The sequence below is a fragment of the Triturus cristatus genome, chromosome 1_1 (assembly GCF_964204655.1).
Source record: "Triturus cristatus chromosome 1_1, aTriCri1.1, whole genome shotgun sequence".
NCBI lineage: Eukaryota > Metazoa > Chordata > Amphibia > Caudata > Salamandridae > Triturus > Triturus cristatus.
This window is the reverse complement of record NC_140579.1, coordinates 1,257,147,990-1,257,292,168: the sequence shown is the minus strand read 5'-3', so window position 1 is coordinate 1,257,292,168 and position 144,179 is coordinate 1,257,147,990. Positions and strand designations below refer to the sequence as shown.

The 144,179-nt window shown below is 44.5% G+C and overlaps 1 long non-coding RNA gene across 1 annotated transcript; it reads right to left on the bottom strand.

Moving 5' to 3' along the window:
* Positions 1-46,820: 46,820 nt before the first annotated feature.
* Positions 46,821-47,594, bottom strand: LOC146871917 (uncharacterized). Its single transcript, XR_014959628.1, has 3 exons — positions 47,534-47,594; positions 46,960-47,029; positions 46,821-46,870 (listed from the first exon to the last, which is right to left on the bottom strand). It is a non-coding gene; the product is annotated as an uncharacterized LOC146871917 (long non-coding RNA).
* Positions 47,595-144,179: the final 96,585 nt, after the last annotated feature.

Genomic DNA, 144,179 nt, shown 5'->3' with positions numbered 1-144,179 from the left:
TCGCAGGTGGAGACATGGCCCTGCATGCATGGCCAAAGTAGAAGGGCTCCGTCACACACACAGCTCATGTAGACACAGCTCTGCGCTAAACATTGGGAACACCCTGCAGGGAAGAAAGCTGGGTACACAGAGGAAGGAATACACCCTGGGACAAGTGCACCATGCAGTAACTGCTTACATGAACAAAGAAAGTTAGCCAACACCTTGTGATGGCACACAGATCACAGGGTCCCACCAATGAGCAGTACACTACTACACATCCCACACACCCAAACCCTTACACACCACCCAAAACCATGTAGCAGCCCCACCAACACCAATACCAGCATAGCAGTAGTGTGATAATGAAAACAAAATTAAGCTTTATTCTGCAGGAGCACAATGTCCGTGGATCGCAGGCAGTTCAATCTTCACAAAGCCCATAGGGCAGTCAATGATTCTCAGCTGGATGGGGGACACAGTGGGATGCGTGTCCCCTACCTTGCCTGCACAGTCAAATGGCATCGTCTTCCACACTGGTGAGGGCATCAGGGGGGGGGGGAGCAACAGGCACCGCAGGGACATCAGGGCAAAGGGGCGGCGTTGTGGGTGCAGGGATGGAGGACTCCACCACAGGGGGTGGGTCAGTGCCAAAGGCGGAGGCCAGGATGGCACTACACACCTTTGCAAGGTCATCCAGGGAGTCCCCTGCACCCGAAGGGACCTCAGGCCCCAAGGAGGGGGGGGGGGTCAGAGGGATGGGTCGCAGCGCCACCGGGGGAGGGTGGAGACAGGGGGGGAGACTCAACCACCCTGACCGGGGACCTCCGTGACCGCTTGCGTGGTGGTGTAACTGTGGGGCTCAGGGACAGAGCGGCCATGAAGGAGTCCTTGGGGGAGATGTGGCCAGGAGAGCTGAGGGGAGGGGATTTGGAGGGAGTGGACTGGGTGGAATGCGGACTCCCACTATGGCTGCGTGTCACACGTTTGCCCCCCGACCCAGTGGGTGTGCCTACCTCACCCTGTGTGTGCGTGTCAGGAGGAGTGCGGTGGACCTTCCCTGCTGGTGTGGTGCCCGTGTCCGTTGATGTGGGTGCATGCCGACGTCTGGGTGTACGTGTGACAGGCATGGGAGTGGGAAGTGTGGATGGGGCAGGGGTAGGTGGGGGGAGGTCGCGCTGCAGGAGACCCACTGCTGCAGTCAGTGTGGAGTCGATGGACCTCAGCAAGTTGCGTTGGTCAGCCTGCGATGAATGAATGCCCTCCAAGAAAGCCTCGATGTTGGTGAGGGTTTTGCCGTGGGCATGGAGGACATTAAGGATCGCAGCCTGACCAACCTGCAGTTGCCGCTGGATGTCCACAGACTCTGCATTGGCGGCAGCAGTGGAGACAGGGGCAGGGGGCGCGGTGCCTGGCAGGAAGGAGACATGCTGTGACCGGGCACGCTGGGAAGGGACACGAGCAAGTGGGAGGCGGCTGGTGGAAACTGAGGGGGCGGTGCGAGGTGTTGTTCCGCTGTCAGCTGCTGGTGCAGCCTCCGCCCACTCGGAGACATCGTCCCCGGACCTGTCAGCTTCGTAGTCTGATGTGCCAGTCGACAGGTCCTCGGCCACACTCTCCTCCGCCTCTGTCCCACTCGATGTGCCAGCCCCGATGTCACGGCTGGCACTGGTGCTCGGTCCCTCCGCCTGGTCTGTGTCCATGTCTCCCTCTGTGTCCCCCGACGATGCTGTGGGCAGGGTGGAGAGACAGAAATTATTCAGACACCTGTACACATCTGTCACATGAGTCCAATCTACATAGGTAACATTGCATGGCCTGAAAAGGAAGATCCCTAACATCTACTGAACAGGGTACCGATGTAGGGCATGCAACACACAGTTGGTTGAGCCACCATGCCACTGAAATACCATGGAGAGCATGAGACAATAGCTAAACACAGGAAAAGGAGTCTGACATAGCACCCAGGTCCTGGGGACAATCCAGCACTGCATCTGCACCACACAGCGTTTGCGAAAATACCGATGACCAGGGACCATATCCATGAACTTGAGACACATGCTGCATAGGTAATGCTGAATACATGCACAACATGACTCGGTCACTGCACATTGCGTGTGTGTCCAGGCACATCACACACTGCCCAGACCCAGCAAGTGGTAATCAGGATTTAACACATAGGCATTGCCCGCCCCAACAAGACCCTACACGAGGCAAATTGTGGAGACACAGGTGGCACCAACATCTCATGGTCTGGGTGATACACACAGGGGCAGGCAAAAAGCAAGATTGGACGCCAAACAGCCAAGGTGCGCCTGTACAAATAATGAGGTACCAGTGCCCATCCTCAGATGAGTATAACAAGACACACAGGCACTGGCAACTGTGAGTATGAAGAAGGACAATCAGGTCAGGCTGCACAGTGGACACCTGTACAAATTAGCACGTCTATATACATGGTGACAGGGGACAATGGCACAGAGCACAACTTACGCTGTAGACACTGACAGTGGCCACGTTCATGATGACACATACACCACTGAGGAAAAGGTGCCCCAGGGGACAGTAGTGGGCACGCAACTACATGCTACTGAATGGTAATGACAGCAACACACGTCACCATCCCTGCACTATGTGTATCGCACAGTCATGCACATCATGTCACAGGCCACTACATAGGACATGCGCGCTGTAAGGCATGACACATGAGAGACCAACTCCCATGTCTGGAGTCAGCATCAGTGCCAACTGACATGGAACCCACATGCAGTGAACTTGACAGTGCACAGGCAAGGTCCCACAACCTGTTACACACCACCCCCACACATGATGCTACAGACATTGTTCCCGTGGACAAAGCGCCAGCCTACATTACCCTGGGAAGGAGTGACTACACACAGACCAGGGAACACATTGCAAGGAGGGGAAGGGTGGCAGGGGCACAGCGCTATACTGGGCCAAACAGGATCTGCACAGCACCTTTAAACCCTGCCAGTGGATTCATGCTACTGTGCCCTTACAAATGCCGGTGACACACAACAAACACACATGTACCTACCCCCTTCCGGCTGCTGCATCGCCTGTAAGCGCCTCTCCAGGTCTGGAAAGACCACCGGCAGCACACGCCTGTGGAGGTGGCTCAGACGGCGGCGGCCGCGGTTCTTGTGGCTCTCAGGTGAGTCCCCCAGCAGGAGCCGTGCAATCCTCCGCGTCCAGCACCGGATATCCTGCCAGCGTTTCCTCACCTGGGCCAGGCGCCGCCTCCGACCATCCACACCCCTCACGGCACTGACGGCGGTCAGCCAGATCTGCTCCTTGGCAGTGGCGCCTACCTGTGAGGAGGAACAAGTGACACCACATCAATACACCAGCCACATGTCACAGAGAGACATATGGGTACAAATTAGCTGGTAACAACAAGGCATGTCATGCAGCCAACGCATTGCACCTTTGTCATAGGGACATCATCCCCTGGTGAGGGAAAAAGCAGTACGTGCCACAGTGGGTACACAGGTGGAATGATGGCAATGTCACAATCAATGATCTAGGCTCACACTGTGCATCACACCCACCCCTCCTGTCTCAGGGCACTGCTGTGAGGACTCCACACCCACCCCTCCTGTCTCAGGGCACTGCTGTGAGTGATAGGCCCCCACCCCTCCTGTCTCAGGGCACTGCTGTGAGGACTCCACACCCACCCCTCCTGTCTCAGGGCACTGCTGTGAGGACTCCACACCCACCCCTCCTGTCTCAGGGCACTGCTGTGAGTGATAGGCCCCCACCCCTCCTGTCTCAGGGCACTGCTGTGAGGACTCCACACCCACCCCTCCTGTCTCAGGGCACTGCTGTGAGGACTCTGCACACACCCCTCCTGTCTCAGGGCACTGCTGTGAGTGATAGGCCCCCACCCCTCCTGTCTCAGGGCACTGCTGTGAGTGATAGGCCCCCACCCCTCCTGTCTCAGGGCACTGCTGTGAGTGATAGGCCCCCACCCCTCCTGTCTCAGGGCACTGCTGTGAGGACTCCACACCCACCCCTCCTGTCTCAGGGCACTGCTGTGAGTGATAGGCCCCCACCCCTCCTGTCTCAGGGCACTGCTGTGAGGACTCCACACCCACCCCTCCTGTCTCAGGGCACTGCTGTGAGGACTCTGCACACACCCCTCCTGTCTCAGGGCACTGCTGTGAGTGATAGGCCCCCACCCCTCCTGTCTCAGGGCACTGCTGTGAGTGATAGGCCCCCACCCCTCCTGTCTCAGGGCACTGCTGTGAGTGATAGGCCCCCACCCCTCCTGTCTCAGGGCACTGCTGTGAGGACTCCACACCCACCCCTCCTGTCTCAGGGCACTGCTGTGAGTGATAGGCCCCCACCCCTCCTGTCTCAGGGCACTGCTGTGAGGACTCCACACCCACCCCTCCTGTCTCAGGGCACTGCTGTGAGTGATAGGCCCCCACCCCTCCTGTCTCAGGGCACTGCTGGGAGACATCAGGCACCCCCCCCCCTGGGACCCCCCCGACAGTACATGGCATGTGTGTTACACCTGGACGCAATGGCAGAAGTCACAGTCACCACATAGGGACAGTCTGTGGCAGTGGCCTATGCACTCACCTGATAACCTGGTCGCCCATACAGCATGGAGTACTGTGGGAGGATCACATCCAGCAGAGCCATGTTCTCCTCCAGGGTGAATGGCTGTGTCCTCTCCACAGCCCTTGACATGGTTCCAGGGAATCAGTAGCAGCAGCTGGGTCGACGAATGCAAAGATGTGCAGGCAAGTGCTCCCTCATGGGACCTGGCTGCCTTATATGTGCCCTTCTGCCCAGTCTCATGCACAGGAGTACAGAGAGATTGGTCACTCACATTTGCATCCTATGTTTCCACCAATCCCTTCAAACCTAGCAGTCTGTGGGTTCTCTATCGGTTTCATTCTCCTGCATGATGTCAGCCCCACAAACACATTGCAACAAAGTAGACAAATCCCAACTGACTTCTGCTGTGCACCTTCCAGAACAATTTCCAATTTTGAACTTGGTCTCCATGACAACCAGCATGCATGTAGGCCTTAATACTTGTCCCCCATGTAATTTGGAGCATCACACACAGGTACGGTGCGTGTGGGGGCCCTAGGGCACCCCAAATGCATGGCAACGGCCCGTACATGCATGCCTACGCTCTCCATCACTTTTGGTCTGCACGCGTATGCGTACTCGTAGTGGTACGGACCGAACACTCGCATCTACGCTCACTATCACTACGGGTACGCATACGCGTGCAGACCCATAGTGATAGTGAGCGTAGATGCGAGTGTACGGTCCGTACCACTACGGGTACGCATACGCGTGCAGACCCATAGTGATAGTGAGCGTAGATGCGAGTGTACGGTCCGTACCACTACGGGTACGCATACGCGTGCAGACCCATAGTGGTACGGACCGTACACTCGCATCTACGCTCACTATCACTATGGGTCTGCACGCGTATGCGTACCCGTAGTGGTACGGACCGTACACTCGCATCTACGCTCACTATCACTATGGGTCTGCACGCGTATGCGTACCCGTAGTGGTACGGACCGTACACTCGCATCTACGCTCACTATCACTATGGGTCTGCACGCGTATGCGTACCCGTAGTGGTACGGACCGTACACTCGCATCTACGCTCGCCATCACGATGGGTACACATACGGCAGCACTCCCACAGTGATTTGGGAACATGCACAGGCCCTCTCAGCAGCAGTACGGCGGATTTTACACATCACTGTGGTGATAGGCGACACACATGTCGGAATAGGGCGGACATACTTGTCCATGGATGGACATACTTGTCCAGGAATGGACACCAAGGCATCGTCTGTGCATTACCACATGTGTTGGGCACAGGTGTCACAGGCTGTGATGTGGAACATGCCTCCTGAGTGGATAAGGCACCAGATGTATGATGAGATGTGTACATGTATACTGTGTGAGGGTGCAATGTGTGCCAGGCATGCCCTTGACTCCTTTGACATGTGTGCATGTGGGACTGCGCACTTGGGGTGAGCGTCACTGGCATGGCACGGACACCAACACACGGAAGTGTCCCATGATGCCCGGTACAGGGGTCATGACACATGACTCATCACTACCCACAGTGCACAATGTGACTATGCCATATATGTGTCCGGGATTTACATCGGGTTGATGTTGTTGCACCCTCAAAAGCTGCAGCCGTTGCAGCAACCAACATGTGGCTGTGTGTAGATTGTCATTGCACACTGTTCCCAACACCATGCCACATGTGTTACCGGATGTGAGGTGCACATGTATGCAAGGGACACGGAGTAGCGTGACAAGGCCATGTCAGCAAACTCACAAGGAATGTGTGGGGAGTCATGACATGTGCACCTTCATGGCAAGGTGTGTGGGCTGGACTAGTGTAATGTCATGTGACCTGTGGCTCAAGTGTTCCGCTGCCAGTCTCTGCAATCAGCATCACACTTCTGCTGATGTGTGGGTGTATGTCACTCCTGTCTTGCGTCGGGCAGTGCACTTGCACTGGGACACAGCTATTCCCATGGCGTGGCATGGGGAGGTTCTCAATCACCGTGTGTAGCTGGGTCTTGGAAAGAGTGTCACCTTGCATCCATACGTGTCCTGGGCATGTAGCACATGCCTGACTCCCTATGTGGCATGTGTGTATTGGCAGATTTACATGTGCTCAGTAGACATGAGTTGTTCTCGTAGTGCACTCACTCTTCCTTGTCACTTCCAAATTACTGCAGAGCGCCTCCTGTTGCCCGAAGAATTCCAGACTTGGCCACCATGCAGGAGAATGACAGGATCCGGCTCTACCGCTTCACCCAACCGTTGATTCTGGAGCTGACGGCGAGACTGGCACCACACCTGCAACCGCAGCACAGGTATCCTACGGCACTGACACCCCAGCTGAAGGTAATGGCTGCCCTACATTTCCTTGCCACGGGTACCTTCCAATATACCATAGCTCATGTTGGTGGCATGTCCCAGAGCATGTTCAGCGGTGTGCTGCATGATTTCTTGGAGGCCATGTTGATTCACCTGGATGACTTCATCAAGTTCCCAACCCCTGAACAGATGACTGAGGTCAAGCGTGGTTTCTATGCCCTGGGAGGGATGCCCCATGTCATTGGGTCCATAGATGGGACACATGTAGGTTTGGTACCACCACACGCACGGGAGGTGGCGTACCGCAATCGGAAGCACTACCACTCCATCAATGCCCTTGTGGTGTGTCTGTCCAACATGGTGATTTCACATGTCTGTGCTCGTTTTCCAGGATCAGCACACGATGCCTACATCATGAGGCGTAGCGGGATGCCTGATATGATGATGCAGCTGCGCAACGAACGTGCATGTGTTGTTGGTGGGTACAGTCTGTCTGTCCTGTATTCTGTTTGGCCGAGCAGCACTACCGCTTCGCCAGTTCTAACGATATCCATGTGCTTTCCATTTAGGGGACGCTGGCTATCCCAACATGCCTTGGCTGCTGACACCTCTCCGCAACCCCATCACGCCGGCCCAGCTCCGCTACAACACCGCCCATGGCCGGACGAGGCGAGTGATAGAGAGGACGTTTGGCATGCTGAAGAGCCGATTCCGGTGCCTCCACAAGACCGGCGGCGCACTCCCATATGCCCCGGCGAAGGTCTGCAAGATCTTCATGGTCTGCTGCATGCTGCACAACATGGCAGTTGAAAGAGCTGTGCCCCTCATCCTGGATCAAGATGACGAGGACCATCCACCCGTGGAGGACGAAGGCCTTGGCAATGGGGCTAGTGATGTGGAGGATGTGGAGCCGCAAGAGGACATCCGGACTCGGCTCATACGCGACTTCTTTGCTTAGTGGTGAGTACCAGGGTCTGAGTGTGCACGCATTGGTCCCCGTGTGGCATGCGTTGTGATGTGTGTCTCCACCTGCATGTATGGCACGTGGGTCAGAGGTGTGTGTGGGTGTGTCACTGGAGTGATGGTGGCAGTGATGGTAGTATTTCCCCAGGCATAATTGTGACCTAGCATGTTGTCATACATACATGTGTCGAGTAAATGCACATGCAAGTGGCTGTGCTTCTTGTGGCTGACTTCTTGTGTGTCTCTCTTCCCCAGGTACCTGCGCATGCCGTTTGCTGGTTGCATTGTTGTGGCACTGCTATTCCTCATGGACATGGCATCGTGGGCTGACTCAGCGTTACAGGCACGGACACGTTTGGAAGTCTCCATGGGGTAAGGGATGCATCTGGGGTGTATTGGGTGTGGCAGTTGTTCACGATGTGTGCACACTGCCCCGGTCGGGGTTTGGGTCCTCTGCAGACATGTGGCATCCCCATGGGACACGACATGCAGCTGGGTACACCTGAATAGATGGGCTGCCTGGTTGTCAGTCATCAGTGATGGGATGGTGGATTGTGATGAAGGCATCAATGTGTGTGACACTGCCCTCGGACACATACGGTTAACATTGTCTTGACATGGCGTGGGACTTCCACATCAGCGGATGTATGGTGTATGGCAGGCTCTCCGTGAGCAGCTGTGGGTATTTAGCTATTATCCGACACTTGTGTGCCAGTTCCATGGCTATCACGCATTTGTGCTGCAGAAGGGGGGTGCCAGTGTTGGAGCCACATGTTACTCCACATGATGTGTTCATGTGTACTTCAAGTTGCCTCTGCAATCCCAAACACATGACTATTAAAGGTGTCCCTATGCCTCCAAGGTGCCTCTTCTCAGTCAATGCTGGTGTGTTGGCACGGTGCATCCTGCATGTCTGGCATGGTATTCCCTGATTGTGGCTATGTGTCAATGTGTCGAGTGGCAAGATGCAAGCTGTGTGTGTGTGCTGAGACTGTGTAATGGGCATGATGTCCATGACTGTGTGGGTATTGTGACATGTGCCATCCCCATGCATCCAACGTTGTCCATGACCCCATTCTCTGCATCCACCGGACTCAAGCTTGCAGGACATGGTTCTGCCACCTGTCTACACGTACCTGGGTGCCCCCCAGGACACGGGCCAGGATCCCTGACCTCTGCGCATGACTGTTGCTGTACTCAATGTGTCTGTCAGCACGGTTGTTCGGCCACCCCCTCAGCTGGTTCTGACCATCACGGGTGTGTATGGTGCTCCATGTCTGTCTTGCCTAGAAAACTGTGACCCATGTGTCCTGTGCCAGACTCAGGCCCCAGGGTGTGGATGGTTGAAGTGAACAGATGACTCAGGCATGTTTAGACTGTACAAGACACATGTTAGGTAATAATGCTACCAGCAGGCATCTACTATTAATAGTGTGATTTATTATTGGGGGGGGGGGGGCCAAGTGAGGGCCTTTCCGGGATTAGGGAATCCAAAGTTCAGTAGGGGAGTTGGTGTCCTTGCCATTGGAAATCCTCAGAGTCCATGCCACAGTCTTTGTCAACATTGGTCAGCCAGTGACCAGCAGGGCCATGTGGCAGAGAATGTCTCTTGATGCTGTGATGCTGTTGCTCCAGTGGGCCAGGTGCCAGGCCAGGTGTCCTGGGAGATGGTGATGTAGCAGCCACCCTCACGGTCCTTTCCGTGGACGACCCGGCTTCCTGCGGGGAACCTCAGCAGCAGGCCGTGACGACGTCTGGGATGCTCCGTCGGATGTTTCCTCCTCCTCCTCATGATCCCTCCCTGTGGGTGGTGATGTTCTCCGCCTTCTGGCACAGGGAGGGTCGGCCATGGTGTCGGCCATCCGACGGAGTTCAGCGTGAATCCCCTGGGACGCCGTCACTTGCTGAGCCTGTCTGTCCTCCATCCTCCGTTGGTGTAGCTGTAGACAGGCTATTAGCTCCGCATGTTGCTGGGCCTGCTGGACCTTGATCCCCTCGAAGACGGACACAACCTGGGCCATGCCCGTGGTGTCCTGCCGGTATGAGTCCAGGATGTTACGGACATGGGAAAATACCGGATCCCCAGCCAACTGGTCAGGCTCGCGCCTCCGCCGCTCTCCACTCCCACCACCCCTGCCCACTTGCGTCTGGCCTGCACTTGTGGGCACATGGGGTCTCCGGGACCCCTGAGGGGTGGCATTGGCGTTGTCGCCTGCCTCCTCCTGGGTGCCCGGGACACCGTGTCCCTCCTGGCGAGCCTGGCTGCATTGTGGTGTTGGGGCAGGGATCCTGGGTGTCTCCTGGGATGTGGCAGGAGTGGGGGTGGTGGTTGGCACGGTTGTACCTGACGCAGGTGCTGCAGGTGGTTGGACACCAGAGGGGCCAGGTCGGTCGGGGTCGTCCGCAGAGTGGTGAGAGTGGTCGCTGCCGGTGGGATCGGTCTCCTGCAGATCCGGGTCCTGTGAGTGTTCCCCCCCAGTGTTGGGGGGTGCAGCACGACGTTGACCTGTGTGTGAGAGAGACAATGTTAATTTTGATCCATGCAACATCCATGTTTCATCCGTTACAAAGTTGGCACATTTCCTCTTGGAATTAGGATCTGTCTTGCATTCCACTCACAGTGCACTTGTGCATGTGTGTGTCCCTTGGGCACCAATTTGGCCCCTTTAACTATGTGTGGCACAGTCTTACTTGCTGCGTCAAGTGTGACTGCAGTCAGCAGTGGAGTGTGCATGTGTGCCGAGCTATGCGTTTGCGCCTTCCTTGTAGCACTGTACATGTGCACATGGAGTGGATCCACACACTCATATGATGCAGGTGGCTGTCCTTGTGCTCGTGTACAGGTTGTAACATGGCCCTGCGTTTTGCCATGATGAAGAGGGGGGGTTCTGGCACTGGGCACCCTTGTCTACATGCACGCAGTCCACCTGCTGACGAGCAGACATTCCCACACACCACAGGACTGATTTGCTCTCCCTGTGTCTCCCTCCTTCTCTGTCCCCCTCTCCCTCCCTCTGTGTCCCCCTCTCCCTCCCTCTGTGTCCCCCTCTCCCTCCCTCTGTGTCCCCCTCTCCCTCCCTCTGTGTCCCCCTCTCCCTCCCTCTGTGTCCCCCTCTCCCTCCCTCTGTGTGTCAGCCTCCTCCCTCTGTCCGTCTCCCTCCCTCTCTGTCCCCCTCTCCCTCCCTCTCTGTCCCCCTCTCCCTCCCTCCGTGTGTCAGCCTCCTCCCTCTGTCCGTCTCCCTCCCTCTCTGTCCCCCTCTCCCTCCCTCTCTGTCCCCCTCTCCCTCCCTCTTTGTCCCCCTCTCCCTCCCTCTCTGTCCCCCTCTCCCTCCCTCCGTGTGTCAGCCTCCTCCCTCTGTCCGTCTCCCTCCCTCTGTGTCCCCCTCTCCCTCCCTCCGTGTGTCAGCCTCCTCCCTCTGTCCCCCTCTCCCTCCCTCTCAGTCCCCTCTCCCTCCCTCTCTGTCCCCCTCTCCCACCCTCTGTGTCCCCCTCTCCCTCCCTCCGTGTGTCAGCCTCCTCCCTCTGTCCGTCTCCCTCCCTCTCTGTCCCCCTCTCCCTCCCTCTCTGTCCCCCTCTCCCTCCCTCCGTGTGTCAGCCTCCTCCCTCTGTCCGTCTCCCTCCCTCTCTGTCCCCCTCTCCCTCCCTCTCTGTCCCCCTCTCCCTCCCTCTCTGTCCCCCTCTCCCTCCCTCTGTGTCCCCCTCTCCCTCCCTCCGTGTGTCAGCCTCCTCCCTCTGTCCGTCTCCCTCCCTCTGTGTCCCCCTCTCCCTCCCTCCGTGTGTCAGCCTCCTCCCTCTGTCCCCCTCTCCCTCCCTCTCAGTCCCCCTCTCCCTCCCTCTCTGTCCCCCTCTCCCACCCTCTGTGTCCCCCTCTCCCTCCCTCCGTGTGTCAGCCTCCTCCCTCTGTCCGTCTCCCTCCCTCTGTGTCCCCCTCTCCCTCCCTCCGTGTGTCACCCTCTGTCACCTTGGCCCAGCTTCCTGGGCACACACTGTTAGCAGATCTTTGAGTGGCCCTTGGCCTGTTGATGTGAGTTTGTTTCTGATCTCCAGGCACCCATTTTGTCTGCTGTGTGTCTGTGCGCTGCTGCTGTGGTGGTGTGTGCTGCCACTCTTTCACACTGTTGGCTGTTCATTAGCTGCTGGCATGTGCAAAACAGTGCCTTCACCCCCATGTGTTGATGCAAGGCGTCCGCCATTTGCTGGCAAGTCATTCCTGTGTTGGGACACAGTGTTTGTCTGGCTGTGACCTAGGCCATATGGGCAGAGGGCATTGTTGTCTGCTTTGGAGTCGCACTATGTGATTCTTGGTCCCCAGCCTCCCGCCATCCGGGTTACCGTGTCATGTGTTGTTGTCTTCTGTGGCCTGTGACTTGACATTGTCCAGCTGGGTGCATGGGGCATGGTGGCAGCAGTGGCATGTGCCTGCTCATGGAGTGTGGTTGAGTAATGCGATGGCTTGTGGTGGTTGCGTGCCTGTTATTGATTTTGGTTGTGGTTGCAGTTCCCCCCATGTGAGGTGCGTTGTTTGTGTACTCACCCGGGTCTCGGAGTCCTTCTACTCCTTCAACTGCCTCCACCGGCAGTATGGCCATCACCCTCTCCTCCCAGGGATGGTACTGTACGGCTCTGCGGGAGGGCCCTCCTCCGGTGGCGTTGGCCTGGTCGTGTTCCTCCTGCCTCTTGGCTCTGACCCTCCTCCGCAGATCGTACCACCTGTTCTGGCAATCCTGCTTGGTCCTCCTGGTGTCCGCAACAGCATTCACAGCATCGACGATGGTCTGCCACATGGCTGTTTTGGCTGCCTGGCTGGTGCTTCTGACCAATGTTCCAAAGATCTGTGGCTCGACTCTGAGGATTTGATCAACAAGGACCTCCAACTCTCGGTGACTGAACTTTGGATTCTTGGTAGTGGGCATGGTGAGGGGTGTGGGTGGGGATGGTGTGGGTGTGGGGGGGGTGTGGATGTTGGGGGGGGGTGTGGATGGTTGTGTGTGTGTGTGAATGTGATGAGAGGGTGTTTGTGAGGGTGGTCGTTGGAAGGTGTGCAAGTGTAAGGTGTGGTGTAGCTTGTAGTCTGGTTCTGTGGTGTCTGGCAGCAGTGAGTCTGTTGGAAAGGCTCATGGTTTGTGTGTGTGGGCCCTTTTTATTGGTCCATGGGTGGGTGTGGCAGTTTTTGAATTTTGGGTGGGTGTGTTATAAGGAGTGGTGGTGTATTGGGCCTCTGTTTGTTTTTGGCAGTTGCAGGTCAGTGATTGTGTTATTTAAGTGGTTGTTGGCCATGTTTAGTGGCTGTGTGCCTTTCGACTGGTGTATTCTTGTGTTGTTTTATTTTGTCCTGGTTGTGTACGTGCGTTTTGAGCGTGTGTACGGTGTGTACATGGGCCATTTGGTTGTACGATTTTGTCCTTGTGTGTGGCTTTGTAAGACTCGTACATGCGGTTGTGATGTTGGGGCATGGGGTGCGCTCCGTACTTAGGAGGTTGTGTTGGGGGTGCGCCAGGAACGTACTGGGGTGGGGGTACGACTGGAACGTACTTGGGTGTAGGTACACGGGGGGTACGACACGTACAGGGGTGGGGGGTGTACATTGACGGTGGTACGACACGTACTGGGGTGGGGGTACGACTGGAACGTACTGGGGTGTAGGTACACGGGGGGTACGACACGTGCAGGGGTGGGGGGTGTACATTGACGGTGGTACGACACGTACTGGGGTGGGGGTACGACTGGAACGTACTGGGGTGTAGGTACACGGGGGGTACGACACGTACTGGGGTGGGGGTACGACTGGAACGTACTGGGGTGTAGGTACACGGGGGGTATGACACGTACTGGGGTGGGGGTACGACTGGAACGTACTGGGGTGTAGGTACACGGGGGGTACGACACGTACTGGGGTGGGGGTACGACTGGAACGTACTGGGGTGTAGGTACACGGGGGGTACGACACGTCCTGGGGTGGGGGTACGACTCGAACGTACTTGGGTGTAGGTACACGGGGGGTACGACACGTCCAGGGGTGGGGGTACGACTGGAACGTACTTGGGTGTAGGTACACGGGGGGGTACGACACGTCCTGGGGTGGGGGTACGACTCGAACGTACTTGGGTGTAGGTACACGGGGGGTACGACACGTACTGGGGTGGGGGGTGTACATTGACGGTGGTACGACACGTCCTGGGGTGGGGGTACGACTGGAACGTACTTGGGTGTAGGTACACGGGGGGTACGACACGTCCAGGGGTGGGGGTACGACTGGAACGTACTGGGGTGGGGGTACACGGGGGTACGACACGTACAGGGGTGGGGGGGTGTACATTGACGGTGGTACGACACGTACTGGGGTGGGGGTACGACTGGAACGTACTGGGGTGTAGGTACACGGGGGGTACGACACGTACTGGGGTGGGGGTACGACTGGAACGTACTGGGGTGTAGGTACACGGGGGGTACGACACGTCCTGGGGTGGGGGTACGACTCGAACGTACTTGGGTGTAGGTACACGGGGGGTACGACACGTCCAGGGGTGGGGGTACGACTGGAACGTACTTGGGTGTAGGTACACGGGGGGGTACGACACGTCCTGGGGTGGGGGTACGACTCGAACGTACTTGGGTGTAGGTACACGGGGGGTACGACACGTACTGGGGTGGGGGGTGTACATTGACGGTGGTACGACACGTCCTGGGGTGGGGGTATGACTGGAACGTACTTGGGTGTAGGTACACGGGGGGTCCGACACGTCCAGGGGTGGGGGTACGACTGGAACGTACTGGGGTGGGGGTACACGGGGGTACGACACGTACAGGGGTGGGGGGGTGTACATTGACGGTGGTACGACACGTACTGGGGTGGGGGTACGACTGGAACGTACTGGGGTGTAGGTACACGGGGGGTACGACACGTACAGGGGTGGGGAGTGTACATTGACGGTGGTACGACACGTACTGGGGTGGGGGTACGACTGGAACGTACTGGGGTGTAGGTACACGGGGGGTATGACACGTACTGGGGTGGGGGTACGACTGGAATGTACTGGGGTGTACATAGACGGTGGTACGACACGTACAGGGGTGGGGGGGTGTACATTGACGGTGGTACGACACGTCCTGGGGTGGGGGTACGACTGGAACGTACTTGGGTGTAGGTACACGGGGGGTACGACACGTCCAGGGGTGGGGGTACGACTGGAACGTACTGGGGTGGGGGTACACGGGGGTACGACACGTACAGGGGTGGGGGGGTGTACATTGACGGGGGTATGACACGTACTGGGGTGGGGGTTCGACTGGAACGTACTGGGGTGTACCTAGACGGGTGGGGGTATACATACACGGGGGGTACGTGTCGGACGTACGGGGGCTGGGGGGAGTGTTGGGCGCGTATGCGGGCACATGTCTCCATGGTTGCTATGGGTGTTCGGTGCGGACGGTGTTTTTTCCATACGGTTGTACGCTCGGACGCACGGGATGGATCGTGATTCCTCGGTCGGACTTGGCTTTTCACGTTTGTACGGTAAATCGTCCGAGGACGTGTCGGACACATTTTCCGACCCGAGGACGTGTGGGGAATGATTCCCAGTGCGGTTCGTATGGACTTTTTACCATGCGAATCGTGATTGCCAGTTCGTACGGCACTTGTACGATTCGTACGGTAAAAAGACCCGATACGAGTCGCACGGGGGAATTTTTTACCGGATTGTGATCGGCACCCTAGTGTTACTATATTTTACAACTAAACAGGCAGTCACAAGTGCAGTTATCTAGCAAGCGTCAGGGTCATGATTTCAATAGTGCAGCAGGTGCAGTGGCACAAGGACCAAACGTTTCAGGCAGCCCACTACACACAGATTATTGCTTTATTTTACAACTAAATAGGCAGTCATAAGTGCAGTTGTCTTTCAGGCACTAGGGTCATGATTTGAATGGTGCAGCAGGTGCAGAGGCACCGGCCAAAAAGTTATCAGAACTCCTCCAAACAACTAATATTGCTATATTTTACTTCTAAATAGGCAGTCACAATTGCAGTTTCCTTGCAGTTGAAGGGAGTTTGATTTAAATGGTGCAGCTGGTGCAGTGGCACCTGGGACTAAAGTTGTCATAACTCAACTAAACACCAAATATTGCTATATTTTACTACCAAACAGGCAGTCATAAGTGCAGTTATGCACTTGTAGGCAACAAGGTCATGATTTGAATGGTCCTGCGAGGGCAGTAGCACCAGGACCAAAAGCTCTAGGCACCCCACTAAACACCTAGTATTGCAATATTTTACTACTAAACAAGCAATCACAAGTTCAGTTACCTTGCAGATAACAGGGTCATTATTTTAATGGTGCAGCAGTTGCAGTGGCAATGGTCTCAACATTTGTCATGACTACCTCGAAAAACACCTTATATTGCTGTAGTTCACTACTATACAGACAGACACAATTGTAGTTATCTTGCAGTTAAAAGGGGCTTGATTTGAATGGTGCAGCAGGTGCAGTGGTACCGGGGTCAAAAGCTCTAGGGGCCCGCTAAACACAGAATATTGCCAAACTTTACTACTAAACAGGCAGTCTCAAGTGCACAGGCACTTGGACCATGATTTTAATGGTACTGCAGGTGCAGGGGGACTGGGGCCACAATTTGTCACAACTCCTCTAAACACCAAATATTGCTATATTTACCTACTAAATAAGCAGTCACAAGTGTAGTTACCTTGCAGGCACTAGGGCCATTATTTCAAAGGTGCAGAAGGTGCATTGACACCGGGCCCCAAAGCTCTAGGAACCCCTCTAAACCCCAAATATTACAACATATTTTGTGCTAAACAGGCAATCAAAAGTGCAGGTACCTTACAGGCAATAGGGTCACAAGTTAAATGGTGCAGCAGGTGCAGTGGCATGGTGTCAAAAGTTGTCATAACTCCTTTAAAGGCCGACATTTGCTATATTTTACTACTAAACAGGCAGTCACAAATGTTCTCATCTTGCAGGCACTGGGGGCATGATTTGAATGGTGCAGCAGGTGCAGTGGCACCAGGCCCAATGTTTTCAAAACTTCTCTAAATACATAATCTTGCTATTACATCAATTATTTCTATTATTTCCCTATTTCATTTCATGTTTCAAAATGTTGCTATTACTTACCAGCACTATACCACTAATAACAGCACAATGTATTGCCTTTTTGTACATAAACAAGTCATAACACTTTCACAGTCTTTCTGTAACTTTTATTGTACATTTCCTCAGCAAGCTGTAACTTACAACAAAAAACAGCTTATTATTAATCACATAGGCAAAACCTAATGCATTTACAAATGCCTGTTAGATAAGCTGTTCTATGGGTAGTACCTATATATGTCAGCAAGGCTGAAATATAATTATAATACATGGGATTCTGCAATCCCTGTACATATTCACACCTCTAGTTTCTTTATAATCTGCGCCTAGTGACGCACTCATTTGCTGATTACAAAGAAAAGATTATTTTTGTGATTCAGTGGCTATTGAGTGTTGCTGATCCTTGAAATATCAAGGAAAAGCACTAAGTGTTTTTAAAATACCCCTCACACACTATGAATCCCATAGTGTCATGCTTCATCATAGGGGTCTTCCCGTCCCTCTACGGGGCGGGCGTGCTACAACCTACGAATACGCGGGAGCACTTGGTTTTATGAAAATAGGCTATGTGTCGTGAGAGTGGTAGGGTCTGTGGAAGACACAAAAACGGGGCTTTTAATAAATTCCCTGGCTAGTGGAAAAAACAAATTTTATTCACTTTCCTAGCTGGAAACATTAAAAAGGGGTTATGTAGGGTGTGTATTCCAATGTAATACCCCCTACTGGGTCAACATGTTTCGTAAGCAGTTCCCACTGCTTTACTCATCAGAAACTAATATGATCCCTACTGCACTCGAAATATAATGTTTTTTTTATATGTAATATGCCTTTCTTCCAAAACAGACAGCAAAAATAAGCTAGTCTGAACCTAGGGGGTAGAATAGTCCCTGGTAGTAAAAATGACCAAATTGGTATCTGAAATGATAAGAAACACAAAATAAACAACATCACCATAACGTGGAATCACATTATTAATAAGAATTTTGTGATATATTTTTCTGAGGCAATGCACTGTTTCCATATCTTGGCTTGCGAATGTGCTATATGTACATATATTGCTCTTAAGTGATAATCCTTTTTTCAGTGATTTACTAGTAATGAAAAAACACACGCTTCTCGGAATGTTGTGTACTTCAGAATGTGTGTCACCAACAATGCTACTATACTGCTTAGTGTGAGAACTTGTGTATAAGTGTATGTGATCCATGTAATTGTTTTGTCTATTTTAAGTGTATAAGTTCCTAGGAACCACTGCAAAGTCACCTAGAAATAGGTAGCACATTCGCAAGCGAAGATATGGAAACAGTGCATTGCCTCAGAAAAATATATCACAAAATTCTTATTAATAATGTGATTCCACATTATGGTGATGTGTTGCAAAACAATCATGCAGGTTGTTTATTTAGTGTTTCTTATTATTTCAGATACCAATTTGGTCATTTTTACTACCAGGGGCTATTCTACCCCCTAGGTTCTGACTAGTCTATTTTTGCTGTCTGTTTTGGAAGATAGGCATATTACATATAAAAAAACATTATATTTCGAGTGCAGTAGGGATCATATTAGGTCCTGATGAGTAAAGCAGTGGGGACTGCTTACGAAACATGTTAACCGAGTAGGGAGTATTACATTGGAATAACCCCTTTTTAATGTTTCCAGCTAGGGAAGTGAATAAAATTTGTTTTTTCCACTAGCCAAGGAATTTTTTAAAAGCCCCGTTTTTGTATCTTTCACAGACCCTACCACTCTCACAACCCACATGAAACATAGCCTATTTTCATAAAACCAACCGCGTATTCGTAGGTTGTAGCACGCCCCGCCCCGTAGAGGGGTTGGGAAGACCCCTATGATGAAGCATGACACTATGGGATTCATAGTGTGTGAGGGGTATTTTAAAAACACTTAGTGCTTTTCCTTGACATTTCAAGGATCAGCAACACTCAATAGCCACCGAATCACAAAAATAAAAAGTAAAAAACAAGAAACGATTTACTATATAGGGTAGGATCATATTGTTTATGAATAATTGCAAAGGAGGTAGATTCTATCTTGAAACCTCTTCACTCCCCCTTCTTTGTTATTTTTTCATACAAAGAAAAGATGTCACAACAGTATAATTTATCACAATTGCGTTCGGATGTCACAATGCCTGCTGTCAGAGCCAGCAGCTGAGGTGAAAGGCAGGTCAGGTCACTGAGCAGCCATTTATAGCAATGAAAATGAAACATTGCTTTTCTTTCTTCTGCTCTGTTGTATTTTTTTACTCTACAGTGCCTAGCAGAAAGTAGATATTTATGGCAACGTTTGTGTTTTTGCACTCTTTGGAAATTTATAGAAAGGTTCTTTCTGCAGGTTTCTTCTCCACCTCTATTCAACTGCTTCTAATATCTTTTGTCAACAACTACATAATGACTTTTTTCTGTGTTTAATTTTGCACTAGTGATTCTATTTTTATTCTTCATGCTTGCAAACATGGCCTCTCTCTAATATGAAAGAGCTATGCACCAAGGTTTTAAGTGGTTTTTGGTGAAAGTGATGGTGTGACTATATATTATAAGGGAAAAGGACCTGCTGTACATATGGATATCGCAAGTCACCTCAGAGTTCCATAACATTGTAAAGTAACTCAGCGTTTGGCCTTGTTCCTCTATATTGCTATGGAACTCCTCAATGTCTTGCAATATCTTTATAATGTACAATAGGGGTACTTTATCCCATAAATTAATGAATACTAATACTTAACAACAAGCATGCTACATCCTTTAGATGAAAGGACAGACATTTTTTATCAGATCTGTTATACATTTAATTAAAGAATGTCAGCACTTTTCATTGGTTATCATACTGGGACAGTAATAACACTTTTCAGCAAAGCTGCCATGATTATATTGAAACTTTTTCATGACTCTTGTTATCATTAATACACAGACACGCCATGGAAATCTGGAACCTCCTCGACTCCCTCTCGCCCGACTTCGCTTTCTTCACGGAAACCTGGACCAACGCCTCCTCCGCCCCAGACATCAACAACGCCACCCCAAATGGATACAAAATCCAGAGAAAGGACCGCCCCAACCACTCTGGAGGGGGTCTCGCCATCGCCCACAAGAGCACCCTATGGCTCACCACCTCCAGCGAAACATTCCTCGCCGCCGAACACCTGCACTTCCAGATCCAGACCAGCCCCAACACCACACTCCGAAGGACCCTCGTCTACAGGCTACCCGCCCCGAACACCCTTCGCTACCACCATCACCGATTTCCCCGCACCCCACGCCATTGCCTCAATGAACTACATACTCATCGGAGATCTGAACTTCCACCTCGAAAACCCCAGCGACCACCACTCCACCACCCTCCAGAACAACCTCGCCGACATTAGACTCAAACAACTCGTGAACACTCCAACCCATAGAGCAGGACACACCCTCGACCCCCTCTTCACAGCAGGAAACAACATTCACTTCAGCCACACAACACAACCTACATGGACCGACCACCACTGCATTCATGTCACCATCGACAAACCAAAGGCACCTAAACCCGCCCCACGCCCACCACGAAGAAACTGGAGTAAAGTCACAGAGGAGCAACTTAACTCCCCCCTCACCTGTAATGCCCCCACCAAGACATCTGACGCAAACAGCACAGCCAGAGGACTCTGCACCTGGATCTCCAGCTGTGCAGACGAGCTTGCCCCGCTACGCAACCCCGGCAAACAGCACCCCAGGAAAGCTGCCTGGTTCACCACCGACAACCAAAGCGCCAGGCGAACCTGCAGACGCCTGGAGAAGAACTGGAGAAACAACAAGACATCCAAAAAATACTCCACCTACAAGGACGCCATGACAGCCTACCACAACCTTATCAGAAAAACCAAGAAGAACTTCATCCACAACAAAATCCGAACAAACCACCAACTCCAAGGAACTCTTCAGTGTCATCCAGGAATTCACCAACCCACGCAGCGGAAACACAGACATCACCCCATCCCAGGACCTCTGCGACAAACTCGGAACCTGCTTCCACCTCAAGATCAAAAACCTATAAGACAACTTCATCAACCACCCTCCAGACGCCGCAGATGGACCCCCGCCCCCTAGAGACACCAGCCATCCCACCATCTCCAACTGGACACTGGTCACGACCGAAGACACCGTCTCAACTCTAAAAGGCATCCACTCGGGGGCCCCCATCGACCCCTGCCCTCCGCACATCTACCACAGAGCCTAAACCGTCATTGCACCCGAACTACAGCACACCATCAACTCCACCTTCAAAACAGGCACCTTCCCAGAAGACTGGAAACGTGTAGAAGTCAGGCCCTGCTAAAGAAACCCACGGCTGACCCCACCGGCCTCAAGAACTACCGGTCCATCTCGCTCCTCCCATTCACCGCCAAAGTCGCAGAGAAGACAGTCAACAGGGAACTGACACGATGCATCAACGAGAACGCCATCCTCGACCTGTCCCAATCCATATTCCGAAGCAACCACAGCACCGAGACCGTCCTACTCTCCACCACAGACGACATCCGTACCCTCCTGAACCAAGGCCACTCCGCAGCTCTCATCCTACTCAACTTATCAGCAGCCTTCGACTCCATCTCCCACCGCACACTATCCGCAAGACTACACGACGCCGGCATACAAGGAACAGCCCTGGACTGGATCCGACCCTTCCTCACCGGAACCAGCCAAAGGATCAGACTGCCACCTTCCTCTCCAATCCCACACAAATCACCTGCGGAGTCCCGCAAGGATCATCCCTGAGCCTGACCCTCTTCAACATATACATGGCCCCCCTGGCTGCCATCGTCTGACAACACAGCCTCAACATTGTATCCTACGCGGACAACACCCAGCTCATCCTCTCCCTCACCAAAGACCCCATCAACGCCAAATTCAACTTCCAGAAAGGAATGCAGGACCTCGCAGTCTGAATGACCAACAGCTGCCTGAAGCTCAACGCTGAGAAGACAGAAGTCCTCATCCTCTGAACCACCCCCCTCGGCATGGGACAGCACCTGGTGGCCGACCGCCCTCCGAAACCCACGTACCCCCTCGGACCAAGCCAAAAACCTCGGCATCGTACTCGACTCATCTCTCACCATGAACCAACAGATCAATGCCGTCACCTCCAGCTGCTTCAACACACTCTGCATCCTCCGCAAGACCTTCAAATGGATCACCCCGGAATCAAGGAAAACAGTCACCCACGCACTCATCACTAGCAGACTCAACTATGGAAACGCAATCTACGCCGGCATCAACAGGTCCCTACTCCGCAAACTCCAGACAATACAGAACACCGGCGCCAGACTCGTCCTCGGCATCCCGCGGCACAAACACATCAGCCAACACCTACATGGACTCCACTGGCTCCCCGTGGAGAAAAGAGTCACTTTCAAGATCCTCATGCACGCCTACAAATGCCTACACAACAACGGACCCAAATACCTCACTGACAGGATCAACTTCCACGTACCCAAAAGAAACCTCCGATCTGCCAACCTCTCACTGGCTGAAACCCTGCGCATCCACAGAGCCAGAGCAGACGGAAGATCCTTCTCCCACATTGCAGCCAAGACATGAAACGAGCTACCGGCTGACATCAGACGTGCCCCCTCCCTGAACACCTTCATGAAGACCCTCAAGACCTGGCTCTTTGGCTAAAAGGATCTGCTGACCCACCCTTCCCCCAGCGCCCTGAGGCCCTCACAAGTGAGTAGCGCGCTTACAATCCCCTGATTGATTGAAGTTTGTTTCTAATGTGTTTAGTTCAATCTTGTAAGGCTTGTACAATAGCTCAGCGGGGTGATTTTTGGTGCTGAGGTTTGTGTGTGCTTAGCAGATTTGAATCTGACCAAGACTGATCCAGACTTTCATCTCTTCAACATTGATAAAATGATTATGAATTTTGTTTGGGTAATAATAAATGCGAATGCAACTGTTCTATGTAAGGCACCTAGGCAAAAACACTATAAGCCTGATTATGAGTTTGCCGGTGCGGGAGCAAGACCACCCCACTCCCGCACAACCAAACACATGGTTGACCCAGCCGCAAGATTAGGAGTTTTCTCCTGGTCTAGCAGGTGGTACTTTGGCATTCCCACGGTGGTGCCTATGAAATAGGATCCGCAATGGGAACATCAAAAACGGTACTGCTGCAGTCCATGCCCTGCAGGAGCTGGGTTGCATGCACACAGGGGAGCACAATATGTGCCCCCTAGCATGCGTCCTCAGGCCCAGAGGCAACAGGGCCCCCTTTGCTTCCCCTCTGCCATGGTTTTCATGGAGATGGAACTGCCATGAAATCTGTGGTGGAAAGGAAACTCGTAATATGCATGGCAGGACCGAAGCGGTCCTGCCATGCATATTACGAGTGCAGCAGTTGCAGTGGCAATGGTCTCAACATTTGTCATGACTACCTTGAAAAACACCTTATATTGCTATAGTTTACTACTATACAGACAGACACTATTGTAGTTATCTTGCAGTTAAAAGGGGCTTGATTTGGATGGTGCAGCGGTGCAGTGGCACCGGGGTCAAAAGCTCTAGGGGCCCGCTAAACACAGAATATTGCCAAACTTTACTACTAAACAGGCAGTCTCAAGTGCACAGGCACTTGGACCATGATTTTAATGGTGCTGCAGGGGGACTGGGGCCACAATTTGTCACAACTCCTCTAAACACCAAATATTGCTATATTTACCTACTAAATAAGCAGTCACAAGTGTAGTTACCTTGCAGGCACTAGGGCCATTATTTCAAAGGTGCAGAAGGTGCATTGACACCGGGCCCCAAAGCTCTAGGAACCCCTCTAAACCCCAAATATTACAACATTTTTGTGCTAAACAGGCAATCAAAAGTGCAGGTACCTTACAGGCAATAGGGTCACAAGTTAAATGGTGCAGCAGGTGCAGTGGCATGGTGTCAAAAGTTGTCATAACTCCTTTAAAGGCCGACATTTGCTATATTTTACTACTAAACAGGCAGTCACAAATGTTCTTATCTTGCAGGCACTGGGGGCATGATTTGAATGGTGCAGCAGGTGCAGTGGCACCAGGCCCAATGTTTTCAAAACTTCTCTAAATACATAATCTTGCTATTACATCAATTATTTCTATTTTTTCCCTATTTCATTTCATGTTTCAAAATGTTGCTATTACTTACCAGCACTATACCACTAATAACAGCACAATGTATTGCCTTTTTGTACATAAACAAGTCATAACACTTTCACAGTCTTTCTGTAACTTTTATTGTACATTTCCTCAGCAAGCTGCAACTTACAACAAAAAACAGCTTATTATTAATCACATAGGCAAAACCTAATGCATTTACAAATGCCTGTTAGATAAGCTGTTATATGGGTAGTACCTATATATGTCAGCAAGGCTGAAATATAATTATAATACATGGGATTCTGCAATCCCTGTATATATTCACACCTCTAGTTTCTTTATAATCGGCGCCTAGTGACGCACTCATTTGCTGATTACAAAGAAAAGATTATTTTTGTGATTCAGTGGCTATTGAGTGTTGCTGATCCTTGAAATATCAAGGAAAAGCACTAAGTGTTTTTAAAATACCCCTCACACACTATGAATCCCATAGTGTCATGCTTCATCATAGGGGTCTTCCCGTCCCTCTACGGGGCGGGCGTGCTACAACCTACGAATACGCGGGAGCACTTGGTTTTATGAAAATAGGCTATGTGTCGTGAGAGTGGTAGGGTCTGTGGAAGACACAAAAACGGGGCTTTTAATAAATTCCCTGGATAGTGGAAAAAACAAATTTTATTCACTTTCCTAGCTGGAAACATTAAAAAGGGGTTATGTAGGGTGTGTATTCCAATGTAATACCCCCTACTGGGTCAACATGTTTCGTAAGCAGTCCCCACTGCTTTACTCATCAGAAACTAATATGATCCCTACTGCACTCGAAATATAATGTTTTTTTTATATGTAATATGCCTTTCTTCCAAAACAGACAGCAAAAATAAGCTAGTCTGAACCTAGGGGGTAGAATAGTCCCTGGTAGTAAAAATGACCAAATTGGTATCTGAAATGATAAGAAACACAAAATAAACAACATCACCATAACGTGGAATCACATTATTAATAAGAATTTTGTGATATATTTTTCTGAGGCAATGCACTGTTTCCATATCTTGGCTTGCGAATGTGCTATATGTACATATATTGCTCTTAAGTGATAATCCTTTTTTCAGTGATTTACTAGTAATGAAAAAACACACGCTTCTCGGAATGTTGTGTACTTCAGAATGTGTGTCACCAACAATGCTACTATACTGCTTAGTGTGAGAACTTGTGTATAAGTGTATGTGATCCATGTAATTGTTTTGTCTATTTTAAGTGTATAAGTTCCTAGGAACCACTGCAAAGTCACCTAGAAATAGGTAGCACATTCGCAAGCGAAGATATGGAAACAGTGCATTGCCTCAGAAAAATATATCACAAAATTCTTATTAATAATGTGATTCCACATTATGGTGATGTGTTGCAAAACAATCATGCAGGTTGTTTATTTAGTGTTTCTTATTATTTCAGATACCAATTTGGTCATTTTTACTACCAGGGGCTATTCTACCCCCTAGGTTCAGACTAGTCTATTTTTGCTGTCTGTTTTGGAAGATAGGCATATTACATATAAAAAAACATTATATTTCGAGTGCAGTAGGGATCATATTAGGTCCTGATGAGTAAAGCAGTGGGGACTGTGTGGTGATCTGGCATACATTCCAGTGACATGGTGCTATGTCATTGGAATGTAGAATGTACTGTGGGAGGCTGTAGTGGAGATTCCTTTGGAGACAGTTACTCTGGGGACTGCAGCAGCTGTGGCCAATAAATATATGTCATGAAGTAACCTACTCTCCTATCATTTACTACAACATACTTCACTGCAATTTGGCGACGAGTTGGCCACAGCAAAGGATCCACGCATCAAGAAGCATTCATTAAAAGAAAATAATCAAAATAAAGAGGAAACCCCAGAGAAGAAGACACCGCACGCTTCAGAAAAGACAGGCTTGTATATTTAAATTTTTAAATGACAAACAAGCGCAAGAGCGTAACTAAACAAGAATTAAAAGACTCTGAAGAGATAAGAAAGGTTTTTACTCTCAATTAAGCGCAGGAGCGTAACTAAACGAGAATTTAAAGACTCTCAAAAGACAGTAGGCTATTTTTAAAGTGTGTTAAGCCTCTGCGCATTTAAACAACGTCGAAAGAACTTATATTCTGGTATATTAAGTGACTTTTGTCTTCGTTACGTGGGTTTGACAATTTTCCCTGCTGAGCATCTGTTTATTATCTTTGACAGTCATCACTTGTAAGGGAAAGGGTCCACTATTAACCCACATCACGTTGAATTCATCAGAGTTGATAAGGAAAAAAACGATTGAAGAGATTGCCAAAAACTTGCAATTAGACTTATTAAACAAGCGCGAGGCAGTCAATTAATGGTGGTTTGAAAATAAACACATCGTCCGTGTACATTCTTCTATGCACGAGGCTGCCATTGTCTAAGGCAGTGAAATAAGCACGAGACTGACCTCGCTTTCAGAATCAACACGAGGCTGCCATTTCATTATTTTATTCAACCGCGCGCTTGTTCACGGAAGCGTGAAGGGAAATCCTAAGTGATTTTCACTTAAGCAGTGATAAATCAAGTCGCCTGTTAGAGTTTACCGAAGCGTGAAGGGAACTCGGAATGAAAAGAAGCATACTCGCTCATGCGCGTTTAGGCAAGGCGAGAGTATAATTAAAGCCTGCTACAGTGCCCGCGTGTACACCACGAGTCCAAACTGGAAAATTGCCTTGTGGGAGTAATTGAAGAAAAGTAACTTACTTCTCACATCACCAACCTGGATAAAATAAAGTGTGTTCTACCGGTCCAAACCAAATAAAAAAAAATAAAAAAAAAGGGGAGTGAACACAGAAGAAGGACCAACATAAACGTGGCAACAACTAGAATGTTGACTTGTCTTTTATAAGGAAGCAAAAAGGAAAGACTCAAAGTCATACACTCTGTACATTAAATTCACAATAAATTCAACACCAAAGAGAAGATTAACATGAACAATTTTTAATCATTCTTTTCATATTTTTTTTTTATTTTTTTTTTCTCAAAAAAGTCTTAAGGATACGTCGGGAGCAACACAACAAAATGTACTAAGGTGCATAATTAACTAAAGAACATTTTGCGGAGAAACTGCACGTCCGTGATGTGCACACGTTGGGACCTATATTTTTTTATTTTTTTATTTTAAAAGAGTATAATATTTTTTTCCCATTTTTAAGAAATATTTCAATTGTTTTAGTTTAGTTATTTAGGAGAATTCTATATCTTATTCACAAATTGAATAGTGATATTGTAAAAAATTAACGTAATGGCTAATATGCAAAATGTTGGTGCTCCACCTCCTTTCCTTCAAACTCCAGGAGATCCACCTGTGCCTTGGAGAAATTGGTATAGGGCGTTTACAAAGTATTTAGGAGCTATAGGTGGTAATAGATATCGACCAGAACGTAAGAGATTCCTATTGGAACACAATTTGGGATTCGAGGGTCAATCTATTTATGAACATCTTCCACCGTATGTTGTTCCCCTGGGTCATGAAGATTTAGATGAATTCGAATTAGCAGTAAAGAAATTAGAAAAACAATTTGACGTTCAACCCAGTTTAATTGTTAATAGACATAAGTTTTTCACAAGAGAGCAGTTGCAGGACGAATCTATAGATACATATGTAGCAGTGTTACGTATGCTGGCTGCTGAGTGTGAATTTGAAAACTTTACAGACCAGCTCATACGGGACCAAATTGTAGTGCGTTGTTGGGATAAAACGGTACAAGAAAAACTCCTCACTATGAGAATCCCAAATCTGATTGAAACAATTGACATAGTAAAGGGGATTGAGGTTTCACGGAAAGCACTTAGGGAACTCACTCGCAAAGAAACTAGTGGTGTGTCTGTGGTTAAAGAAAGCATACTTGCAAAAGAAAATATGAATGAAAGTACAGTTTCTAAACAAAATAGTAAAAATTTGCAAAGAAAAAAGAGTCAAAGAATAATTTTTTCCAACAAAAGAGTATTTGTTTTAGATGTGGTAATAATAGACATGGACCTAACAGCAGACCATGTCCGGCAAAAAATGTGAAGTGCAAAATGTGCAACAAAATTGGACATTTTGCAAAGGTCTGTCAGACGCCTAGGGACAGAATTAATGCAATGCAAGATGGAGATGTATTTGACAGTTCAGATGAAGAACAGAATTGTACAAGAGGAGTCAGAGACATGATTGTTGTTGTACAGGATGAGGAGACTGATTGTGTAGATCCGTATGAATACATTGAGGTAGATGGAAAAGATCTTAGACTTCTCATTGATTCTGGTGCTAGAATGACGATGATTACTGATGAGTTGTACGATGAAGTATGGGGTAAACGGATGTTGTTTCCTCCAGATAGGAACCCAGTCACGTATGATGGAAGAAAAATTGAATTGTCAGGATATTTTGAGTGTCAACTCAAATTCAAGGATCGAAGCATTTTTGGAAAAGTATATGTGGCCAAGAAAGGTTTAAACATTCTGGGATGGTATCACCAGGGTCTTTTTGGGATGACGTTGAGACCTGGGAGAGATGTACAAGTTTCATTAGTGACTGATGGTGAAGAAAATGGAGAGGTTGTTGCAAGAGGTGAGAATAATATCAAATGGGTTGAAAAGTTTCCGACAGTGTTTGGTGACAAGTTAGGTAAAATAAATGGGTTCAAACACAAGATTAAGGTCAAAGAGGGCGTTACCCCTGTGAAACACAAATTGAGGAATGTACCATTCAGTGTACGTGAGGACTTGGAAAACATTCTTAAAAGGATGTGTGATGATGGTGTAATAGAACCAATAGAATCGTTATGGTTAAGTCCATTGGTTATCGCAAGAAAAAAAAATGGGCAATTGAGAGTGTGTGTCGACTTAAGGTGTCTCAACAAAGTAATTTGGGTTGACTCACACCCTTTGCCAAGGATTGACGATATCATAAGTACATTTTCAGGTGCTAGGCTATTCTCGAAAATTGACCTAGCATCTGCGTATCATCAAGTAGTACTTGAAGAATCATCACGCCATTTAACAGCTTTTGTTTCTCCTATGGGTTCCTACCAATTTAAGAGAATGCCTTTCGGTCTCGCATCGGCTGCGGCTGTTTTTCAACGTGTGTTGGAGAATGTACTGAAAGGTATTGATGGGGTAGTGACTTTCCAGGACGACATTTTAATAGCAGGAAAAGATCAGATTAGTCATGACAAACGTATGAGTGATGTATTAGAGAGACTAAAAAAATTTGGTGTTGTGGCCAATCGGGGCAAATGTGAGTTTTCAAAGACGAAGAAGATTGAATATCTAGGTCATGTGATTTTGGAGAAAGGGGTGGAACCTAGACCTGGCTTAGTGGATGCTATCACCAAAGCACCTACGCCTAAGTCTAAAGAGAATGTGGCCTCTTTTTTAGGGCTCTGTGAATTTTATTCAAAATTTATTCAGAATTTTTCAGCGAAAACTGTAAAATTGAGGGAATTGTTAAAGAAAGACATCAAATTCTCTTGGGAAGAGAAGTGTCAAGCGGAGTTTGAAGGGTTGAAAAAGGAAATAATTTCCGCCGGAGTCCTTGCACCATTTGAACCTTCACAAGAATGCATTATTACTGTGGATGCCAGTAATGACGGTCTTGGTGCTACCATTGCTCAGATGAAAGGGGAAACTGAAGTAACAATTGGGTTTGCATCAAGGTCATTAAGGTCAAATGAGAAAATTTTCTCTGTTATTGAAAAAGAACTATTGAGTTGTTGTTGGGCGGTGGAAAGATTTAAATGTTTTATTTGGGGGAGGAAATTTGTACTCAAGACTGACCACAAACCTTTGGTTAGCATTCTAAGTGGGACAGTTATCAAAGATCACACCCCTAGAATAGCAAGGTTGAGCTCAAAACTCTTACAGTATAACTTTTCAATTGAATACATTCCAGGCGGTAAAAACATAAGGGCAGACTATTTATCTCGCTCACCCCTAAGTTTCACTGATTATCAAGAAAATTGTGAGGAAAACGATGAAGAATGTTTAATTGCATGTATCGATATTTGTCATGACACCACGTTTAATGAACGTGAGTGGTTAGATGAATCTTCAAAAGACATGGAACTGGATAGTGTCAGGGAGTACGTCATGAGTGGGTGGCCTAAAGAAAAAAATCTGCCTCAAAGTTTACAACCTTATTTCAAAGTGGCAGATGAACTATCCATTGAGGAAAAGGGGATGCTTGTACGGGGTGATAGGTTCATTCCACCAGTATCATTAAGGGAAAGGATTATTTCCTATGGTCATGAGGGTCATCTGGGTCAGACTATAACCAAAAGGAAAATCAGAGACAGCTATTGGTGGCCCGGAATGGATTCTGCCATTGTAGCAAGTGTGCGGGGATGTGTGATCTGTGCTTCAAGTGACAAAGGTCTTAAAACGAAGGTAGTTCCATTACAACCTGTTGAATTACCTGTCACTTGTGCTTCAAGTGACAAAGGTCTTAAAACAAATGTAGTTCCATTACAACCTGTTGAATTACCTAACACAGTTTGGTCAAAGATCGCCATAGATTTTATAGGTCCTTTTGGTTCGCTTCCACGGAAATTAGGATTTGCTATTGTAGTGGTAGATTACTACAGCAAGTGGTGGGAAGTGAAATTTGTAGAGGAAACTAATACTGTTAGCGTTGTTAAGTTCTTGAAAGGTCTTTTTGTAAGGGAAGGTTTTCCTAAAGAAATTGTATCGGACAACGGTGTCCAATTTGTTTCTAAGGAAATGAAGAGTTTCCTTGGTAACAATGCTATCAGACACAAATGTGTTGCTTTATACCACCCACAAGCCAATGGTCTGGTGGAAAAAATGAATCGCACATTAGTTGAGTGTATACAATGGGCAATTCAAAACAAGTGTGATGTTTGCAACTCTGTTGAAGAAATGCCGTGGTCACATAGATGTTGTCCAAATGCTGTAACAGGTATCACACCATTTGAATTGTTACGAGGACGTCCACCTGCCTCACAATTGTGCCCTGCTTGGTTGAGAGAATGTCAACACAAAAGTGATCATTTGTTAAATATGGACAAAATTGGAAGACCAAAAGTTGAAGTCTTTCAAAGTAAAATGAAAAATCATTACGACACTAACCACAGAGTTAGACCTGTTGAAAGTAAACTATGTGTAGGAGACTGGGTTCGCATCAAGGACCCCAATCATGTCCCGAAGGGAATGTCTAAATTTAAACCTGCGGTCAGAATTGAGGTTGTGACTAAGAATGCAGTGAAAACTAGCAAAAATGAATTGTGGAACAGGGGACGGGTGGTGAAGGTGGATTGTCAGGATGCTCTTTCACATGATTCTTGTCTTTCACCCAAACCGTTTTTGCATTCTCATGTTCCCTCATCTTCCTCTACTGACATGGTCGTTTCTGAATACAAGGGTTCATCTTATCCTGAACTCGAGCATAGAATTAGCAGGCGGAATGTTATCAAACCTTTAAGATATTGTGATTAGTGTTCTTTTGTATTAATTAGCAGATGTTTAGATGTTTTGATGTATTTATGCTATGATTATTCTATGTAATGTGTTTCTGTTTTATTTATTGTAAAGAAGGGAGATATTGTGGTGATCTGGCATACATTCCAGTGACATGGTGCTATGTAATTGGAATGTAGAATGTACTGGGGGAGGCTGTAGTGGAGATTCCTTTGGAGACAGTTACTCTGGGGACTGCAGCAGCTGTGGCCAATAAATATATGTCATGAAGTAACCTACTCTCCTGTCATTTACTACAACATACTTCACTACAGACTGCTTACGAAACATGTTAACCCAGTAGGGGGTATTACATTGGAATAACCCCTTTTTAATGTTTCCAGCTAAGGAAGTGAATAAAATTTGTTTTTTCCACTAGCCAAGGAATTTTTTAAAAGCCCCATATTTGTATCTTTCACAGACCCTACCACTCTCACAACCCACATGAAACATAGCCTATTTTCATAAAACCAACCGCGTATTCGTAGGTTGTAGCACGCCCCGCCCCGTAGAGGGGTTGGGAAGACCCCTATGATGAAGCATGACACTATGGGATTCATAGTGTGTGAGGGGTATTTTAAAAACACTTAGTGCTTTTCCTTGACATTTCAAGGATCAGCAACATTCAATAGCCACCGAATCACAAAAATAAAAAGTAAAAAACAAGAAACGATTTACTATATAGGGTAGAATCATATTGTTTATGAATAATTGTACAGGAGGTAGATTCTATCTTGAAACCTCTTCACTCCCCCTTCTTTGTTATTTTTTCATACAAAGAAAAGATGTCACAACAGTATAATTTATCACAATTGCGTTCAGATGTCACAATGCCTGCTGTCAGAGCCAGCAGCTGAGGTGAAAGGCAGGTCAGGTCACTGAGCAGCCATTTATAGCAATGAAAATGAAACATTGCTTCTCTTTCTTCTGCTCTGTTGTATTTTTTTACTCTACAGTGCCTAGCAGAAAGTAGATATTTATGGCAACGTTTGTGTTTTTGCACTCTTTGGAAATTTATAGAAAGGTTCTTTCTGCAGGTTTCTTCTCCACCTCTATTCAACTGCTTCTAATATCTTTTGTCAACAACTACATAATGACTTTTTTCTGTGTTTAATTTTGCACTAGTGATTCTATTTTTATTCTTCATGCTTGCAAACATGGCCTCTCTCTAATATGAAAGAGCTATGCACCAAGGTTTTAAGTGGTTTTTGGTGAAAGTGATGGTGTGACTATATATTATAAGGGAAAAGGACCTGCTGTACATATGGATATCGCAAGTCACCTCAGAGTTCCATAACATTGTAAAGTAACTCAGCGTTTGGCCTTGTTCCTCTATATTGCTATGGAACTCCTCAATGTCTTGCAATATCTTTATAATGTACAATAGGGGTACTTTATCCCATAAATTAATGAATACTAATACTTAACAACAAGCATGCTACATCCTTTAGATGAAAGGACAGACATTTTTTATCAGATCTGTTATACATTTAATTAAAGAATGTCAGCACTTTTCATTGGTTATTATACTGGGACAGTAATAACACTTTTCAGCAAAGCTGCCATGATTATATTGAAACTTTTTCATGACTCTTGTTATCATTAATACACAGACACGCCATGGAAATCTGGAACCTCCTCGACTCCCTCTCGCCCGACTTCGCTTTCTTCACGGAAACCTGGACCAACGCCTCCTCCGCCCCCAACATCAACAACGCCACCCCAAATGGATACAAAATCCAGAGAAAGGACCACCCCAACCACTCGGGAGGGGGTCTCGCCATCGCCCACAAGAGCACCCTATGGCTCACCACCTCCAGCGAAACATTCCTCGCCGCCGAACACCTGCACTTCCAGATCCAGACCAGCCCCAACACCACACTCCGAAGGACCCTCGTCTACAGGCTACCCGGCCCCGAACACCCTTCGCTACCACCATCACCGATTTCCCCGCACCCCACGCCATCGCCTCAATGAACTACATACTCATCGGAGATCTGAACTTCCACCTCGAAAACCCCAGCGACCACCACTCCACCACCCTCCAGAACAACCTCGCCGACATTAGACTCAAACAACTCGTCAACACTCCAACCCATAGAGCAGGACACACCCTCGACCCCCTCTTCACAGCAGGAAACAACATTCACTTCAGCCACACAACACAACCTACATGGACCGACCACCACTGCATTCATGTCACCATCGACAAACCAAAGGCACCTAAACCCGCCCCACGCCCACCACGAAGAAACTGGAGTAAAGTCACAGAGGAGCAACTTAACTCCCCCCTCACCTGTAATGCCCCCACCAGGACATCTGACGCAAACAGCACAGCCAGAGGACTCTGCACCTGGATCTCCAGCTGTGAAGACGAGCTTGCCCCGCTACGCAACCCCGGCAAACAGCACCGCAGGAAAGCTGCCTGGTTCACCACCGACAACCAAAGCGCCAGGCGAACCTGCAGACGCCTGGAGAAGAACTGGAGAAACAACAAGACATCCAAAAAATACTCCACCTACAAGGACGCCATGACAGCCTACCACAACCTAATCAGAACAACCGAGAAGAATTTCATCTACAACAAAATCCGAACAAACCACCAACTCCAAGGAACTCTTCAGTGTCATCCAGGAATTCACCAACCCACGCAGCGGAAACACAGACATCACCCCATCCCAGGACCTCTGCGACAAACTCGGAAACTGCTTCCACCTCAAGATCAAAAACCTATAAGACAACTTCATCAACCACCCTCCAGACGCCGCAGATGGACCCCCGCCCCCTAGAGACACCAGCCATCCCACCATCTCCAACTGGACACTGGTCACGACCGAAGACACCGTCTCGACTCTAAAAGGCATCCACTCGGGGGCCCCCATCGACCCCTGCCCTCCGCACATCTACCACAGAGCCTCAACCGTCATTGCACCTGAACTACAGCACACCATCAACTCCACCTTCAAAACAGGCACCTTCCCAGAAGACTGGAAACGTGTAGAAGTCAGGCCCTGCTAAAGAAACCCACGGCTGACCCCACCGGCCTCAAGAACTACCGGTCCATCTTGCTCCTCCCATTCACAGCCAAAGTCGCAGAGAAGACAGTCAACAGGGAACTGACACGATGCATCAACGAGAACGCCATCCTCGACCTGTCCCAATCCATAGTCCGAAGCAACCACAGCACCGAGACCGTCCTACTCTCCACCACAGACGACATCCGTACCCTCCTGAACCAAGGCCACTCCGCAGCTCTCATCCTACTCAACTTATCAGCAGCCTTCGACTCCATCTCCCACCGCACACTATCCGCAAGACTACACGACGCCGGCATACAAGGAACAGCCCTGGACTGGATCCGACCCTTCCTCACCGGAACCAGCCAAAGGATCAGACTGCCACCTTCCTCTCCAATCCCACACAAATCACCTGCGGAGTCCCGCAAGGATCATCCCTGAGCCTGACCCTCTTCAACATATACATGGCCCCCCTGGCTGCCATCGTCTGACAACACAGCCTCAACATTGTATCCTACGCGGACAACACCCAGCTCATCCTCTCCCTCACCAAAGACCCCATCAACGCCAAATTCAACTTCCAGAAAGGAATGCAGGACCTCGCAGTCTGGATGACCAACAGCTGCCTGAAGCTCAACGCTGAGAAGACAGAAGTCCTCATCCTCTGAACCACCCCCCTCGGCATGGGACAGCACCTGGTGGCCGACCGCCCTCCGAAACCCACGTACCCCCTCGGACCAAGCCAAAAACCTCAGCATCGTACTCGACTCATCACTCACCATGAACCAACAGATCAACGCCGTCACCTCCAGCTGCTTCAACACACTCTGCATCCTCCGCAAGACCTTCAAATGGATCGCCCCGGAATCAAGGAAAACAGTTACCCACGCACTCATCACTAGCAGACTCAACTATGGAAACGCACTCTACGCCGGCATCAACAGGTCCCTACTCCGCAAACTCCAGACAATACAGAACACCGCCGCCAGACTCGTCCTCGGCATCCCGCGGCACGAACACATCAGCCAACACCTACATGGACTCCACTGGCTCCCCGTGGAGAAAAGAGTCACTTTCAAGATCCTCATGCACGCCTACAAATGCCTACACAACAACGGACCCAAATACCTCACTGACAGGATCAACTTCCACGTACCCAAAAGAAACCTCCGATCTGCCAACCTCACACTGGCTGAAACCCCACGCATCCGCAGAGCCAGAGCAGACGGAAGATCCTTCTCCCACATTGCAGCCAAGACATGAAACGAGCTACCGGCTGACATCAGACGTGCCCCCTCCCTGAACACCTTCAGGAAGACCCTCAAGACCTGGCTCTTTGGCTAAAAGGATCTGCTGACCCACCCTTCCCCCAGCGCCCTGAGGCCCTCACAAGTGAGTAGCGCGCTTACAATCCCCTGATTGATTGAAGTTTGTTTCTAATGTGTTTAGTTCAATCTTGTAAGGCTTGTACAATAGCTCAGCGGGGTGATTTTTGGTGCTGAGGTTTGTGTGTGCTTAGCAGATTTGAATCTGACCAAGACTGATCCAGACTTTCATCTCTTCAACATTGATAAAATGATTATGAATTTTGTTTGGGTAATAATAAATGTGAATGCAACTGTTCTATGTAAGGCACCTAGGCAAAAACACTATAAGCCTGATTATGAGTTTGCCGGTGCGGGAGCAGGACCACCCCACTCCCGCACAACCAAACACATGGTTGACCCAGCCGCAAGATTAGGAGTTTTCTCCTGGTCTAGCAGGTGGTACTTTGGCATTCCCACGGTGGTGCCTATGAAATAGGATCCGCAATGGGAACATCAAAAACGGTACTGCTGCAGTCCATGCCCTGCAGGAGCTGGGTTGCATGCACACAGGGGGGCACAATATGTGCCCCCTAGCATGCATCCTCAGGCCCAGAGGCAACAGGGCCCCCTTTGCTTCCCCTCTGCCATGGTTTTCATGGAGATGGAACTGCCATGAAATCTGTGGTGGAAAGGAAACTCGTAATATGCATGGCAGGACCGAAGCGGTCCCGCCAAGCATATTGCAGCCGCAAGACCGCCGCACCACTGCCAGGGATCTTATCCCTGTCAGTTGCAGTGGTCCTAGGGTGGCCTGACTGCCCTAGTTGTGATAGGGTGGTTGTAAGCCAAAACCCTCAATAAATCCTTCTCCAGAGGTTTACCTAGAGTCTGGGAATCTGTAGCATATGATATTAGGAAGAACTTCTCCTTCAGTGCCTTCAAGAATGAACTCAAAGTCCTCCTCCTCCAGCCCCACTTTCAAACCAGGTTGCACTTATGCTGACCTATTTTTATTCTCTCCTCATTCTGTGACGGTGTCCCCACAAGGAATCGTTCTTCTCTTGTATCCAATAATTGGATTAATCCTAACTTTCAGGAACGTCCAGCAACTCCTCTCTGCTATATATTCAATATTACAGTAGAGCACTTGCTACCATGATGGGTCTCTTTCGCGTTATTCAAAACCATAAATAAAGGCTGTAGTATTCCGCTTAAATTTAGCATCTTCCCACAAAATTGTTCGCACATTGCATTAGCAATCTAGGGGACACTTCTCAAGTTTTCCCTCAAGAACAGGAAAAATAGCCTGTCTTTAGCTCTCTGGGACAGAGAGACAGCTTGTTGCTCCTCCAAGAAAGTTGACTGATCACAAGATGAGGTCTCACAGAGAGAGACAGCCGTTTAGAGCAGGAGGAAGTCTGTTTGTGCCAATCAAGAATGTAATAATGTACTTCACCTCTCCCAGTGGTAAATGTTTAGGTGAAAATTCTCATTTGGGGACTTAGTGAGAAAGGAAATTATCACCCATAACAGTAATATGTTTGGTAAAGCTAGGATTGCGTAATTACCCTTTTCACCAGTGGGAAATCCAGGAGGTGCATTCCTCCGGGGTAAAGCCTGTTTGGGTGCTCTGATAATTGCCTACCTGGTGATACTTTGTATCGGCTGGTGTTAAAAAAAAAATGCTCTGGGTGAAGCGTGACTAATCTTTTAATGACTCCTGAGGGACGCGGTGAGTATACAAATGGTCTCTGCAGGGTTTGTTCAGTTGGTTTTGACTGATGGGCTGCTGATACACGATAGCAGTCATAGCAGCTTTTGTCAGTGACGTGTTCTCCATTTCATTTATCCTGTTGAAGCAGTCCTTCACGATCTTGAGGCTGCTGTTATAAGGTTTCTGTTTGGCCAATCTTGGGGCTAGATTTTTCAAAATGGCACACAATGCAACGCAACAAGACAACTTGCTGTGCTTCGTGACGAGAGAGAACAGAAGTGTACCATAACTACTAAGATATGCTGCATTCTTTCTCTCCTCCTGTGCTGCAGCCCTGGGTGCTGCCTAGCGGTGAGCAGTCTATATATCGACTTTTTAATATCGAGGGACATAAATATCGAGTCAAAAATATCGAATGTCCAAAATATCGAAATAGCTAATATCGATGTGAAAAATATCGTTTTGTTTTTTTTACTTATATGTCGATGTAAGTAATATCGTTCGTAATAATATCGACATGTGAAAATATCGTTATTGTGTAATATGAGAAATATTTATATTGTTTTAGGGGCGGGATGTTGGGTTATAGGGGATAAGGGTGGGGAGTGTTTTAAAAAAGTTAATTTATTTTTGTAATATATTGTAAAATTTAATTATTAAATTTAATTTAAAATGTGAAATGTATATTTAATTTTAGGAGCGGGATGTTGGTTTATAGGGGATAAGGGTGGGAAGTGTTTTAAAATTTTTTATATATTTGTAAATTTTTTAAAATAATTTTCTAGAAATTCTAAATTAAATTTAGAATTTTATAAAAAAAATTAGGAGCGGGATGTTGGTTTATAGGGGATAAGGGTGGGAAGTGTATTAAAAATGTTTATATATTGTTAGAATTTTTTTGAAATTTATTTAGAAATTGTAAATTTAATTTAGAATTTTAGAAATCATTTTAGGAGCGGGATGTTGGTTTATAGGGGATAAGGGTGGGAAGTGTTTTAAAAATGTTTATATTATTATTTAATTAAAAAAAAAAAAAAAATTTGAAATTGTAATTTAAAATGTGCATTTTAAATAAAATTTTAGGAGCGGGATGTTGGTTTATAGGGGATAAGGGTGGGAAGTTTTTTAAAAATTTGTATATATTATTTAATTTAAAAAAAAAAAAAAAATTTAGAAATTGTAAATTAAAATTTGCATTTTAAATAAAATTTTAGGAGCGGGATGTTGGTTTATAGGGGATAAGGGTGGGAAGTGTTTTAAAGATGTTTATATATTATTTAATTTTAAAATAAAAAAAAATTTAGAAATTGTAAATTAAAATTTGCATTTTAAATAAAATTTTAGGAGCGGGATGTTGGTTTATAGGGGATAAGGGTGGGAAGTTTATAAATATTTGTTAATTTTTTATTAAAAATATTTATAAATAGGAAATAAATTTTCGATTTTTACAAATATATTTCGGAGTGGGATGTTGGTTGATAGGGGATAAGGGTGGGAAGTGTTGTAAAAATGTTTATATATCTGTTAATTTTTTAACAAATTAATTTAGAATTTTTTTTTTTTTTTTTAGAATGTTACAAATAATTTTAGGAGCGGAATGTTGGGTTATAGGGGATAAGGGTGGGAAGTTAATTTAACATGTTTATATATTGTTACTTTAAAAAATATTAATATTTAGAAAATTTAAATTTATTTTTAAATTTAACTAATCCCATAATTAAATATAGATTTCAGTCAGAGTATTAAATTAATTAAGTTCACTGTCCAGCACTTATTTTAATTTAATATAGAATGGAGTGGGAATAGTAAATTAATTTAGTTCAGTGTCCAGCACCTACCCTAATTTAATATAGGTTGGAGTGAGAATAGTAAATTAATTAAGTTCATTGTCCAGCACTTATCTTAATTAAATATAGAGTGGAGTGGGAATAGTAAATTAATTAAGTTCATTGTCCAGCACCTACTGTAATTTAATATAGTTTGGATTGAGAATAGTAAATTAATAAGTTCAGTGTCCAGCACTTATTTTAATTTAATATAGACTGGAGTGGGAATAGTAAATTAATTTAGTTCAGTGTCCAGCACCTACCCTAATTTAATATAGGTTGGAGTGAGAATAGTAAATTAATTAAGTTCAGTGTCCAGCACTTAACTTAATTAAATATAGAGTGGAGTGGGAATAGTAAATTAATTTAGTTCATTGTCCAGCACCTACTGTAATTTAATATAGTTTGGAGTGAGAATAGTAAATTAATTAAGTTCAGTGTCCAGCACTTATCTTAATTAAATATAGATTGGAGTGGGAATAGTAAATTAATTAAGTTCAGTGTCCAGCACTTATTTTAATTTAATATAGACTGGAGTGGGAATAGTAAATTAATTTAGTTCAGTGTCCAGCACCTACCCTAATTTAATATAGGTTGGAGTGAGAATAGTAAATTAATTAAGTTCAGTGTCCAGCACTTATCTTAATTAAATATAGAGTGGAGTGGGAATAGTAAATTAATTTAGTTCATTGTCCAGCACCTACTGTAATTTAATATAGTTTGGAGTGAGAATAGTAAATTAATTAAGTTCAGTGTCCAGCACTTATCTTAATTAAATATAGATTGGAGTGGGAATAGTAAATGAATTCAGTTCAGTGTCCAGCACATACTCTAATTAAATATAGGTTGGAGTGAGAATAGTAAATTAATTAAGTTCAGTGTCCAGCACTTATTTTAATTTAATATAGACTGGAGTGGGAATAGTAAATTAATTTAGTTCAGTGTCCAGCACCTACCCTAATTTAATATAGGTTGGAGTGAGAATAGTAAATTAATTAAGTTCAGTGTCCAGCACTTATCTTAATTAAATATAGAGTGGAGTGGGAATTGTAAATTAATTAAGTTCATTGTCCAGCACCTACTGTAATTTAATATAGTTTGGAGTGAGAATAGTAAATTAATTAAGTTCAGTGTCCAGCACTTATCTTAATTAAATATAGATTGGAGTGGGAATAGTAAATGAATTCAGTTCAGTGTCCAGCACATACTCTAATTAAATATAGGTTGGAGTGAGAATAGTAAATTAATTAAGTTCAGTGTCCAGCACCTATTTTAATTTAATATAGACTGGAGTGGGAATAGTAAATTAATTTAGTTCAGTGTCCAGCACCTACCCTAATTTAATATAGGTTGGAGTGAGAATAGTAAATTAATTAAGTTCAGTGTCCAGCACTTATCTTAATTAAATATAGAGTGGAGTGGGAATAGTAAATTAATTAAGTTCATTGTCCAGCACCTACTGTAATTTAATATAGTTTGGAGTGAGAATAGTAAATTAATTAAGTTCAGTGTCCAGCACTTATCTTAATTAAATATAGATTGGAGTGGGAATAGTAAATGAATTCAGTTCAGTGTCCAGCACATACTCTAATTAAATATAGGTTGGAGTGAGAATAGTAAATTAATTAAGTTCAGTGTCCAGCACTTATTTTAATTTAATATAGACTGGAGTGGGAATAGTAAATTAATTTAGTTCAGTGTCCAGCACCTACCCTAATTTAATATAGGTTGGAGTGAGAATAGTAAATTAATTAAGTTCAGTGTCCAGCACTTATCTTAATTAAATATAGAGTGGAGTGGGAATAGTAAATTAATTTAGTTCAGTGTCCAGCACCTACCCTAATTAAATATAGGTTGGAGTGAGAATAGTAAATTAATTAAGTTCAGTGTCCAGCACTTATTTTAATTTAATATAGACTGGAGTGGGAATAGTAAATTAATTTAGTTCAGTGTCCAGCACCTACCCTAATTTAATATAGGTTGGAGTGAGAATAGTAAATTAATTAAGTTTAGTGTCCAGCACTTATCTTAATTAAATATAGAGTGGAGTGGGAATAGTAAATTAATTAAGTTCATTGTCCAGCACCTACTGTAATTTAATATAGTTTGGAGTGAGAATAGTAAATTAATTAAGTTCAGTGTCCAGCACTGATCTTAATTAAATATAGATTGGAGTGGGAATAGTAAATGAATTCAGTTCAGTGTCCAGCACATACTCTAATTAAATATAGGTTGGAGTGAGAATAGTAAATTAATTAAGTTCAGTGTCCAGCACTTATTTTAATTTAATATAGACTGGAGTGGGAATAGTAAATTAATTTAGTTCAGTGTCCAGCACCTACCCTAATTTAATATAGGTTGGAGTGAGAATAGTAAATTAATTAAGTTTAGTGTCCAGCACTTATCTTAATTAAATATAGAGTGGAGTGGGAATAGTAAATTAATTAAGTTCATTGTCCAGCACCTACTGTAATTTAATATAGTTTGGAGTGAGAATAGTAAATTAATTAAGTTCAGTGTCCAGCACTTATCTTAATTAAATATAGAGTGGAGTGGGAATAGTAAATTAATTAAGTTCATTGTCCAGCACCTACTGTAATTTAATATAGTTTGGAGTGAGAATAGTAAATTAATTAAGTTCAGTGTCCAGCACTTATCTTAATTAAATATAGATTGGAGTGGGAATAGTAAATGAATTCAGTTCAGTGTCCAGCACATACTCTAATTAAATATAGGTTGGAGTGAGAATAGTAAATTAATTAAGTTCAGTGTCCAGCACTTATTTTAATTTAATATAGACTGGAGTGGGAATAGTAAATTAATTTAGTTCAGTGTCCAGCACCTACCCTAATTTAATATAGGTTGGAGTGAGAATAGTAAATTAATTAAGTTTAGTGTCCAGCACTTATCTTAATTAAATATAGAGTGGAGTGGGAATAGTAAATTAATTAAGTTCATTGTCCAGCACCTACTGTAATTTAATATAGTTTGGAGTGAGAATAGTAAATTAATTAAGTTCAGTGTCCAGCACTTATCTTAATTAAATATAGATTGGAGTGGGAATAGTAAATGAATTCAGTTCAGTGTCCAGCACATACTCTAATTAAATATAGGTTGGAGTGAGAATAGTAAATTAATTAAGTTCAGTGTCCAGCACTTATTTTAATTTAATATAGACTGGAGTGGGAATAGTAAATTAATTTAGTTCAGTGTCCAGCACCTACCCTAATTTAATATAGGTTGGAGTGAGAATAGTAAATTAATTAAGTTTAGTGTCCAGCACTTATCTTAATTAAATATAGAGTGGAGTGGGAATAGTAAATTAATTAAGTTCATTGTCCAGCACCTACTGTAATTTAATATAGTTTGGAGTGAGAATAGTAAATTAATTAAGTTCAGTGTCCAGCACTTATCTTAATTAAATATAGATTGGAGTGGGAATAGTAAATGAATTCAGTTCAGTGTCCAGCACATACTCTAATTAAATATAGGTTGGAGTGAGAATAGTAAATTAATTAAGTTCAGTGTCCAGCACTTATTTTAATTTAATATAGACTGGAGTGGGAATAGTAAATTAATTTAGTTCAGTGTCCAGCACCTACCCTAATTTAATATAGGTTGGAGTGAGAATAGTAAATTAATTAAGTTCAGTGTCCAGCACTTATCTTAATTAAATATAGAGTGGAGTGGGAATAGTAAATTAATTTAGTTCAGTGTCCAGCACCTACCCTAATTAAATATAGGTTGGAGTGAGAATAGTAAATTAATTAAGTTCAGTGTCCAGCACTTATTTTAATTTAATAAAGACTGGAGTGGGAATAATAAATTAATTTAGTTCAGTGTCCAGCACCTACCCTAATTTAATATAGGTTGGAGTGAGAATAGTAAATTAATTAAGTTTAGTGTCCAGCACTTATCTTAATTAAATATAGAGTGGAGTGGGAATAGTAAATTAATTAAGTTCATTGTCCAGCACCTACTGTAATTTAATATAGTTTGGAGTGAGAATAGTAAATTAATTAAGTTCAGTGTCCAGCACTTATCTTAATTAAATATAGATTGGAGTGGGAATAGTAAATGAATTCAGTTCAGTGTCCAGCACATACTCTAATTAAATATAGGTTGGAGTGAGAATAGTAAATTAATTAAGTTCAGTGTCCAGCACTTATTTTAATTTAATATAGACTGGAGTGGGAATAGTAAATTAATTTAGTTCAGTGTCCAGCATCTACCCTAATTTAATATAGGTTGGAGTGAGAATAGTAAATTAATTAAGTTCAGTGTCCAGCACTTATCTTAAATAAATATAGAGTGGAGTGGGAATAGTAAATTAATTTAGTTCAGTGTCCAGCACCTACCCTAATTAAATATAGGTTGGAGTGAGAATAGTAAATTAATTAAGTTCAGTATGTAGTGGGAGTAGTATGTTAATTAAGTTTGGTAAATAGCAAATTTTAGAATTAATTGTAGAGTTGAATAAGAATAGTTAAATTTATTGGATTTAATTGACAAAAAATCTGTAGATTTTAGTTTGGGTTGGATAAAACATAGAAGTTATATCAGAATGCAAATTCCAAATTATTTTTAAATTAAATAGTAGATAGGAAAATAATATTTATTTTATAGTTGTTGGAATGTATATTCATTCGAGAGAAAATTTTGTTTATTATTACGCATATTTTAATAATTACATCATTGCAATAAACATGTCTGATATATACCATACGAACTGTCTAAAGCTATCGACCTATTACCTAGATTGAACTCTGGGTCCTGCCGATTTCGTCATACTACCCCCCGTTTTGACGTGTAAATATTTCTTATTGTTGAAACTCGCCTTGAAAATCCCATGTTTGTGCGAAATGCATTGGCTGCGGATCTGGTCTCACTAAATCTTGGAATAAAGGAATTCAAGCAAATACTCAACTACTGTGTGGATTCGAAACACAAAAGTTTATTTTGACATTAATTTACATTTCTTCCAATATGTTGCCTCTCATACTTGTGGATAATTGTTGTCTTGGTGGTCATTTGAGCAGCTGACCATTTGAGGTGGGCAATATTATCGTTACTGATAAAGTGAGAAGTCCAGGCTGAGCATTCACCTAAAACCGTGCTGCTTTAATTTTCAAACTTCCTATGTTTGTTTGGTTCTTTTATTTTGTAACCGCTCGCTGTTGTTTTGGGTTATTTTGGTCGAATCCAGGTCGCGGTTCGGAGCTGTTTCGCGTTTGAGAAGGTAAGAGTTATTTGCTTTATTATTAAATAGTTTTAAGTGTTTTGTGGAAGTAGTTATGTTGTAATAAGTGTGTATTGATTGATGTTTTAGAAGTTAGGGTGTTAGTAATAGTTTGTATACGGTTTTATAATTAACGTTGTGTTCCGTGTTTGTTGCTTTGTTAGTGTTTTGGTATTTCGGTGTGTTAAAGTTTTATAGTGTTTGAATAACGTTTGTAGTGAGGTTTGTACGTGCGTTTTGTGTGTTTGTGGGTGGGTGGGAATGTTTGTTTCTGTTTTGTAGGTTTTACGGAGAAGATATTTTCGTCGGTTTCAAACATTATTTTTTTAAAGGAAGTGTGTATTAGTTGTGTTTACTAATGTTTATTTAACACTTCCTTTATTGTTCGGGTTTCCAGGAGCGGTTATTTACCTTTTTTATATTTTTCGGGATTTTTATGGTTAATGGATAGTCATTTTTTGGATAACTATGGATTTTGAACTCCCTGGATTTATTTGGAAGGAATGTTATTATCCCATTGGAGATACTACACAGGTAAGTTCATTTAAATATTTTTATTGTTGGTGGTGAAACCTTATATATTTAATATTGTTGTTGTGTACTTGGTTTGTTTAATTATGTTGTCTAAATATATGTCCATATAATTCATGTATATATTTTAGACCACATAATTAAATATGTGATATAATAAAGTGGATTATTTATGTTGTGATAGTTGTTTTAGTAGAATTGTGGGTTAATATTTAGAAAAGGGTTTAGAAGAGAGTTTGAGCTATTATATTTAAGTACTCAAGTCCTCTTGTGGATGGGTATAGCTGTACCTGTTGTTGTAGGTAATTATACATTTGAGTAGTTTGTGTAGACTGTTTTGGTTTTAATTGTAGGACAGATTGTTGCATTCTTAATTCTTGGAAACTTTGTTCCTTTTGTATGGCAATTAGTAGTTTTTGTAGTGTTGGAGTTGTTCTCCCAGTAGAAGTTAGGAATGCATTATGCCAGCCCTCGACGGCGTTGTTAGTTTTGGCTTGTTGGTTGAGTGTACTTACATATACATTCCACCAAGGTATTTGGAACTTGGGCTGACGTCTATGGCCTGATCTGTGCAGTCTCCCCACCCAGGTATCTTCAAAATAATCTAACAGGGGAGATAACTTTACTTCATTTTGTTTGTAGAATGGACTTTCTAATAAAAGATTGTAATGTTCTGCAACATCTGTGGTTGGTACATAAGCTAGGGCTGTTAGAAGTTTTATTTGATGTGCAAAACTTATGTTAGTGGCGTATTCTACACTTAGTGAAGATTTTTGTAAATGTCTCCATATACATTGGTTAAGATGGAAGTAACATCCTTGGATAGCTGTATGGGGGTACAGTTTTAGAATGGAATTTATCATGGCTTGCTCAAAGTCTATGATAATTGTTTGAGGGTAAAAATCATTAGATTCTTGTTTTACTTTTCCTAGCATTTCATTATATGTTGTGTTTTGTTTGTTAGGTAATAGTGCATAAATTAAAGGTATGGAAGTGTTGTGATATTGACCGTGTATTGTGTAAAGCTGATAGAATGGTTTTGGGCATATTGTAAAGGTGCCATCCATCATCCATGTTTGGCATTGTTGCAGTTTAGTTATATTGTTTGCAGTAGCAAACATTATGATTCTTTTTTCTGGGCTTTTGTTATCAAAAAAAATAAAAGGTTCATTATTGTGGGTGATACTTAATTCTGGTGGAATGATGATCTCTTGAAAAGTTTTAGGGGATGGTATAGTTGTTGTGGTTGCTTTTTTGGTCCTAGCAATAGTTCTTTTTATAGAAGCAATTGATGGTAATTGGCCTCTTGCTTCTTTGGGCACTCTAGGTAATAGTTCTTTTAGGATTACACTTGTAGCAGTTTGTGAACCTGTGCTTAATTCTTTGATATTTTCAAGAGTTGATCTGACTTCTATTTCAGAGAGATTGGGTGGATGGTTATGCTCTCTTGTATATAGTACAGTTGTTTCTCTTGTTGTTGCTCGGCCGTAGCATTTGTTAGAATAATATTTAGTACACTTCCAGTTCACTTTTCGGTCCATCTGCTTTTCTTGGGTGTACGTGTAACCCATGTAACACAATAGGAATTTTCCTTTCTGCGAAGTTATAAATTGGGCTTCTTCTGTCATCGTGATGTGTTACAATTCTGGAAAAAATGTATATGAAAATATATGCTATAGTACTTTATATCTTTATATGAAATTAGCAAAAAAGCATTTTTTTATATATACTTACCAAGTCTTTTTTGTTGTATTTGAATGAAGATGTTGTTTGTCGCAAAAATGTTGTTTAGTTGATTTAGTCTCTGAAAGTTAAAGAACATTTATTGTTGTGGTTGGTTTAGTTTTTTAAGTGGGGTGGTATTGCTGTTTGGTATAGACTATATTTTTATTGAAGAAACTTATTTTATTGTTTTACAAATTAACAATTCAAAAAACATTCCCCCACCTTCATCTGTCCCGGAAGTACCACACATTTATCATCAAGACCAATTATTCAGGAGAATGAACAACCTTTCCACCCAGTTCTCTACCCCCCCCCTCCCCCACCACATGTCAATGTACCCCCGTCTCCTACCCCTCTTACTATGTGCCCCTCCTGCCTAATAAATAAGATGCAGTAGCCTAACCTCTCACTAAGCAAACAGAGCCTACCCTCATGCCCAGTGGTATAGACTATAGGTGTTAATTTATACAGGTTTTTTACAATTTAAAAAAGAGAACATGGATTTGTTTAGGGGTTTAGGATGTTTTGGGGTTTGAGTAGGATTTAATTAATATTTTATAAAGTATTTTGATAGTATACTTACTTTTTAGTGAGTCTTTTCTGGCAATCTTCAATATTTTCTTTAGCTGTTTGGAGTAATATCTGTAGTGGAAACATAAAGAGATGGAATATATAAGTTAGTTATTTATTTGAGTAAAGATAAATTAGTGTTTTAGTTTAATTTGGCAGTTTAGTTAGAAAAGAATATTTACTTACGTTTTTAGAATAGTAATAGGATGTAGGTTTCTTCTGTTTAGTAGAGCTTCTTCTTCGTTCAATGCTTTGGTTTAAGGCACCGTGGAACACTTGTTTTAATTGGTTTATATAGTGGTTTCAAATTGTTTCTTGAATGTTATTGGTTGTTTTCTGTATGTGGCCTTTCTATTGGATGGTTTGAATTTTTTTTAGTTAATTGGTTTCCTTTTATGGAAAATGCTAAGTAAGAGTATATTTAGTTTTAAAGGAGGAGAGTTTTAAATTATTATATATAAAAAGATTGTTTATAATGTGTACTAATTTTATTTAAATGTGTTCGAAATGCCAATGTGATAATTATTTTAGGTTTTTTTTATTATGTTGTTAAATATAGAGATCGCTATAAATGTTATGTTTATGTTTAAGTAGAATCTCATTTGAAAATGTATGTTTTGGTAAAATATTGTCTTTATGTTGTTGAAAGTATTGGTTTTATTAGTATTAGAATTGTCGATATATTTAAAAAAACGATATTATTGATGTCTATATTTTGGTTATCGATATTTGTGACATGTGTCATATTTATTAACTTATGTCGATATTTAGTATTTCGATATTAATGTGTGCGATATTTGTGTGATCGATATAATTGTATTACGATATTGTAGTGTCGATATTAGTGTAGTTTTTTAAATAAGTATACAATGTCGATATTTTTGATGTCGATATATTTGTTGCGATATTTGTGTAGTTCGATAATGTGTCTGTCGATAATATGTCAGAGATCCCTGCCTAGCACCACTGCAGGCACCCTTTGCGCCATGGTGCATCCTTAGCGATATTTTCCTCTTTCTATGTGTGCTGCAGAATGCGGCACATGTAGAAAGGTGAAATAATGAAATGAAATGAGGATTGGCACAATTCCAGATTTGCTACCCTTAGTAAATCAGGGATTGCATCAAAATTGGCGCTACTGTGCGTTGCTCTGGATTTACTAAGCCATGCAAGGAGGGTTTGCATGGCTTAATAAATCTCACTTAAGCCGTTGCATTGTCTAGCGTGATGCAAGGACAATGTAATGGCTTAGTAAATCTGTGCCTTAGGGTAGAGTTCACCACAATGTCGCACGTGTTCATGTCTGACTTTATTTCTTGTTCTACTCAACTGGAGCTTTCAGGTTGCAGGATTCTGACTACTAGTGCTTACATTTATTTCTTAAAGTTGTTTCTGTATGAACATTGTTTTATTACTTATGTACCTCGTTAGAATTAGGGATCTCTAGTTTGGACTGGTATGCACCATGTCCAAGTAGGGACCTTTCCTTCTATTCAAGATAAGGGAGTTACACACCCAGATAACCCCTGCTTACCCCCTTGGTAGCTTGGCACAAGCAGTCAGGCTTATGTTAGAGGCAATGTATTTGTACATAACACACACAGTAACACAGTGAAAATACTACAAATGAACACCACACCAGTTTAGAAAAAGGATCTTTATCTAAACCAACCAATTCAAAATTAACAAAAATCAAACATATACAGCTCAAAACATGACTTTTACAAGATTTTAGCTATTCTGTCCATAGGAAACTATGGCTGCAGTGATTTTACACAAAGTACCTTCAAATGCATCGAAATTCACAAGGCAAAACAGCTGCAGAGGAGAAGGAAATGTCGGAAAACACAGTGGTAAACAGGCGCTGCATCAATTTCTTCAGCTGCGGTCCAACGATGCATTGATTCTTTCAGCTCCACAGCAAGGCCTGTATCGGAGTCCGTGCAGTAATCTTGGACTTCGGAGACCGGTCACTGAACTCGTGCTGCAGTGGTTGGCATATTGTGCCCCCCTGTGTGCATGCAACCGAGCTCCTGCAGGGCATGAACCACCACCAAGGGCCCAGAACTGGGATTGGTTCCACAAGGAAGGTCAGAACTCTCAGCAGTGGAGTTCAAGGATGCTGCAGGTGAAGTATTTGTGTCCTTGAGACATTTTAACAGGAAGCAAGCTCTACTTCAAGCCCTTGGATAATCTTCTCAAGCAGGATACAGCAAAGTAAAAGTCCAGTCCTTTCTGCTGCCCACAGAGAGAAGCAGCAATTGCAGGCCAACCCAGTTCAGTAACACACAGCAAATGGGCAGTACGCCTCCTGACAGGCTTTTTAGCTCCTCTTGTTCTAAAAATCTGGAGTTTTAGGTCCAATACTTAAAACACCATTTGGCCTTTGAAGTTGGAAAACTTCAAAGAAAGTCTTTGTTGTCCACAGGTTTATGCCTTGCCAAGCCTTGGCTCCAGACACATTCCAGGGGGGTGGAGACAGCATTGTGAGAGCACAGGCACGGACCTATTCAGGTGTCAGTAACAACTCCTCCCTCCACTCCAGAATAGGAAGACCCATCAGCCTGGTTCTGGCTCATCTGAATATGCAGGCAATCACCTCAGCTCCTTTTGTGTGACCAGTGGCGGCTCCTCAACTAAGGCGGAGGAGCGTCACCCCACTGCTCGTTGAGCAGTGGGAAATAATTATTAAATTAAAATAACAAAAAGTTATTGTCATTTTATTTTTCTTTATGACTTCAGCCGAGTCGGGCAGGGTGGGGTTGGCTCACTGCAGAGGGAGCAGGAGTAGTTTGCACTCCCTCCCTACATGCACATGACTCTTTGACTGGCCCTGTAAGGCTGGGCAAACGGTTATGCGCACTTGGCATGTTCTCCATTGGGCTGTGTTGTACATCCCTAGAGAACATGCCCAGCCTCCCCAGGCACTGCCTGAGTGGCCAAACAGGCCGCTCACACCAATCATGATGCTGCTCCTGCAGCGTCCTGATTGGCCAGCAGAGTCAGGTACCTTGGCTCTTCCGCTGCTTCTTCCAGCAGAGAAGGAGACGGAGGAGAGGCGAGAGAGAGGCATGCGCCAGAGGCAGCAGAGGCAAAGAAGGTAAGTTTATTTTTTTTATCCCTCCCCCACCCTACTACCCCCATTCACCGGGAGCCGCCACTGTGTGTGACTGTCTACAGTACATGCACAAACAGCTCCTGTCAGTCTAAACCAGACGTTGATTCCACAGGCAGGCAGAGACATAGAATTGTAAAGCACTAAAATGTCCACTTTCTAAAAGTGCAATTTTTAATAGGGGTGCATGGTAAACTCCACTCCGCCGCCGGAGTTTCGCCACTCCACACTTTGCTTAAAAGGGCAAAGTTTGGCAAAAACTCCGACAACCGCCGGCGGAGCGGAGTTTACCTGCGCGCTCGCCGACGCAGCCTATTATTTGCCATGCTAGTCCATTTTCCCTGCAGTGAATCGCATAAGGTTGCTTGCCTCCCGATGATGTCACGTGTAAACAATCAGACTTGAAATGCAGCTCTCAGTTCTACATGTCAGCCAAAGGGATCCTCAAACTAGTTTCTTTTATGCAGCCAGCATGATAAATCAGGAAGGCAGTGGAAAAGGAGTAGGCACAAACTGTCGCAAAGTGAGATGTGGCTCTGACCGCATCACATGGCTCATCGCCGCCTGCGTGCTAGCTAGCTGCCAGTAAAGCATCTGTAGACGCGCTTGGTGAGGTGCCTGCATCCACACGTCATTCTTCACCATGGTAAAATGGTGAATTTCGGATATCATAAAGAAGGCATGACATTTGTGCAGCATCTGAATGATGGAGACATGGGAAGTAAGCTTCATCAGTGAATGTTTTCGCAAGGTCTGCCTATTAAAGACTGTACTCGTTTCCTCATTAATGCACACCCCTGGAAAGGCCTCCTTCACTTTAGGCCTCTTTCCTCTGGCCTCGACATCATCAATCCGGCCTGCATTGTCCCTCTAAGTCTAAGACCTGTCTGGCTCACTGACTCTAATCTGTCTCTTGGGTCTCTAGTGGTTTGCAGCCAAGAGACAAGGCAGCGCCTTCCTTTTACCGGAAAAATACCACCCCTTTCAGCCACCGTTCCTGTCATCGTACGATCGGCTGAGGATTTGCACATGATGTATAATGACCTGCTTGTTGGTGCTTTTATTAATGGGTGAAATACCCGAGTGTACTAATTTTAACAATTTTGGAAGGGTGACACACAAGCTGGATTGTACGTAACACCTGTAGATTGTAGGGGTATATGCATTGTGTCATCAGCTCTGGAACTATCTCTCTAATACAAAGTAGGCACGAAGAGCTCTTTGAGTAGAAAAATACACAACAAATTCATTTTCCATCCACGTTCACGTGAATATAAAGACCACAAAGGTGAGCTTGTACATGTTAAACCAGTAAAATCGCTTGCTGGGTTAATGCCGTTACAAGTGTCTGGCAGGTCAAAGATTTTAATGGGACACAAACTCAGAATTTTATCTTCGGAGGATGATACATTTAGACTGTGTTATTAGTGAAAATACAAATTATTACATTTTACATTGACTCGTCGCGAACATATCATTTTTCAACAGTCGATTGGTGCAAAATGGTGGGAAAAAGTTCACCAGTAGCATGTAACATAATTGTTAAGACATAGTAAACATCTTTATAAACTATATACTGGTAGTGTAAAGACGCAGATGAGTGTGAATGCATAAACTTATGTATCCGAGCGCATTCGAGGAAACAACTGTTTGGCAAGAAATTAAACTTTCGTTGCCACCAACTGTAATAAATTGAGTCCTGTTACCCTTGCTTTTTAATACATTGCTATATTTTTTTCACCGGAGACAATAACTTTACAATGACTTTCACTCTACTAGTAATGAGTTGAGGCTGTGCATTTTATAATGATGGTCCAGGCCAGAGAATGTTGCAACAAATACATGGCTTATCCACATCCACACCCTCTCCCGCCCTCTCTCTCTCTGCACCATATTCCTATATTACTGATTTACAAACATTAGTTAATGAACGATAAGAAATGAAACAGAAGCTGCCTCTTGACTCTTGATCTTAAAAAACACAAAGAAATTCCCTGCAAATGCTTAATAAAAAATAAATAAAGGAATTCCCTGTAAAAGCTTCCCCGCAGAGGTTTAAAGGAAATAATCCAAAAAGAAAAGAAACTAGAATTAAGTATTTTCTGCTACATCCTTAATTCTTCCCATGACCAGCAATGGCTGATGAGTTCCAGCGGGTGTGTCATTCAATACAGTCTGCGGTATCTGAAGTTTTTCTGGGGCCGGGCTGCCAACTACGAGCTGTTGGCGCCATCTACTGATTTTAGCAATGTAAGACGTCATTAGTAAACAGCACCAAAGAGAGCACTTGTTAAATCAATAACAGAAGTTGTAGCGAGTGATGGACACTAAACAACCAGTGGCGGTGGGTCCTTCGGAAGAGCTCTCTTTCTCTGCGTGTCTCCAAAAGCAGACATTTAGGACTCTCAAGTCATGAACTTGCATATATTGTGCAATTCATAGCAGCCATGCATTATGCGACCCTGGGCTTTATTACAAAAGTAGGTCTTCAGTGGGTCATAGGATATCCACTGGGGGGAGCGCAGTGAAAGTCAGCACGGAGATGGAGCATAATTTGTATTCTTTCTGCTGACTATTTCTACAAACTGTGACTGCACCCTAAAATAATGCACAAAGGGTCTAATGTACAAAGGGTAGTTTCCAAACTAGGATATACAAACAAGCACCCTGACTGATTTGCGATGTGCATACATTTTTCATTCGTGACTTCTTACTCCACCGCTTGCGGGACTCTGTGTAGCTTGGCAAAGTTTTTTGTCACTCAGTCCATGCCTGATTTTTAAACAAACAATTTAAAACCACCTTCACTAAAAGATGTATTTTAAAACTCCAAATCTCCATCTCTTCCCAATTGAAAGGTATAGTTGTAATATCTTCCAGGGCAGTTCCAATGATAGCTAATAGGAGAGGTAGGCTATCATTAGTGAAACATGAAAATGGCAGTATTTCACTAACAGGACATGTCCTAACTTTCACATACACTGCACCCTGCCATGGGGATACTTTGGGCCTACCTTATGGGTGCCTTACATGTAGAAAAAAGGAAGGTTAGGACCTGGAAAGTGGGTGCACTTGCCGGGTCGAAATGGCAGTTTACAACTGCACTCACAGATAATGAGATGGCAAGCCTAAGACAAGTTTACAAGGCTACTCATGTATGTGGCACAGCCAGTGCAGCAGGCCCACTAGTAGCATTTGTTTTACAGGTCCTGGGCACCCACAGTGCACTTTTCCGGGGCTTATCAGTAAATCAAACATGCCAATCATGGATAACCATCACAATTTACACAAAGAGCACATGCACTTTAGCACTGATTGGCAGTGGTTACGTGTCCAGAGTCCTAAAACCAACAAATACAGGGTCAGATAAATAGAAGGTAAAAGGAAAACATGTTCGGGGATACACCTGCAAAAAGGGTCAGGTCCAACATACATATTGCGTTCATTGCTGTTTTGGACCTTTTGTATCCTGGTTTTTGTGACTGAACTTATGGAACAGTTACCCATAAAACAAAGCGAGAAGTTAAAAACAAAAAGACGGGGATTTGTTTTAAATTTGTTTATACTTGGTGGGGTTCAAATACCCGGTGATTTGTGGCCCACTATGGAAAGTGCTGTCAATGGTGAGCACCCTGGGAGCTTGGAGGAATCAGATGAAGAAGTGCTTGGGAGGAATTTGAAAGACATTCTTGATTCCTCGGTTTCAAATTCAATTAATAAGGCAGTCTCTTCCACTTTTAAGGCAGTTACCTCAGATATTGGTAACTCTGTTCCCACTGCTATTGCAGATTCCCTAAATAAACCTGGATGTAAAAAAGTATTGAAAACCAAGCTCGTCGTTGTGTCTAATGATGATGGTCTCTGTGATGGTTCAACTCCGGAAGGGTTCTTTAATCCTACCCCTAATTTGTGCAACCCTTTCCAGAGTACTGATGATGGCCATGAGAAGATGCCTTATGATGATGATAGTGAATGTCTTGATGACCTTTATTATGATGATGATGAATAGGATGGGGGTCTTATACCTAAAATAACTGAAATAGAAAAGCTCCATGAGGTGATTTTAGATTCAGATATAAAACTCATGTTTGACCCCTTTTTACTGCAGCACCCTCATTCTGTAGAATAGTTCCCTCCCTCCTTCACTGAAGGTTATATTAAATCCAGACACAAAACAACTATGGGGTGGCCTCTAGCACCAAGATGCGGGGAAAATGACTAAGACCTACCATCTTAGATAAGATGGCTCTCACCCCTACTAGTGTCACATGTTTTGCCAAAGGTGTGAAGGATCCTCGTAGTGGAGTGTATAAAGTGTGGGCATCCTGTCAGGACAAAGTTTTGAAACTGTTGGGCCCGCTATCCAGGATTCTCTGCGCAGCTGAACAAGCCAAATATTCTGGGGAGGTTTGGACCCTGAGGTAGTTTCCAGGAGGGCCCAATGTGCCTTGTGTTTCCTAGGTAATACAAATGCTGGCAAATTTTTCACAAGACGGCAAGGGCTCCTTCTACATATAGATTCTAAACTTGAGAATATGTCTATTCTAGTAATTCTGTTAATTCCCAAGGGTCCTCGTTTGGGGATGTTTTTATCAAGGAAATAGGTTGATCTGTCCTCGCATTTGCCTTTCCTGATAAGGCACATGTATCACTCATGAGAGTTTTTGGGTGGGTTTCCCCCAGGGCCAGTGGATTCCAGGGTCAGTCCACTGGCTGACAGTTCCTCTTCAGACCCTACTTGTTCATGTACACCAGGTCGGTGTTCTTACCTCAGAGAAGGAGGGATAGCCGTTTCAGATTTGGCTACTTCGGTGGTCCATCAAGGGTAGGGGGACAGCAAGGTAAGAGTTCTCTAAACCTCTGGAGAAAGGTTAGGGGGCAGTTGGCTCTGTTTGCACAAGAATGGGGAAAGAGTTTCAGAGATGCTAGGATTCGACAGACTGTTCAAGGTTTCAGATAGATTTCAGATAGGTTTTCTTGGCAATTCCAATTCAGACCTTGAGTCCACATCCAATGGTTTTCTGCCAGGAAGGGGAGGAACTGATATATACGTAGAGGTGAGGGATCATCCAGAGTAGAGGTAGAGGTAGCATCCAGGTGGAGTCAGCAATATTTTTCTTGTGCAAAAGAAAACAAAACGTTCAGGCTTGTGATAAATTTGAGAGAGTTAAATTAGTTATGATTTATTGCCATTTCAAGAAGGGAATAGTGTTTTATCTAAGAGACATGCTGTTAGGGGACTGGATGATTTGTCTAGATCTGAAGGAGGCTTATTCAATGGTCCTATATTTCAAGGTCACAAGAAGCATCTGCAGTACTTTTGAAAGGAAGTCTATAAAGGTTCAGGTCCCTTTTCTTTGGCCCCTCCTCAGCTCCTTAGTGTTTTACCCAGCTGCTGAAACCAGTGTCAGAGTTTCTCAGGTCCAAGGTCTGAGAATTAATGTGTATCTGGACAATATGAATTTCTTCAGTCAGGAGAGGGGTCTCTTCGTACAGCAGGTGAAGGTAGCAGTGGACCTTATTCAGAGCCTAGAGTTCATTGTGAATGTGGAAAAGTCGGATCTTGTTCCCTCTCAGTTGATTGACATTTTGGAGTTCCTAATAGATGCAGTCAAGGGCTTGTTGACGTTGCCTGGCAAGAGATTGAAGAGGATCAGGAAACAGCTGAGATCAGTCCTTGGTGAGACCCATATTTCATCGAGACATCTAGCACAAATAGTAAGTTTGTTGGCATTGTCCATTTGATTTATATTTCTGGGGCCCTTTTATTACCGGACTCTGCACAGGTACAATATGAACCATCTTCAAAGAGGCCTACAATATTTTCAGTTACCCCCTTCGATTGAGAGACAAAGGCAGAAATTTCCTAGCTGTTCGTCCATATGGATGCCTGGAATGGCAAATCAATTTTTCACTCTTCCCCAAAACTTGCTTTGGAATCTGGTGCAGATCTATGGGGATGGGGCGCAAGTCTGGCACCTTTGGACTGAGGAAGATGGTACAGGAGGGAGTCATAATGGCACATACATGTTTAGGGCTTCTTGCAGGCTCCTTTCCAATTCAAACCCTGGTGAAAGGGAGAGTAAAATGCACGGTTCTCCTTTGCATGGACAATCTGACTGTGGTCAGATACGTCAACAAACTGGGAGGAACACGGTCAAAACCATTGTCAGAGTTGACTAAGGCACAGTGGGAAGTCAGCCATGGTTTTCCATTCTTCTGGAACTCTCAATAGATTTTCCTGTACAGTTGCCTGTTTTGCCTCAGATTCTGTAGAGCCCCTACAGCCTGTCCCATATGTTAGTACAACACAAAAGACTGGTCTTGGTGGCATTGAACATTTTGGGATGTTTACAGATGTGCCAGGTGAGATTTCATTTGGCCACTTGCACTGTCAAGGCTCACAAGTCAAGATGGGGTCTCTGGTGTGGCTGGTGCCTGGAAAGGTGTTTGGATTCCATTTCAGCAGGTTTTGTGGGGGTGCCCAACTTCTTGGCCTCTCTAATGGCAGGGCGAAATGCCTATTAGACCACTGAGGGATATAGGTCTGCTATGACATCATAAGGTGGATGGAAAACTGAAAGAAGAGCATCCCTTAATCTGCAGATTGTTGAAGGTTATCAGGTATATGATCCCTCCTAAACCACGGTTAGACTGTTATGTGGCATGTGGATCAAGTTATGAACTCATTTGAGCCTTGGGGTGACAATGATTCATTATCTATTAAGGGGTTGACTGCTAAGATGGAGGCGCTCTTTCGGATTTCTGATTTTAGGGCCTTGGACATCGCAGCAATACAGTTCATGCATTCAGGGTTTATTTTTCATATTTACAGACTGACTAAAAATGCATTCTTGTTCATGGATATTATTTTGGTGCTCACCCCAAGCGCTGTGAGGTAAGGTGTCTTCAGGTGACTCAAGTAGTGAAAACCTCTGTGCCCCAGCTGCTCATAGCCTTTTCATCATCTTTCTCCCACAATTTCGAGTGGATGTGTTCAGCTGGTGATGGTAAGAGTTGGGGGTAAACTCTTCCAATCTTGGGGTGCACTCAATAAGGGGTGCTATGGCCTCTTAGGGCTTTTGGACAGGGGGTATATTAGAGGATATCTTGAAGATCATGGACTGGTCTACAATTTTCCCACTTTTAAAACGTTCTATTGTAAACCTGTTGATCATGTGGTGATTGCTATTATTGATGCACTTTGAACATCCAATTATCATGCCTCCGGGTTGTGTAATGAAATTTAAGATTATTTTAGCCAGTTGTGAAGGAGTGTCCTGATTTTATTAAAGACACCAGAGGTGAATTTTATCCCCCCAGTATTCCTTTCCATTAATTGTTGTGTCTCTGGACTTTCCTGTAGCATCTGGAGCACCAAATCAGACATCAATCTGATGGGTCGATGTGGCCTCCATCACAGCCTTGGATTACATTAAATGTCGACCCCTGGATTGTGGATGATGTCAGGAATGGTCAAGAGGATGTGCTATGGCTTCTGTTTTTTTTTTTTCTTTTTTACTGTTTTGGGTTTTCTGTTTCACCAGTGGAATACGAGACTTTTGACACAAGAAAAGAGGGCAATGTTATCTAAGTTCAAAATGATTTTATTAACCAAGAATACAAGGTACCACAACAAGGTTCATCATATTGAATGCATGTCATACAGAAGAGATAGTTACAATGTAAATAAGAAGTCGGGCTTAAGGATAAAATGAAAAGTTATAAAACAGCAGACACAATCATATATAATGCTTAAAAAATCAAATATTTTTAGGAACAATTAGGGCGTTTCACGGGGGTTTTGAGACTTCTTGTTGAATTGGATGTAATTGAAATGAGCGACTAGCACAAACATGTAAATAAATTGTAATGGGCGACCATAAATTCAACCTTTTCTACGCCATATGAATAGGATATACAAAGGAAGTGTCTAACCTGTGATTATGACATACAGCATACCACCATGCTCTGTAAGACATTTTGGAGAAATCTTTACAATTTGCTGTGATTTGCTGAAATGCGACCGCTAACAATAAATCAACAATTTTAACATTAAGCATAACGTTCTCCCAGCAGGACGATAGACTTCCTAGAAAAACATGGGTATAGGAAAAAGTAAATGTAGTATCAAAAATCAAATTGATTTGAGCCCAAACTTGTTTCCAAAAATTATACACAATAGGACAAGAAAATAACATATGAAATAAATCAGCTCTTGGGGAGGAGCATGACCAACAAATATCAGGTACAGTAGTATAATTTTCGCTTAAAGCGCTGGGCGACAACAAAAGCCTGTTGTAAACAAAAAACAACGTTTGCGTTGTGCCTGCGGCTCTAGAGGTCTTGCGAATCTTGGCCCATAATTTATTCCAAAGAAATAATGGCCAAGACGATATAAAGTCTCGTTCCCAAGCCTCTTCAGTTTTAGATTTCTGCCGAACCGTTCCAGTACTATGCAGAAAGTTGTATATTGTGGAAGCTTTGGGAGTTGTTTTTAACAAGGTTTGTAATTGTGATGACAAGTTTGGAGTAGTGGAAGCATTAAGTGTCATTATCAATTTAATATGCGTGTCCATCACAGCTGTTTTGAGTAGAAGGTATTTGTGAAAGAATGAAGCAGGTAGGTTAAATTAGTGACTGAGGGAGGAAAAAGATATAAAGTCTGATTGCGAGAAAAGCTGATGAATCCAAATTAGACCTCGTTGATGCCAAGTTTTCCAATAAAATGGTTTATTTAGAATAAGCAGGCTTTTGTTGTGCCAAATTGTGGAGTTAAGGAAGGAATCTATAGTGGGATGAGGTGAGGAGAATAAAGGCAATAAAAGCTTAGAGGTCAATTTAATAATGGGAGTAGATAGGAATTGTGGTTTACGAGAAAAGGACAGGTATTCAGCAAAGGAGAAGGGGGATAAAAAAAGACGTTCAACTGTGGTCCATAAGGGGCACCGATCTTTTGGACCACATAGCCACAAGGAGGCTTGGCGTAGGAGGAATGCTTTTTGGTATGTTGGAAAGTCAGGAAAATTGACTCCACCTTCAGTCTTGGGACAGATTAATCTAAGTATAGACATTCGGGGTTTCTTTTTATTCTAAAGGAAGGAAGAGAGAATGGAGTTAATCCTCCTAAAGAATTTAGTTGGAATGAGAACTGGGATATTGGAGATAGTATAAATAATTATGGGTGATAACATCATCTTTATAGTGTCCAAACGGCCCCACCATGAAAGATAGAGAGGGTGCCATTTGGTAGTCAGGTCTGAGATCTTTTGTATACATTTATTCATGCACAAAGTTACTGTGTCCAAAATTGTAGAAGTGATATGTAAACCTAAATATTTAATGTGATTAGAACTCCCAGTAAAATTAGAGGCACTAAAATCAGGTTTAAAAGTGTGCTTCGTTAAGGGTAAAATCTCGCATGTCATTATTTAATTTGTAACCAGAGATGGTGGAGTAAGCCTGTACTTCTGATAAGAAGGCAGGAACTGAGTCGTTTGGTTGTGAAATAAAAAGCAAAATATCATCTGCATACGCTGCAAGTTTAATATGGAAATGCGATGTTTGGAAGCCATGCAGATTTGGATTCTGACGTAATTTAGAAAGAAAAGGTTCCAAAGCCAAATTAAAAAGGAAGGGAGAAAGAGGGCATCCCTGACGTATCCCTCTTCCTAAGTCAAAAAAGGGAGATACCAATCCATAAGCACAAACAGCCGCTCTAGGGTTGGAATAAAGAAGAGAAATCAGGGATATAAAATTAGGGCCAAATCCAAACCATTTGAGGGTGTAGAACAGATATGTCCATTCAACTCTATCGAATGCCTTCTCAACATCCAATGCTATTGCTGCTAAGGATTCCGTAAAACGTGAGGATTTTGACAAGACGTTAAACAAGAGCCGTGTATTATCGGTTATGTAACGACCTTTAACAAAACCAGACTGTTCTATCCCCAACAGGTCTGGTAAATAAGAATCCAATCGTATGGCTAATGCCTTAGAAAAAATCTTATAATCGATGTTTACCAAAGATATGAGCCTATAATTCTTACAATATTTGGGATCTTTACCTTCCTTGGGAATTATGCAGATATGGGCATCTGAAAAAGAACCAGAGGAATGTCCTAATGTGCTTGAAGAATTTATTAGAGAATGCAATTTAGGCAATAAAAGTTTGGAAAAGTGAGAATAAAAGTCGACAGTGAAACCGTCAGGCCCTGGTGCTTTGTCGTGTTTAAGAGGTTGAAGGGCTGTTAACAGCTCTTGTTGTGTTAAATCCAGTTCCAATGAGGATAAATCTGGAGGGTCATTTTGAGGTTGTTGGATATTAGAGAAAAATTGTGATAAGGAATGTGCGGTGGGTTGAGTTTAAGAGGTATATAATGTTTTGTAAAAAAGAGAAAATTCATTTAAAATGTCATCATCCTTAAACTTTAGGTCCAAATTTGCATCATATACAGATTCAATGTTCAATTTATTATGCTTGACTTTCAAATAATTAGCCAACATTTTCCCAGCTTTTTTCTTACCACCCAAAAATTTGGCACTAGATTTTAACAAATACAGTGAGGCATCCTGTTTGGCATTGATGAGGGCGGTTAGACAATCTTTTGAGTGTGAGGTATAGTAAGAGTGTTCCAGTCTCTTAATGTCCTGGAGGAGGTCCATAGTCTGTTTACGGGCATTTTTTTGCGACAAAGGTAAGTATGAAATCTCTTGCGGAGGCTTTGAATGCATCCCATACAGTAGAAAAGGGCATGGAATCAGTTTGATTAAACATATAGAACTCAAAGAAATTGGTAAAGGAGGCAGTGAATTTTGGGTCTAAAAGAAGGGCGTTATTAAAACGCCACCTCCTGGGACCTGTGATTTTGGAGAGGATATCAAGACCAATAGAAACCGGGGCGTGATCTGATAACAGAATGGGACCTATTTCCGCATGAGTGATAGTTTGCAAAATATTATGGGAAACAAAAATATAATCGATCCTTGATTGGGAATGATGAGATGGGGAATAAAAAGTAAATTCTCTGGTGGTTAGATTACAGAGTCGCTAGGCATCAAGGAGCTTATGCTGATTAATGGCGTGCACAAAAGATTTGTGAGGCTTATTGGGTATAAAGGAGATCGTGGAATTCCTATCAATAAATGGGTCAAAAATCTGGTTGCAATCGCCAGCCAAAATAAAATTATCCTCTATGCAGTGAGATATTTGCTGAGCGTAAGTGGGCCAGAAGGAGGGTTCACTACATGTAGGGGCATAGACATTTAGAAGCGAGACTGGAACACCCTTTCGAGACAATTTGACATTCAACCATCTACCATAGGCATCCGATTCTTGAGATAAGAGTGAAAGGGAAAGGGATTTGTGACATATTATCACTCCATTACGTTTGCCATCCCCTGGAGAAAAGAAAACCTCCCCTACCCAACCCTTCTTTAACTTGAATGATTCGACCTTTGAGAGGTGAGTTTCTTGCAGAAAAGCAATATCGGCATTTAATTTGGCTAAATGGGTCAGAACCCGCTGCCTTTTAATAGGAGAATTTAAGCCCCTACGTTCCAAGTAATCAATTTTAATGACAGAGTAATAAAAACAAGTTAACCTACAATTGTCAATTCAATCAAAAGAGCCCAATTCAATCAAAGAACAAAAATGAGTACAAGAAAAAAGTGAAGTAAGGAAAGAGTCAGTCTCCAAGTAAAAAAGGATGTAAGAATCATACAACAAGAACCAAGAAAAGAGTTGGAGAGCAGGAGATGAACAAGTTATATCAACAACGTAGAAGGTAGATGTTATAGTTGAGAAAGAAAGATAGGATGAAGTGACAAAAAATGGACATGCAATAATGAGTAGGGGAAGGCAGTAAAAGAAAAAATAACAGAGAAAAACCAAGAACACCAAAAGAGCAAATGAACACAAATTGTGGGGTATATTGAGAAAAAAAGTGAATTGCGACACAGAGAAAAGACATACCTACAAAAGGGAGATATGAAGGGGGGGGGGGAGGTGAGGCCACATGGACAGACGGAACATCCGAGCCAGACACACAGGAAACCAGGGGAAGACCGCGCCATGAGGAATAGAGATCTGTGGAAGCAGAAAATAACAATTAGGGAAATAATTAACAAAATATACAACAAATCTTAAAAAACATTGAAAACACAACCGGAGAGCTAAACATATGTAAATACAATGCGAAACAGCTCCTTAAGTAAACCAACAAATAACCATTCTAATGGAGATCATTTTACCGGAAGGATACATAACTTATACAGAACTTTGAAGGCGATATCATAACATTAAGTGGTGATATGACATTAGGTGTTGAATGACGATGAAGGAGTGGAGGAATCCATATTAACTGGCTTGCAAGAATTTATGAAGCTCTGTAGTCTCATCGGATCTTCGTACATAGTCGTTCTGTTGTTGTAGGTAACCTTAAAAAGACAAGGGTGAAAAAGGCCATAGCGAGCTCCCAATGACCGAAGATCAGATTTCATATTGAGGAAAGCCTTTCGCCTATTAGCAGTTGCTTTGGCGTAATCCTGCGCAAAAAATAAAGTAGAACCAGAACATGTGATTTTTTGAATGGATTTGGCCGCTGATAAGACGTTTAACAGATCCGTGTATTCCAAGAAATATAAGATCACACCTCTTGGTCGTTGCGAAGATGACGCATTGGAAGGAGCATGGCCCAATCTATGTGCTTGTTGGATATTAAGTACAGGACCGTCTGGCAAGTGAAGTAGCTTAGGGAGGAAGGATTTAAAAAAGGTGAGAGCATCTGATCCTTCAAGTCCTTCCTCCAGGCCGTAAATGCGAAGGTTATTCCGTCGATTCCGATTTTCAAGGTCCTCGACTTGTCGTTGAAGCACAGAGACCTGGGAATGAAGTTGTGAGACACTAGCACATGAATCCTTGAGTGATGAGACACTATGCTCAACAGCTGAGACTCTCGTGTCTAGCTGAGACCAGTTATCCATAAGGATTTGCAGTTTAACATTGGTTTCCTCCATAAAAGGCCGGAGAGCTCTGATTTCTTCTAACAGGAGCTCCATAGAGACCGGCGAGACTGATTTGGGTGGAGAAGGAGGATCCTTTTTCAAGCGTTTTGTGATAGATTTTCCTGAAGCTGTATAGGGAGGATCCATTGTAGGCTCCAGAAACTGTGACGAAGACAATAAAGAGTCCTCAAGTTTAGAGAACGCTGTGAAGATTTTCTAATTTTTAATAAAAGATGGCTTCGCTTTCGGAAGCTTAGAGGGGGATGTCCTAGTTCTGCCCATCAAACATATCGAGAATGGAAAAACGTGAAAAAGAGTGGTAACAATGAAAGGAGGCAATGTTTAAGGTGTGACAAAGCGAGTGGACTAAATTAACTATGTCTTCCTCCAAAACAGTCAATAAAAAAGTTAGTAGTGCTAAAAAAAAAAGAAATTGGTGAATAATGTTGAATCAGGCAGATTAATCACAGAAGTTCAAGCTTTGTGTGGCAGCTTAAAAGCACGATAATACTTGCAGAACGCTATTAAAATAGAGACCAGAAAATGGCTATCAAAATCATTCTTTCAGAGCTGAGATAAAAGTGTTAACTGGAGCAATTTAGAAGAATATATCAGCATCTCCACATTTCCTGACACCTCATTGGTGCCAAATGATAGCATAGCAACTCGGACGTGAAATTCGCCAAAACTGTTCACATCGCAGCAGAAACAACCATTTACAGATCTCTGTAGAAGCCGCAGTTGTGAGGAAACGCTTACTGTTTATGTGTGCCAATGAGTGGTGCAGAGCGAGCAATGCATCATTTACCATCAGGCCAAGTGTACAAAACGCAGGCCGTGCCGTTCTCTCTACTGTAGTGTAGTTCGAATGTTGACTACAATGAGAGACTATTACAGTAGTGACAGGAATGAGGTATGAAAGTGGCTTGAAGACTGACAGGCAAAGAAAGTTTCTGGTGGCAGTGTAAGCAGAACAGCTACTTAAAATGACATTTTGGGAAATGAGACTTGTTTATTTTCCTTGCATGCCATATGCAGGTTGCACCACCAATTTAAATCAGGTTGCATTCCTCCTGAGCTCCGTAGGCGGCGGAAAAAGAAAATGGCGGCCGCTACTGAGCTGTACTGCCTGAGACGTGTTAGAAAAAATAAAAGCTGTTCGTTTTATCAAGCGCACACGAAAGTTCAAGTGAGCAACGTGGACTGCATACCTTCCGACGTCCTGGGGTGGTGAAAGACTTCGTGGGAGTTTATTTGAAGCATGGTTTCGCCGAGGTGAGCCCAGAGCCTCACACGGACGCCGCCATGATCCTTGGGCGCCAAGCCACGCCCCCCGGGCAATGTTATCTAATTGGACCTTTGGGTATTTGTGTAATATAATTTCCTGTGGGGACTACGAAATTATGAGAGTTGTAGTTTTTTCTGTTGAAGTGCTTTAAAAAAACTGCAAGGAAAGAGAATGCAATCATTTTCACCTCCACTGTCTTAAATATAATCAGGACTCTCCTACACAACCGGCTAGGGCAGGGGTCTCCAACCCTTTATTCAACAAAAGTTACTTATAATTACTGAAAATCACCTTGAGCTACTAATATTATTAGTTGTGTCATAATGGCCACATGAAAGAAGATTACAATAGTGGCAGTAATGTAAAAAGGCTATATCACTGTCAGATGCAGTGGGGTAATGAAACTTGAGAGGGGGGGGGCTGCAAATACATGGAAAGGGCCCTTCATGCCTCTGACCCAGTCAGGAGCTCTCAGGACAGGGGCCTGCAGCACATGCACAGTTCCCGAGGGGGGCCCTGTGGAGCTCGGGGAGCCCCCCGCGTCACGGGGGCTGTGGGGGCTATTGTTTCACCACTGGTTGAAAGCCTTTCGATGGGTAACACATAACAGCCATAGCTGCAATGTCACTGGCACCAAGGTAACAATAAGTAATAAGTATCTCCAACGCCACATGAATTATCTGTCAAATATGAACTTTTATGAGTTCTGAAAATAAACACATTTTCATCTAAAATACATACTTTTTAATTTTGGTATACATGTAGTCATTCAACCAAGTATAAGCTTCTAATTGAACAGGCTGGGCTGCAAACATGAGTTATACTTCCAGGACCCTGGAGAGCTACCAGTAGCTCACGAGCTACTCGTTGGAGATGACTGGGCCCGGATAATATGCAATTCACTGCTTGCTTGTGCGATCCTAGGATGTGAGTTTAGGGCGCTTTCCCATTTGTTACAAGAAATATAGGGTACGCATGACAATATACTTCCTTTTTATTTCAGAAATGGTATTTTCCTCAGGGCAGGGCAATGGAGTAACAATCGGAGTACTAAAGTGAAGCGGTTCCGTGTGTTAAGGAAATAACACTTTTGTAATTTTGAAGATACAGCCTTTATCATAGTTTTAAATGATGATTGTTAAATGATGTACTTAGAAAAACTTTTAGGCCTTTGCTCGTACACGGCTCTTAGGAGCCCAATCAGAAGCTTTGCTCGGCTCAGGCTCGGCTCCCCTTGTTAATTTTAAATTTCTTGGGGGCATATTTACAAGCTGGCGATAAAAAATTATCGATGCTTTTGCGGCAGTTTTCGGCCGAAAAGCGGCGATAATTTTATCGCCTAATTAGCAAGGCCACGCTAACGCGTGAAATCTTGACTTAGCGTGGGGATTCCTAACGCCCAGCTTTGCCTCTCTAATGAGATGCAAAGTGGGCGTTCCTGACCTAACATGACAGGAGAAATGTCGCTAAGCGACATTTCTCCTATCATCAAGCCCCACACTATGAAGCATAGCGGCAGGAAAAGTAGCGATAACCCCTGTTATCGCTACTTTCCTTACGCCTGCTTCAGGACTGACTTAGCCATGATATCCTATGGAAGATGGATATCATGGCTAAGTTTGTGAGTCCCTATCAGCAAGCTAACACCACACTACGTGAGATTATCGCTGGGTTTCCAGCGATAATCTCATGTTAGGTAGTTAGCGTGAGGATTTTTATCGCTGAGGAGATAAGCGTTGCTAATAGCACGCTATCTCAGCGATAAAAATCCATGTTACCCGGCGATAATTATCCTCACGCTAAGAGCGCTGAGCGATAATTATCGCCGGGTGTTGCTGATATGCCCCTTGGCTCGCCCACCGCCAGTATCTACTTCACAGAGACCTCAGGAAGAACAATTTGTACCTCAGTTTATCCTGGGACTTGACCAATCCATACTTTCGTAAAAGGACAACATCACTAGCAACCACTAGATGGTAGCATATGCCAAAGAATAAACAAAATAATCATAGAAGGTAAACGACTTTACATCTGGGTGTTTCTGCAATTAAGTTGGGGTCGAATCAAAAAGCTCATTTTTAAAAGTCGGTTATTTTATTTGTTCATCGTATGCTGGCTCATAAGACTTAAAAAAAATATTTACATTTTAAGGGGCTTTCATAAAAAACATGCTCCAGGCGTGGAAATATTTTCAGCCTTCACAATTTCTAATTTATGCCTGCAGGTATCATGTTTCAGACACTTCGTCTGCGCTAATTTGCAAACATTGTGAATAAGTACTTTTGTGTCACTTTTTGTGTGACCTTTCTGGTTATTTGAAAGCCAACGTTAACCATGTCTAGTTACTGGGAATTCAGAAGCATATGTTTTATCTGTGTTTTGTCCACCCATGTACTTATTTAACATCTTTTATTTCACTCCCCTAAAAATCAGCTTCAATATCTGGCCTACTAGAAACATGCAAAACATTGTTAGAGTATAGTGTAACTCCCGTCCTAATGTTCAACACTTCTCATTTCTAGCAAACGGTTCTACATATAAGTAAAACAGCAATCCGGGCATTGTTTCCCTTGGTTTTTTTTTTTTAAGGGATTTATTCAAGAAAAAAGTGCACATAGCAAAAATTGCAGGATATATTTGTAATCGACTGTTTGGAAGGGAACATATAGGAAAAAGAGTTAATGGGTGCGGAACGGGCTAAAGTGCCGTAAGAATCACCACAACAGCATCTAAATCATGCACCTTGTAAATTTGACTGCGTTGTCGCCCTCTGCTGAACAGAAGAAATATAACACTATAGAAATCAGCGTTAATGGATCCGTACAAGCTTATGGTAAAAATATTATGAACTACAACACTAGTACTAACTATCAGAAATTTGACCAGTATTTTTTCGAGTCTTGCCTTTGAGACATGCTGTAGCTACTTTGTGGGTTTCGAGGTGCCCTCTGCTTTTCTTTAGTTCCTGTTAGCACCCTTAGCAAATGTGTGCTTGTCGTTGGTTAATCTGTTTTATTAGTCCCGCCTTTTCGTGTTTTGGTCCCTCCAATGGAGCCTGCCCATGTTATATGTGGTCTTACTCTTTTGGTTATTTATGTTATTTTGTGCTCACTATTTTTTTCGTTTTCCTCGGCTCTTGTTTTAGGATTGCAGTTCTTTTTGCCTTTCCAACAATAACATACTTATCTAGTTTTTGTTTGACTTGGTGTGTGCTTTAGAATTGTAGTTGTTTATGGTTTTCCAACTAAAACACGCATATCTGGTGGCATCTTTACTTTATAAACACGTAGGTCCTCATTTACAAGAAAGTGCGGCACTGCAAGCCTTTTGGCTGTGCCACACTGCAGCACCTTCAAAGCACAGAGAGGTGACATATTTACAATAATATGTCGCATCCCTGTGCTTTCTCCCTGCGATGGCACACAAATGGCTGCCATGCGCCGACACAGACACCGTTGTACCATGGTGCAAGGATGCATGTGTCACAAGAATGATTGTTTATGTGCAGGAAGGGGCACCTTCCTGCACATAAACAATCACCAGAGGTGATTTCCTCATTCTATGTGGGCTGCAGAATGCAGCACGCATAGAAAGAGGAAAGAAACAAGGAGAAATGAGCCTCTCCCCTTGTCACAGCTTTAAACACCCATTGTTCTGGTCTGTGCCATTTGGTTGCCCAGGTGGCAAGTAGGCGGGAGGCTAAAGCTACGCCCGTGTTATAGACCCACAACACACTATGGCAACATATCCTGGTGTGTTGGGTGCTCACAGGTGGGATTCCTGTGTGCATCCTTCTGATGTCCCGGCCACCACAGTGGAACACGTGGAAATCTCCTTCTATCGCTGGCCTTTGGAAGTCCGCAGTCTCCCAACTGAAGGCGTGTATGGAAGGAAAAATGGGGAAAATCATTTTGCAAGCAACTGAAGTGATTCTAAAACCTGGCAATAGTCAAGCTTTGACTGGGACAATGTAAACCCTTGAGCTCATAAATTAAACTTTATAGCATTTGTGCTTTTATTTTGCATTTATAGTTTAACAAATGAACGTTGATACTTACATGAAATACAGTTCAATTTAAAATATATACTATTCTTCATCATGTCTGTATACAAAAACCAAATATGGCCTAACAGTCAGAGTTGTTGACTTTAGAAAAGAGAATCAAAATACTGTGATTCTGGGCAAATGAGTCCATCTCCCAGATCCAAGAAAAACCTGACCTTGTGTACTGTAATATGGTGATCATGTAAAGCATTCTAATGCCCCTTAACAAAGTTCATGCTATAAAAAATAGTTTGTTTTGTTGTTATTTTTTTACAAGTATTGGCATATCCTTACTAACATTTGTGTTGTAAATGCCATGATCACTATTGCTTATCATGTAATTTACATGAAGATCTTTTTTCCCTTCTCGTATCATGCTTCTATGAAAGTATACGTTTTCTTCATGTGAACTATTAAAAAACTCTCTGAATGTTTGTGCAGTTGTCACAATAGCACCATCACTGATATTTACTGTACATCTGTTGCAAGAGATAAATATTCCTATAATTTTCTAAACTGATGTGGAAACTTTTTGTGGTGTTTTCTCTGCTATCCTAATTTAAGTGTAACTCAGATACTTTACACATTGCCTCTTAAGCCTGACTGCTCTATGCCAAACTACCAGTGGGTGAGCACAGGTTAATTTAGTTGGTGTATTTGGCTTATCCTGACTAGGATAGTGGCTCCTGTTTGGACAGGGTGCATACTTTGCCACCCAGAAACCTCAATTTCTAACAGTTAGGGAAATAAGCAGTCTCCTCTAAAACAGGTCTGATGGTAGGTTCTCTCCCCCTGGATTTGTAGCCAGCCTAGCTAGTGTGGGCCTTGGGGAAAGTGTTGGCCTTTCCCTTCTTCTGGTCTCTCCTCACACTAAACTATGAATGGGAAGGCCTCAATTATGCCCTTTTCAAACTAATGAAGCTCCTGAGTCTATCTCAACTGTCCTTCTTGGTCTGCTAGAGATCAAATGCTCTACTCTCAGCACTTTCGGTCACCACACCTAATCCATTGTTCTGCTCTGGGTCAAGCAATCCCTGGGCAGATGCTAGCAGGCTGATGCAATTTTACATCATAGAGTGTATTGGTGACCTGGGAATAAGGCTTACTTGAGGCAGCAAACAGTGTCCGTTGGACCTCACATCTACTGAAATAAACAAAGTGTATCTTTGGTTCGCATGCTCTTTGCACGTTAAGGAGATTGCTTCTGCTCTGCACAGTCTGTGTTTGTGTTCCCGCAGCCACAGCAGCCAGAAAGGTACCACATGCAGACAGGAGCATCAGGCTGAAGAATTAGTTAATGAATCGTGGGAACCTAGAGTAAAAGAAGGAAGTCAAGCTTACATTTCTCTTTCTTATGACTGTAGTTTCATAGAAATGCCATTCTCTTGAAGATGTAGGCATAGTAACCATACATCTTTTACTGTCTTAGATGGCCGTTTTACCAGTGTTTGTGATCAGAGTTTTCCAATTCATAATGTTATCATTCTTTTTTCCTGTGATATAATTTACTGTCTAGACTATACATAATGAATCCTTGGACAGGGAAGGATGCATCACAACTCTCCAGTTGCCAAATTTTCATCAGGGTTCTCACCCTCTTATAATCATCTTTGAAGATTTTTGCTTCGTTATTCTAAAGCAGTATTCCTTATTGGATTTTCTCATCTAACAAACTATATGTTGGGCTGTTTCTCAACCCTGACCCAGGGTGGTATTAGTGCCTTACTCATCAACTCCTACATCATTCACCATCTGTAACCAAGAACAATCAATATTGCCAAATTGTTTATCTAAACTTTGTGGCTTTGTCCTCTACAGTGGGATTCTCTTATGAAGATACTGGTCACCTTTTCTTATGTGTTTTAAGTTCAGAAGGGCACCATTGATAATGGGGAGTCTAGCCTTTCCTTAGTCAATCAAGAAGGAAACTAGAAAGACCTTCATAGTATCCAGCCATTGGCAGCTGCCGGAGTTCAAATACGACAATGCAGTTCACAATTCCTTTGAGATTACCAACTTCATATGAAATGTGGTTAGCAATCACAGGGCTTGCCAGACTTCATTCTCCCACTGGGACAATCAAGCAGCTGAAGAACATCATCAGGAGATCAAGTAGTACAAATCCAGGACAAAGTCAAACTTTATAAAAACCATAACCTGTTGCTTAAGATACACAACATGTTCCATATAGCTCTTCTCTGTTTATCAAGTTTTTCATGAGGAACAAAGCATTTTTTCTTAGACTATGTCTTTCATTCATAATATCAAAGCCTTTACCACTACCAAAAAGCAGGTCACAATATGCACAAGGCAAATTGTGAGTCTGAATTATTTTTTCGACTTGCAAAGTAGCATTGAAACTCATAGTGAATTATAAATCAAAGGGGGCATGTAATACATGTGCCTCTCTCTTTGCAGTTTCTAAATGCTTTACTATTACAATTGCAGTCACAAACCATTGATCTGTTGCTAACTCCCAAAGTGGGGTGGTTTGATATTTTCCGAGTGGAATCTGGCTAGCAGGGACAACGTCCACCTTGTGAATTGTGGCTACTGTCATTGTTCAGAACCATCAGCAATCTAGGGAACTGCTGAATGTTCTCCCCAACCCCATTCATTGAATGTCAGCTCTTATTTTTAAGATTCTGGATTTTTTAAGATAAGGGATAAGGAATTTTTTAAGATAAGGGATAGAAGCTGATTTTCAATAGAATTGTCAGCATTTGTAGTCTGATAAAAACTTCAAGGGCAGAAGAACTAGAAGCAATGTTTTTTTAATCAGCTGATAAGGAAATCTGATTTGAGTTGGCCTCATCAGAAAGAGTTTAGCATGCAGTTGGATTCTGGACCTGATCCCCCAGTGTATGGTGTAAGCGCATGAGAGTGTATGTTAGGATGATATGCAGAAGTTGAAAATGAATTCAGTGAGGGGTTTGGACAAGAAACAATACAATGGTGCCTATGACATACAATTGCACATCCAAATTGAGATAAGGCCTGGGGGGAACTCGAGGAGTTTCACTACGTGGAGTTCCGCTGAGATACCCAAAAACTCAGTGAGATTCCATGGAGTTCTTCAAGTGGCAGAGCTGCGATACGTAGCACTACTTGTGCTAATTTTTCACACCATGAGCTTGTCCCGCACTGTATAATCAGCGCGAACAGCACCAGGCAGTGCGCCAGAGTTTGCTGCTTCTTTCTGATGCTCAATTACATTTTTTGCTTAAGTGCCAGCTTTCAAACCATGAGCGGCAACTTTCTCAACATGAACAGTAGCGATATGAGGCCACCACCTGCGTTGAGACATCTTGCCAGGAGGTGGTCTAGCACTTGATTTTCTCACTCACTGTCATCAGCTTACCATTGGCGAACCACAGCAGAGAAAAAACTCCACCATGCAGCAGTTGGGAGATTTTTCTGAAATTCTGTGCTTCAAGCGGAGTATGTAAAACTCTGCAAACTCCGCTGGAGAAGCGGAGTTTACTACCCACTTCTAATTGACATAAGATAGAGGGGTTTAGTATCAATAAAACAGAAATCATGTTAATTGGTGTAGACACCCAACAATCCTAGGGTGTAATAATATTCAAGAACATATATCCCTGAACCCAAAATTCAAGTGATTATACCAAAACACACATCCAATTAGTAGTTCAAAATATGTTATCCAATAGGTGGTAGTCATAGAGAGTGTCGAAAGTTTCCAACGTTTATTAACATCTTCTAAAAGTTAATCAATTTTCATAAAGCATTGATTGAAAACTAAATTACACATCACAGGCAGCCGACACGTGTTTTATCAGAAATGACTTTTTCAAGGATGTAAATAGCATACATAGACAAACTGTAAATACTCTTGGAAATGAATGACTACTGGACATATATAACAAATTTAATGTGAGATTGCCACCAAAAAGTAGTAAAAAGCCGACTCACAATAAACCAAAGCCCAGAAAGTGATACCTGCTTGGTTAGAAGGCTCACCCAATGGTCAAGAGGAAGGACAGTAATTAGCCAAAGGTCAATCCACTAGTCTAAACATCCGTAACCCACATGCGTGATAAAAGGTCTCATGATAAATAGTCCTGAAACAAAGAACGCAGTGTGAACTCAACTGTAAAGTCATATCAAAAGCAAAATGTGGTATATAGAAAGAGGCAGAGCTCTAAATAGGAATAGATACCTGTAGGTCCACTAGAATTTCACAAAGATTGTCTATAGGCAATATTTCAAGTCCATGCCCACCATGTGTCTAACCTAAAAAGTTATAAACACCAGTGAGTGTCGCCATGTGTCATAAATAACAGATAGAGTAGAGAAAAACACAATAAATGTATTGACTCACTTGTAGTGTGTTCAAATATGAGGCAGAACGTGTCATTCAAATGAGGATTGTTGTGAATGGCCTTTTTGCAGGGTTATTCTAAGTCTTTTTGCTTCTTCCTCTTATTTTCCTCTCCTGTGTGGTTGGCTTTAGGACTCTAGGTACTTTACCACTGCTAATCAGCGCTAAAGTGCACATGCTCTCTGTGTAAATTGATTTTATGATTGGTTATCCATGATTGGCATATTTGATTTACTGGTAAGTCCCTAGTATAGTGCACTGAGTGTGCCAGGGTCTGTAAATCAAATGCTACTAGTGGGCTTGGAACACTGGTTGTGCCACCCACATGAGTAGCCCTGTAATGAGTCTCAGACCTGCCACTGTAGTGTCTGCATGTGCAGTTCGTAACTGCCATGTTGCCCTGGCAAGTGCACCCACTTGCCAGACCCCTAACCTTCCCTTTTCTTACATGTAAGCCACTCCTCAGGTAGGCTCACGTTATCCCCATTGGGAGGGTGCAGTGTATGTAAAAGGTAAGACGTGCTGGTGTGTTTTACATGTTCTGATAGTGAAATACTGCCAAATTCGTTTTTCTCTATGAAAGGCTATCTGTCCCACAGGCTACCATTGGAAGTTACATTGTAACATCTTACAAGTATAACTTTTTATTGGAACAAGTTAGAGAAATGGAGTTTAGGATCTCTGAACTTAGAATTTAATAACACATCTTTGTATCAAGATGTTTTTTTTAATTATGTGTTTGAAAATGCCACTTTTGGAAAGTAGGCATTTGTTGTTTAACCATTCTGTGTGCCTCTGTTTGTTTGTGTATTGGCTGTCTGGTTTTGGATTGGCAGAGGTTGGGGATGTGCATTCACTGTAGAAAGCCACAAGGGGGGTTTGAGGTGTGTCCTGCCTTTCCTGGGTGATTCATAGCTGAGCTGAATAGACTTTTGCTGCAGTTAGAGAGGTAAGAGGAGTTTCACTTGCATCTGAATTGGCAGTGTCTCCTCTGCACAATACTGTCTCCACCTCTTGTAGAGAAGCTGGGCCAGAGAGGGCAGATCTGGTTTGTACTGAGCTCAGAGATCCTTGCCACAAACAGAACAAAGAGAAAATGAAGTATAAGTAGTGGACCTTAAATAATAGAGAATTAGATCACTTCTGGACTCAAGAGGAACCTTTGCCAAGGAGAAGCGCTGTAGAGCTGTAAGTAGGAGTACCGCCCCTTTGCTGTGTTGCTTTGCTGGGTTGGCCTGCAGTTGCTGCTTCTGCCAAGGAGAGAACAAAGACTGGAACTTTGCTGTGAACCAGCTTCAAGAGGAATCTCCAAGGGTCTGTGTGTGCTGGCCTCCTGTTCTGAAGTCTCAGGGACACAAAGACCCACTGAGAAATGCTTGTACTCCTCTGTGGACTCCTGTATTGAAAATGGTACCAATTTCAGTTCCTGGGCCCCAAGAATTGTGTGGTTTTGGCTGCAAAGCAAGAAAAATAACTCGGACGCCATTAGCGATGCTGCCAGTGATGCTGCAACCTGCACCGAAGCCGGGGCACCGCTCGTGAAGTGCAAGATGCACCACCTGGACTGCAAAGCAGCTCTGACGCCTGCCGATGCCTGCAGTTATTGGCCTTCACAACGCCAGCGCCAGCATCACATTATCGCGGAGCCGATAACTGATGAACGGGACTTCACAAACTCTTTGACTTCGCATAGCATCGCCTCATAGGAACCAGCAACTCACCAGTGCTGCTGCCTAACTTCGCCTGTACTGGATTCAACGCCTCCTCACTGACTCGACGCCTCACCTCCCTCGTAGCAACCAGGCGACCGGCTCCACCTAGGCACCGATACCTTACCTCCACAATGCTGTGTATTGCCATAGAGTTTGTTTACAAGGTACTGTTGTTTGGAGGTCCTTGCAACTTCATGTCCGATGCCGAGCACCTCGCAGTCAGTGCCATACTTTGGATTTATGCCTGTCACAACGTCATAAAGCCCCAGATGGAGCTATTTGTTTCTGTAAGTGCTATTTTTGAGAGAACTGTTCTAAAAGTACATCTTGATACCTGTATGTTGGATTTTTGTTGTTTTAGTCTTGTTAAGTTTAATTAAAGACACTTTATTTTTCTAAACTGGTGTGGTGTCCATTTGTGATGTTTTCACTGTGTTACTGTCTGTTTGGGAACAAATACATTACACACTGCTTTTGGGATAAGCCTGTCTGCTTGTGCCAAGCTACCAAGGGGGTGAGCAGGGGTTATCTAAAGTGTGTATCACCCTTACTTTGACTAGAAGGAAGGGTCTCTACTTGGACAAAGGTGCACATTTTTGCCAATTAGAGACCCCCATTTCTAACAAGGAGGTATTACGAAAGTAGCACACAGAGAGTTGTATTGGGGCAATGATAAACCTGCAAGTCAAAATATAAAAATATACGTCAACAGAAAGAGGAACAACAAAAGCAGTATTTATAAGGGGATCCTAGTGAGTATACATTACCTAATGGGCCTGTGACCCTCTGCATCTGTGTTGAGTAGTTGAGAGACTGTCCTGAGACACGGACGCTGTTATAGCATATAGATCAGAGTACGGAAATCAACAAAGGGCAAAGTCGGGAACCAATCCCGCTGGGACGCCATATTACAGTGTCTAAGTAAACCCGCTAACACACATAATTGTAGTGAAAGGGAATATAAACTAAAAATGGGGAAAGAAATTGAACATAGGTCTGCCATGTGCATGTCAAGAGATTGTGGAGTTGAAGCTCCATAACTGTGCTGAGGGACAGTGCCGACATGCGGAAGCTGTAATAGCATGCTGGTCGGAGTGCAGAAATCAATAAAGGATAAAGTAGGGAAGCCATCCCATTTGGGTGCCGTATTGGAGTGTCTAAAAAGCCTGTTAATAAGCATGCAGGTAGAGAACGGGAATGGAATAGTAAAATAAATGAAATGAAATAGAGTAAAAATGGGGAGGAAATTTGATACAGCTCTGTCATGTAAGTGGCAAGAGGTTGTAATATGAGGCAAACGAATGGTATGAAGTTCCAAAACATGTGGTATGGGAGAAAAACAAGTAAACAAATGTATGTTAGTACACATATGCGATCTAGAAAAGATGAGTGAACATCATTCTATTGAGACCAAAGTAGTGTCGGCAATGATAAAGGAAATGGTACCACCATGATCAGTGAGGTAAGAGTACATGAGTTGCAGATGATGATTTAAGGTCATTGAAATTAAATAAAAATTAGAATATGGATATCTGAACCTAATACTGTACACATCAAAGGATTGACAAAGTAGAATTTTGACAAACAAACTGAAACATAATTCCTCATGAATCATGTATGTATAATTTGTTCAACGGGATCTACCATTGAGTTATAAAAAGAAAAAGAAATATATCAAAGTTTTGTACAGACATTTTTTTTATCCTGAGAGTGATGTACAGACTTTGTCATGGCAACAGCTTTAGGGCCCCAGGCCCAAATTTATATTGCAAAAATGCTTGCCACGCTAAATTTAAATGACAAATATAAAGTTCAATGGGATATTGGAACTAGAAATGAACTTGAGACGAGGAAACAGAACAGTAGCTCTCAGGAGAATCGAAACAAGATGGATCATCAAACGTAGGGCATTTAATAAAGGGCTGAATACAGACAGGGAACTACATGTTTTCCTCATGGAATAACTTTAAAGCCCAAGTGGTGCAACACGCGGTCAATAGAATTGTTACATTTGGGCCTTAAATCTGTTGCCATGACATCTACGTATGAAAAAAAAATTATGTACAGAAGTTTGATATATTTCTTTCTATAACTTAGTAGTTGATCCAGTATAACAAATTGTACACACATGAGTCATATGAAATGGTTTCATTTTATTTGTCAAATATTTTACTTTGTCAATCTTTTAATGTCTACAGTATTAGGTTCAGATGCCTACGTTCTAATTTTATATTTCCTATGTCTTTTTATTTATATTCAGTTATACATAACCTTCAATTATCATCAGCAACTCATGTAATCTTACCTCAATGATGGTACTATTTGCTTTAGTCTTGATATGACATTACTTTGGTCTCAAGAATGAGTATACTAATTCTTCCTATACTACACATGCATACTAACATTCATTGTTTGACTTGTTTTTGATATGAGGCACAGCTTTGTCTCATCTGTTTATCCCATATCACATGTTTCGGTTCTTCATACCAGCCCTTCGCCTTATCTTATAACCTCTTCCTATATACATGACAGATCGATATCAAATTATCGCCCCACTTTTACTTAATTTTATTTATTTTACTATTCTGTTCCCAATCGCTACATGTATTCTAATTAACAGTTTTTTTTAGACATTTCAATATGGTGACCAAAGGGTATGGCTTCCCTACTTTGCCCTTTAATGATTTCCGCACTTCGACCTGCACGCTATTACAGCGTCTGCGTCTTGCCATGGTCTCTCAACACAGACAGAGGTTCAAGTCTACAACCTCTTGATAAACACATGACAGACCGATGGTCAATTTCTTTTCCCATTTACATTTTATATTTTTTTATTTTAATTTGCAACGATTATGTCTATCAACTGGCTTCCTTAGACACTCCAATACGACGTCCCAGAGGGATGGCTTCCTGACTTTGTCCTTTGTTGATTGCCGCACTCTGTCTTTCACACTGCAACAGCATCTCTCGACTACTCAACACAGATACGGAGGTTCACAAGCCCATCAGGTTAGTGCACACTCTCTTGGATCCCTTCATAGATTTTTGTTGTTCCCCTTGCTGTTGATATATATTTTTATATTTTGACTTGCAGTCTTAACATGGCCCTAATTCAACTCTCTGTGCACTTACTTTCGGAATGCCTCCACATTTAAATGACACTTTTTGCCTCATATTTGAACACACCACAAGTGATTTGATACATTTATTGTGTTTTCCTCTACTCTATCTGCTTTTTATAACATACGGCGACACTCATTGGTTTTTTAGGTTACACACAGGGTGGAAATCCACTTGAAATATTGCCCATAGACGATCTTTGTGACTTTTAGTGGACCAATAGGTATCTATACTTCTTTAGAGCCCTTTGTCTTTCTGTATACCACTTTATGCTTTTGACATGACCTTACAGTTGAGTTCTCACTGCGTTATTTGTTTCAGGACTTTTCATCACAAGACCTGTTATCACGCATGCGGGATTCAGAGGTTTGGACTAGTGGATTAACCTTTGGCTAATTACTGTCCTTCCTCTTCACCATTATGCATCGCTCTTGACCATTGTGTGAGCCTACTCTCCTAGCACATATTCACACTTTTTGGTCTTCAGTCTATTGTCAGCAGGCTTGTTAATACTTTTTGGAGTCCAATTCACATGAAATTGCTATATTTGTCCAATAGTCATTGTGAGAAGTTGGCCTGGTATATGATGCTCACTAGTTAAAGTGATCACCTTGTACCATGCCAAGCAACCCTTATGGTGTGGTTGTAAGTCAACCTTTTCGGACTAGCTGCCCTAGTGGTAGCGTAGGCTAAGCAGTCTTTGAGGCTAAACTCGTGAAGCGTGTTAAGCCAGCTGTTTCACCAAATGTAACCCCCTTTTATACCAATGAAAGGACACCACACAGATATATATTCAAAATATATATGTATTTATTTCTCAAAGTAACCCCTAGTCTCTTTATGAGCACAGGAGCACAAATCGTCAAACAAGATTATCACAGAATACACAGAAGTTGCACGTTATATGGATAGGCCCTGGTGGCCACTCAAACCATATACTAAAATAGTGGTATAAGTACCACGAACAGAAAAGGGAAAAGGCCTAGGGCCTCTAGAATCGCTGGGCCTACAAGGAGCTAACGTCAGTTAGTGACCAGGAGGTCCACGGGTGGCGTGTGCAGAGCAAATAGTCACACGCGTGCTCCCATAGGATTCAATGGGTGCGTAAAAAGTACAAAGTTACTGCAAAGGAGATCTTCCGGGTTGACTAGGAACTTAAGATTTGGAACACAGGCACTAGAGATGTATTACTACACATGGGCACCGGAGTACCAGCTTTACCTCACCCACAGGAAGCGGGTGCATAGGCCTCGAAGTGCGTCGGGTTTCTTCTATCTGTTCCGTGGAGCTTGAAGACAAAGATGCTGCAGGCGGTCGGTCCGGGAGAGATGCAGTGGATCCAAGAGTGGATCGGAGATGTTGAAGACCTGTAAGCAGAGGGGACAGTGTTCACAGTCACTAGCCAGTGACCCGCGTGGCACCAGGTGGGTACCAGGCGATGTTGGGTGCAAACAGGTGATGAGGGGTAGCTTGTCTCCGCAGCCACGTGGTCCCTGAAGGTCGACGACGTCCAGGAGTCGGCTCACGAGCTGTCCCACGCAGGCTCTCGCTGTCGGCGGTGTCGGCGACTTGATCGAAGCAAACAAGCCTTGGCAAAAGCAATTGTAGGAGGATTCGGAAATCAGCTGTTGGTTCTGACCAGCAAGGTCAGAGGGATTGCTCCTTTGGAGGGGAGCAAGGGCCAGTCTGGAGCAACCAGACCAGCAGTGTATTTCGTAGAGTTCGTCGCCAAGATGGCCACTAGCCAGCGGGCCAGCAACCGGTTAGGCGCGTCGAGTGGCAAAATGCAGAAGGGCCCCACGCAGATCGTGGAGATGCTGGAGGGCTCACCTTTGGTGCAGATGCTGCTCGGGGGTTGGGCTTCTCAGGACCCAAAGCACAACTTGGAGGGAGCCTCTGTTGTTGCACTTGTCAGCTTGTCGTAGTCGTTCCAAGATGGCTGGCTCCACGTGTCTCGGTGCCTCCACGGGTCTCCTCTTTTCAGGGACTGTGGATCGGGCGGTGAGAGGTCTGGAGGTCCAGGTCTTGTCAGTCTCTGGGCTCGGGCTCCGGCGGGAGGCGGCGGCAAAGCAGACGTTGATTCGCTGGATGGTGCTTGCGTTAGCAAGGTGGTCACTCCCTGACCACAGGGGAGATTTTCTTCAGTCTTCTGTGCAGCAGAATGTCGAAGTTCCCGTCTTCTTCTTAGTTTCAAGTTGATTCCAGGATGTCTGAAGTCTTAGGACACAGCTCCTACCTTTAAGCGGATTCTAGGGGCCGGACTACCTGCTAGGTCCCTCCCTATGGGTGGGACCAGGAAGGGGGGTGGTTACACCCCCAATCCTTTGTCCAGCTCGCCCCAGGCCCGGGACTGGTGTGCCCCAGGACCGGTTTGGACTGGCATATGCACCGAGGCTCCTTGTGAGCCACAGGCATGTCTGGTTTCTTTCAAGCCCTACCTGACCAATACACAAAATCCTGTCTGGGGTGGTGCACGCACCTCCCCTGGCAGGAAACCCTTTGTCCACACCTCCCAAGCTGGAAGGACTCCCAGCAGCAGGAGGGCAGACTTGTGTCTGTGGTGGCAGCATCCATTTTGTGGAGCTGAGGCTATGTCTGATTTTACCCGGGTTTCAGGTACTGTACATGTCGTGTCCCTCTAGAAGGGTGGAATGCTAACCCCGTCGCCAGAATTGGCGAGGGGTTAGTATTCCAATTCGTATGACACCTTACTCGACATGTTTTGATAAAGCCAAACCAAAGATAGCATTTAACCGCGAGGTTCATAATGCACTTAAGAGTATATGGTATGACGATATCTGGAAACAGTAGAAGGAAGTTGTTCCGACCACTGCAGACAGGCTCAGCTCATGCCAGAGCACCATCTCACATGGAACCAAGCACTCTGCCTTCAGGATTGTTAAGGCCTGCCATAGGAGTGACTTATAGGTTACCAGGTGTCCCATTTAAGGTTAGGTATAGGTATACTACACCTAAGTAAGAGGTGATTACACCAACTTACCCCAGCTGAGTGATCAGCCAGTTGTGTCAGATTGTTAGGCCAAGCCTGGGGTGGCATAATACATGCTGCAGCCCTTGGCAGGCCTTGGGTACACCAATGCCCTGGGTACCTAGTGTACACTGGTACAGGGGCTGACAGGGTGATCCAACCAATTGGGTATGTACCTAGGGTACATGGAGTCCATTTTAAAGAGAGAACAGCCAGGCTGAGATCCTGAATAGCAGGATCTCAGGCCAACTAAGTCGAAAAACCAGCTAGACACTAGGCAAAAAATTTGGGGGTAACCATAGTCAGATATCCACCTTCCTACACAACCCCCCCCCAAACGAAGGGAGATAAGGCTGACCTTGACCAGGTAAGCCTATATTGCCCAAGTGGCCATATAAGGAGGAACCAGCACTGGCATGGTTACCCCCTGTCTCATGGTCCACTAGGCAATCCCTCACCCTAAGGGTATCAGAGGGTCTCCACCATAGGGAATCTCTACCTTTGGTGTGTCTTGGCAAAGTAAAAGGCTGGTGTTGAGATGGAGTACTGAAGTGAGTGTCCTCAAAGTGAGGCCTCAGCTTCCTCCAATCCCCCTCCACCATGGATGCCTTTCTTTCCTTAACTGAGTTGCACTGTGCTCTCAGGGTCAGCCTCTGGCTACCTAAAGCTGGAGGCTGGGTCCCTTTTGTGGGCTTACTGGAGGGACAGGTCAGGTCTGGGGCCCTAAGGTCCCATGTTTGCCTGTACCCAACAGAATCCCTCTGGGGGAGGTCCCTAACTACCTGTAAAGGAGATCCCTCAGGAATGTTTTTACCCATCACCTGACTAGGGCTACTAGCCAGGCAATCCTCATTCTTTTGATGGGGGGGTGCTTGTGGACAGGGGCCCTCTTGGGGTCCACTGGCCTCCCTGACCTCTGCAGCCCTGGGCTGACTGAGGCAGGGTAGAGAGAGGCAGGTTACCTGCACCAGACTGGGTCCCACCTTGGAAGGGGCCACTGACATCAGAGGCTCTGCCAGGCCAGGCCTGGCTACCTCTGGGGCAGTTCCTTCACAAGGGGTGAGGTCAGCTCCCTGAGGAGGCTGACTTTTTCCTAATGTCTGGGGAGAGGGAGACTTTTCTTCCTCCCCACTACTCTCTGTTTGTGTGGAGTGATCCATAGTTTCAGGCTTCACTACACCCATGTCAGTCTGAGTATAGGCTGAGACCATTACAGCCTTGCCAACCTTTTCAGGGGGGCACTCAGTTTGTGTTTGAGCTGTGACTGTCACAGCTCTGCCAGTCTCTACAGGGAAGTCTGTCTGTGCCTGGGCTGTGGCTACCACTGCCCTTCCAACCTTTCCAGGGAGGAAATCTATTTGGACAGGGGTTGTGAATGGCACAACCCCACTACCCTTTTGTGAAAGGCCTACCATTTTAGAATGGGTGTCTTGTTCAACTCCAGCCCAAGCTGAGAGTTCTAAGTCATTCCCCAGTAAGCAGTCTACAGGCAAGGTTGGGGACACTGCCACCCTTTTAGGGCCAGTGACACCTCCCCAGCTGAGACATACCTCTGCCATGGGATGACTGTTCTGTTTGCCATCAATGTTGGTCACCTGGTAGGAGAAACCAGGCAAAAGCTGCTCAGAGGGAACTAGCCAATGGGCCACCATTGTGATGCTAGCTCCAGTGTCTCTGTAGGCCTCAGCTTTTGTACCATTGATGTAGGGCTCCTGTCTGTACCTACCCAAAGTGTTGGGACAGGCAGTGAAGTTGGCAAACCCCATGCCACCGTCACAGACAAGAGTATCTGCTGCAGGGGAATTGGCTAAGCCAGGGTCCCCCTGTGTTCCCCAAGTAAACCCACCCAAATTTTTGGGGGCACTCCCACCACCTGGGGGATTACTGCTGACAGTAATAGGTGGTGTGACAGGAGTAATTGGAGGAACAGTTTTGTTTGTAGCCCTTGGGCAACTGCTGTCAGTTTTCCAATGCCCAGGAGTTTTACACTCATGGCAGTAGGGCTTTTTACCTGTGGTAGAGGAGGGAGCTTGGGACCCACCACCCTGCGTGGAGTTTTGGGGCCCTGAGGAAGATTTCTCTTTTGTTCTATCCCCACCCTTCTCTTGAGGTTTGGTGGTATCTTTCTTTTGGTCACCACCCTGATTCTTAGGCCTGATCCTGGTCCTGACCCATTTATCTGCCCTCTTTCCCAATTCTTGGGGAGAGGTCAAATCTGAGTCTACCAGGTGTTGATGGAGGAGCTGGTTTTGACAGTTACTTAAAATCTGTTCTCTCATCATCAAATTGTACAATCCTGTATAATCAGATACCTTACTTCCCAGCAACCAACCCTCCAAAGCCTTAGTGGCACATTCAACATATTCAGACCAGTCCTGAGTCTGTGTCTTCTGGGTGTCTCTGAACATTAACCTGTACTGTTCAGTGGTTAAGCCTAACCCATCAACTAGGACACTCTTCAGGACTCTGTAGTTTCTGACATCCTCCTCCCTAACAGTGAGGAGTCTGTCTCTGCCTCTTCCTTCAAAGGAGAGCCAGAGGATTGCTGCCCACTGGTCTTCAGGAACCTGCTGTACTTTGCAGGCTCTCTCAAGAGCAGTTATCCATTTGTGGATATCATCCCCACTTTTGTAGGGGGGCACAACCTTAGACAGGTTCCTATTATCAAAGACCCTATCTTTGTCCTTAGGGACAATGCTGCCACCAGTGGGTATAGACCCACTCTCTCTAGGTTGCCTAGCCTTGTTCAGTTTTTCTTCCATCAGGGCTACTTCTAGCTCCTGCTTCCTGATCCTCAGCTGGGCTTCCTGCATTCTGGCCTCATGTTCCCTCCTCTGAGGGGTGGTCAACCTTTTCCTGGAGTGACCTTGAGAGCCTCTAGAGCCATGAGAAGCATTGGAGTCACCTGAGCGATTCCTTTGCCTCCCAAGCCCTGTGTTAAGTCCACTGGGGAGATCCAATGGGGTGAACCCATTGTCAGTCCCCAATAGCCTTAGTTTAGCTGGGCCAAGTATAATACTTGGCACTGGGCTAGTTCTCCCTTCATCATCACTACTTTCTGTATCCTCACCACTTTCCTCCCCTGTAGTATGGTTCTCATCTAAGGGATGGCTATTGGAACTGGGTACCTCTGTAGTCTCTTCAGAAGGGGGGCCTCCTGTTCCTGACCCTAAGGGGGCTAACTGGGAAGCTTTCTTGAGTGCTCTCTGATTCTCATCATTCTGTAAGAGCTCTCTGAGCTCAGCAGAGTTTGGGTTCTTGGGCTGTTTAAGGCCTCTAAGAGTTGCCAAATGCCTGAGCTCATTCTGATTAAGGGTAGCAAAGCTGGATGGTGCCCTCTGGGGGTCACTCTCAACAGAGATGGGTACAGTGGACCCCTCTGCCCCGGCCATTGCTCTTAAGTGTGGGTGGATGTGTTGCAATCTACCTACACTTGTGTTTACCTACTAAACCTATCTAGTAGTTGTAGTCAGGGTGTGCTACTCCCTTTGCTCTACAACAACTAAGTTCAGTAGAACTTATGTATATCTAATCTTGTTTTATATGTACCTACAGGTACCTATGTGATCTTTCAATTGGTAACCAAGAGATTACAATGGTAAAACACAGCAAGCTCAAATCCCACCGCTGCCACCAATGTGAGAAGTTGGCCTGGTATATGATGCTCACTAGTTAAAGTGATCACCTTGTACCATGCCAAGCAACCCTTATGGTGTGGTTGTAAGTCAACCTTTTCGGACTAGCTGCCCTAGTGGTAGCGTAGGCTAAGCAGTCTTTGAGGCTAAACTCGTGAAGCGTGTTAAGCCAGCTGTTTCACCAAATGTAACCCCCTTTTATACCAATGAAAGGACACCACACAGATATATATTCAAAATATATATGTATTTATTTCTCAAAGTAACCCCTAGTCTCTTTATGAGCACAGGAGCACAAATCGTCAAACAAGATTATCACAGAATACACAGAAGTTGCACGTTATATGGATAGGCCCTGGTGGCCACTCAAACCATATACTAAAATAGTGGTATAAGTACCACGAACAGAAAAGGGAAAAGGCCTAGGGCCTCTAGAATCGCTGGGCCTACAAGGAGCTAACGTCAGTTAGTGACCAGGAGGTCCACGGGTGGCGTGTGCAGAGCAAATAGTCACACGCGTGCTCCCATAGGTTTCAATGGGTGCGTAAAAAGTACAAAGTTACTGCAAAGGAGATCTTCCGGGTTGACTAGGAACTTAAGATTTGGAACACAGGCACTAGAGATGTATTACTACACATGGGCACCGGAGTACCAGCTTTACCTCACCCACAGGAAGCGGGTGCATAGGCCTCGAAGTGCGTCGGGTTTCTTCTATCTGTTCCGTGGAGCTTGAAGACAAAGATGCTGCAGGCGGTCGGTCCGGGAGAGATGCAGTGGATCCAAGAGTGGATCGGAGATGTTGAAGACCTGTAAGCAGAGGGGACAGTGTTCACAGTCACTAGCCAGTGACCCGCGTGGCACCAGGTGGGTACCAGGCGATGTCGGGTGCAAACAGGTGATGAGGGGTAGCTTGTCTCCGCAGCCACGTGGTCCCTGAAGGTCGACGACGTCCAGGAGTCTGCTCACGAGCTGTCCCACGCAGGCTCTCGCTGTCGGCGGTGTTGGCGACTTGATCGAAGCAAACAAGCCTTGGCAAAAGCAATTGTAGGAGGATTCAGAAATCAGCTGTTGGTTCTGACCAGCAAGGTCAGAGGGATTGCTCCTTTGGAGGGGAGCAAGGGCCAGTCTGGAGCAACCAGACCAGCAGTGTATTTCGTAGAGTTCGTCGCCAAGATGGCCACTAGCCAGCGGGCCAGCAACCGGTTAGGCGCGTCGAGTGGCAAAATGCAGAAGGGCCCCACGCAGATCGTGGAGATGCTGGAGGGCTCACCTTTGGTGCAGATGCTGCTCGGGGGTTGGGCTTCTCAGGACCCAAAGCACAACTTGGAGGGAGCCTCTGTTGTTGCACTTGTTAGCTTGTCGTAGTCGTTCCAAGATGGCTGGCTCCACGTGTCTCGGTGCCTCCACGGGTCTCCTCTTTTCAGGGACTGTGGATCGGGCGGTGAGAGGTCTGGAGGTCCAGGTCTTGTCAGTCTCTGGGCTCGGGCTCCGGCGGGAGGCGGCGGCAAAGCAGACGTTGATTCGCTGGATGGTGCTTGCGTTAGCAAGGTGGTCACTCCCTGACCACAGGGGAGATTTTCTTCAGTCTTCTGTGCAGCAGAATGTCGAAGTTCCCGTCTTCTTCTTAGTTTCAAGTTGATTCCAGGATGTCTGAAGTCTTAGGACACAGCTCCTACCTTTAAGCGGATTCTAGGGGCCGGACTACCTGCTAGGTCCCTCCCTATGGGTGGGACCAGGAAGGGGGGTGGTTACACCCCCAATCCTTTGTCCAGCTCGCCCCAGGCCCGGGACTGGTGTGCCCCAGGACCGGTTTGGACTGGCATATGCACCGAGGCTCCTTGTGAGCCACAGGCATGTCTGGTTTCTTTCAAGCCCTACCTGACCAATACACAAAATCCTGTCTGGGGTGGTGCACGCACCTCCCCTGGCAGGAAACCCTTTGTCCACACCTCCCAAGCTGGAAGGACTCCCAGCAGCAGGAGGGCAGACTTGTGTCTGTGGTGGCAGCATCCATTTTGTGGAGCTGAGGCTATGTCTGATTTTACCCGGGTTTCAGGTACTGTACATGTCGTGTCCCTCTAGAAGGGTGGAATGCTAACCCCGTCGCCAGAATTGGCGAGGGGTTAGTATTCCAATTCGTATGACACCTTACTCGACATGTTTTGATAAAGCCAAACCAAAGATAGCATTTAACCGCGAGGTTCATAATGCACTTAAGAGTATATGGTATGACGATATCTGGAAACAGTAGAAGGAAGTTGTTCCGACCACTGCAGACAGGCTCAGCTCATGCCAGAGCACCATCTCACATGGAACCAAGCACTCTGCCTTCAGGATTGTTAAGGCCTGCCATAGGAGTGACTTATAGGTTACCAGGTGTCCCATTTAAGGTTAGGTATAGGTATACTACACCTAAGTAAGAGGTGATTACACCAACTTACCCCAGCTGAGTGATCAGCCAGTTGTGTCAGATTGTTAGGCCAAGCCTGGGGTGGCATAATACATGCTGCAGCCCTTGGCAGGCCTTGGGTACACCAATGCCCTGGGTACCTAGTGTACACTGGTACAGGGGCTGACAGGGTGATCCAACCAATTGGGTATGTACCTAGGGTACATGGAGTCCATTTTAAAGAGAGAACAGCCAGGCTGAGATCCTGAATAGCAGGATCTCAGGCCAACTAAGTCGAAAAACCAGCTAGACACTAGGCAAAAAATTTGGGGGTAACCATAGTCAGATATCCACCTTCCTACAGTCATCAATTTCCAACATCCTTTACATTTCGTCTTTGCATACTGCTTGCTGCCTTGAAAAAGTAATTTCTGATGAAGCACGTGTTAGCTGCAAGTGACATGTAATTTAGTTCTCAATCAACACTTTAAGAAAATTGCTGAACATTAAAAAAAGTTTTATAAACGTTGGCAAGATTTGACAGCCTCTATGACCCATTGGATTACATATACTACTTATTGGATGGGGGCTTCAGTTTAATCACTTAAATAGGTGTTTAAAGAAGAACTGGAAATGTTTAAGGATACAAACACAGGATAAGGGTGTGGGAAAATGTGAGACTTCTAAGACAAACATTGAAGAATGTACCATTATCTTACAGGGGTAGGGTTTGTGGATATTGCAAGCCATAGGTTCAAAAGAGATAATTGAACCTATAGAATTTTCCGACTGGCTTTCACCAGTAGTGATTTCACTTAAGAGCTTAGGGTATTTGCACTTGTTTGGAGACCAACATTGATTTAATGAGGTAATATGTATCAATAGAAATCCCCTACAAAATCCCCACAGATTACCATTTTCGGTAGCAGGAGCATTGGTGTTTTAAACAATCAACTTAATGGTTGCATACCACGGAATTGAACTTGAAGGAGATTCTAGACACTGTACGACTTTTATCACACCTTAAGTGGAATATCAGTGCAAGTGTTTGACATTGAGATTGGCTAGAGCTTCTGCAGTATTCCAAAGAATGATGTATTCATTATTAAAGGATGTTGAAGGAAGGAGAGTTTTCAAACAAAATTTTGATCTTTGGCAAGGATGTTCTGGAGCATAGTAACAATTTGGTGAAGGCATTATCAATATTGCAAAATTCTGTTTTTACTGTAAAGTGGGAAATGTATATATTAGAACAAGAAGAGGTTGAATATTTGGAACACACAATTTCCAAATTTGGAATAATGCTAAATAATGATTATTTAAAGACCATTTTAAATGCTCCACCACCTGTGAACAAGTAGCAATTATTGGGCATTGAGCATTGTTTTGCAGGTTGTTGAAAAAAAATGTTAGGATTAATGGGCGGGATTCTGAGTGAAAATGAAATTGGGAAGGCGTAGTGTTTGGAACCATTTATAAGTGGAAAGAAATGAGAGGTTGGAGTGGACTTGAGTGGGTATGGACTAGGTTTGGTGCTGTCTCAAAACAATGAAGGGACGGAATGTATTGTTGCATATGGATCTTGAGCTTTGCGTTCTACAGAGACAAATTACTACTGAATGTGAGTTGTAAATGTGCACATGGGCATTAGAGCATTTTAGGGTTTATCTATTGGGAATATTTTTTTGTTAATGACTGACCAAAAGTCACTAGTAAATTGAGTGACACCAGGAGGTGGTAGGACACTGACTCACAGGTTAGCTAGATTGGCGTCTAAATTGCAAGCATATCATTGTGGTGTAAATTATGTACCAGGGAAGTTGAACATTCAAGCGGATTAATGGTCTGGGTTACAATTGCACGTACAGGATGATTAGCTGAATCAGGAGGGAGGGGAGTCTGAAGTTCTTGTAACTATTAAGAATGTGGGAGGAGAGTCTTGGCATACAACATGGTGTAATAACTGAAAGCTAATGAGAGCACGTAATACATGACATTAATAGGTTTTTAGTGAGAGAGATTTTAGTGGTAGCATGGCCATCAGAAAAGGAAAGTGTATGAAACAGCAAAGTTGAGGATGAATTCCCATTTAAGGAGAATGTATATACTAGAGCAGATTAAAATGTATCACTGTGTGGATTGCAAGACATAATTATGGTATTAGCTCATGAAGGGCATTGTTTAATGTCTAGTACTAGGAGGAAAGTTAGAGAAGGTTTTTGGTAGCCAGGGATGTCTGCAAAGATCCACAGATGGGTGAAGGATTGTTGTTTGTGTTGGAGTAGTGACAAATTGGACCATCTGTTGATTGCACCTGCATGTGTTCTTGAGTTGCTGAACGTTCCTTGGAGGAAGTGGGCTATCAACTTAATGGAGCCGGTATTGTCGCAAAAAGATCATTATGAATTGGTATTGATTGATGATTATTCAAAGTGGCCAGAAGTGCTAAAGTTGGTAACATGAGTATGGACATGTTCTGAATGTCACTAATGCAAATGGGGAATTAAAACAAACAATCTGAGATTCCACTGTGTCATCATGCTGGACATAGCAACCATATGGGATGGGGAAAATCACTTATTGGGAAGCTCTTTTCACCAATACTTCAACCGATTATACCGCTGCTTGCTCATAGAGCAATATTCTTAGCCAGTACTATCACATCATTGTGAAGGGTCTTTTTCTTGCCCACTGCCAAGTTATTGGATTTTAATGGGGCATCCATGAAAGGTGAGGGAATGCAACTCAGGAGTCCATAGTAACTCAACAAGCAATGCACTATTTTTCAGCAGCAACACACAAGTTCTGTCCAATCAAATGCTGTAATCAAGGTACACATTTGGGTGTAGCCAAAGTCTCTCTGACAGTTGTGCTTCTTGCAGCTTTTTTCTGTTTATCACACAAGGTATGGCGACAGCTGTGCTGTCAAACCAGCCCTAAAAAGTACATTTTGGTAGTATTGAAACACATCCAATAAGGTGTGTAAAAGCACACATCATAGCACTAAACATTAACATAAAGTACAATAACGCCTCAAGAATAACAAATGGATTTATGTCATGTGCTGTACTTGTGATTATCCAAAAGTAGTGAAGTGGTTTTGATACATGTATTAGTTTTATCCAAAATCACCGTTTTCATTCCTTTCCTTTAATGCCAAGTGCCAAGACTCTAGTTCCATTCCTACCTACACCCATTGTGTCTTGACTCCCACTGAAAACTTAGTATTAAGTGAATGACCCTGGCTAAATAGACTTAGGTGGCATACAGTGTATGGTTGGATGCTCTGAATACATAGCCTTTCTGTCATAAGGCATGGGTCTCAGCCATGGGCACAGGGGTGGGTTGCTTCAGATGACCCAGAGGCTGCCTTACTATGGCTTCACAAAGTGGCCCAAGTACAACCCCTTCACCACTTGACTCTCAGTGGTGGCACTTTGGAGCAGTCACACGCTTCTCAGGGAGGTAATGTAGGGGTATGGAAACTCAGATCACCCAGTAGAGCAACATCTGTTTGTCCAACCCAGTCCTTTATTTGATAAGAAGCATACTTTAATAGGCACGCTTTTTTCCCCCTTTTTTTAAAACTTATCTTTTATTCAGAATTGTAGAAGTGTCACATTACATGTTGTCCCACAGGGTCAAGGAGCAATGGAAAAACAGTCACGTTTCCTTACATTTCAGGTTGTTAGTGCAGTGTGACACAGTGAGGATGTGTTGAAGTGCGGAGGACACCCCGGGGGCACGGAGGGTACTCGCACTAGTGTTTTGGTTGTGCGGGACCTGGGTGTTCTTGAACTTCCTTCTTCTGATTGGCTGAACTCAGGGCCAGGGTCACGAACAGGTAGTTAAAGAGGACTGTCGGATTTGTGGGGAAGAGAGTCGGGTCGAGAGAGGTCAGATGACGCTGGAGGACAGACAGAGGTGGAGGCGGCGGCAGACGCTGTGCCTGAAGTTGGAGGCCTGACAACGTGGAAGCAGAGCAAATACTGGAGAAAGAAGGATCAGATGACAGTGGATATGGAGTCTGTTTGTCGTAACCAAGAATACATGAGGGATGGTGTGCTGGATGAGGGTGCTGTGACTCCAAAACACTCCAAAATTCATGCATTCCATCCCATCTTCCCCCTTCACATGACAAATAAACGAGGTTTGGGAGAAATTTCAATTATGTCGGGGTAATCAAGGTCATTTCACTAATTCCATGTTAGTCTTTCATGCAGAATTACCAATAATAATGCCATTACTCTGGCGTAAATAGGAGTAATTTGAGGGGAATAAATCATAGTTTGAGGACACATTTAGTGAGTGCAAATAGTTGCTAGCGTTGCTGGTTATGGTCCTGCTGCATTTAGCACTATATGCTTCATACAGTTTACATCCTCATGTCCATTTTGGACACAAGGGTGTGTTTTGCACTATCATACCAGCGCAAAAGCAGTGGCGTGCTCGATGAGGCTGCTGTGACTCCAGTTTCGGGTCACAGCAAGTGTGCTTAGCAAGCGCGCACATGTTGGGAGTGTGGCTTGCGCTGTATGTGGCTCTGTGGGAGTTTGTACTATCCTTGGGACTGTACGCAGTTTAAATGTGAAGACACTGTTGGTTAATAAATCGGCCCGACGTGTATTACTCTCACCTACAGAACTGAGGGGCATATTTACAAGGCGGCGATAGAAAATTATCGCCGCTTTTGCGGCCGTTTTCGGCCGAAAAGCGGCGATAATTTTATCGCCTAATTAGCAAGGTCAAGCTAACGCGTGAAACCTTGCATTAGCACACGAATTCTTAACACCCAGCTTTGCATCTCTAATGAGATGCAAAGTGGGCGTTCCTGACCTGACATGACAAGAGAAATGTCGCTAAGCGACATTTCTCCTATCATCAAGCCCCACGCTATGAAGCATAGCGGCAGGAAAAGTAACGATAACCCCTGTTATCGCTACTTTCCTTACGCCTGCTTCAGGACTGACTTAGCCATGATATCCTATGGAAGGTGGATATCATGGCTAAGTTTGTGGGGCCCTATCCACAAGCTAACGCCACATTTCGTGAGATTATCGCTGGGTTTCCAGCGATAATCTCACGTTAGGCAGTTAGCGCTAGGATTTTTATCGCTTGTGAGATAAGCGTTGCTAATAGCACGCTATCTCAGCGATAAAAATCCACGTTAGCCGGCGATAATTATCCTAGCGCTAAGTGCGCTTAGTGATAATTATCGCCGGTTGTTGCTGATATGCCCCTGAGTAACTTCTCTCGGGATTTTTTGGTTTATGCACAAAGTGGTGGTACTGAGTGTCTTCTGTTAAACATCAGTGAAATGGGGTTTCCCTAAACAGTCACGACTTGATCATTTAGTGCACGGAGGTGCTGTTGGTGAAGGGCATATATAGACCGAAAGCCCGAATATTAATGGCCTTGTATTTATGTTTTCCCAAGGGTGCTAAAGCAAAGGAGGAGGCCTGGGTGTAAAGAGATGGATAACAGAACACCAGGACCTGCAAGGAGTTGCTTCTCATCTTGGTTACCTGATAAGTGATTGATTGTCTTTATGTATTTGAGAAATACACTCGAGTGACAAAGCAAACATAGTGGGTCTTGTATCTCTTGTCCTGTCACACGCAAGGATATCACAGCAGCCTCGATGTTTGCCCATACTCTTGGCCCGGGAGCAACTTTGCAAGTTGTGCCCGGAAAAAACATACAAGTATGCAACAAACTTGGCAGCGACAGGCAGTTGGGCGGTATTCCCCAAAGAATCCTTGAACAGAGGGTAGGAACCAAATATACACATGAGTGAAGCCCCCCTGGCTCCTGGGGCAGTTCACCATCTCACCTGGGCAGGGGGTCAATCGGAATACATTCATGGGGTAGTGATTTTAAGCTGCTCGGTCTGCTAACATAAGTATACAATTTATCTATTCCACAGTGAAACCTAGGGGGCGTTCAGAGTACCAACCCACACCTGTTGCCCCGGGCTCACACTACAGGTCACAGCCTGTCTCACAATCTATGAATAGACACTCAAAACGGTATACTGCAGCACGTACAATAATATGCACTGACACCTGCGCTAGTGCATACTGTCTTTATTATCTCCTCTTCTCTCTTTTACATGAGTCCCTCCTCTTGTGAGTCTAAGCAGGTCCCCATTAGGTTAGTTGTGTGAGACATTAATCAAGGATCTGGCACAGTTACCCCAGTTCAATTATGATTGTGCTCAGTTAAGTACAGTGTCCTAGACACAGTCTCACCACAATGCAGATCTCTGTGTGTTTTAGCGTCACATGTCTCTGATCTTGCTTGCTTCTAGGATGAGACTGCATGGTGACAGGAGTGGCTGTCGATCTGGGTAGGCCTCAGCAGGATGGGGCAGCCAGAAATGCAGTCATGTGTCCTACATTGAATGAAGGTAATGGGAGTCAGTGAGGGCTCATGGCAGACATCAGACCCATTTCTAGGTCACTGGGCAGCAAATGAGCTGTCACTTACACAGGTTTCCCAGCAGCATGTTAGCAGCCTCAGGATGTCCACCACTGACACAATTCTTGACTACGTTGGTGATGTCAGCCACATGACCAGCTCTGGGTTTCAGTGGCTACATTCACCATAGGCACAGCTCTTGATTTAAGCAGCAAGGTCAACCGTGATGGTTCCTATTACATAGTAGCAAGATTGACTGTCTGCCCGTGATACTCCATTTTGGACCGGCACGTCTCAAGAGCTTGAACCCATCCTCTTTCGACTTGCAGATCTCTCCCTGCTCTCTCGTTAATCCTGGTAGAGCCTCTGCACTAGAGTCTAGTGATTTCTGGCATTCCCTGGACAGTCACAACTCCTGCGGCTTGACAAGCTATTTCACTCTAAGCAGGCATGCTGCCTTTCAGGCGCTTAGGTCAGGGATAATGATCTTCCAGCAAGTAAAGAACCAAGGGGATGTACCCTCTCCTGTGGGAAGCTGGCTGCCTCACAGACACCAGTTCTGGTTGTACAGCAGTTCTCAGAGTATGCTGGATAATACTCACTTCCTTGGTGAAAGAACTTTGTAAGTAGCTCCCACTTATCTGCAATCAAAGCAGAAATAGAATGTGGATTCTAGGCATGTAATCTGAAAACAGGTTTGTGGTGGTTCTTCTGTCATGTGTCCTGTCTAGGCTGTTCTCCAAACACAGCCTTTGTGTAGAGTGATGCTCTTCACAGCAGGGTAGTCTCCAGCCTGGAGTACCTACAACAGAAGCACAAAGTGGCGCAAGGTTTCTGCATCTGACTTTTCACCAGCCACGCTGAACAGCGATCAAGATGAAGACAAAAGGCTATGGTCTTTTCACTGAATATCTGTTTAATTTACTGCTGAAAATATGCTATTTTGTGGATACTAAACAACTGCATATTTGTGTCTCAATGTATAATCATTGGTTTAAATATACATTCTATCCAATCACTGCCCGTTTCTACACAGTACACCCATACAGGAGTAGATGCTCCTCCCCCTCTAAATAGTGAGTAGCTTCAATGTTTTCTTTTCTTCACAAGACTGATAAGGTGGTAGCAAGGAAACCTGACAGGAGCCAGTTAAGTGAACGATCCTTGCAACTTGGTGTCTGCGTTGCTCAAGCGAGACCTGCCCTACGTCCTTGAGAGCTTACCTATTCTCGAAAGAGCTGAGCGTGGCCAAAAGCCCTTAACATAGGGCAGAAGATTTGAATAGAGAGAGCTGTTGAGGGGCCTGAAGACTTGATGAGAGGCCTCAAGGTCCCAAACAACAGCCTTGATAGAAGATTTAAGAGGAAAAACAGTCCACCAGCTATAATATCTGAAGTGGTAGCACCGTAGGACATTCTGACTCCTTGGCAGTACTGCTAAAGGCCTCCTCACCACTGGATCTTGCTGTTTGGAGGGCAATCCTGCATTGCTCCCCCCCCCCACCAATTTCACTCTTCTTGCATCACTTCGCGCTGCTCAACCACAATTCTAGAAGCTCAGTACATTGCAGAACACCAAGGCTTCATCAAGCCTTTCTCAATTTTGCAAATGCCTGTGTGCCAGCAAAATCACTAGCAGACCCATGTTCTTATGACTAGCTCTGCAGGGAAACCAACCAGAACAGCCAACAACTCATTAAATATAGGTGTTTTCCCAAATGGACTCTAATCGCCTTACATAAATCCCTCCCTAAACTAAACAGGCTTTGAGCCAAGAGAGCATTGTAATTGCTGGCTGATAACAGACTGTTTTAGTAAAACAGATAGAACAATTGAAAGATCTTCTTCAAAAAAATATACCAACATTAAAAGAAAATCACCTGCTTTTAGACTACCAAAACAGATTCTGGTATGGCTCAGAAGCTGTAGTCATTTCCAGGTGGGATGATTTGAAAACTACAGCGCCTTTAAAATAGAGCACAGTCACACCTATTACTTGAACTCTTCCTTGCCTTTGATTTTGTTCATCATCTCAAGCTTCTATAGAGACTTGACAACTTCATACTGCAGGGTGCATAACTTTAGCAGATTGCACCTTTTCTATCAGACAGATCTTCATCTTACTCCTCTCCTTAGTACAACTCCATTTAATTCACAACTCGAGTGCCAAACATCCTTACCCTCTCTTTAACATTTACCTTAGCTCTCTATTGCACTCTATCTCCTCCTTCAATCTCAAGTGTTACTTTTAAGCAGATAATAAACAAAGCATAATTAAATATGAAGACCCATCTGACTTTGACTCATACTCAATCAGACAATGTCTCAAACATTCAAATAATGGACCACAGAAAAGTAAACACGCCACAAATAGAAATATCCAAATGCAGTGAATGGATCAAACACCACTTATCAACAAAATGGCCTTAACAAGAAGCCAGCCACCAAACAACAGAGCCCAAGTGAAGAATCTAGGGATAAATAAGGACTCAAGTCTGTCAATAATAATAGGATTGTGTTTGTCTAATACATTTAAACTGCAGTTTGGCACTTCTCTTCCTTATATTGGCTAAAAAGATATCTCTGTCTACATTGCTTGAAATGCTTGTCCATCCCCATTGACTGGAAGAGTTAGCCCGTCCCCCGAATGTCTATTTCGTTGTGCCCCTGCTTTTGCGCTGGTTTCATATTGCAAAATACACCTTTGTGTCCAAAAAGGACATGAGGATGCAAACTGTACGAAGCATATAGTGGTAAATGCAGCAGAACATAACCAGCAACGCAAGCAACTATTTGCACTAACTAAATGTGTTCACAGTATGATTTTTCCCCTCAAATTACTCTTAATTACGCCAGAGTGATGGCATTATTTATTGGCAATTCCGCGTGAAAGACTAACATGAAATTACTGAAATTACTTTGATTACTCCGGCGAAATTGAAATTTTGAACAAGCCTTGTTTATATGTCGTGTGAAGGAGAAGATGTCTGGTGGTCTTAAATGGGTAACGGATGGAATTCATGAATTCTGGAGTGTTCAGATGGAATGTGTTTATGTAAGTTAACGTGCTGACATGGAACCAGAATGCAGAAGTTTGATTGGTTTTGAAAGGGCAGTTGCAAGTGTGAGAGTGATTGGAATGGCAGGCTGGGCTGGGTTGCTTGCTTATCTGAATCTTGAAAATGAAGGACTACGATAAAGATAAACAGTGTTTCTGTCTTTCCAACACTATAATTACTAAAACTGTTTTCAGCAAGTATTGCATCAATGCTATTTAACCGTATTGGAATTAAATGTGACACTTTGATAAGGATTATAACAATTCTGATCTTTGGGTAAATGAACTATGAAATGAACTATAAGATCTATGCATAAAGTATGCAAAAGTGTTGAAGGAGTGAGGATGAATAAAACAACTTGAACTGAGGGACCCCACACTCAGCTTTTTCCTTTTCATTTTTCATATTCTGCTACCCATGCTTGGATGGCCCAGCTTGTCCAGGTTATATCTTATAAGATAAGTAATTTTATTCATTATAAGTTGAATACTAAGTAAAAAAGGTGTAGCTTCGCAGTTAAATATGTTACTAGCCAATGCATGCATAATCTGACTTATCTTACTGTTGCAACGTAAACAAATTAGGAACCCAGTGAACACCGGCATCATTGACAGCTACATGAACAAGGGAGCAGACAGACTGGGGTAACTCATATCTTCAGGTAACCACAATCACATTTTCCATATGCCACTCACACTGGGGAAATGAATGGTCCCAGATCTGACCAGATCGAGCAGCACACACAGCCAGTAGCTTAGAACATGCACCTTAGAACATCTGTATAACACAACAAAGAAGTAACTAGGGTCCTGCTTTTGCTCTCACCTATGACAATGGAATGTGCTCCCTGCTCATCCCCTCTGTCCAACGGTCAAGCTTAGAAAGAGGGATGAAGCTCCAGCACTACTGTCTGACTGAATTTAGTACTGTCTCCAGTGAATATACATCCTCTGAATGTTTTCTGGGATTATAATCATCACCATTGTAGGAGAGTAGGATCTGCTTCACATGGGTACCCCCACTTTTTGCTGGTGTTTCACTGTTTTTCGACCTTAGTCTGGCTGTGGCCCTGCTAATCAGGACCACAGCCTAGCTGCTTCCTCTCTAAAATGGTTTCCATGTACCTTAGGTACATATCTAATTGGATTCTGGAGTGCCTTATAAGCCCCTAGTATATGATATACTACGTACCTAGGGCATAGGTACCTCAGAGGCCTACCAGGGGCTGCAGCATATATTATGCCACCCCTGGGAAGCACTCCAAAATGGCACCACAGGTCTGCTACTGCAGCCTGGGTAAGGGTGTGCTTGCACCCCTTACTGTGGCATAGGCTATCTATATCACTACCCTATACAGACACATATAAACTATAAGCCACTCCTATGGCAGGCCTTGACAATCCTGAAGGCAGAGAGCTTGGTTTTGTGTGAGAGGGTGCCCAAGCATGAGCTGAGCCCCTCTGCAGCTTTCGGAAATACTTCCTTATGGCTGTTCTGTGATACAGACATACCATATACTCTTAAGTGCATTATAACCTTGCGGTACATGCTAACTTTGGGATGGCTGCATCAAAACATGTCGTGTTTGGTGTCAAACGCTTTGGAATACTCCCCCCCCCCCGCCAATTCTGGTGGCGGGGGTAGCATTCCACCCTTCTAGAGGGAGAGACATGTTCACACTGGCTAAACCCGGTAGGACGTTCCTGAGCACTGGCATCACAAAATGGATGCCTCTGCCACAGACACAGGTCTGGCCTCCTGCTGCTGACCAAAACTCCGGCAGGGGAGGCCTGGACAATAGGTTTCCTGTCGAGGGGAGGTGTCCCCACCTCCCCAGAGAGGCTGATGTGTATTGGGGCTGGGCAGGAGCACTCTCTGGTGCTTTGAAGTCCTGCACTGGGGGCACACTTGGTGTCCCGGTGCATACTCCAGTTCAAACCGGTTGCAGGGGCTACCTGCCCCTGCTCTGGCGTGAAACTGGACAAAGGAAATGGGTGTAACCACCCCTCTTTCCTGGCCCACCCATTGGTGGGGCCTTAGAGTTAGTCCATCCCCTAAACTTACTATAAGTATAGCAATCCAGTCCCTAGGACTTTAGATTACCCTGGACGAAACTCTGCCACATATATCCTGGACCTTCGACATTCTATCCTGACTAGAAGACTGAAGAAATCTCCCTTGGGGTCAAGGAGTGACTCCCCTGCTTGGCAGGCACCAAAGAAGCAACTGACCGGTCTGCATCGCTGAAGCTCCCGCCGGACGCCGAAGTCTTTGCATCACCAGAGGTAGATTTCCAGACTTGCCCGAGACTACCCTGAGTCCACAGAAAAGCTGAGGCCCATGGCTATCGTGGGTGACATGGAAACGTGACCCTTGGATAACATGAACTTTTGCAGCAACACTATCTTCCTGGTCCTCCTCGAAGTTGTGCTTTGGGCTCCGAGTAGCCCCAGCCTTGAGCACCTCCTGCACTGAAGATTGTTGGCCTCCACTCCACGAATGACCCGTGGGCCAGCTTCAAGTGCGACTGCTCGAGGCTCCTTCGCGATCACTAGCCCATTGGCTAGCAGGTCCCCACGAAGGCAACTCCTCTTCTGCTTGGGCTTTCCTGGTTGCTCCAGACGTGTCCTGACTTACCCTTGCTGGGTGAGTCCCTCAGACCTTGCTGGTCTGCACTGCAGTCCTTTCTCTAAATTCCAGTGACTTGCCGTTGCCAAAGCTTGTTGGGTCCTTTCTGGTCGCCAACACCGCAGCACTCGACAGACTTTGTGGGACAGCACGAATCCGGCTCGTGCGCTTCGTCGACACCTCCTGGACCTCGTGGCTGAAGAGTCAAGACACCCATCAACTCACCTGAAGCACCCGACATCTGTGGGCAATGGTCCATCCTGCCCTTGGTCACTGGCTAGTGACCCAGACTCTGTCCCCTCTGCTTTCAGGTTCCTTGCAGCCTAGATCCAGGCTTGGATCTCTTCGGACACTTCTCCTCTTCACGGCAGCAGCAGTTCTTTGCAGGCTTACATTGAAATCGACGACGCGACCCGACACCAAAAGACACCTATGCACCCGGCTTCCCTGGGTGAGGTAACTCGAGTACTCCGGTGCTCCTGTGGGTGCTAGCCCTAGAACTTCTTAAGTCCAAAAGGGTTTGGTCCAGACTCGATTAGGAGTGTCCCTAATCTTTAAAATTTCCAACCGCGACATTGCCCATAGAAGATAATAGGAACCCGCGGTTGTGTTTACACACTTCATACAGTCCCCGTGGGTCCCCTGTGTCACTACCCTGGGTGGTTCCTTGGGGTTCCAGTCGTGGTTCTTATACCACTTTTTAGGTATATGGTTTGGTACGCCCCTAGGGCCCAAACGTGTATTTGTGCTTTTACTGATGATTGCTATCTTGTAACTTAAGTACTTCGAACTCCAGTCTCATAAAGAGACTAGAGGGGTGTGTGTTAACCTAAATACATATATTTTAAATATATACCTGGTGTGGTTGTCCTTTCATTTGATCATTTAAGAGATTATAGACTGGTAAAACAAGCTGCTTTACATTCCTTCAAGACTTAGCCTGAAGGCTGCTCTCCATAGCTACCACTAGGATAGCTTTCAATAAAGGTTGTCTTTAACCTATCACCATAAGGGGTTGTTTAGACTGATACAAGGTGTCCACTAGAACTAGTGGACAGCATATATCAGGCCACCTTCTCACAACCATGGATACTGAAATACACTGCTCATTATGGAATGTCTAGTTACCATGGGACAGAGCTCCACAATAAGAAAGATGCACCAGAATTTGAATTGTTTCCTCCAAGTTTTCTAGTGCTGCACGAGGGTGGGTTTTGTCAGGCTGCAACTGTTAGCCACATATGTTATAATATAACTCTGTGAGCCAGAATATCAGGTCACCTTTTTACTCTAAGCAGGCCTTTATGTGTCAAGTGCTGAGAAATGCTTACAATAGGTTCAGATGAGAAGTAGATGACAATTAGTAAGCAGCACAGAGGAAACAGTCTTTCATGTAAATGTTGGTTGTATCGGGGTATGCATACTTAAGATGACAGGAGCAAGCGTGCTCCTTGCATGGTGGACAGGTTTGCTGCTGAGCCTTTTTCTCTGGTTTCTGGATTCCCAGTCTCCCTGATGGTGTTAGCCTTTCCTGTTCTCCTGCTGTGCTCAGACCACTGTTGGAAGTGTTTGTTGCTGGGGTGACCAGATGTGAAATGTGCAACTACATTCGATCAAATGATGAAAAAGAGTCAAGCTGATGGATACCTTCTGAAGGGCTGCAGGAGGAAAGTTGATTGAGTTACCAGGCAAGGCCACCCACAAGTAAATTGGTTATATGGGGCAGATGATTGCACTATCATTCCTGCACTACGTTTCTTCCTTCATTGCTCATTTTTCTTGATCTAGAGTGCAAATGTTTAGCATGCCTTATTGCTGCTTTGATGCATTGAGGTCCTATGCCCCTTCTATTCGATTGATCTATCTTAGAGGAAAGTTTATAGGAAACACATATTTGATACATGACTGGTATTGTCAAATTTTCAAGTGCAATCAATCCAGAACTGATATGTGATAGAGATGCTACGCTGCTCCCAGGTTATTCCAAGGTTATGAACATGCTGTTTCTGAAACTGGATCTAGTATAAAGTCTTCGAAGGCAGAGTGCCTTTCTTCCATGTCCATGGAGTCCTGTCTATAATCTATGAAGTCTTCTGAGACAGTCATTTCTACCCTCAATGGAATCCTCTCAACAATCAAAACAAATGGGGAATGATTTCACAGGAGTGTACCCAAAAAACTTAAATTAACTCCAAGGATTTTGGAAAGTAGTATGAGGAAAAAGAGGAGTCTGGAAATTAAGTGCTTCTTAGATAACGATTTCGAGGTGGAGATAAAAGATGTCTATGAGTGTGTCAGAAAACCAACCTGAAACTCTTATTCTGCAATTGGTCAAATTTGAACTGAATATGTGCGCAATTTTGGGTAATTATTTTTCTGGAATTTTGCTAAATCTATGTGAAATTGTGCAAGGTGACAAACATTTTGGGGCTAGTGTCTTGTGTGACTATTCTAGGTGAGGGCATACCTTGTTTCTCAAGATTGGGGCAAATGACTGTTTCAAGAGGATAATGTGGCTCTGTATGACATTTTCTGTTAACGCGAGTCCCATAGGCAAAATAGTGTGCATTAAGTAGAATGTAAAATTTAGGAAATAAATGTAACCCCCCTAACAAAAATTATGCAGGTGCCTACATTGAATTTATGATGTATAGTACAACTGATTCAGAGGCCCCATAGTCCACTGCAATAAGACCATTCAAAAACAGACACCACCATCGATTCGAAATTTAAAAATGTAGAATTTAGAATGAGAAAGACAGGCTTCAATGGCTACTGTAAGGTCCAGAATGTGAGAAGTCCGGGAAAGCTCACCTACTTTGCTCAGCTTCTTGAACTGTAACACTTCGGGGCCGATTCCGATTTCGGCCGCAAAACCAACCGACCGACATGGATCCGGACCGAACACCGACCGACACGGACCAGCGCCGTACGACCTGTGCAGTACGATGCAACGCGTGTGAATTACCTGACACGTACGGAATACAAGCCGTACGACCGAGCCGTAGGGAAAATAGTGATCCGGCTGGAAAACCGACGCGAATATCACCGACCGACACAAACCCGGAATGAAGCCGACCAACCCTTACCCGCGATGTACGATTTGCGCAGTACGATGCAATGCGTGCAAAACCAGACCGACTCGCACGGAGAACAAGCCACATGACCGACACGCACAGACAACCCGGCACACAAGCAATAGAGACCGCCGCGAACCACGACGAGTACCAAACACAGAAGACAGGCAGTGTGAACGAGGCAGAGAAGCCCGCACGAGGCAACAGCAGCGTCCGTTTCCGTCACATGAACGTCTCCTCCATGCCTACAAAACACAAAGGAAAAAAGACAAAAAAAGGACCAAACAAGCAATGACAAATCCAATAAATACCAAAAATGGGACAAAGACACACCCACCACTCCAACTATATAAAGAACTACAATCACTACTATCATCCCTTGCAAACAGGAGACACAGCCAGCAGCAAACACCAGTACACAGCAACCACAGACACACTCACAACTCCCCCATCACACAACTCACACACCATCAGCACCTCATACAAAAGCACACACACATACACCCAGCAAAACCAACACCAACCCACCATCACTTGCACCCTCACACACACACATCCCTCACCACCACCACCCATCACCATGCCTCCAAAGAAGAATCCAAAGTTCACAGATAGTGAGTTAGAAGTGCTAGTAGACGAGATCATCAGAGTAGAGTCACATTTGTTTGGTACATTGGTCCAAAGGACCCCCATCTCACAGAAAACAAAGATGTGGGCGAGGATTGTGGACAAGGTGAACGCACAATCGCCAGCAAGGTGCACAAAGGACGACATCCAGAACAGTTGGTATGACATGTGCAGGAGGGTCAAGAAACTCATCGAAAAAGATCACGCCCTGAGTCAGTGCACCGGCGGTGGCCCTCCTGCCAAACCAGTCTACTTCAGGACCTGGGAGGAGAACGTGCGGGACATCCTACTACCAGAGAGCGTCCATGGCCTAACAGACATCCCAGAGCCTGGTGAGTACACAAACAACATACCCAAGATTGTGTGGCAAGGGGACAGTGAAACCATGCACCGCAAGCAAAGCTACACTAACCAATAGATAATCAGCCCAAGATGTGTATGCCAGTCACACAAACACAATATCTGCCATCTCATAGTGACTGGGAACTGTGTCATGACATGCACCAACCTACAGACAAATAGAGCAAGCCAGTGGCACTAAGCCAAATACACCCTGCCAGACAGTTTGACACCACAGACACACCACCTCACAGTGCAGCTGACTGTCAGGAAGGAATAGTGGGGATGCAGGTGAAGTGAGTGTAGACAAAAGCATGATGGGGCCTGTAGTCACAGATAATGCTCCCCCTCCTGTTTGGCCCATCAAGACCTCTCAGAAACATGCCCACATCACAGGGAGTGGAAAATGACTGACAAGATGGCTGACACTGGGTCCTGCTGTGGGGAACACAAGGCCCTGCTAGGGCCTGTGTGCAAATCAGAAGCAGGACACCACTGACTGACATCCTGAAAGACAACTTGCACGCCCTACAATGGAAGCAAGTTTCATTATGGGAAGGAGGACTGACAGCCCTGACCATACTAATCAGCATGGGGAGACCCCCCCCTCAACACAAACTCCACACAACTCACTGGGTACAATGCATTGACACACACCTCATTATAATATCAGCAAAAAATACCCCGTACTGGGTGCTGCTATGTGAAGCACAGGGACTCACTTGGGACTTGTAGCCTAACAAACACCAGGATTTCACAGTCAGCCATCTTGCCATTGCTGTCACACCCCCTCACAGGGAAGCAGAGTCAAGAGGGAGGAAGTATGGGCATGCTGGGAAGGAGGGTGTAGCCAAGAGCACGATGGGAGTTGCAGTCACAGACAATCCCCAGCCACCCACATGGCCCAGCAAGCTCAAACTGAACCATACTCGCCTCACAGGCAGTGGGAAGGGACTGACAAGATGTCTGACACTGGGCTCTGTTGTGGGGAGCACAAGGCCATGCTGGGAAATGGGCAACAACAAACATCAGGACTTCGCAGTCAGCCATCTTGCCATTGCGGTCACACCCCCTCACAGGGAAGCAGAGTCAAGAGGGAGGAAGTATGGGCATGCTGGGAAGGAGGGTGTAGCCAAGAGCACGATGGGAGTTGCAGTCACAGACAATCCCCAGCCACCCACATGGCCCAGCAAGCTCAAACTGAACCATACTCGCCTCACAGGCAGTGGGAAGGGACTGACAAGATGTCTGACACTGGGCTCTGTTGTGGGGAGCACAAGGCCATGCTGGGAAATGGGCAACAACAAACATCAGGACTTCGCAGTCAGCCATCTTGCCATTGCGGTCACACCCCCTCACAGGGAAGCAGAGTCAAGAGGGAGGAAGTATGGGCATGCTGGGAAGGAGGGTGTAGCCAAGAGCACGATGGGAGTTGCAGTCACAGACAATCCCCAGCCACCCACATGGCCCAGCAAGCTCAAACTGAACCATACTCGCCTCACAGGCAGTGGGAAGGGACTGACAAGATGTCTGACACTGGGCTCTGTTGTGGGGAGCACAAGGCCATGCTCGGAAATGGCCAACAACAATATCAAACTCTGTGACAAGCTGGGAAAAAGCAGTGTACAGGCAGGCATCTGTTTGAAAAGTAAAAAATGTCATGTTTGTGAACCAACGATGCATGTAGAAACATAAATCACATTGTGTGTCTCTTCCAAACGCAGGTGGTGCTGGGCACCCAGCACCAAATGATGAGGATACCCAGTCCCAGACTCTGGTGGACACTGAGCTCTCTGGTCTGACTCTCTCACTGTCCTCTTCGGATGACGACGACCAACCTGGCCCCTCCGGTGTGAGCCATCATGCAGCACCAGCAGCATCAACATCTGCACCCCCTGTACCCACGCCTCCAGCATCTGGACACCAACAGGGCACCCCCGCCAACGCAGACAGACCAAGGACAATCAACACCCACAGCACAGGGACACAGGACCCCCCGGAAGCTACAGACATCACCACCAGCAACACCACCCAAGGGGTCCCAGTGTCACCTGTGCGTCCTGCTGCTGGTCCTGTCTGTGTGGAGAGGGGTGCTGGGAGGGGTGGGAGGTACAGGGGGCGCCTTGCAGAGGGGTCTGGACTGCATGATGACCCCCACCTGGCACGCATCTTAGATGTGTACCAGGATAGCACCGGAGGATTTGGCCAGGTAGTGGGGATCCTCAAGGACATGCAACACGAGCAGGTTGCCCACCATTCCCGCATGGAGGCCAAGTGGGATGCCCTTACTGTGGTGCATCAGGACATACTACAATGCCTCCGCCAGATCAACACCAACCTATCCACACCCCCGTGTGCCCACAACATCTGTCGCAACACCATCTGCCAGCACCACAGGGAGGGAGGAGGACTCTGGTGGAGAGTCCCCTGCACCGCAGAGGCCTGCACCTGAGGATCCCCCCCCCCCCCCGAAGAAGAGGGGTCGTCCGAAGAAGGACATGCGAGAGGCAGATGTCCCAGCACATCCCCCAGGGCTTCTAAACCAGTTCTGGACAATGTTATTTGTGCGCAACCCGTTCACCTTGTCCAATCGCACACAATTCGCCCACATGACATGGAGGGTTCATGTTGGGCCAATGTAGCAGATGACTGTGGATTTTACTCTGGACATTTCATCTACCAGCACTTCCAACTCCAATGTGAACGTTGGATTCCCAAACCACTGTACAGCACCCACCATCCTGTGCACTTCCCTCACACATGTTTGCAAATAAACTCACCAGTACACCATACTTGCCTCTGTTGTGATTCCAACTTATGTTCAGGGAGGTGTCGATCTGCTACACAACACAGTGCATGCCAAATACTGCAACAATGTGACCAACGTAAGGTGAGTCATGGGGATGTGACACATGTGAGGGAGACACACCACTATGGCAACACAAAACATACTCACCATGGCCATGTGACTCATCACACACAATGATGTTGACCTGAAACACATTGGCATGCACAGACACAATACCAAGACCAGTCAGTGGTAACAAGACCACAGGTGAGGTAAGCAGATGTCATGCAGATGTGGGAAGACAGACAACGCACATAACAAAGCGTAGCATAGGTTCATTACACATCAGCAACACGTTTATTCCACACTAGTTGCATGGTAATGCTACGTAACAGTGGACACACGCTCCCAATGTGTTGGAGAATGGAAGTCCAGGGATGTGTGGTACATCAGTTGATGGGAATTGACAACTTCCACACTGGTGTTGGCTTCTGGGTGTTGGGGGTCAGAGTTGACCACACAACAGGCAAAGTACCCTGGGAAGGACAGACAAGATACAGTCAAAAGCACAGAAGAACAGGAGAGAAATGCAATACACATGAACAAAACATGTTGCAAGATCCCACACAAACTCTAGTTAGCAGTACTACCCTATTGTGGAGTACACACCACCTGAATGGACACATCACAGCACACATCCAGTCAAGTGGCACACAGACACACTCAGACAGCAACAGAGCTAGCACAACACATTCCAGGCTACCTCCATACATTCACATAACAACCCTGGAAACTCACATTCAGGTGAAGAAGTTGTTGATGAGCTGGGAGCGGACATCACCATCATCTTCATCATCACTGGCATCTTGGCCCAGGCTGGGATCCTCCACAGGTGCCGGATGTTGGTCGTTGTCGTCATCCTGGATGAGAGGCACCTCTTTCCGCACCACCATGTTGTGTAGCATGCAGCAGACAAGGATTATTTTGCACACCTTTGCAGGCTCATATGGGAGGGCCCCTCCGGTCTTGTCCAGGCAGCAAAAGCATTTTTTCAGGAGGCCGAATGTCCGCTCAATTACCCTCCTGCTCCGACCATGTGCCTCATTGTAGCGCAGCTCCGCTGGTGTCACAGGGTTCCTGAGGGGTTTCGCAACCACGGCATGTTGGGGTATCCAGAGTAACCTACACACACAAAAATGAACAAGTAGCTGAGTTTTGTCAGAGTGCGGAATACAACATTGACAAACACACACAATGAGAAACAGTCAGTACACACCGACAAGCCAGGCATGCTGAACTGGCATCTGTGACATCAGCGTTGCAATGTGACTACTCCTCATAATGTAGGCATCGTGCGCAGAACCAGGGAACCGTGCACACACATAAGTGATACACATGTCAGCAAGACAGACCACCAGAGCATTGATCGAATGGTAGTGCTTCCTGTTCTGGTATGCCTGCTCATGTGCCTGTAGTGGTATCAGGGCAACATGTGTCCCATCAATAGATACGATGACGTTCGGCATCCTCCCCAGTGCATAAAAGGCATCCTTTATTTCTGGGAGTTTAGCTGGGCTTGGGAATTTGATATACAGGTCAAGGAATTGCAACCTCCCCTCCAAGACATCGCGTAGCACCCGATTAAACATCGTTTGTGACATCCCACCAGCAGTAGCCACAGTGTACTGGAAGGTACAAGTAGCAAAGAAGTGCAGGGCTGCCATCACCTTCAACTCTGGGGTCAGTGCTGTAGGGTATGTCCGGCCAGGTAGCAGATGTGGCGCCAACTGCTCCGCCAACTCCGCAATCAGTGGCCTGGTGCAGCAGTACCGTCTGATGCAGTCGCGTTCCTGCATGGTTGCAAGGTCTGGGAACGGACGATGGACAGCTGGTGCCCTGCAGTACAGAGATGCACAAAGGAAGATTGTCAGTTCATCCACCCATGTGGCCATAACCACGATCACTATCACATGCTAGTTCATGACATTACACACTGTACTGAGGTGTGTGCTGTTGGACATGGACACATATGTCAACTACAAGACCACCAACTCACATCTCAATTCCACATGAGTCCCATGATGTGCAATGGCCAATCATCTGGCTGTGTCACCCAACCTATGTGCCGTTGCAACGTTCCAAAAACACACCACAGTGACAATTGAGGCCTCATGTCTCCCAGGCATCACAGAACTTTGCCATGCAGAAACCCAGGCTCCCTGTATTGCCACATCAACACAGCAATGGACATGGCGTAGCACGTACACACCACAAGACAAGCGTAAGTCCCACAGGTAGTGGCCACTGTTGTTCCTGCCGGCCCTACATGTACGTCTCTTGGACACACACCCCATCAAGGTTGATGCATATACCACATGGATGTGGAGACTGTCACCCATTGGTAACATTCGATCAGACACATCTGAGACACAACATGCACACAGACTGTGGGTGAACATCAGTATTGTGGCTACAGGTCTCAATGTGACGTACATGCCATCACCCCCAGGACTCAGGGTGTATGTGAGCTGTCCTAAACATATCCAACCTGACACTGTGTCCGTGACTCATGCCCATTACTGTCCAATTGCACATCACAGTGGTAATGTGCACAACACACAAAGGATTCTGCCCCCATGTACACGTGCACAGCCTGGGAGTGGCTGCACAAAGTGCCAGCCAAAAAAACAGATGTGGCCCCCACAAACACCCAGGGAATGCAGCCTAACATGCCATGGGACACCGTGTGGCTAATGCTGTAGTGTGGTAGGTGTGCACAGGTGTCCCTGGCCAGTATATGTGTGTTGTATCTGTATAATAGTCACACTAATGAGGTCCGACGCGGGTGACAATGCGTACGCATTGCACGGGTCATGTCCGAGCCGTGCGTACGCTTTGTCATTGAATGCAATGAGGTCCGACGCGGGTGACAATGCGTACGCATTGCACAGGTCATGTCCGAGCCGTGCGTACGCTTTGTCATTGAATACAATGAGGTCCGACGCGGGTGACAATGCGTACGCATTGCACGGGTCATGTCCGAGCCGTGCGTATGCTTTGTCATTGAATGCAATGAGGTGCGACGCGGGTGACTATCATGCATACGCGTCGGACAGGCATGGTCCGAGACAGGCGTTGGCCATTGAATCATATGGAGACGGGTGCATGTGTATATTCAAAATACGCGTTGTACAGTCAGTTGAACGAGCCGGGCGCACCCATTGGCTCCGGACTGTCATAGAGACGGATGCGGATTCAAAACTTGTACGAGTTGTGCACTGGAAATTCAGTTGGATGCCTACAACAATGTTGCAATTTCAAGTGTTCCATGAAGGTGAAGATTTGAAAGATGCGTTAGGCCTGTACGAGTCGTACTTTTAAATGGATTGACCAGATTCATAGAATACAACCATGTTGGACCTATCACTTGGGACACATGGCACAGAGTCTGCCTCTGCAGCACAGATATAAGGCTGGCTGGCCCCCAGGGAGCTCCCTTGCCTGCACTACATGCTACTGGACCACATCCCTGCTACTACTACTGCTGTCTGTGCATCCTCTGGCTCCTACTATGGCATGTACTCTGGAGAGGGCCCCAGCCTTCACTGAGGAGGAGAACCAGGCCCTGCTGGACGGGCTCCTTCCAGAGTACAGAAAGCTCTATGGGAAACCAGGGGAGCAGGTGAGTGTGCAGTCCACTGACTTCCTAATTATGCATGTTGTCTGACTAGCAGTACTAGCAGTGTGTACACCAGTGGCAAGCATTCTCACTGATTACTTTCATCCCCCAAAGTGTGTAGGTACATGTAATGAATAGTTTTCCTGCTGCTAAAGTGCATTATTGCACACTTAAACTATCCAGGCATTGTTAACATGTCAGACATGCAGGTGATTTTTCCTTCCCCATGGTTATGGATGTATATCCAAATGTGTGCTGCACAAATCTGGGGCATGTGTGTTAATGTACTTTTCACTTTGTCCTCCTCACAGGTTGATGCCCACCAGAAGCAGGAGATCTGGCTGACCATCGCCCGGGCTGTTCGTTCTGTGGGGGTCTATAAGCGCCGGATCCGCAACTGCCAGAAGAGGTGGCAGGACATTCGGGGCTAGACCCGGAGGATAGCTAGAGTCCAGCTGAAGCTGTCACCTCCATGCAGGAGGGGTGGACACCGGACCCTGACTCCCCACATGCTCTGTATCCTGGCGGTGGTCTTCCCGGACCTGGATAGGCAGCTGAAGGCCAGACAGCAGCAGGAAGGGGGTGAGTCCATGTCTGATCTGTGTACTATGTCTGACATGCAAATAGCAGTCTTTTGTCCTGGTCACACTTCCACATTACGTAGGTCTTGTAGTCCAAAACTCAGGTCCCTCAATTGTGTGATGCACCCTCCTCATCTGTTCCACAGGTGTGGCCCCTCCAGTCTGTTGCTTGTCTCACTAGGGCACTGTGTCCCTGCAGTCAGCTATGCTTCAGGTACCAGTCAGCATCAGTTCCTGTGAATCTGTTGTGTGTTTCATGGGTGGGTCAATTGTTTACACAATGCCTGAGATCTGACATGTGATCTGTGTGTGCCCTTGAGATGTGTACCAATTGCTGGTCTGACTCGCAACATGTGGCTGGGGTATTTCAAACAAACCCATGCAGCAGGGGACTCCAATTTTTGGGCCTCAGGAGTATGTATCTCAAGTATGTCACACTTGCTTAGCCACCTGACTACTGTCCATGGCCAAACACTGTTTCACGTAGTCCTGGCCAGTCATGCCCCCTCAAGGGCATTTAGAAACACTCTGTAATCCCACTCCTGTGTATGAAATTGCAGGTTGTGCTTAGTAACATGTGCCCTCAGGTGTCTGCCTCTGTGTCATTAGGGTGTGGCTTGTTGTTGCGTACAACTGGGGTGTCCATGATTCAGAGGGTCAGCATGACATCTGCGATGTGACTGTGAGAGACAAGACCTGTGTGACATATAGATGTGTGATCATCTGACAGCGCACAATGGTGTATGCAACTGTGTCCTTCATGCAGCTGGGTTACATGCATGGCAGACTGTGATGTGTTAATGTACAGGGATTTGTGTTTGCTGAGACTCATATGTATGATATGCATGATGTGGGGTCTTCTGGGTCCTGGATATGTTGTTTGCATGGGATGGGCAAGTGCGCCGGTCATCTGCAGAGTTAGTTTTACCCCTGAGCTAGGACTGTGAGTCAGTGCATATTGTTGTTGTCTGGATGCCCTGCCCCTGTGACAGGAGACAGTGTTGACTGACTTTCAGGGGATCCCAGTGCCATGGCATTTAACTTGCTATGAGTGAGCCTGCATTGTGTTCAAGTGTGCACCATGCATCCCATTGTGGCATTGCCCATCAGGACATGAGTACATCATAGTGTGTGTTGCTGGCATGCATCCCAAGCATGAGAAATGAGTCTCTGCCCATCCCTTCATCCGGACACCTGTACTGAGTCAGTAGCAAGAGATGTGCTGTGTGTATAGTGACATACTTCTATATGTTCACTTGCATGTACAACTAATGTGTGGGTGGTGCATGTTGGCACATTGTGGTGTTTGCATCCAACATGCAATGGACATATGTGTGAAAGTCAAGGAGAGATATGTCTGCCATGGTTGAGGTTGAGAATGACAATTGTCTTATCCTAAACAGTGTTGGCACTTTGAGCTGTGTTCAGCTGATGTTGCCAGGGCTTGCCCTGTGATGTGATGTACTCACTGTGGAGTGTGAAATCGGTGCAGGTGACTGATGTTGTTCTCTTACTTCCTATTCCTATCCAGATACATCCACGGCCACAGGAGGGGACAGCTCCACAGACCAGGAGGAGCCACAGAGCCTTACAGGGACAGAAGGAGAGGAGTCGGGTGGACCCAGTGGCACGGAGGGCGAGTGGAGCCACACAGAGGAGTCGTCAGCACCATCACCCCCAGCTGCGGGCCACAGAAGCTCTGAGGATGACTCCCTTGTGGAGGTGGGTGTCAGCAGCCACCAAACCCCAGCTAGTGAGGCTGTCCCTGCCCCCGCCACCACCAACACCACCCCGTCCCATCGGCTCCCATCCCAGAGGTCCCTGTGGGCTCCCGTGTTCGTGAGCATGTCTCCTTTGTGCCAGGCACCGCACCCCCTGCCCCTGTGTCCCCTGCTGCCCTGAGTGAGGAGTCTAGGGACTTACTTCGACAGATCTATGTAGGGCAGATGTCGATGCTGAAGGTCCTCCATGCACACACAGGTCTGTTGACACAACTGGTGTCATTCATGGAGGGCATTTCCTCGGGCATGTCTGCCCTACAGAGGACCAATCAGTCCGTGGCCTCCTCCCTGACGGCAGCAGTGTCCCTTCTCCAACAGTCCCGCACCCCTCCTACCCCTGCACCACCCTTGATTCCTAGCACCCTACCTGTCCCAAGCACACCCAAACCAAGGTCTAGACATGCACACAAGCAAGCGCAGGGGACTGATTCCACACTCACAGGGGCTGTTTTGCAGACACACACACAGTCATCCACAACCACTCCGCAGTCCTCCGAGACCTCTCCCTCCCAGCCCCCTTCCTTTGCCTCACCTGCAACCCCATCCCCCCAGAAGCTCTTCCTCTGTGACCTTGGCCTCTTTCCCACCGACCCTGCAGATCCTGATTACAAGGGGAAGAGGAAGTCCCCAGACACAGAAGGGAGTGCCCCTCACACCCGGACACCCTCCCCCAGGCGCAGTCAGACAGAGACCCCCACCCGCAAGTCCCCCCGGCGCCAGAAGAGCAAGACCCCCCCGCCACCACGCAGCTCCAAGGCAAAGTCTCCATCCTCCATCCCCCAGGCCACCACTCCAGAGGTTCCCCAACCACTCCCTGCCCCGGGTTCCCCCACCCACAGATACACCATACCCAAAATGCTAAGGCCATCCCCCCCTAGCACTTGCTCCTCCACACCTGGTCAGACAGTTAGTGCCACTGATGTGGGGACCATGTCCCCCCCCTGCCCTTCCGACGTCACCTGTCCCCCATTCCGCTCCCATGGATGTAGGCACTGCTTTGGAGTCCACGACCACCCCGTCTGACTTGGGCACTGCAGTGGTGAGCCCATCCACTCCATCTGACCTGCCCACTGGAGTTGTGCCGGCACCCCCACCATCTGACTTGTGCCCTACAGTTGTGACAGCACCCACCACTTCAGTCAGCTCCACTGCAGTTGCAAGTGTCTCGCCTGCATCCCCCACCTCTTCACTGCCTCCTTCTGCTGCGCCCTGAACCTGTCCCTGCGGTGCCTGGCCTGCCCCCATGTATGCCCCTCCGAGGGGATGACCCCGGTCTTTAGCAGTGCAGGCAAGCAATGTGTGACAGTTGTCACTTTAGTTCACTCCTTGGCATTTGGACGTGGATTGGCCATTGGTCTTTTGTCTGAACAGACGTTTAGATTTTTATATACTGAATTTGTCACTCTAGTTCACTCCTTGGCATTTGGACTTGGACTGGCCATTGGCCTTTTGTTAGAACAGACGTTTATCTTTTAATATGCTGAATAAAGCATTTGTCTTTATCCCTGTGAACTTGATTTAGCTGTAGATTATGTTGATGTTGTTTTACATGCCCTTGCACCTGTAATGCTTGGTTTCCAATGTTGAATACTGATGTGTTGATGTGAGGTACTCCATGTGGTCCATGAGATATGTATCCTATTCTGGTGGGTATCCATGTCATCCTTTGCAGCTACCTGTGTGTTATGATCAACTATTTGTGGACATCTCTGTGTACATTTCATTTGTATAGTCACATCTGTGGCTTGCACCCATGCACATATGATGTGCTTCCCAGTGTCCAATTTGTCAATTTCTCAGACTTTGTGCGCATCACCACGGGACCTACAGGTGTGGGCATCATTGGTATAGGAGCAACTGTGTCCTCTGTGCAACTTGCTAGACATATGTTTTGCGTATGTGCAGATGACTTAGGGGAGACTCACGTACCCAGGCTGTTGTGACCAGAGCCTTCATTGTGTGGTAACTGATGGCTGACTGACCAAGTGTTCTGCTGACATGACATGAGTGAGGCATGCTGTGAATATGTTTGGCACAGCTGGGCTTCCACAGGAGATGGGTCCCCTCAAGTGTGTTGTCCCGTGACATAGCCTGGGTCCATGGTGTGTGTTGTATGAGCATGTGTGTGTCCACATCCCTTTTCATGCACAGGCAGTGTTCCCTTGATATGTTCCTGTTGTTGATGCTTGCTGAGTGGTACTGTGTTCATCCCACTACTTTGCCATGGGCTACCAGATGTGTGGGTACATGACACACTACTATTAATTGGTGTATCATCATTGAGATTTGTCAGTTCTGAGTGGTGATGATGTTGTCAGACACAGATGGGACACAGTCAGGGTTCCCCAAGGCACTTGTTTATTCGCAATATCATGTAGTTGTCCCTAGGTGGTACCTTTCAGTGGTTGAGACATGTGTATGTGTGTGTGACTGCTCCCACTTGTCGGGTTCAGGGCTGCAATGTTGGCAGGTGTCAGCATGTGTGCCTCGTGGTTCTCCTTGGCTTCTGCATTGTCCTGGGACTGTGGCAGGTATTCTGAAGGTTATGTGTGCTTTGAGTTCATGGCCATGTACCGCATACTGTGCAGTATGTCTGTCATTCCCCAGGGTTGTAAACTGTCCTTGTGTGATGAGTCTGTGCACCTTAGCTCCTCCCAACATTCCTGTGTTTGTCATGGGTGCATGTGCAATGTCACCTGTCCATGTGGGCTTCACACATACACATTGTTGCAGTTCAGGGTGTGTGGTGTTGAGGGTGGACTGTTGTAAATGTTTGCATGGATGGTCCCCTAGGTCCCGTTTGTCAATGGATGAGGGGCCATGCTGAGTAATTTGTGTTTGTGTATGTGTGATGTACATTTGTGGAACAGGACCCATGTCTGGGTTTCCCAGTTTGTACGACATCTGCCTTTGTCATCACAGAGGAGGTGTCATGCATGCTTGGTACCCCAATGTCTGGTTCCTGGGGGTAGTGCTGTTGTGTGTCAGTCTCTTGCTGTGTTAGTTGGTGTTCATTCCAGCCTGTGCCACATGTGTCTGTTGTGCTCCCTCTCATCTCCCAATGCCGGATTGCCCACTGAGGGTCTCCCAATGATGGTTTACTTTTGTGTGGCACTGTGTCCACATCTGTGTCACTGTGGTTCTGCCCCCCTCATGTGTTGAGTAGTTGCCTGGGGATACTGTGACAAACACACACACACATGCTATGTCAGATGTGCACTGTGAGTTTGCCTGTGTGCATTGGTATTGCTGTTGTGGGCCTTTGTCTGGATGCTGTTTCTGTGATTTTGCATGCTGTCCCTGTGAGTCATGTCACATCACTGTGCACATTCATCCTGGTTGTTAGGTGCCGTTGCTGGCATGGAATGTGGGTTTGGGATCTGACACCTACAGTCTACACATATTGTTTTGATTGGTGTGTCTATTTTCGAGATGTGTGCATGCTTGGTGATGGTCACTTCTGCTGTTGTGTCATTGTACGCTGTGTGCATTGTCAGCCTCCATGTGTGGTGCTTATCTGCACATGGCCGAGAGTGTGTTATGTTTTCACAGCACTGTTGGCCTCACCACATCTGTGTGTGTATGGGACACAACCACTAGTTTGCCCCAGAAGTCTTTGATGTGTTGGGAGCAGGGATCATACATGCGGTTTGTTATTTGCAGCTTTGACCATGATGACACTTACCTTTTGGTCACTGTGACGAGGGGGGGTTTAGTCCCCATCACCGCAATGCTCAACATCTGCTGCATTTTGGAAGCCCCCACTTAACTTCTGTTCTACACAGTGAGGGGGGTGTTCTTTTTACATTGCCACAGTGCTATGGTGATGCTTGCCTTATGTATGTCACACTCATGTGTTGGACACACATGTGCTGTTACTTACATTGTATGCTCGTAGCCATAATCACTGTTGTGGGCATTTGTCACAGACTACACACTGTTGACATGATGTTAGGGGGGATGTATTTTGCGGACATACCTGATGTTGGAGTATGCTGGTTGTGTTGCGTACCACCCATCCTATGGGTGGGGGTGGCAGGGGTGACGGGCAACATCAGCCATATGGGTGGGGGTGGCAGGGGTGATGGGCAACATAGTCCCTATGGGTGGGGCTGTCAGGAGTGATGGGCAACATCAGCCCTATGGGTGGGTGTGGCAGGGGTGATGGGCAACATAGTCCCTATGGGTGGGGGTGTCAGGAGTGATGGGCAACATCAGCCCTATGTGTGGGGGTGGCAGGGGTGATGGGCAACATCAACCATATGGGTCGGGGTGGCTGTAGTCATGGGCAACATCAGCCCTATGGGTGGGGGTGGCAGGGGTGATGGGCAACATCAACCATATGGGTGGGGGTGGCTGTAGTCATGGGCAACATCAGCCCTATGGGTGGGGGTGGCAGGGGTGATGGGCAACATCAGCCATATGGGTGGGGGTGGCTGTAGTGATGGGCAACATGTCACCTGTGAGTGGGGGTGGCAGGGGTGATGGGCAACATCAGCCATATGGGTGGAGGTGGCAGGGGTGATGGGCAACATCAGCCATATGGGTGGAGGTGGCAGGGGTGATGGGCAACAGGTCCCCTGTGAGTGGGGGTGGCAGGGGTGATGGGCAACATAAGCCCTATTGGTGGGGGTGGCAAGGGTGATGGGCAACAGGTCCCCTGTGAGTGGGGGTGGCAGTAGTGATGGGCAACATGAGCCCTATGGGTGGGGGTGTTAGTGGTGCTGGCCATGCAACCCCTATGGTGGGCTGTTGTTAGTGGCCAGGATGTGGATCCCTGTGTGTGTGTGCCATTTTGCAGGTACGTGTCGTTTGTTTATGTGGTAGGTGTCTGACTTACCGCCAGCGTCGGTTCCTGATCCGGTCATAGATGTAGAGTACTGGAATGACCTGCGCGATGGGATTCATAATGTGTTTGTGTCGTACAAGCTGCTTGTTGCTCCGTCTCATACCCGCTGCAAGCTGGTCCGTCTTGTAGCCGTGGATTGAGTTGTGGCGCGAGTCGTAGCTGATATGCTTGTTTTCTGGATTCTGTGACGTGCCGTACGTGACGACCCGTCCGGAACGTAGGAAGTACGCATCGTGCTTGTCATGCCGGAAACTGCTATGGATACTGCTTCCGGGCGACTCGGTTCGGCATTAGGAGTTACGACTCGAACGGAGAATGGGGCTTGATTCACAGTCTACGTGTTGGTCGTGTTTTTGGCAGTTATGCGCATCGTACTTACTCTACAGGACGGACCGGCTCCGGGTACGTGTCGGTCGCACGGTAAGGCTACAGACAGCTGTCCGACCGGCTATCGGAATCGGCCCATTTATGTTGAAAAGCCAAAGAAAGTACAGGGCTAATTCTGAATTGAGTATTTGAATAGCAAAATCAGGTAGAACCATTTCTGAAGGTAATGAAGCCATTTGACCAGTCTTTGAAGAGTTAACTAGCCACACAAATGGCTCAAGACTGTGCATCACATACGCGTCAACAGAGACACATGACCACTGGCATCCAAACATTTGGGCATTGTTTTGAAAATGTGGCTACAACCACCTCAACTATGTGTTAGAGAACTGCTAACAGCCAAAGAGAGTTAGTACACCACAGTGGCGAAGCAGCATGGAGCTTAGCCCAAATAACAAATATCTTAGAAGAAATGCAAACTGCTAATACAGGATTTAGGATTTAGGGCATCAAGGTAGTTGGGGAAACTGAGGGGTGCTCAAGAGTGAGCAGTATTTCAGCTGGTGAGCCAGCAATCTCAAACAGCGCTAGAAGCCAGAGTGGAGAAGGACCACTCATTGTTCAACCAAATACCAACTACTGGACGTGAAAGGTATAAATAGTAAAGCATAGAATCTCACAATTTTCAGGAACAGAAAACACTTGAAAATTAACAAAGTTGCTTTAGAATTTATGAAATACCTGAATGTGAACACTAGAGGTTTTTTTCTTTTTTTTTTAATAATTAACAATAAACATTTTGCTAGCCGCTCATATAGTCCACAGAGTCTAAAGATGAAGGAGCTATGAGTGTTACCGGAGTATCAAGCAACTCGATCTGTGATCAGGCATGTGGCATTATGTACTACTTGTATATTTAAAGAATGTTAGTTCCTCCTATTGCGCTACACACATAGGGGCAGATTTACAAGCCCCCTGCGCCACCAATACATCACTTTTTGTGACGCACTGGTGGCGCATTTTACTGCTCCATATTTACAAGGACAGGAAATGCCACCCTGTGTGACTTTTCCTGTCCTTGTAAATATGGCCCCTTTACACACAGCACTTTGCGTGGAAGGGGTGTTCTATGGGTGTTGCTGTGGGTGTTTCCGCGCACCAGACACATTTTCAGATTTACGAGGAATCATAAATCTGGATATGCGCATGAATGCTACGCCTCCCCATGGGAGACATGGGGAGGCGCAACGAGGAGAAATGTTTGTATTTCTCCTTGATTTTTCCTCTTTCAATGCGAGCTGCATTCTACAGCTCGTGTTGAAAGGTGCCCCTTCCTGCACAAAAATAATTTTCCCATGACGCAGGCATCCTTGCAGCATGCCGGCGCATGGCTGCAGTTTGTGCACCAGCACAGGGGGAAGCACAGAGATGCGACATATTGTTATAAATATGTTGCATCCCTGTGCTTTGAAAGTGACTCAGTGCGGCGCAGCTAAATGGCTTGCGAATGCACTGAGTCACTTTCATTGTAAATCTGCTCCATAGTCTGTTTCAGAGAGTTGACACATCAAGACCGGTTTATGATCTACACATCCAATCACTTGGGGGAGATGTGCTGTTGCAGACAATTGATTTTTGTTGCTTCCAATTCAGAAGGATTACTTGGAAATGCAATATGTGAATTTAATCTCGCCAACAATGGCGCCGATTCCGATGTCGGACGGACTCAGGTCCGTCCGACATCGGTCAGGAGCCGTAACCGACCGACCTGCTGTCGTCGTTTACGGCCCTGCTAGTACGATGTGACTGAACAGGGTTCGGTCGCACTCGTATACAACACAGTGCAAGCATGCATTCCGAGCGGAATGCATGCTTGCATCGTGGAAAGCAGGGGTGCAGTTCATCCCTGCACCCTGTGGGCGGCACCCCAAGGTGCCTGCCACCGGGTGCAGTGATCCACAGAGGGGCACCATAGGTGCCCCCAGGTCGCCATACGGCAACCTTGCACCCATTGGGGCCCTACTGGGGGCCCCCAAACAGGGCCGGACTGGGAACCAAAACCGGCCCTGGCAAAGTGCTTGGGGGTGCCGCCGAGCTCTTTGCCAGGGCCGGTTTTTGGCCGATTTTGTTACAGGGCCGATTTTGCAGCTATGCTGCAAAAACGGCCCTGTAACAAAAACGGCCCCCAGGGGCCCAAAACCGGCCCCAACCCGTGCGGCGCACCGGGGGATTGCCCGGTGCCCGCTACGGCCAGTCCGGGCCTGCCCCCAAAGACAGGTTCCGACTGCCTATTTGTGCCGGAAAAACCAGCACGAAAAGGCAGTGAAAAACTGCCATCGTACTCCCTCGTGGCAAAGAGGTGGCAGGGGGAGTACTGAGGGATTTCCGGACGGCGGACAGGCTCTCCGAGCCTGTCATCCGCAATTCGGAAATCCGTGTTGGATTCCTTTTGACGAGCCCATCAGAATGGGTCGGTCGGAAAGGAATCCGGCCGACACGAGCCCTTCTGACCGAAATTGGAATCGGCCCCAAAGTGTGAAGAATTATTTTTAAAAGAAACCCCTGTGAAATCTCTCCGGCAATTGCAACAGCTTGTTGGTAAACCAGACGCTTAAAAAGTGCATGCTACACAATACTTGAATGTGTCAGGAATAGTACCACTGTGTTTTATAGGCTTGTTTGATAGAGGATCTAAATCATTAATAAAAGTTCAAATTGCCTCTTTGGTAAACCTGTACCTAGTATAAACCTTATTTGCTGTTCGAATGGAGTCACCCTCTGTCTGAAAATACTTTCTCTCCTCCTGCTCTACTAAGGTTCAAGAATCAACATCCTCCTCACTACAACATATTGTAAAAGATTGCAGTGCATTTTGGGCCCTTTTATATTTTGCACCTGTTTCTAATTGTGTTTTAATGAATTTCGTATTTATGAGTGCTCTGTACATGGAAACAGCAATTTGCTATTTGGTAGTTTCATTTACCGATTCGTTATTTTCTATTGTAAAAATAAGGACTTGCTAAATATTTGCTGTGGCTTGCTATTTTACATAATATGCCTTTAGTGATTCTTTATAAATCCTAAACACCCTATTGTCCTGTGTGATGGCAGAAAGACCTCCACCGCCGCCACCATCATAATGAGTCCCATAGGTCGGTTCAAAAAATACCAATGTATTCAGCAAAATTCATGCTCAAATTGCGACCACTTTTACTGCATGCATTGTACGTAAACCGTGCCTTTTGTAACGTAGTCTAAGTCTGCTGCAAGATTCTCTAAAGTCATCGGGCCACGATTGTGTTATATGAAACAAAAAAAATGAATACAAAAAAGGCAAGGAATATATTGCAGCTAACCGTTAATCAGGGCAGTGGCGTAGCTAGATGTACTGCCACCTATGGCAGCCCCTAAGTTTTCTGCCCGATGCAGGTAAGAGTGGTGGGGGGGGGGGGGGTGATTGGCGACGTTTCCGGGTGCAGGTGGTGGCTGGCGGCCTACTTGTTCATGGGGAGATGGTGGCAGTTGGCAGATACAACACCTGTCACCCCCAAAAACAGTACTGCCTGGAGCGCACCGAAGCAGTGAAATTAGATCAAATTACCTTACCACATTTAAACAACAATGCTAGTTTTTCTTAACATGGTTGTAGCTTTACAAATATACCTTTATATTTGGTCTTGCCCAAAGTCTTGGTTCCAGAGGCAGGGGACGACAAGCAGAAGCCTTTCTGTAGACCAGCAGTGGATGTCATCCAAACTTTTCACAGAACGGCGGTCATATATTGTTTTTGGGAATGACTAGTGTGGAAGATGACAGCTACCATAATAACTAAGTCCCACTGACTCAGCAGAAATCAATAACAATCCCACAAATAGAGCTCCAATCAAAGCAGCAACTTTTGTCAAGGGCCAGCCAGCCATCATGTCATGGTGGCTGGTCTGCTTATTTTCTGGGGGTTCCTATTGCAGATGAACCACTGGGTCATAGATTTTTCTATGGCATTACCAGCCAGGACTCTATATAAACGAAGTAATGCTAGAATTAATGCTGGCCACATGCAATCACTTGAGCCGCATTTCGGCGATTTGTTCATTTTTGTGCGCTGTTTTCCCCCAAAATGCCTCTCTAGACTGAGATCTGCATATGCAGATTGATACTGGTCCTGCTATGATGGGCATTGTCCAGCCCAAACTGTCAGGTCAGATCCCCACCAGCTGGGAACACTAGCCACCCCAGACCGGTCACAGCCTATTAGGACTCCTGCATGAGAAAAGCTTGGGTCCTGTGGCACAGTAGGCATAGGACCCACGTCTAGGCATACCTACCGCACTTACGGCATCTACTACAACAACCAAAACGGGATGCTTTGATTAATCTTAGCCACAGATACTAAATAAGGGCGAAGGCCCCTCGGGTTTGGTAGGTCAGCAGTCCCGCCAAAGTGTTGTGTGGTACCTCTCTGACAAGCACTTAATGACACTCTTAGTGCCGATATCGGCAACCCTCTCCCGCTTAGCAATAATTGGTCATGCTGCAATAAATGATCAGTCCTCACCAGTTCTGAGGGAAAAGTTTACTGCAGGGTTATTTTCATACATGAAGTATGGCAACGTGGTGGGTTAACTTACAGGTGATCCAAGGGCAGGCAGTGGTGAGTCACCTAAGCTACCCGCCTGCCTGATGAGCCAAACAACAACCCAATTGGTGCTACCCTTTTCTGGGAAATGTCCTCCTTGAACACCGTGGACCACCAGTCCATGACTTTACTCATGCCTTTTTAGGGGTGGAGCGTTGCAAGGCAAGCCTCCGGTTGCTCAGGCTTACAACTGCCCAAAGGACTAGTGGGGCACTCATGTTTCCACCCAGGGTCCTGCAGTAAAGGCTCCTGGGGTTTGGCATAGGGCACCCGTGTTGTGTTCCTGCAGAGGGTACCCCTGTATACCAATCAGCCTCTGGATAGCCCCGTAACGGTGCAGAGACAGAATATCGAATCAAAAATATCGACTTGCATAAATATCGAGTTGCAAATATTGTGGGTCAGAAATATCGACATACAGTTTCTCGTGGTCAAGAATATTGATTTTAGGTAAGTAATATCGATGTTAAAAGATTCTAAGTGTTTAATATAGTTTGCAAAAATATAGTTGTTTATTAATGTTATGTATTTTTTTATTTATTTTATATGTGTGTGGTGCATGTTTTTTGTATAAGCATTCTTTGTATTTTTATTATATGTGTTAAATTTTTAGCATTTCTTAATTTTTTTTATAATTTGAGTTTTTAGTTCCGTGGCGGGTTGTGGGTTTATAGGGGAATAGGGTGGGAAATAATAAAATTTTACTAAATATATTGATTATTTTTTATTTAATAATATTTGTTAAATTGGGATGTTATAGTGTTAAATGTGTAAAGTAACTTATTAATTATTAATTAATAATTGGTTAATTAATTTCAATTAAGTAGTAATTAATAATGGTAATTGTCTAATCAATATTAGGTGTGTTGTGCTGTTTATAGGTATGGGTAGGGAGTAATTTTTTAATCGATGAATTAATTATTAGCTTTTAATTAATTTTATTAATTCATTGGTAATTAATTAAGGCAATTGTGTGATTAATTTTAGGTGTATGATGTGGTATTCATAGGTGTTAAGGGCGAGAAGTAATTTATTTTCAATTTATGAATTAATAACTGGATGTTAATTTTCATTAATTAATTAGTAATTAAGGATAGTAATTGTGTAATGAACTTTAGGTGGTTGTTTTGGTGTTTATAGGAGTGGGAAGTAATTAGTATTTAATTAATTAATATATTGTTGTTAATTAATGTTAATTATTTGATATGTATTTTGGGCAATTGTTTGATTTTTTTGTCTGTTTTTAATTTGAAAGGGGTAAAGGGTAGGTATTAAATACATGTTAATGACTTTATTATCAGTCGGTAATAGTAATAGATTTTAATTTATAAATAAGTTTTAATCGTGTTTTATTATTTTAGTGTTAAAGTGTGTGTACTCAATTGATGTTTATTAGTTTTTTTTATTAATAATATTTTCTTAATTCATTATTAATTATGTTAATTTTGGGGGAGAAGTTATTAGAAATGTTGAAGTGTTTTGTTATTGGTGTGGTGTTATAGGGTAGGAAATACAATAAATACATTTATGTATTAATTCATTTATTTGTTTGTACATATTTTCTAGTTTAAAAGAATCTTATTTTATAAATGTATTTATTATTTTATATTTAATATTATTTGTAGGTTTTTTATATGTAAATATTATAATATTTTTCATTTTTAAATATTCACTATTTTTGATTTTTCATTTCTAAATATTGTTTATTTTTTTTGATTTTCTATAATTGTTAATGTTTTTTATTTGTGTTTTAACTGTTTGAGTTTGAATAGTAATGGTTGTCTCTTCGTTATCCAACACTTTCCCTACTGTTGCACTCACTGAAGTGGGAATAATAATTTTTACCCCTCCACTAACTAACACTTTCCCTACTGTTGCACTGTTTTGAGTGGGAATAGTAATTTTTACCCTTCTGCTATCCAATACTTTCCCTACTGTTGCACTCATTGGAGTGGGAATAGTAATTTTTATCCCTCCGCTATCCAACACTTTCCTTACTTTAGCACTCTTTGAAGTGGGAATAGTAATTTTTACACCTCCGCTTTCCAACACTTTCCCAACTGTTGCACTCATTGGAGTGGGAGTAGTAATTTTTACCCCTCCGCTATCCAACACTTTCCCTACTGTTGCACTCATTGGAGTGGGAATAGTAATTTTTATCCCTCCGCTATCCAACACTTTCCTTACTTTAGCACTCTTTGAAGTGGGAGTAGTAATTTTTACCTCTCCGCTATCTAACACTTTTCCTACTGTTGCATTCACTGGAGTGGGAATAGTAATTTATTTCCCTCCTCAATCCAAAACTTTCCCTACTGTTGCTCTCACTGGAGTGGGAATAGTAATCTTTACCCCTCCGCTATCCAACACTTTCCTTACTGTTGCACTGTTTGAAGTGGGAATAGTAATTTTTACCCCTCCACTAGCCAACATTTTCCTTACTTTTGCACTCTTTGGAGTGGGAATAGTAAATCTTACTCCTCCGCTATCCAACACTTTTCCTACTGTTGCTCTCACTGGAGTGGGAATAGTAATTTTTACCCCTCCGCTATCTGACATTTTCCCTACTGTTGCACTGTTTGGAGTGGGAATACTAATTTTTACCCCTCCGCTATCCAAAACTTTCCTTACTGTTGCACTCTTTGGAGTAGGAATAGTAATTTTTTACTCCTCCGCTATCCAATACTTTCCCTAATATTGCATTTTTTTGGAGTGGGAGTAGTAATTTTTCCCCCTCTGCTATCGAACACTTTCCCTACTGTTGCTCTCACTGGAGTGGGAATGGTAATTTTTACCCCTCCGCTATCCAACACTTTCCCTACTGCTTCTCTCACTGGAGTGGGAATAGTAATTTTTACCTCTCCGCTATCCAACACTTTCCCTACTGTTGCACTGTTTGGAGTAGGAACAGTAATTTTTACACCTCCGCTATCCAATACTTTCCCTACTGTTGCATTCTTTGGAATGGGAGTAGTAATTTTATCCCCTCTGCTATCCAACACTTTCCCTACTGTTGCACTGAATCAATCAATCAATCAGGTACTTGTTAAGCGTGACTATTCACCAGTAAGGGTCTCAAGGTGCTAGGGAGGAGGGCGGGGTGCAGGTTCCAGTCCATCAAGGAGGAGGTCTATCGAAGAGCCAAGTTTAGAGGTTTCTCGTGAATATGGGGAGTGATGTAGTCTGTCTGAGGTGGAGCGGTAGGGTGTTCCAGGCTCTGGCCGGGAGGAAGGAGAAGGAGTGGCCTCCCGATCTGCTCTTTTTGGCACTGGGGACCACGGCGTAGGAGTGCTGGGCTGATCGGAGGGTCCTTTGGGGTGCGTGGAAAGCGAGTCGGCTGTTCAGGTATGCTGTTCCGGGGTTGTGGAGGGCTTTGTGTTCGTGGGTGAGGATCTTGAAGGTGATTCTAGCCTCGATGGGGAGCCAGTGGAGTGTGCGCAGGTGCTTGGAGATATGGCAGTGTCTTGGCAGGTTGAGGACCAGTCTTGTGACGGCGTTCTGGATGTTTTTTTAGCTTGCGGGTGAGGTTTTTGTTTATTCTAGCGTAGAGTGTGTTGTCGTAGTCGAGTCTGCTGGTGATGAGGGCGTTAGTGACGGTCTTTCTGTGCTTGAGGGGGATCCATTTGAAGGCCTTACGTAGGAGGCTGGGGATGTGGATGCAGGAGGATGCAACGGAGTAGATCTTGTGGTCCATTTTGAACTCGGAGTCCAGGATGATTCTCAGGTTGCGTGCGTGGTCTGTGAGGGTGGGCGGGCTTCCGAGGGCCGGGGGCCACCAGGTGTCATCCCAGGTGTTGGGGTGTGGGCCCATGATGAGTACCTCTGTTCTGTCCGTGTTGAGTTGTAGGCAGCTGTTATTCATCCATTTGGCGACTGCTTCCAAGCCTTCTTGAAAGTTGTGTTTGGCTGCGTTGGGTTTGTTGGATAGGGAGAAGATGAGTTGGGTGTCGTCTGCGTAGGAAACAATGTTCAGTCCGTGGGTTCTGACGATGGGGGTGAGCGAAGCCATGTAGATGTTGAAGGGCGTGGGGCTGAGGGAGGATCCCTGGGGGACTCCACAGGTGTTTGGTGTAGGGTCCGAGAGGAAAGGAGGGAATCTGACCAGCTGTGTTCTGTCGGTGAGGAATGAGCGGATCCAGTCGAGGGCCTTGTACCGAATCCCTGCTTCGGGAAGTCTGTGTGTTACAGTGCGGTGAGAGACTATGTCGGAGGTGGGTGAGAGGTCGAGGAGGATGAGGGCTACTGTCTCTCCTCTGTCCAGGAGGGAGCGGACGTCGTCCCTTGCAGCGAGGAGGGCGGTTTCTGTACTGTGGTTTTTTTCTGAAGCCGGATTGGGAGGAGTCGAGGATGTTGTGCTCTTCAATGAAGGTGGCTAGTTGGCTGTTGACAGCTTTCTCGATGATTTTGGCTTTGAACGGGAGCAGGGAGATGGGTCTGTAGTTTTTGAGGTTGGTAGGGTCTGCCGAGAGCTTCTTTAGGAGGGAGTTGATCTCTGCATGTTTCCAGTCGTCGGGGAAGGAGGCGTTCGCCAGGGAATGGTTGATGATGTGTCGAAGCATGGGTGCGATGGTGTCGGCGGCTCTGTGGTGGGGGCAGGGGTCCGTGGGGGCCCCGGAGTTGATTGATTTCATCATCTCCAGTATGTCTTTGGTGGTGAGGGCTGTCCAGCTGTCGATCATTGGCCTCAGGGTGTTGGGGCGGCTGGTGAGGGTTCAGTGTGTTGGCTTTCTTCATCGAAGTTGTCATACATGTTCTTGATTTTGTGGTGGAAGAAGATGCTGAGTTTGTTGCAGAGGTCTTGTGAGGGAGGGATGTCAGTAGATTCGCTGCTGGGTTGGGCGAACTCTTTGATGATGCTGATGAGCTCTTTGCTGTTGTGCGAGTGTGTGGAGATTCTATCTTCAATAGCTTTTTTTCTCGTTATTCTGATGAGTTGGTGGTGGGCGTTTGTGGCAGCTCTGAAGTTGTTGTGGGCTTCTGTGGATTTGGAGTTCCTCCAGGCCTTTTCGAGGCGGTGGCATGTGCGTCTGCACTCTCGAAGTTCGGTGGTAAACCATCTGGCTTTCTTGGCGTGTGTGTTGTTGTTCTTCTTGAGGGGGGCTATGGTGTTGGCACTGTCGGAGATCTATCTGTGCAGAGTTCGGGCTGCGGTGTTGGGGTCGTCATCTTCCGCGGTGGTTGGGGTGGAGTTGCCGAGTGAGGAGGTGAGCTGGTCATTGGTGATGTTGGTCCAGTTTCTTCGTGGGAGCAGGTGCTGGTGTCTGTGGATGGTGGGTGTTCTGAAGGTGAAGTGGATGCATCGATGGTCTGTCCACGGGAGTTCGGTGGTGTGACTGAAAGTGATGGAGTTTCCTGTTGTGAAGAGGGGGTCGAGGGTGTGTCCTGCTGAGTGCGTGGGTTCGGTTATGATCTGCCGGAGTCCTATGTTTTGTAGGTTGTCCAAGAGGGATGTGGTGCTGGGGTCTTGTTGGTTGTCGAGGTGGAATTTGAGGTCTCCCAGAAGGGTGTAGTTGGTGGATGCAATGGCTTGCGGGGAGATGATGTCCGTGATGAAGTAAGTGAATGGTCCGGGGGGTCGGTAGATGAATGTTCCCCGGAGGGTGGTGGTAGGGCTGGTCTGTATCTTGAAGTGTAGGTGTTCCATAAGGTCTGTGGGCTTGACGGGGAGAGTGCTCAGCCAGAAGGTGGATTTGTGGATGATTCCTCCTCCAGGCGGGTGGGGCGGTGCTTCCGGGAGATCTTTTATCCTTGGGGAATGGCGATGGTGATGTCGAGTCCTGAGGTGGTGTTGGTCCAGGTTTCGGTGAAGAATGTGACGTCTGGGGTGGTGCTGTCGAGGAGGTCCCAGATTTCGGTGGCATGTTTGTGGAGGGATAGGACGTTGAGAAGGATGCATTGCAGGGTCTTTGGTTCTGTTGTGTTCTTGTGGGCGGGTTGCGCTGGATTTGTGGTCTTGGCGGTGCTGCAGGAGTGGCGGCAGCAGTAACAGCTGAAGGGTCCAAGGGTGTCGGCTGGTGATGCTAGCTTGCAGTTGTTGCGGCCTGGATTAAATTAGTGGAATGCCGCTAGGTTGTAGCGTTGGCGGTTCGGAAATCCAGGGTTCCTGCCGCTGTTTGCGGTCGGGTCATGGAGGGGCGCAGACGGGCTTGCCTTTGGTGCGTCTTAGGTGCTCCAGCGCCGCGGCCGCGCTGCGGCCGCCATTAAGTAGAGGTCGGGGAGGGCTGGGCGGCTGGGAGGAGGGTTTGCGGGGGCAGCAGCGGCGTGAAAAACAGGGGAAAGGAGGCCAAAAAAGCAAGGAAAGTGAAATAAAGAGAAAAAGTGCAAAAAGAATAAAGGCTGAAACGGAGCAGAAAGCAGAGAAAAACACCAGCACTACGGGAGTGCAGGGGCTCACAGAGGGCCTCACTCAATGGTGGAGCTGCAAGGGTGGGAAAGCAGTTTTACTGACAGTGAGTCAGTGGTCTTGGTCTTGGTCACTGGATTTGGATTAGTACATTTTATTATTTCGCCATCCAACACTTTTCCTACTGTTGCACTGATTGTATTTGGAAAGTTTAAATATTTTCTAATAGTTTAATGTTTTAAATTATTGTAGATTTTGTTTTCTATTTTAAATTGGTGATATATATATATATATATATTACCTACTGGCGGTCGCCAGTAGGTAGTTATAGTTAGGACCCCTTTTCCATAGGAAATCCGCAACATTCTATTTTGAATAACTTTGGCGCCGGTCGACGAATCCTCACGAATTTCTCAAAATAGGTGGGGCGCTACGCTCCGCTCCTACCCTGAAAGTTTCGGGGGGATTCGTCAAGCGGGGGCCGAGATAAAAGGGGGGTCCCAAAACGCGTTTTTCCCATGCATTTTTCCATAGGACCTTTAGACAGGGCTACAGCCCGAACGGCTGAACAGAATTACTAGAAATTTGGCAGAGAGGTAGTCCTCAGGTCAAGGAAGTGCCTTTTGTAGGTTTGGTGTAAATCTGTTCAGTAGATTCTGAGAAAATAGCCTTTAAATCAATATATATATCTGAGCCAGCTTACGGTACGCTTACCGTAAGCTTACCGTACGCGTACGGTGGCGTGCGCGAGCGCGATTCTGATTGGCTGTTACATCTAAGTAAACATTCGAATCGGTCGAAACCAGGAAGCGGCGGCCGCCATTTTCTCTCTCGCACTCTGAGGGGGGGGGCTGTAAACAAAGGCAAAAAACATATAAAGGGGCTGTTTAGACAGCGCCCATGCACATAGCCATGTTAGTTGAGTCCTCAAAGATCCCCCAAGGCCAAAAACGGTAAAAAAAATGTTTTTGAAAATTTCGCCGATTACGCTTACCGTACGCGTACGGTGCGCTTACGCTAAAAATTTTAATAAAAAAAAAAAAAAAACACTCTCTGTGCATGGCATATTATTGTCATCACTTACAAATTAAATTTAACAGATTACCTATCACAAGGAAGCGCATAATATGTCCTCAAGGTGCGCACGGTGCATAACGTGGGCATGCGGTGCGCGTAGCGCACTGCGTGCCCACCTTGCGTGTACGGCACTAACTGCGTAAAGTGGGCGCGCGGTGCGCGAAGCGCACCGCGTGCTTACCGTGCGTGCACGGAACGAACTGCGTTAAGTGGGCGTGCACGCCACGAATGGCGTAAAGTAACTTAGCATTTAAAAAAACGTACAAATTCACTGAAAAAACCATAGGTTTCACACACGTTATAGTTAGGAATTAGCATTTAAAAAACCTTGCAAATTCACTGAAAAAACCATAGGTTTCACACATGTTATAGTTAGCGGAAATTTTACTGATAAAAAACCAATGAAATTCCCCCGTTATAGTTAGTGCAGGCAACTATAACTCACGCGACCGCAATCTTCTGCTGATGACATATGTGTCTTTATGAAAAAAAAATATTTATAATATATGTATAGCTAAAAATGTATGGAAGAAGACATGGGCAAATAAGTGTCTAAATACAGTATTAGCATCAGCAGAGGAATGCGGTCGCGTGAGTTATAGTTGCCTGCACTAACTATAACGGGGGAATTTCATTGGTTTTTTATCAGTAAAATTTCCGCTAACTATAACATGTGTGAAACCTATGGTTTTTTCAGTGAATATATATATATATACACACATATATATATATATATTTTATGTTTTATATAATTTAAAGTTGTAAAATAAATTAAAGATAATAGTTTATTGATTATTTGAAAGTATATATATATATATATATCGCTTTGTTACTCTTTCACCATATTTCCTTCCTTCTGGATACTGGATACTGGATATAAAGAGCACGGACCACAAAATCCTTTCGAAATACCGCTCAGTTTATTTCTTGGTTACACAACAGGAACGGCAGCCATTACGCGTTTCGTCCCTCCCTGGGGACTTGATCACATGACTAACTTGCTGCTTGGAACGAATGGAAGTATCGGCACCATTTTGATATATTAAGGTTCCTGCCCCAGTGGGCGTGGCTAAACAAATAGCCTTCTGGATCCCGTAGTGCTAAATATTAAACTCCAGTGAGTCCGCTTCTTCCAGCCCAGTAGTGAAAAATAAAAAACCCAAGTGGGGAGACGCTTGCCTCACATCAAAGCTTCCGTTCGTTCCAAGCAGCAAGTTAGCCACTGAAGAAGGGATCTTTGTCCTGAAACGCGTATGGCTGAGAATAAAGATGTTTGAACTCACCTTGCATGCCTGCAGCTTTTCAGAATAGAATGCGGAGTTATTTGCTTACTTGTGCGGCTCTTCTGGGTAACTCTTCTCGTTGGATAAATATGCGGCTGACCCGGCTGCAAAAGAGCTGCCACCGCAGGAGCGGGCCCGTGGAGACACCTACAAGTGCCTCCAAGTAAAACGGGAGTAAGTACCAGGGATGTACAGCACATACTTTGCAGCAAGCTTTAATGTGAGGCAAGCGTCTCCCCACTTGGGTTTTTTATTTTTCACTACTGGGCTGGAAGAAGCGGACTCACTGGAGTTTAATATTTAGCACTACGGGATCCAGAAGGCTATTTGTTTAGCCACGCCCACTGGGGCAGGAACCTTAATATATCAAAATGGTGCCGATACTTCAGTTTGTTCCAAGCAGCAAGTTAGCCACTGAAGAAGGGATCTTTGTCCTGAAACGCGTATGGCTGAGAATAAAGATGTTTGAACTCACCTTGCATGCCTGCAGCTTTTCATCATAGAATGCGGAGTTATTTGCTTACTTGTGCGGCTCTTCTGGGTAACTCTTCTCGTTGGATAAATATGCGGCTGACCCGGCTGCAAAAGAGCTGCCACCGCAGGAGCGGGCCCGTGGAGACACCTACAAGTGCCTCCAAGTAAAACGGGAGTAAGTACCAGGGATGTAAAGCACATACTTTGCAGCAAGCTTTGATGTGAGGCAAGCGTCTCCCCACTTGGGTTTTTTATTTTTCACTACTGGGCTGGAGGAAGCGGACTCACTGGAGTTTAATATTTAGCACTACGGGATCCAGAAGGCTATTTGTTTAGCCACGCCCACTGGGGCAGGAACCTTAATATATCAAAATGGTGCCGTTACTTCCGTTCGTTCAAAGCAGCAAGTTAGCCACTGAAGAAGGGATCTTTGTCCTGAAACGCGTATGGCTGAGAATAAAGATGTTTGAACTCACCTTGCATGCCTGCAGCTTTTCATCATAGAATGCGGAGTTATTTGCTTACTTGTGCGGCTCTTCTGGGTAACTCTTCTCGTTGGATATATATATATACTGCCAGGTTTCTAAATCGAGGTTACCCACGCTGGGTCCTCAACAAAGCCAGAGACAGGGCAGACAAAGTAGAACGCAAGGAGACTTTACAAGATACCTGTGCAGTGGATGAAGAACAGGGTGAAGCGGGGACCCGCCTCATCCTGACTTACAACACAGACTCTCATAAAATAAAGCACATAGTTTCCAAACACTGGGATATTCTCAAGGCAGACAACACACTAGGAGATCTCATTACTGACAGACCCATTATCACGTATAGAAGAGATAAGAACATTCGCGATTGGGTGGTCAGAAATGATATCACGAATTTTCCCACCACTACAGATCATGGATTGATAGGCTTCTACCCATGTGGCCACTGCAAAGCCTGTAAATACAGCAAATACAAAGCATCATTAGAATACCGAGGGGTGACTAAAAAGATCTTTCAATTTCTAACATGCAGCACCAATTTCGTGATTTATGCCATTATGTGTACATGCAATCTTTGGTACATTGGCAGTACTACCTGTGCAGCTAAAAAGAGGATATTGGAACATCAAAGGGCGATCACTAATAATGATCCTAAATACCCCGTAGCGCGCCATTTCTTTGACCGACATTACTCTAATGTAGCAGAAATGAGTTACCTAATTTTGGAACACATACCTAAGAACCCTCGTGGGGGGGATAGGGTATTGGCCCTAAGACAAAAAGAATCCAGGTACATTATAGAGTTCCAAACAAAGACCCCTGGAGGTCTTAACATGGATGAGGAAATGTCAATACATCTCAAAACTGACTGCTAATGTTAAAAATGTTCTTGTATCTGATGTATGAAAATGTATGCTGTATGTGATGTAACTACTGCATAATTTTGCTTTTATACATTTTTTGCTGCTATCTCTTCTTCTGTCAGCCTCCTCGTTAGAATGAAGTTTTTCATTCCACAGTTCATGTTTTTAATCCAGATTTTATTTATTTGTATCTCTTACAGGAGAGAAGGAAGGGGCCCCATCACTTGACAGCACCTGCACGGGCATCCTACCCTTTTCCCTTTGATTTCACCTGCACTATCCATGAGTCTCACAATTTGTATCCTTAACCTACAGCTTTCTTATTTGTTACTCTCAGTGATTTTCTTGACATTTCTGAAATGTGAGTCCAACATTACCATAGTTGAGTTCGATGCCCACTTGGGCAAGTTTATCTCACGGACTGCTCTATAGATCCTGCCTCCTTCACTTCCATTTTAGTGAAATTTAGTGCAGAACATATACGTTAATACGTTTTCTGCACTCACATCCCATTCCAACATGGTTTCGTGATAATCATCAGCAGGCGGACATATATACATAGTATTTTTGATTCATGCACTTGCTTTAATATTGTGTCATCACTTAATCACTACTTCGCACCCTCGGATTTGGACAGCAGTATATTTTTGCAATGTAATTTGCATTTTACAAATTTATACAAATGTACCTTGGGATTTACTCAGTAGGAATTATTCTACTTCTTTTCTCTGCCCAGTTCCATGACATTATACTTACTTTGAATGTGGTTACATGTTTACCTATTTAGGTTCGTGTACAGCTTAAGATGGCCGCCGATTACGGCTGTGTCTAGGTCTGGTTGGCGGAGTTAGTCCTATTTTGTTGTCCATTTTCATTTGACCACTATGAGATGTAAGACTGTTGGTTTCACTTGTTTTCACACGTGAACAAGGCTGCGTGCCGAAACGCGTTGTGTGAATTAAACCTGACCTGCACATTTCACTGAGGGTTTCGTCTTCCTTTACTGAGAGCATACTTTATTGTGGTTTTTAAATTGGATATATATATATATATATATATATATATACAACTATGTTTGTTTACTTTTTTAATTAAGTTTATTTGTCACATTTTGCTAAAATGTATATTAAATTGTATTTATATTGTTAAAATTAATATTTAATATATATAATATTTATATATATTCACTGAAAAAACCAGAGGTTTCACACACGTTATAGTTAGCTGGACATTTCACTCGTACAAAACCAATGAAATTCCCCCGTTATAGTTAGTTCAGCTAACTATAACTCGCGCGCCCGCAATTCACTGCTGATTATGTCACATATTACATCACTCATGACATGGTCAGTGACATCACTCATGACATCACTGATGACACTGACCATGTCATGAGTGATGTAATATGTGACGTCATCAGCAGTGGATTGCGGGCGTGCGAGTTATAGTTAGCTGAACTAACTATAACGGGGGAATTTCATTGGTTTTGTACGAGTGAAATGTCCAGCTAACTATAACGTGTGTGAAACCTCTGGTTTTTTCAGTGAATTTGCAAGGTTTTTTAAATGCTAATTTCTAACTATAACGTGTGTGAAACCTATGGTTTTTTCAGTGAATTTGTACGGTTTTTTAAATGCTAATTTTTATATTTTTTAATTATATTTTTTATATATTTGTTTTTCAAAAATTTCCCTATGTATACATTTATATATCATCTGTATCCTTTAATTTGGTGTGGCTCATTTTTTTTTTAACTTTCAATTAGGATAAAGTTGAACAACATAGTTAATATCTTCTATTAAGTTATGTTTACTTTTTTTTTTTTATAAATTGTTAGGGTGCGCGCTCCCAGCGCGCACCTAGTACGTTTGCGTACGTTTTTTTTTTTAATTCCGGCGTACGTTATTTACGTACGCATACATACGTTTTAGTGCGCGCTCGTAGCACGCACCCAGTACGCATGCGTTCGTCGTACGTTCACCACGCGGTACAGTTGCGTATACGCGTACAGTACGCGCGCTGACGTTTGCGCATGCGCGCGTGTTGCGTATGCGCGTTACTTACGCGCACAAGACTAATGCGCATGCGCGCGTACGCGTTCGCGCATGCGTAATTGCACCGTGCGCGCTGGGAGCTTGCTCCGTGCGCGCACCTCGGGGTATGTGATGAATAAAACAACACTTTTTATTGGTTTTCATTACTTTCAGTTTCAGATTGTTTCAACACCACACCCAATCCCCTCATGGCAAGTCATGTGATCCAGAAACATCACTTTTCATTGGTTCAAAGTACTTTTAGTTCCAGATTCTTCCAAAATCACACCCACCCCCCTCATTGTTAGTTCTGATTCCCTAGGAGAAGAAGCTAATCTGTGTGTTGAGATACAATGGCAGAGCAGCAGCCATCTTCTGAGAGTGAACAGGACACTCTTGAGAGACAGAGGCAGAGGAAGCAGAAAGACTCCTTCATATGGCAGTTTTTCACTTTTCCAGAGGGACAAAAGAAGGTGAATGCACCAAAGGTCACCTGCAAACTGTGTCAGCGCGTCTTGTCACGTGGGAATGCTAACAAAAAGTACTCTTTTAGTATTCATACTATGACGAGGCACGTTGAGGCAATGCATCCAGTGACTTTTCGTCGAGCTTCTGGAGCAAACCCTCCACCTGCTCAGCCGACGACATCTGCAGCAGCTCAGCCGAGCACATCTTCGGCAGCTCAGGCGAGCACTTCTTCTGCAGTGGTGCCTTCACCTTCTTCCACACCTCTGGATATTCGTCCTTGTTTTGGGAGGATGAGTACACACTGCATGGATTGTGGTCTTCTTATTTCTTTGGGTGAGAGCAGTATTGATCTCATTCAAAGAAAATTTGAGGAGCATCCTTGCGAAATGCCATAATTTTCTTTTTTTTTCTTCATTTTTCTCTTCCTCTGTCCCTACATTAACTCAAGGGCTCTTTTTAGAGCCACCTAAAATCAAAACACAAAAACTTGTTTTTTAGAATCTATTTCTCTTTTTTTTTTAGGGTGCGCGCACTCAGCGCGCACCCAATGGGTTTTTAAAAAAAAAAAAAAAAACATTTTTTTCACCTTTAGTAAACCTTCAGGGACTCCCTGACAAAGAGAGGGGAGTGGCAAAGTAATTTAAAAAGAGATGGTGTACATTTCACAGATGAAGGGAAGAGAGTGTTCCTATTGAACTTTAAACTCTACATCATTATTTATGTATAGGTACCCAAAAAAGATAATAGCTCATTTTAGTGCTGCATTTCAATTGCCTGTATTTACAAGGAGAGGAAAAGACACACAAAGAGGCTTATCCTGTCCTTGTAAATATGGAAAAGTACCCTGCACCACTAGTTCGTCTTGAAAATTGACGTAGTGGTGGTGCAGGTGACTTGTAAATGTGCCCCAGAGATGTTAAGGAAATTAAGGGTAAAACAGACAAACCGAGAGTGACAGATACAGACACAGAGAGCAAACAACTGAGAAGGAGTAAGGCAGTTAAAAAGACTAAGACATATGGATACAGAAAAAGAAACATGGATAAAAAATTAGTGATGGAGGTAGTAAAGGTAGGGAAGTAGTATAGAAGGAGTGAGGAAGTTACAAAAGAGTAGTAAAGCAGGAAGAGAGAGTGAGAAGAGAAATGAGAAAAGTAGAGTAAGGAGAGGTGAAGAAAAGGAAGCATGAAACGAAACCAGTGACACATACAGATATGTTAAACTTACCTGACCATCAAAATAAATAATTTAGAATGAAATGTTTTTATTTAATTGCAAAGATAACTGAATTACATCTTCTAAATTTTCTTTCTAGTTCTGAAAAAAAGAAAAAAAGTATTAATATTCAACAATACACTTTATTAAACAGTACATGTTTTTTCATATTTAGCAAAGCAATTTTTTGCCCTTTTTTGCTGTTTTCAGAATGTTTTGATTTTCACTGAAAATAGTGAAATCAATTGTATTTATCATTTAGCAAAAAAAAAAACAATCTGAAAGATTGTTTAAAAAAGCCCCAAATGTATCCTCACTAAAACATACCTTAATAGAAATGTTAAAAATACCTTTTAAGAAGAATAACAATTTCCAAAAAATAACGTCTGTAAACCTTGTTACAAAAGAACATTTTCCAAAATAATATCTGTCAAAGAAGTCCACAATTGTTTGTTTTACCTTTCCTTACGGCCAAATGGTAAGTTTAAAATCTCTTTTGAGCGAAATATCCAATTTTAATCCTTTAAAATTTTAATAATGCTTTCTTCCAATGATGATGTTAGTATTTAAAATTTGGGTTTTAGAAAAATTAGGTAACAATTGGGTAAATCATAAAGCGAACGTTGCTTGAAAAATCAATTGAGAATCATTACACAGTGTCCATCCTTTTTCACATATAAGATAAACTGTGTAATGACCAGAAGTTATAGAAGGTCCATCATGAAAAATTATTGCAACTGCAACAAAAGTTTTTCCAGATATTGATAATTGTTGTCCTGTAAACTTCTTTATTAAAGTGTCCAATTTTGAACCATCAGCTCTACAACGTTGCATCATTAAAATTACATACTGTCCATATTTATTTAAAAATAACGTTGACAACATGTCTGATTTACATTGAGAACATTCCATGTTGTGATTAGCATCTTTAACTAATTTACTAAAAGTCACTGTTTTACTCTCTGGTAATGGTAAATATATGAACCTTTCAGAATCAACATTACTACTGCTTGTGTTCATACAGTTATCACAACAATGTTCCCATTTATAAGAGACACCAAATAAATGTTCTACTTCTACCCCTTCATCTTCCAGTACCATCAGGATATACATCAAGAATTCCTGTGCATCTTGCTGGACATTTTGTGTAAACTGTGTACGTCCAGAACATACATCTAAAAGATTTCTAACATCAGAAGCCCTTTCTATTTTAGTTTTATCATTACTCAGCTTCTCATAGAGGAGACTCAGCAAAGAACAGAATCTTTTTTCATGATTTAGTGTTATCTGCTCTTGCAAAAAATCAAGATAAAATACAACATTCAGCACTACATTTGCGTAGCAGTTGACACCAGAGCTATTTTCAAAATGACAACCAACAACCTCTTCCACACTGTCCTTTTTCTTTTTGCTTGCAGTCACATCACTATCTTTTTGTTTTGTCTTCTGTACACCCTCATTACAGATATTCTCAAATCTCCTTTTCCGACAAACAACACGTTTTTCAAACACAGGATACTGACCTAAATGAGGAGCATAGCTTCTTCTTAATCTATTATACTCCTTTACACAGTTTGCATCAGCACTTACTTTTGAATCATCAAAGTCTATCATGAATAAACCAGATAATTTTTTCACGCGTGACAAAGCAACATATGCCATACCTTCTTTAAACACAGTAGATCCAATGTTTACAAAAGCACTATCAACAGTTAATCCTTGAGATTTGTGAATAGTTACAGCATATGCTAGAGAAAACGGAAACTGCTTCCTACGCACATATAAGTCTTTCACAAGCAAGAAACGAACTGAACAACGACAAATGTCTTTAACCTCTTGTATCTGATCAAATTTTATTTTTAAACATTCAATTCCAACTTTTTTCTGGTAATTAATAAAACCCACAACTCTTCCCATAGCTCCATTCACTAAACCTTTCTCTACATCCAAATTCCGTCTTAAAATTACTCTACAGTTCATACACACATAAAGATTCTTTTCCAAACCAGCTGTTTTTGAAATGTTTTTCTCCAGAGAATCCAATTTAGTACCCAATTTGCCTGTCAATATAACAGTTATTCGTTCATGTTCTATTTTATCCACAGCTTCCAGTTTTATGATGTCTTCATTTTCCAATTTCAAAAGTTCTTGATTGAATACAGAGCATTCATGTAGTGTTGGCATTAAGCAGATTACAGTATTTTTTTCTGCAATTTCCTTGTATATTTTCTCTGGAACTATTTCTTCTCTTGGAAACAAATTACTCCGCAATCGACTCTGTAATGCTTTTCTGCCATGTTCTGTGAGTAGTCCAATTCTTATATCTTTCAGAATACTTGCATAGTCCTCATCATTGGCTTGCCTCATATTGGTAATGAGTTCCTTATACTCAAAATAGGTCCAAATATTTACATTGCCTATACTTCCTAATGACTTTTTTGTGTCTTCATGTGTAAGTGTATGGAATACCGGTTGTCCTTTAACTGGAGTAAGTTGCAAAAGATCTCCAAAAACTATGATGTGTTTTCCTCCAAATAGGATGTCAAAGTCTGTCTTCAGAATTTGCTGCATTCTTAAATGCACAAAGGTAAGCATGAAGTTTGATACCATGCTAACCTCATCAATAATGAGTACTTTCATTTTCTTCAATACTCTTGAAACTTCCAAGCATGCTTCTCCTGCTAGTTTGTGGTACTGTATTTTGTTCTCATGCTCTACTGGTAACATTAGCAAACGATGTAAGGTAACTCCTTTGATGTTATACGCTGCTAACCCAGTTGGAGCAGTAACAACACAAGACAAAATGGATTCCATTTTCTTCTGTAGGTAGCTTCTAATTACATTAATTAAGAAACTTTTTCCAGTTCCTGCTTGTCCACTTACATACATTCTCATTGGTTCAAAAGATGTGCATGAGCACTCTTTATTTTCATGTAGTAATCCGTGATCAATTTTTTGTCTGACTTCTTCATAAATTTGTTTTTGTTCTTCATTCAGTTGCTCCTCCAAATATGTTAAGTCTACTAAATCTTCCTGAGCTTGATTCATAGCTGTTTCCACTTCGTTCATAGCTATTGCTGCTTCATTTTCGATGATCGGTTGTCCTAGAGGATCTTGACTGGATGTCCCAGAACTTTGACTGTCTTGAGAACTGTCTCTAGCTACTTCAGCTGCAATTGTTGCTTCTTGTTCAATTTCTTCATTTAACATTTGAACATAAGTTGTGAAAGTACTGCATTCGACGCTGTCTTTGCTAGCATTGAAGGAATCTTCATAACTCTGAAATTCTCCAAGTAGTTCGTCCTTTGAACGCCATGGTTTAAACAGCTGCAAAAGTGCCAAGTAGTAAAATTCCTTTTTATCAGGAGTGTCGCAACTCCGCTTCCGGTGATTTATCAAACTTCCTTTTGTTTGCTTCACCAAACATCCTTCCTCACCAATGACTTTATATTTTCTATTGTTGATATCTTCTGTGACATTCCGTTTAAAAATAAAGTTCTGCAGCACTTCATAGAGACACATGTTCTCAAGGTGATGACTTCTTTGTGGATAATATGTGTCCAACATGTTTGTTCTTAAAATGTCTGTACTTTCTGGTTCGTACTCTGCTAAATATTCAATTTCTCGAATAGATTTCAGTACCCGATTTCGCATTCCTGCAAGACCTAAACTTGCCCAAATTATTCTTCTGGATTTTGAGTACAGACTTGCAGATGATAACCTATCTGAGCATTCGAAGGATCCAATTTCTCGATGCGATAACATCTTTAAACTGAAACTGTATAGCTTCTTACTGACAGTCTTCTCGTGAGAAATCTCTTCCCACATTTCTTTCAATTCCGTTTTCTCAGATTTAGTGATGTAAGATGTGACATAGCGAGCAACAGCAATAGAATTGTCAGCCACATACTGTATATCCATGTTAGCATTCCACATGGATAAAATGACTGGGTTGTAGTCATTTATATATTTTGACTCTTCTTTTCTTCTTAGATTGTAGGTCTTTTTAGGCGATTTTCTTGTAATAGTATGTCGCACAGCTGACATAAAACTGTTTACTCTTCCTTTTGAAAGAACAGGTCGTGGAAATCCAAATCGACATTTTGTGTAGAATTTATCTTTACTCTTGTACTTTCGTCGGCAGTATTTTCCACACCGATGACTTTGGATACGTGAAACTTGCTCTTTTAAATTTTTCTCTTCTGTACTTTTAGGTATAGCACATGTTGCATATCCTTCGATGAAACTTAAAACTGCATCATCAGAATCTGTTCCAAATTTTGGAGCATCCTTGATCCACAACAGCATATGAATATGAGGAGCACCTCTGGCTTGGTACTCTTTTCTCCAAAAGAAATCCACAACTTCTCCAAGAGGTGGATTTTTTTTATTGCAGATGAAGGACATCATAGCCTCAAATCTATGATTGAAATATCTGCAAACATTAACCGGATCCAATGAGCACAATTCTCCTGCTGTCTTGTATTGGATGTTTTCAATATTTGAATTTGCCTCTCGAAGAGAATCCAGAAGATCATCCCAAGCGTACTCAGCACAGCTTAGGGTAAGGAACCATGTAGGAGTTCCTAAATTCCGTAACATACATTTCAATTCTCCATGGCGTCGGTACCAATATTCATTCGTCCCACGCTGACAAGCCATCAAATTGATCAATTGAGATTCCAAATGATCATCTCACTGTTGCACTTTGTTCATAAAATCCTTTGCAGTCACATTACGTAGATGTACTCCAGTTTTCAAAATGTGATTTACTGCATAAGATAGTGCTGACAAGTCACTTTCAAATAAAAGACGGAACAAATAAGGAAAATACTTTGACGAAATCTCGGATCTTCTGCATATAGTCTTGTAGTCCGATACTCAGAAGCAGAAATCTGTACTGGACGTTCATCATATCGTCCTCCTTCTCCTGTAGGAAACAGCTGGGGAAAACAACGAGCTTCCAAGCTCTCCTCCCATACACTCACGGGAGTTCCTTGTGCTTTCTTCATCTGAAACAGATCAATAGCGTTTCCCATAACTTCTTTAGAATGTAGAGGATGTATGCTGAAATGTTCATAAATTTCTTCTTCTTTTGACTTCTCCACTTTTTCAAGTTGCCCAGTTGGTATTCCAGTGTCTTCTAGTATTTCTTCTTCATCTTCATCCATATAAATGGCTTCATACCATTTATTATTTTTTTTCAAATACAAATTTGCTCTTTGTACTTTTCGTACATCCACCAGCTCCTGCCAAATTTTCTTATTCTTCGTAGGTACACCATTAACCAGAATAACTAATGGTTCAGTTTCCAAAGTATCTGCATCAATTGTTTCCATATTTTTTTTCAAATCCAATGGCAAATAGACAACTCTTCCTTTTAAACCTCTTTGTAAATCCGAAGGAGGTAACTTACCAGTTTTTGGCTCCATACGCACTATGGTCTGAAACGGATGGACACATTGAATGAGTATAGACTCATACGTATTTAAATCAGAAAGTTCTGGAGGAATATCAACCAATTCTAAATTATTATGTACAGCTCTAGCTGGCATTCTATTGTCTTCTAACTTGTTATAACAGTATTTACAAATACGCTGATCTTCACCCAAATCAAAACAATTTTCCAGAAATATATATGTTGCAAAATCTTTCCACTTATAATTATCTTCATTTTCACTTTTTTTATACAGATCAACATTCCTTGTTTGAATTTTGTAATGGCTTCTCCGGCAACAAATACAAGTAATATTTGGTCTTTCATTAGAGATGATAGTAAATTTTGTCATTTCATCCTCAAAATTTTTACTAACAGTGAGTTCTACATTCTCTTCCACATTTTCATCAATCACTTTGTCATTTTCTATACTTTCTTGCTCTGGACCAAAGTAACAAAACTGAATCTCATCAGTAACCTTCACTACATCTGATACAGATCCACGGAACAGAGCATTATTCAACTCATTAAACTTTAGTGCTGGACTTTTAGCAAAATACAATGTTTTCACAAACTTTCTCATTTCAGTATGATGAACAGCCAGCATCCTAAAATGGTGAAAAACACTTTGACACACTTTCCCAGATAGACAAGCCAGAGAATGTCCTTGCAAACCAGTATTCTCTCTCACTCTGCATGTATCTAGTCTTTGAAGCACCTTAATCTTCTGTTTAACACTCTTTTTACTATATTCTCTTAGAAAGTCACGTAATTTATCAATAGATTCCTGACGCACAGTACAAATACTACTACAATTCCAAGTGTACACTGGGGCTTTAGGACGTCTTTCCATAACCTCATCAGTCATCACTTGTTCCTCATTTCTTGGAACCATTTTCTCCTTTTCCATTACACAACCATCCTTAACTTCATAAGCTCTACCATTGGTGTCAACTGCATGCAACAAACTATTACTTTGAAGATAACTCTCTTAATTAAACAATGGTTCAGTACTTGAACTATGCTTCCATTCTCCTAAGAACACTTTACAAAAGGTTTTTTTTTTTACTTCTCTTTTCCTTTTGCTTTGTGACTTCATTGCATTCACTAATTTATCTAATCTACGCATCCTGTTCAAAATTAAAATGAATAGTTTTTTTTTTATTTCTAATGCCTTGGTAGCAATACTTTCAATTAATTTCTTTTTCTTATAAAATTTGCTTTTTTTCTTATATTTTTTCACATCCTTCAGCAAATTTAACATCACTCTTCTCTGAAACATTTTTCGACGAATGTTTTTAAAATCTATTTTTCGTGTTAAGTCACTCTTCCTAACTTCTGAGTCTATATTAGCATTTTGTTTTTGTTGTCGACTTTTGTTGTTGTTTTGTACTTGAAACACTGTTTGAATGTACCTTTCGATCATTTATTTTTTTTTGGAAGATATTTTTTAAAAATTCTTTAGTTTGCTTACCAGAAGACTTTTTCTGTTTTCCAACACATGCTTCGCCTCCTATTTTTTTTTTATCAGTCGTCTTCAAATATAGTTGTTGTTTCTTTTCTTTTCTTTTTCTTGACTTTATAGGCATCTTCATATTTTTTCACTGTTGCTCAGCAATACCTGCAAAAAACTAAAAAAAAATACCTTTATGTAATTTAAATTCATTACAATTTTTTTTTCAACTTTTCAAATCCTATCACATGAGCTGATCCTTTCCTACGAGTCAAACTCTTACAAAATAGAAGAAACATGAATTAAATCTCTGACAACAATTCATGTGTGCACACAGACTCATGGTGTGATTCTAGGCAGAAAAAGATATTTGGTTGGCAATTTTAATGCACATTTACTTCTGTTGAGGAGCAAATGATAATTACTGTGACAGCCTGACACATTTTTGTTATATTTTAAAGAAGTAGAAAAGAGCACATGTCCTTACAGCTATTTGACACCATGACCATGTGTTACAGGGTGAGTGATTAGACTACAGCAAAGGAAATGAGCCTTGCTGACGTTGAATCTGTTTGCGTTACACACTGCTATCTGAAAAACCACACAGAGCTGACTATTACGCATGGGAGTGTAGCAGAAGCTGCTGCATGTGTGCAAAGAGTGTGTTTCTGGAGACTGTGTATTGTCAGCTACAAGAGAGATCTGCATAGAGACTCCCACAACTGCATGAAGAGTACAGACATGTGTGTAAGAGTACATGTGTGGTAAGGGTTAATTGGAGTTTTCAACATGTAGGAACCACCTCAGCCATTGCAAGAATTGATGAAAAATCTACCATGCTATTTTCAAATGTGTTTGCATTTGCCTCACATTTTTCCGATACTGATTTCTGCTGAGTGCTAACCAACACATTTTTAGAAAATTTGCTGGGCCTTTCCTGAATGTGCAGGTTTTACAGAACAACAGCAACACAAATTAAAACGCTGACAACAATTCCTGTGTGCACACAGACTCATGGTCTGATTCTAGGCAGAAAGCGATATTTCCTTTGGCAATTTGAAAGCACATTTACTACTGGGGTAGAGCAAGTGATAA